The sequence below is a fragment of the Mesocricetus auratus genome, unplaced genomic scaffold (assembly GCF_017639785.1).
Source record: "Mesocricetus auratus isolate SY011 unplaced genomic scaffold, BCM_Maur_2.0 Super-Scaffold_100011, whole genome shotgun sequence".
Classification (NCBI taxonomy): Eukaryota; Metazoa; Chordata; class Mammalia; order Rodentia; family Cricetidae; genus Mesocricetus; species Mesocricetus auratus.
In genome coordinates, this window is record NW_024429195.1 from 69,013,628 (window position 1) to 69,157,806 (window position 144,179).

Genomic DNA, 144,179 nt, shown 5'->3' on the forward strand with positions numbered 1-144,179 from the left:
CCACACAGGCTAGGGTGTCTGCTTTTAATAGGAACATGTTTGAGATTTGACCCCAAAGAAAATATAAATGATTCACTTGTACAATATAAAGTCATATGCACAACACTCCCCTCCCCCTCCACCCCGGAGTTGCCCTCTGCCTCTCAGCAAGCCATTGACCTATTTTCCTAGTAAACCCCCGGCAGGCTGCAATCATTACCTGGATGAGTCATAGCTGGAGGACAACCCTGCAATCACACTATGTTTCTACAGTTCAGTGTTCACTGTTCGTTCATAAATCCTTTGGCGTGTGAAATCTAAAATCCGAGACTTGCTGACATAGGATGGATAAGGCATTTGGGGAAACAAGAATGCTACGTGCTGGTTCTGTGTTACCACTTTAAAATCTACTGCAGATTCCTCTAGTTTTTGTTTTATTATTAAATTTACTCATGGCTTAATTAGGACTGTTTGTTCAAAACCTCGAAATATTTGAGTCCCCCTTTGCTTTCGGTGGTAGTTCTAGAGACAGATAGATGGCTTATCTTCCCTTGCATGTGTGAAATTCTTCCCACCCACGGAAGAAATGTGAGGTGAGTATCTGGGCAGGCTTATCTTCACAGGAAAAGCAGTGAGCAAATACTTTTTTTTTTTCTTTCTTTTTCTTTTTTTTGCAAATAGCCAAAGGGCCTGGAAGAAGAGTTCCAGGCAAATCTTCTTACTGACACTCAATTCACATTCCAGCTCCCTCCTCTCCTTCCGGGACTGGCTAAGCCTTTAGTCAGGATGATCATGGCATTAGTATTCACCAGCTGAGTTCCTCAGGAGTCACTCAATGGCCAGCATTTGGCCAGTACTCTAAGGTTTCCTTTGTATCAAATGCTAATTTCTTTTATGCATGTATTCTTTTTGTTGAATTCTTAAAATGAGACATTAATATAATAAATATTATACTTTTATTCCCCACCTCTTTAACATTAGTCTGTGTCCCTTCCAGTGACAAAGGAAATCATTACTTGTAAATGGAGTCCAGAGACATGATGGGCAAATAGCAATAACAGCTAACAATTATTAAGCACTTTTTTTTTTTTTTTGGGTTTTTGAGATAGGGTTTCTCTGTATAGTTTTGGAGGCTGTCCTGGAACTCGTTCTGTAGACCTGGCTCACAGAGATCCTCCTGCCGTTGCCTCCCGAGTGCTGGGATTAAAGGCGTGCGCCACCACCGCCCAGCTATTAAGCACTTTCTGTGAGGCTACTTTACCTACCCCTTCTCAAACGATGCACATGATTATTTTCACCTTCCAAGGATAAAGATACTGACCCTTGTGGCTATTTCCCTACAGGCACACTGGCAGTGAATGGCCCAGGCAGCTTCAAAGACAGCAGGTGACTACTGAGATACGGAACAAACAGCAGGGCATCATAATGCCCACTCATTCTCAAATACATATACATTTAAAAAATTGTTTTCCTGTGTTTTGGTGTTTGCCTACATGAGGCTACCCTGAAACTGGAGTTACAGACAGCTGTGAGCCACCATGGAGTGCTGGGAGTTGAACCTAGGACCTCTGGAAGAACAACCAGTACTCTTAACCACTGAGCCATCTCTCTAGATCCCCACATTTAAAAAATTAACAGAGCTTGTTCCAGCTCACTCACTCTAAACTGCTTTTGACTCCAAGGGAAGACCCGAATTTTGAAAATACCCGAAATGAAAACACTCCTTTATTCAACAGCCTGTTGGACCCCAGACCCTGGGATTCCAATGTATCCAGGTGGACGCTCCACAGACTCAGACTCCAGACCAGTAGATGCAACAAGCCAAGAGGATTTTATTCTGCGTTTGCACAAAGGGGTTCCTCAGTCAGGCTAGGCAGAAGAAGCCCCGATCTGCTATAGCAAGCTCCTTTTAAAGGCAAAAACTACAAGATTATCATAAGACATGAGTCCATTTTTGATTGGACAAAGAAAAGGTCACATATGGTGCTTTTTGGGGGGGAAATTCCAGTTTGGGAGGGTTTGGGGAAGTGGGGGCCATCTGTCTTCCTAGAGTAATGGAAGGATGTCCTGCCTGGAGTTTGTTCTTATCTCAAGGAACATCTGGGTGCTTGTTGGTTTAGAAACTAAACCCTGCCTCCTCTTTCCCTTAGCTTGTTTTTGAGTGAGGGATCTTTCATTCCCTCCTTTTCGGTGGTCTTAAATGCTGGTACTGTTGGGTGAGTACCAAGGCTTGCGTGATGGACAATCTTTCACGGGTAAACGGAAGCAGCCTGTTGAGGATACAGGGACCAAAGGTCAATAGCAGCAGGAGGATGATCAGTGGTCCCAGGATCGTGGAGACAAGGGTGGTCATCCATGGGGACTTGTTAAACCATCCCTCAAGCCATCCCTGCTGGGTCTCCTTCTCCCGTTACCATAGGCTGAGCCTCTCCCTAAGCTTGGCCATGGAATTCCTAATGACCCCTGAGTGGTTGACATAAAAACAGCACTCTTCCCCCAAGGCCACACATAGTCCACCTTCTCTCAGAAAGAGGAGATTGAGCCCCCAGCGATTTTGGAGAGCTACCTCGGCCAGCGAGGCTAAAGACTCCTCCAGCCTGGTGACAGACTTTTCTAGGGCCTTTAACTCTTCAGTCATAGCTGTTCTGAGCTCTTGGTACTGTTGCGAGGGCCTTTGCATGGCTGGGCTCCGCCCTGGGAGCCCCCTGTTCTCCCAGAACTGGGTTGGGCCCTATGGCTTTGGGGTCAGGGACATCTATCTGTAGGCGTATCTTGAAGGGTAACCCCTCTGTCTTCCCATGGCATGTACCATCTCAGCCCCCAGGTTTTTCCGCTCAGCCATTGAGTGTAATCTTGCTTACCCTGGGATATGAAGGTAATTGCCAGGGGGAGACATGTGGCGGTGTTGCAAGACCAGGGGCTCCACCTGGAAGAGTGGTCACAACCGTAACGACCCAAGGGGGGGGCGGGAGTAATTACGATGCACCTCAATCAAGTCCCAGGATGAGCTGGGCTTCCAGTATGCGTCCCCCGTGGTCTCGCATCCCCATTTGGTACAGAAGTATTCCCCATAGCCTCCACATCCCGAGTCCCTAGGCTGCCCTTGTCTGGGGCAAACATAGAAGTCCATCTGTGCCAGAAGACATCTAGCCCTAGGATCTTGGCAGCCCTGCGGCCAAGTCTTCCCTATGGGTGGTAGGACGGTGTTCATTCTCTTTTGAATTTCGTGGGCCCCTATCATGGGAAGGTCCCAGGTATCCAACCCTGCGGCCAACTGACAGAAGTCTGGGGTGAGAGTAGGCCACCAGGTGCCTGGTGGCATTCTCTTAGTAATGGACCAGACTATTTCTCCCGTTTGGGAGTATATCTGCCAGGTCAACTGTTGAGGGGTGTGGGGTTGCCCTCATTTAAGGCTGCGAGGCTTAGGAGTAAGCAAAGCATCAAGCAGTTTTTGAAAGTCTTATCTTGAGTGGTTTTGAGTGCGTTGTAGCTTCCATCTGGCTGGCTTGTCTGGGGTGCTGCTGTCCTGAGGTGGTCCTCGTTTGACGTGTGAGGCGTGGATCCAGGCAGCAATCTCGTCCACCTTGAGGGTCTGGCAATAGAAACGGAGTTACTCACTACTGGCAGGTGTAATGTCCGGGCGCTGGTCAAGGGGAACTGGGTCGGCCCGCCATCTGCTCCGAGGACATTTTTGCAAGCCTCAAGGATGACACGCTGTTTTTCTTCGCTGGTGAGGAGGACCTGTAGGAGTTGCTGACAATCATCCTAGGTGGGTTGATGGGTAATTAAGATAGATTCAATTAAGCTGGTCAGGGCTTGGGGGTCCTGAGAAAAAGAGGGATTGTGAGTCTTCCAGTTATATAAGTCGGAGGCCGAGAAAGGCCAATATTGTAACTGGCCGGCTACTGATTGGAGGGGGAAAACTTTCGATGTCCATACGCCCTCTGAACCTCGGCTCTCTCCCTGCGGAGGCGCAGGCAGCTGGACGGTGGGGAAGGTGCTGAAGATGCCTCCTCATTTGTCTCAGCAGAGTCAGGAGGGGGGAGTGTAGGCTCTCTAGGGCCTCCAGTTGGCGACAGGGGTCCTGAGGGGAGGGGGGAGGAAGGAGGTTGTGGGTAAGGGGGAGGGGGATCAAGGAGTAAGAGGTCCTCCTGACTCTCCGGGAGGTCTGGTGGGGGCTTGGATTTTAGTTTCTCGAATAGAGGGTAAAGGGAAGAGTGGGGGGGGGTTCGGCGGGAGGGAAGGGGTACGAGGGGAGTGGAGGATGGCCAGGGGGCTGGCTTTGGGGTTTGTGTCCTGGGTGGGGAGAGGAAAGGCTTGACCCAGGCGGAGAGTCTGTAGCGAGGCTTTCCCAAGTGACAATGGCCATGGGGTCCGGGTTAGAGGACCCGTGCTTTAACCTGCAAGATAGCATCGAGGTTAAAAGTTCCGTCCCTTGGCCAGCCGACCTAGAAGGTGGGCTATTCCGAGGAGCAGAAAGTCTGCCATTTCTTCTTACGCACTTCTACTGACTCGTGCGCTCGGGTCCAAGACTTCTTTCCAGTGATCTAGAGTGAGACTTGAAGGGGTAGTTATTTGCTGACCCATGGGTACGGTGACTAAAATATGGACAAGACACAGAACAACTAACAGGCAGACTGACAGAACAGAAAACCCAAGCCTCGGCAACAGATCAGCAGCAAACTGAGAGGGGAGTGGCCGACCGAAGCCGGACTCCCCGGGGAGGAAAGAGACCTGGTCTCTCTCTTTTCCCCAGACTACTCTGGAGGGGGACTCCAGAGCGGGACCAGGGGTCTCAGGGCGCGTCTGCCTCCCCCACTGATCCAACAAATTTTACAAGTCCTGTACCGGTACAAATTCAGAGCCAGCCAAACAGTAAACTGTTGCACGAAAACAAGTATGGACAACAAAGGGGACAGGCTCGTTCTTACCTCCAATGGGTCCTGGAACTGAGTCTGGGGAAGCAGTCGCTAATCCTGGATGAGCCCCCATATGTTGGACCCCAGGCCCTGGGATTCCACCATATCCAGGTGGACACTCCACAGACTCAGACTCCAAACCAGTAGATGCAACAAGCCAAGAGGATTTTATTCTGCGTTTGCACAAAGGGGCTCCTCAGTCAGGCTAGGCAGAAAAAGCCCCGATCAGCTATAGCAAGCTCCTTTTAAAGGCAAAAACTACAAGATTATCATAAGACATGAGTCCATTTTTGATTGGACAAAGAAAAGGTCACATACGGTGCTTTTTGGGGGGAAATTCCATTTTGGGAGGGTTTGGGGAAGTGGGGGCCATCTGTCTTCCTAGAGTAATGGAAGGATGTCCTGCCTGGAGTTTGTTCTTATCTCAAGGAACATCTGGGTGCTTGTTGGTTTAGAAACTAAACCCTGCCTCCTCTTTCCCTTAGCTTGTTTTTGAGTGAGGGGTCTTTCAAGCCCTTGTTGAACCAAGTGACAACGTTAAAGATGAAAACGCCTGCCTTTTGAGAAAGTCAAATCGGAGTGAAGAAGGCAGAGCTGCCGCCACACTGCAGCCTATGTGTGTGTGTGGGGGGGGGGGGCAGACATGGAGAGAATGCCAAGGAAGCACAAGAGAAAAGAAATCTTGTGAAACACAAGCCATTTAAGGGTCTCTGTGGGCACACAGGTGCACAACTGAAGAACCTGTCCAGTTTTCTGGAGTAAGAATTAGAGGAGGTTGGGAGCCACATGGCATGGGTGCTGGGGACCAAACTGGGGTCCTTCGGAAGAGCAGGAAGTGCTTAACTGAAAAGCAGTCTTTTTGTTTGCTTGTTTGTTTTGTTGTTGTTGTTTTGTTTCAAGACAGGGTTTTTCTGTATTGTTTTGGAGTCTGTCCTCCAACTCGCTCTGTAGACCAGGCTGGCCTCTAACTCACAGAGATCCGCCTGCCTCTGCCTCCCGAGTGCTGGGATTAAAGGCGTGCACCACCAACACCTGTTGAAAAGCCATCTTCTAACTCCCCTGTGAGGTGTTTGTTTTGTTTTTTAAAAGGTGAGCATGGGTTTCCAGGCAAAGAAGAGTTGGGTGGGGTGACAGCAGGCTCAGCCTAGGTGGGGATGAGAGCAGATGGTGAAAAGTTAGGCCAGGCTAAGATACACAGCATGGAGCAAGAGGTAGAGGATGAGGAGAAAGAGGCCAACTGAAATTGCAGAAAGGGGAAAGGATGGGAGGATGGGTACCGATGGTGATCGCCTTGGAATACCATGCAAAAATGTGTGTGTGTGTGTGTGTGTGTGTGTGGCCATCAGGAAGTGGAGATGTCTATCCCATAAGAGGAATCTCTTCTCCCAGGATCCTGTTCCATAGATTACACCAAGTTCAGTAAGCCAACTTCTTAATCTTTTCTTGTTTTGTTCTGTGTTTTGAGATAGGGCTTCCCTATGAAGTCCAGACTGGTCTCAAACCTGCAACCTTCCTGTCTCAGCCTCCTGGGTGCTGGCATTCCTGGCACACAACATCTAAACAATTTCCTTCTGTACAGTTTGAAAAGAGAACAAAAGCTACGTTACAAATTAAAATTAGAAATCTGGGAGTGAGATGCAAAGTAATCTTTGGCATGTTGAAGTCACAAGTGAGAGGCCATTAGACTGCACTGCCTCAGCCTCCATCTAATGGCCTCAGCAAACAACTTGGCACAATCATACCCCAGAGCTTCCGCCAATCGGAAACCACCTTTATCGGCACTCTAGCCTTGCAGATGTTTTCCCTTGTGCTGCCTGGTGAAACTCAAATGTTTTATTATTTGGTGAGGCCTGATTCTTGAGTTACTGTTCACTCAAACAATTAATAGCCAGGGAAGGGAGTATGAGACTATGTGTAATATATACTGGAAAGGCAGAAGCAAGAGGATTAGGACTTCAAGGCCAGCCTGGGCTACAGGAGACCCTGTCTCAAAACAAAACCATAATTGAGACAGACATGGTCTCAATTATGGATCCCTGTCTGGCCTGGAACTTACTATGTAGACAGAGCTTGCCTCAGACTCACATATCCACCTGCCTCACAAGGGCTGAGATTAAAGGCATGCACCACAACGACCAGCAAAAAGCCTCAATAGGCATCACCAAATGTCACCCCCCCATGACCACATTCCTTCCCTAGTGGTCCCATCTCAGTAGAGTGACCACCTTTCCTTCCATGGCTTAGCTCCACACTTGCAGTCATCCTAGTTCCTTTGCCTCCCACACACCGTTCATCCCTTCAGTAAGTCTTTCTAGAGTATACAAAACACGCAGTCACTTCTCCATCTCCTGGATAATCAAGCCACTGTCATCTCTTGCCTGGGTCACTCCAGGGGACCCACCACTTGTCTCCCTCCCGTTGTCACTTCTCACCCTTGAACATCTGGCTAGAGGTGTTGTAAAGAAGCCTGGGTCAACAAAGCATGTGTCTCATCGGCATGGTGGCACAGACCTGTCACCTGAGTGTTCCCCAGGCGGAGGCAGGAGGTCAGCTGGGTTACCGAGAGAGACTGTCTAAAAAGCAGTTGCAATCGTGTGTGTGGTTCCCATCTCACAAATAGTAAAGGCTCAAATCTTAACTGCACATTTTCTGCCCAACCCCCACCCTCTGGGGTCATCTTCATTAACTCCCCTCTGGCTGAGGGCATCCCTATCTCCCTTGATTGAAATGCTTTGCCTTGAGGGAGTTCTCCCAACGTTCAACTTCTGCTCACTTGCAAACTACCTGACTGAAGCAGGAGCCCTCCCAGTACTTCCTGTCTGCAGACAGAGCTTCCTCCAGGACATTTCCTGTCATCTGACCCGCCTATCTACTGCATACCTGTCTCCCAGGCAGGGATTCTGCCAGCCATTTCCTGTTAGAACTCTGGAGCTGAGAACAATGTCCAGAGTGCAGAGGGCCTGTACATCGCAAGCATTTTGGGAATTACGAAAACAGCTACTCGGTTGCAGGTTTCTTCCTCCTCTGCGTATGCAATGGCTCCTGAGCAGCCCATTGCAAGAATCTAAATTTTAAGTGGGAGACCCCGAGTCCGGGAGACATCTGGATCAAGGAAAAACACCAAAGAAACCATCTTGTCGCATTGTTTGATGCCATTGCTTTCTCCTTAAAAAACCTCTTCAACCAAATGCTTGTTAGCACTCTAAGAGGGAAGACTCCAGCTAGCAGGGACAGCATGCTGCCGCCGAAGGCCAAGGAGATCCCTTAAGAGCTAGAGAAAAGGGTGGGGGAGTCATAAAATGACACTCTTGAAAAGGTTTCAGGGTGGTTTTGTTCTCACCATCACCTTTTATCAAATGTGTGGCCACCTCAGGTGGGCAGAAGCAGCTGAAGCTGGATAGGTGATCCCTAAATGGGGGCCTCAGGCCACCAACCCCACCTCACCTTCGCTTGTTACAGACAGGGCATAGGGCCCCTTCTGGAGCTGGTGAGTCACAAGGTCTCGAGATAAGGCGGGGGAAGCTGGGAGTCCTCCAGGAGATTGCCACGCATACTGCAGCCTAGATAAGTGCAAGGGTAGCATTTCTAGGTTTTTAAACAACTTTTTAAAAAGAAATCATTTTTTAAAGATAAGTGTCTTTATTGTTGGAAGCGTAAAAAAGAGTAAACAAAAGTTGGTATTACAGTTCATTTTTTATGTAGTCTTCTCAATGAAGGTATAAAAATACCGGGCCACTTAGTTTTGCGAGCTTATATAAAAAATGTCTAGACAATCACACAGGACAGAAAAGGCATTTATAATATGCAGTGACATAGAAGATAAAACCAGCTCCTCGGTACACAACTGGGACTACTTGGAGACAGATTTCTCAGGTCCCACACTGCTAGGACTTACTTCATTTCCTCTTCCTTTTCAGTCCACAGATAGCATTTGCCCCTGCTGTTACACAGATGTGTCTGAACTTTGTTCTCCCTGCCCAAAGCTTTGAATGTGCTTCTTTTTCTACTTTGATTTTCATTTTAAGTCAAAGACATATTCTTAATTTGCATACAAGGTCTTTTAGAACTCACTTTCATGTCAAGTCACAATTCATAAAATACAAGATGCAAATTTTTAAAATAAAAATAGGCTTATTCAGCCACCAGCACTGTCCTTAGCAATAATAGACGTGATTTATATGTATCTGCGTGAGTATCTTCTTTTCATCATTTTGGCTTTTTGGCACACTGAAATCACACAAACATAATCTCTGTGAACTTTGATCACAAAGTTCAGTATGATGTAGACCACTCAGGGTGCTCGCCTGGAACTCATGCCTCGTGCGTGCGGTTCTCACTCCCGGCCAGCAAGGAAAACTGCTACTCTGTTACGTGTGCACTGCTGCTAATTAAGCTCACGCTTGCTGTGGGGAGTCTCTGGGAGCACCTTCTCGAGGCATTACTAAGAGCAGTTTTTCTGGCCTGAAAGAAATATGAGCCAGCTCAGTAACGCATCCCCTCCACGTAAGATGCTCGCTCTGTGAAAGAAGCGAGCTCTTTCACATCAAGGGTGTGTCCACCTAAGAAATACATGAATTCTCTTCAGGAACTGCTTGGACATGGTCAATCTGAAATGATTTAACAGTGAAATCTAGGGCTCTGGCTACTCTCCTGGTGGCACTTTGCACTTTAAACAAAAACTGACATTTCAAATCAAATGGGGGAAGTGGGGGGATTTAAATGCTTATCACCTTATTACTGCAATTATTACTGGGAGGAGCTTAAAATTGATCCTTGACATTGATTTATGTGTTTAAGTTAGTTCTCAAAAATGAGTTGAACCTTGTGTTCTGTTGCTGGCTCTCTGAAGAAGCTGTGTTAATTAGTGCTTGGTCAGGGGTGGATGGCCTTTGCTACCTGCCTGAACGTGTGAAAACATCTTCATTTATTGGCCTGTGCTCACACAGTGTCTTGGTCAACTTCTCTGGATGACATTGAAAAGCTTTTGTTGATTCTCAAGGCAACCTTTCAGCTTATCTTCTGTCAAAGTCAGTCGCTGCTCCAGAATTGAAACGGTCTGGGGGAAAAGAGAAGGATGTTGGTGTCAGTGCTGGTAACCCGGAGGGATGCCTGCAGCTTCACGGAACATCTGGTTGGACCTGAATATCAACCACCGGGACCCAAATTGGGTAAAAAGAAGGGCTCCCGACTTGACTTACTATTTGAGCCAACCCACAGAGCAAAACATTAAGTACTGAAGAAGTTAACAAAACAAAACAGCTGCTGCACACGGGAGACCAGGCCTCTGAGGAATATCCTTCCATCTGAGCTCCTGTCTTCAAGGAGATCAGGAAGTCTTTAAGGTCAAGGGTGAAGTTATCCACAGCATTCTAAATACCACAGGTAAGCTACGGATTCCTGGCTCAGGTACTACTGGCATGTCACCACTGGCCATCTTGTCACAGTCCATTCTGCAGGGAACTATCCCTACAGCACTACAGACAGAAGGAAGTGAGATTACTATACAAACACCACGATGGCCAGCAGTTCCCTCATGCTGGGTAAGGAAACTGGCAGCGAGCAAATGTCTAAGTGGTGCTGCTGCTGGGCACAAAGGACTTCACAGAGCCCAGCTCTCCTAACTGCTTCAGCCTAATTGCATGCTCTCATAGGTAGATGTTAAATTTGGGGGAAAAAATTGTGAAAGTCCCGTCTCTTATAGCTTCTCTCTCTCTCTCTCTCTCTCTCTCTCTCTCTCTCTCTCTCCCTCTCTCTCCCTCTCTCCCTCTCTCCCTCTCTCCCTCTCTCCCTCTCTCTCTCCCTCCCTCCCTCCCTCCCTCCCTCCCTCCCTCCCTCCCTCCCTCCCTCTCTCTCTCTCTCTCTCTCTCTCTCTCTCTCTCTCTCTCTCTCTCTCTTGTTTTTCGAGACAGGGTTTCTCTTTGTTGTTTGGAGGCTGTCCTGGAACTTGCTCTGTAGACCAGGCTGGCCTTGAACTCATAGAGATCTGCCTGTCTCTGCCTTCCAGATTAAAGGCATGCGCCACCAATGCCTGGCTTATAGCTTCTCTTAAAAAAAAAAAAAAAAAAAAACCAAAAATACCAAAACCAACAGCTGGGTGGTGGTGGTACATGCCTTTAATCCCAGCACTTGGGAGGCAGAGGCAGGTGGATCTCTGTGAGTTGGAGGCCAGCCTGGTCTACAAAGCGAGTTCCAGGACAGCCTCTAAAGCAATACAGAGAAACCGTTCCAGGACAGCCTCCAAAGCAATACAGAGAAACCCTGTCTTGAAAAAACAAAAACAAGTGAAACCAAACAACCCAACCACCCCCTTTTTATTATAAACTAATACAGACCAGGAAGCCACACAAAAGTATGTGTTACTTAGTATTTCCCATAAGAGACGAGTCATCACAATTTCACCCTTACCTTTCTATATCAGCCTTTATTTATGCTGACCTTTATAACTTTCTTCCATGTCCTTATGGTTTTAATTTCCAAACATGGACTCCCAGGAACCACAGCTTCACATTCCCCTATTCGAGTCTTGACATGCTACTTTTAACCTGCAGCTTCACACCTTTCTTTACAGTCAACCATCAGCAGGCTCAGGCCATTTGTCCGTGAATTATAATCATCTATACTTCAGGACTACACAATTAGGATGCAGCTCGGCCTATTAGCTTCCTCTGCAGAGCCTATGCTAGCAGCAGGGTCCTAACACAGGGCCACTGGTGACTTATTTTTTCCCCCCGAAAGGGCACATTGGTAATGCTGGGTGTATCCCCTTCAGTGATGGTTCAGTGACTAGTCAATGGGGAAGTGGAAATAATTTATCATTAACATTTTTTCTTAATTGGTATCATTTGTAAATAAGAATTCCTAAAAGATTCCTAGCAGTCCAGTGGTAGATGCAGAGCCAGTGTTGAGAACTGAGGTGATTCTATACAGGAGGTATTTGAGACTGAAATATTTATCCTGGGCAAGAAACTGACGTTGCTCTTTCTCTCATACGTTTACCCCTTGCTCTGTATGACTCACGGCAATGTGTGCACTGACCAATACTGTACACAGCAAAGTGTACACAATGAGGAGGATAACAGATGTCTCCAAAGGATACCGTCGGCAGACAGGGCAGGGAAACTATGGTCATTTCCTTTTCAACACAAGACCATGAGGTCTATACCTCCTAAGAGCTGAGAGAGTTTTAGAACAATATTTAAGGTGCATCATACTTCTTGCTGTGGTAAAGGCCTTAAGACTAGCTAAGATTCTAAAATGGGCAGACAAACCGTCTCCTTGGGAAGAAACTCTGGAGAGAGACATTACACACTTGGCAAACAGGATTTTCAGTGAAAAACTATAAACGTTGGCAATATTTTGTACTACAAATGAGTGTTTGCTTACCATAAATTTTTCTTACGCTATTTGATATTTCTTAATATGCGACTAATATAAATATATTACATCACAAATTCAAAGGATAGACTATTACTTCTTAAAACCAAACCAATAACATTTATAACACAAAGCACCACTGCTATTTGCACAGATGACATAGGACACAGGATGCCAGAGAGAGTTCAGGGTGTTGTACACACACACACACACACACACACACACACACACACACACACACACACACACACACACATCACATGTGGGGGGGGCTTGCACTTCTGAGATACTTTGTATAAATTTGTTCAGAATAGCGTAGCCCTAAGTGTCTTGCTAATGACTATTTGAGTTTGCCTTGCCAGTAAGAACTGCCCCTGTTCCACTAGCCTCCCATTCTGCTATGCGCAGGCCTGCTCTCCATATCTTACCCTAAGGCAGAAGGTCAACCTACCTGTGTTAGAACGTTGAGCTGTTCCATGATATGCTCTAGGGCGTCAGTCACAGCGAGCGGTACACTTCTTTGGCTGTCAAAGGGGAGGTCACTCACATCTTCTGCTTTCTTCTTCACAGTTGTTGATGGGTAGTCAGGTATTAAGGAAGGGTTCAAGAAATACGAAGAAATGTCTTCACCCTTCTCAGGCGCAGCTTGGCCAGAGGAGTCCATCGTCTTTAAATGCCATGGAAAAGGCAGAGCAATTAGAGTTTCCAAACTTAATACACACACACACACACACACACACACACACACACACACACAATATACATCTAACAGCTCCAGATTACAATGAATCATTTATCTTCTTTACATAACTGAATACATAAATTACAGTTACAAAGGAGAAACAAATTTACAATGTTTATTCATCTTCTGTGAAACGCTTCCTATATGCCTGTCTAATCCTTTAAAAAGATTTTACCATTTAAAAAGATTGCTGAAGCCAGGTGTTGGTGGTGCACACCTCTAATCCCGGCACTAGGAAGGCAGAGGCAGGCAGATCTCTGTAAGTTCAAGGCCAGTCTGGTCTACAGGGTGAGTTTCAGGACAGCCTCCAAAGCTACAAAGAGGAACCTTGTCTTGAAAAAAACAACAAAAACCAACCAACCAAACAAACAAAACAGATTGCTGAATGAAGTTTATTTTTCAATTTAAAATAAACCTCTTCCTCTATCTAGATGACTATTAATCCCCCAAAGGAAAATAACAAGTGTTGGTGAAGATGTAGAAAATCTAAGTCATCATGCTTTGCTAGGTAAGCATGAGATGCTAAAGCCACTATGGGAGGCTTGGTAATTCCTCACAAAATTAACCATAGAATTGCCATGTGATCGAGCAACCCCACTCCAAAGTACACATCCAAAGGAACTGAGAACAGACGCACAGGAGGACTGAGCCCCAACATCCATGGTGGCCATCCTCACAATAGCTTAAAAAGAACTTGACCCATCAGCAGAAAATGTGCAGACAAAAGGTGGTACAAGCCGCTAGTGCAATTGTATTCGCTATGAAAGGAAATTCTGATAATACTACCACAGGAAAAATCTTGAAAACAGTATGCTAATGGAAGTAACTAGACAAGCAGTGACCCATGTTCACGCAGTATTTCAGAAAGAGCCAGGGATAAAGTTACTAGTGTCTGGGAGGAAGGGTAATGATAGTAATTGCTTAATGGGTAAAAAATGTTTCTATTTGGAATGCCAAAAAGTTGTGTAAATAAACAGTGATGACAGAATGTTGTGAGTTTTGTGAATAAATCTCTTGCATACTGAAAAGTGATTGAAAAGTTACTTCTTTGCTACATATCTCACTACAATAAAAATCCTCCAATAACAGCAAACCGCTAGAATATAAACTTAAGGAACTAATTCCACTTAGAATAGCATAAAAAACTAAAATATTTAGGGATAAATTTAACAAAGTATAAGCCACCACTAAATGGAATTAAAACTCCAACCAAATGGAAAGATACCTCACATCCTATGCTCATAGAACATCCTTAAGATGGCAAATGCAAGCAATCCCAGCACCTGGAAGGCTGAGGCAGGAGGATACCGAGTTCCACTACAGCCTGGGCTATCTATATATTAAGATTCTGACGTATGAGATGGCAGTTCCCCCAACACTGATGAAGCCACTTCGAGCAATCCTTACCAAACTGCCAGTCACTTTTTCTCTTTGTTTTTCCTCTATGTAACAGCCCTAGCTGTCCTGGAACTTGCTCTGTAGACCAGGCTGGCTTCGAACTCAAAGAGATCCACCTGCCTCTGCTCCTGAGTGCTGGGATAAAAGGTGTGCACCACCACCGCCTGGCTCCAGCTGCTTTCTTTTACAGAAAGTTTAAGGTGACCTTAAAATTCACACAAAAGTGCAAAGAACCCACACAGCTAAAATAACATGAGAAAAAAGCCAGACACCACACTCCAAACTGCAAAAGTTACCAGCAAATTATAGTACCTAATACAGTGTAGACCTGAGGAGGTAGCTCAAATGGTAAGGTCCGTGTCTGTTATGTGTCTGGCCCTATGTTTGATGCCTAGCACCTTCAAAAGATTTACAGATCAACAGGACAGATATGACAGGTCAAAAATAGAGCCATATATTAACATATGGTCAACTGATTTCATACAAATGCCAGGAAAATTTATTTTGGAAAATAATCTTTTAAATAAAATATGCTGGAAGATACATTTAAAAGAATAAATCTGTACCTTGACTTCATGTCATATGCAATATTAACTCAACAAAGGTCAGAAACTTAAATAGAAGGGCTAAACCTATAGAAGGAAACAGACTAAATTTTCCGGACCTTGACCAGGGATGTCCAACCTGTAGACACTGCTACATGACAACTCTATTTGGCTACATTCATGGCTATCCTGGGATGCATGTGGCCTGGATTAGATATTCCTGAACTAGACCAAATTTCCTTATGTACAATACCAAAGTCAAGATAACAAAGTAATAACTACCTTGGACTTCATCATTTGTGTGACTAAGATACCATCAAGATAGCAAAAACAAATGGAAGAAAATACCTTTGGATTAAATACTTGATAAATAACTTGTACATAGACACAAAGACTTGCAATTCAAGGCTTAAAGATATATACCCAATTAAGACTGAACAGAATATTTGAACAGACATTTATCTTGTAAAAAGCCAATAAGCTCACAAGCATATGTTGAGCTCCATCAACAATGCAAATCAAAACTACAAGGACATTTATTTCACATGCACCAAGATGGCTGAAATAAATGATGGACAATAACAAGTGTTGGGGGAAGCTCAGAACCTGGAACCTTTAGACACTGTGGATGGGACTGTAAAATGTAGGCATTGGGAAACATTAAACTGAAGCACAGAATTAGCATATTATTTAGCAATCCCATTCTTAGATACAAACCCAAGATAGTAAAACATGTCCATACAAGCTTGTATGAAAATGTTCAAGGCAGCACTGATTATAATGTTTAAGAAGTTAGGAGCAGTCCAAATGTCCAATGCTATGATAATAAACAAATACTTTATTGTGATTATTTGTTCATAAAAATAGGCTGCTGATTAATTTCATATGAACCTTTCAAGCACTGAGTTACATTAAAGAAGCTAGACACTAAAGGCTACCTATTATAATACTCCTTATATAAAAGTCAAAATGGGGCCGGGCGTTGGTGGCGCATGCCTTTAATCCCAGCACTCGGGAGGCAGAGGCAGGCGGATCTCTGTGAGTTCGAGGCCAGCCTGGTCTACAGAGCGAGTTCCAGGACAGCCTCCAAAGCCACAGAGAAACCCTGTCTCGAAAAAAAAAAAAGTCAAAATGGGGGACTGGAGAGATGGCTCAGAGGTTAAGAGCACTGACTGCTCTTCCTGGGGTCCTGAGTTCAATTCCCAGCAACCACATGGTGGCTCACAACCATCTATAATGAGATCTGGTGCCCTTTTCTGGCCTGCAGGCAGATATGCAGACAGAACATTGTATGCATAATAAATAAATAAATCTTTAAAAAAAGTCAAAATGGGAGAATATGATAATTTACTAAAATTCAGCCAGGGGCTGAATGCAAAGGAGAATAAGGAGATGATGGTTAACACACATGGTAGTGATGAAAATGTCCTTAAAGTCCCTAAGTAGAGACAAAATATTCTAAAATTAATCATAGTAGGGGCTCAAGAGATGGTCAGCAGTTAAGACCTACTTGACTGCCAGAGGACCTAGGGTTTAATTCCTAGCACTCACAAAGTGGTTCACAACTATTTGTGACTCCTGTCCCTGTGTAAACTGCATGCATGTGGTGCACATTCTTACAAAAGCCCACACAAGTCAAAATAGATAATTAAAAAATTAGTCATAGTAGCATAACTTTGTGAATTTATTAAATACCAGTGAAATGCATGTGTCAGAGAAATCAGTCTTATAGTATATACATTCCCTCATGAAATACATGCCTCAGAGTTTCTGTTTTTCCCAATCTTAAATTCCTGGTTATTTCTAGGGGCCAGGGGTTTTTGGCAGAGGTTTCTCCAGGTATTTCTGCTGACAAGGTGACACGTGGACCTTGCTGCAAGCTTTCCACACATTAGCTGGTGTCACCCTCCCAATGATCTCACAGGTGGACTCAGCTAGCTTCCATAGCCTTCTGGTGACCTAGGAAGGCTGAGTCCTTTCTGACCTCCAAAGTATACTCTCAGTTTTCAAAAGAAGGAAACAGACACTGAGCAGCGAAACAGCCTGCCCAAGGACATATGTGTTGGAAAGAACCAAGGTTACGTCTAAAAGATGCTGAACTCTCCATATGCCAAACTTTGGGACAAGGCCACTGGTTTCCATGACATTCTCTACCATTTTTTTAGGAAGGTGAAACTTTTGAGTTTCCCTCTCAAACAGATATAATCCACTGTGCAAAATAATGAAAATAAACAAAGCATTTATTATTAGCAAAGGTGAGGCCAAGAGCTCTGTGCACACTAAGGTCCTAGCTTAATTACTACAGTAGTTCAATCAGTGAACTTGGGCTATTCCATCAGGGTGGTAATTAATAGGAAAACAGTGGGGTAAATGACTTGGGAACAGAAAGTCAAAGCAATAAAGGAACTCCAGTAGAGTCATAGTAGTAATTTTCCTGTTTGGAGAAAGAAAATAAACACACCATCACCGGGTGTATGGGCATGACAAGAAAAGGAAGCATACAGACCAAAGGGGGAAAAAAAATCAATCCCCATGCCAAACATCAGTCATCTGACACCTGTTTTCCTATCAAAGGAACAGAACCTACATATTAGCTGATTCGTCCCTACTAACCAATCCTGACTTTGCTTCCTGCTTGTAGAGAAGAAAGATGAGATGTGCACATCACAAATTAAAAATAAATTATGTTACCATAAAATTGAAAAGAAGCCATATTTAAGATACTGTGCTGGCAAAATGAGTCTATGGTACCTTGTCTTCCCAAACATTCCAGGCAATGGTTGTTGTGAATACTTACAGGGCTCTACATCACACCAGACATCTGCCAGTGACAGACACGCACGCACGGCACAGGAGGCTTGCTCTCCAGGACTCTTGTGGTAGGAGAGCTACTGACTGGCTGGGGCGATGGGAGCAGAAAGCACATAGGACAGAACCTTAGGACGGAAGAGAGAACAGCAGCTATGGAAGGTTCACGTCACGCGATGTCCCCTCTACTGCTGACACGTGAACAGTGGGGACCACGATGCATTCATTGGTCCAGCAAACAAGATCTTCCTTCAGTGGGCACAGGGCTGCAGGAGGAGCATGCCACACATGGCACTTCCTTGTGGCGTCTCCAGTTCTCTAGAGAAACACCAAAGAAGACACCAGGGCAGTCTCCACCCTAAGTTCTCCGTTGGAGAAATCTACTGTAAAAACAACTGGGCAAACAATGCAACCTAGACAAGGCCAGAACAAACTGGAGGGGCTCAAAGATCCTCTCCTGTGGGTTAGAAGGTCCCATTTTCACTTAACAAAAACAGAGGAAAAGAACAAAGCTGCTTGATGCGGATGACTCTGAAAGTCACATTCTCTAGACAAGTGTCCACCGATTCTCTAAATGTCATGGTTCGCTTTTTTTTTTTTTTTTAATTTTTGAGACAGGGTTTCCCTGTGTAGCTTTGTAGACCAGGCTAGCCTCGAACTCACAGAGATCCACCTGCCTCTGCCTCCCAAGTGCTGAGATTAAAGGCATGTGCCATCACTGCCCGGTTGGTTCACTTTTCTGGATAAGGTGTTATCGTTTACATTTAGATGATACAAATTTAATAATTTTAATTTACAAACATTTTGTTTATGTGTATGTGTGTTTATTTGTGTGGATGTATGTGTACTATGTGTGCAGAAGGCTCAGAGGCCAGAAGAAGACTTCAGATCCCTCAGAACTGGAATTATAGACGGTTGTGAATCCGGGTCCTCTGCATGAGCAATAACCATTCCTAACTGTTGAGCCATCTCTCCAGACTAAAAACATACATTAATTTTAATTGTTCTGAGGTGGACATCAGAGGTCCTCTTCAATAGTCTTTACCTTCCACACTGGGGTGGGAAATCTCATGTGAACCCAGGGTTTGCTGTTACAGCAATTCTGACTAGTCAGCTTGTTCTGGGATTGATCACCTGCCTCTGTGTTCTAAGTGTTGGAATTACATAGGTGGGTCATCACACCCACCTGGCATTTATGTGGGTTCTGGGGATCCAAACTCTGGTCTCTTTGCTTACGCAGCAGCAAGCATTTTAACTCTGCAGTCATTTTCCTTGCCTTGATGGGAACTCTCAAGCATAAGGAAAGCACGGATAACACAGGCTGGTACAGGTGCACCAATTCATTAACTAGGCAAGGTGGGCATTAGCAGACTTCCCCTGGGGTTTTGAGGAAGTAATTTTAAGTGAGACCAGACAAGTCAAGCAAGCTCAGACACTTTGGTGTTGGAAGAGTAGGCAGGAAACAGTGAAACCAGCTGGAGTTTTTTGTAGGTAAGCACAACAGAGGGACAAAGGGTCAAGAGCGATGTGAAGGGACCTGACAATCTATGCTGCCCAAATAGACACACACACACAGGAGACCAGCAATAAAATAAATAAAAAAAGGCAGGAAGCCTGGTGGCTAGAGTCTCTTGGGGATGGGGCTTAGGAATCATCAACTGGGAAGAGAAGTGGTGGTCACAGCGGGAGGCACTTGGCAGAGCTCACCATCAGCACCAAGGTCTGTCACTGAGTTCCTCTGAGAACCCTAACAAAGGCAGGATGAAGATCCTTTAAAGGAGAATGACTCCTGCACTGTATTTGGCTCTTTTCCTAAGATCAAAGCCATGTTGGCAGGAAGAGAGAAAAAGAACACTAGCCTTCCCTGTTCAATCTGTCACAGGGCAACCACAGAGAATTCATATTCAATCTCTAACAGTCTCAGAACCCTAGATTGCTTACTTTGAACAAGAAATCACATGATTTATGTTTTATTATTTATACAGTGCACTGACTGCATAATCTTGTAAAGAATGACCCATCTGATCAAGTCTAATCGACTTCAGTTATTTCTAGCATAAAAATTAGAAAAGGTTATGTGAATTTTTCCCTTCCAAAACTAAGGTTTTGTTTTTCGAGACAGGGTTTCTCTGTATTGTTTTGGAGCCTGTCCTGGGACTCACTCTGTAGACCAGGCTGGTGTCAAACTCACAGAGATCCGCCTGCCTCTGCCTCCTGAGTGCTGGGATTAAAGGCGTGCGCCACCAATGCCCGGCCAAAACTAAGTTTAATAAAGTCAGAAAGTCTTATTTCTCTTTCTCCTCTCTTTCTCTCTCAAACTAATCATTTAACCAAAATTGAAAACAACCATACTCAACCATGCTGGATAATTTTGAATGTCAACTTCATAGGGTCTAGAAACACCTAGAAGATAGCCTCTGGACAAGACTGTAAGGAATTACCTAGATTAGGCCAACTGACATGAGAAGCCCCATCTGCCGTGGGTGGCAGCATTCCATGGGCTGGAGTCCTAGGCTGAATAAAAAGGAGAAAGTGAGTTGATCTCAAGTATTCAGTGCTTATAACTTGGGCGCTCTCTCTTCTTCTTCTTTTTTTAAATAATTTATTTTTATTTTATATGAATTGGTGTTTTGCCTTCTGCGTGAGGGTGTTGGATCCCCTGGAACTAGAGTCACAGACAGTTGTGAGCAGCTATATGGGTTCTGGGAATTGAACCCTGGTCTTCTGGAAGAAGAGTCAGTGCTCTTAACCTCTGAGCCTTCTCTCCAGCCCATGCTCTCTTTTCTGAATCGACCCTAAACTAGCAGGGCTGCAGACAGATGCTTTCTCAACATTCCTGTCATGTGACCAGCACTTTCACTTGCCTTCCACCAAGAACCCTACCACGATATACTTACTCTCAAACTCAAAGTCAGAATAGATTCCTCTTTCCTGAAGTTGATTTTGTTGAGACAACAAAACAAGTTAACTAATAAAATATAACGAAGACCTCCCAAAAATCAATCACCAGCCAGCCAAATAAATACTTATACAAAACCAGAAAAACACACACGCTTTGGGTATAAAGTTTTATAGAGGATTGAAAAACGCATCCCTTATGAAGTTGTCAGCTAGGATATCTGAATGAGGTTAGTCCTTTAGAAACAGCTGAGGGTACAAACCCAGTATTGCCATTGTTTCTAGTCATTATTTTCATTTCTATGGAAACTAATCTATTTCGAAGACATGAATGGTAGAATACTAGTACACATGAGATTTATATAAAAATATCCCTGTACTACACTCACACCACAAGGACATTTGCTCCAATATGTTCATAGCAGCATTATTTATACTAGCCAGAACTTGTAAACAACCTAGTTGCCCCTCAACCAAAGAATGGATAAAGGAAATGTAGTACATTTACACAGGGGAATATTACTCATCGGTAAACAAACAAACAAACAAATTAACTAACAAAAATGACATCTTGAGATTTGCAGGCAAATGGACAGAACTAGAAAAAAAAAAAACATCCTGAAGTAGGTAACCCAGACCCAGAAAGACAAATATAGTATGTACTCACTCATAAGTGGGTACCAGACATAAAGCAAAAGATACCCAACCTACAATCCACAACCCCAGAGAAGCTAGAACCCTCTTCCAGAAACAGATGGAAGCAGATGCAGAAAGCCACAACTAAGCATTGGGATAAACTCGTGGAGTACAATCGAAGTGAGGGAGGAGTGATAATATGAACAAAGGAGTCAAGAGCACAGAATCAGCTAACCTGAGCTAGCGAGAGATCACTGCGCAGGTCTGACAAATGGGGAACCTGCATAAGATCGAACTAGACTCCCTTAATATAGGTGACAATGGTGTGACTGGGACAATATATGAGGCCACTGGCAGTGGGTCCAAGATCTAACACTAATGCACAAACTGACTTAGTGGAGCACATTCACTCTATATGGAGAGATACGTTGCTCAGCCTAGACTAGGAGTGTGGGGGTAGGGAGGTGCCTTGGTCCTGCCTCAGCGAGATGATTTGGGAGAGACTTAGCAGACTTCCTAGGGGAAGCCTTACCCTCTCTGAGGAGCAAATGGAAGGTGGTGGTGGTGGGAGATGTGAGGAGTGGGAGGGGAGGAGGGGGTTCGAAAAGTAAAAACTAAATTAGTAATCAAAAAAGAAATGTGAAGTGAGTCAGCTGTAACCCTCGTAAGAAAAAAAAACCCCGTACTTTTACTTATCACTACATGATTGAGAAAACACAGACTCTATTACTAGTTCCTCAATGGAAGATCTGTCTTCTAATGCTCCACCCGGACTCGGAAACCTGTGCCGCAGCAGACAACCCTTAATTAATGACTTGAGCCCTGACTACAATATCTGGGGATTGGGAAACAGAATTAGTGTTCTCTCTTCTGAATTAACACCAGACTACAAGGGCTGCAGATGTATGTATGCTTTCTCAATATTATGGGCAAATATGTCACCAATAAAGCTTCCTGCCAATTCAACAGGGGCAGATGTATGCTTTCTCAATATTTCATGCAAATGTGTCACCAATAAAGCTTCCTTGCCAGTTCAAAGGAACAATAGATGACCATTACTTTTTGTTATTATTAAACTTCAAAGGGCACTCAGAGTAAGGAAGTCACACTTAATCTCTCTTGTACATAGAATTTCACAAGAATATGAAATATGAATTTCATATATATCATATTCATAATATATATAGCAAATGTGTAGGACAAAAGTCTATAGTTACCTTTCACTGTTTTAAAAAAGTATATGAACAGTGGTGGAGTGCTTGCTTAGAATGACTCAAGTTCTAGGTTTCATTCCTACGACTGCAAAAAAAATCAGATAAAAAGGGTGTCTGCTGTTCTTACAGAAGATCTGAGTTCAGGTCCCACCACCCAAGCCAACTAGCAGGCTCTCTGCAGAGCAGACTATGTCCTTAGTTACCTATAAGTCTTCGTCTAGGGTTGAGGTTCCATTTGCTTCCCCCATTCCATGTTAACATGTCTACTGGTGTCGGCCTTGCGCAGGTCATGCTTAGGCAGCAGTGTTGGTGAGACTTCACTGGTATAGCCTCTAGCATTTTTAGAAGGGGAAGTCTCAGCAAATTTCCTGTTCCTCTGGATCTTACAATCTTTCTGCCCCCTCTTCTGCTATGATCCCTCAGCCTTAAGGCAGAAGTTGTGCTGCAGATTTCTCAGTTAGGTCTTGGTATCATACCGCAGGTCACTTGTTCTCTGCATTTTGATTGGCTGTGGTTTTCTATAATGGTCTCTGTTGCAAAGAGACATTTCACTGCCGACGGACTTTGCCAAGTCTATCTTTTCCAATGTAGGTGTATACTCGTTCTCTGTTCTTTATGTATATGATGCCATCATTACTCTAGTTTGTTTTCATTTTTATCCTATGAGTGTTTGCTTTCGGGATGTTTATCAGTTTGTCTTTAAAGATTCTCTCCCTCCCCCCAGGAACAAACTTGTCTCAAATTTGTGATCTTCCTGCTATGATTGTTGAGTCCATGTTGTGATTCCAGGCATGGACATCATGCACCAAGTTTTTGCTTTTAATGTGACCAACTTCATCAAACATTTCCTTTGTTACCTGTCTATGCTTTTCTTTTAAAGAAATCCTTGTTGCCCAGAATGTATAAACCTATTTTTATGATTTCTTTTAGAGCTTTTAAGCCAGTATTGCGTTTCATATTCGTCTTTTTTTTTTCTGTTTCAAAAAGCTTTATTTTCACTTGGTCCAAGACCTGGGATGTGGGAACACCAGACCTTGAGCAGAGACCCACTTCCCCTTCTGCCTGGGAGTAGGCAGCTGTAAGACAATGTTTGGTAAAAACATGTTTACTAAAAACGATACAATAAGTTCCTGGCCACTTCCCCTTCTGCCTGGGAGTAGGCAGCTGTAAGACAATGTTTAGTAAAAACATGTTTACTAAAAACGATACAATAAGTTCCTGGGAAAGGCCTTCCCACGGAAACCGCCCTGACCTCGACCTTGTCCAGAGACTAACCGCACCTTCAAAAAACCCACACACATCCACCTCTGGTGTCAGAGCAGAACCAGCCAGGGGAGAGGAGAGAGCAGAGGCTTCTCTGGTGGGAGCCTTTCTTAGGAAGTTTTTCTTGAACCTTTTTGGAGCCTGTTTAAAGTTCTCTTTATATCATTGAACGAGTCTCTGTGTTATCAATACCCGACACCCTCCGCACGTTCTCGGACACAGGCCGCGCAGCAGTCGTGACAATTGGAGGTCCCACTGAGATCGTGAAAGCGAGGTAAGTGGACGGGGTTAAGAAACTATGGGGAATAGTTCCGGGAAGCTAGAATCATTGCAGTATCAACTAAAAAAGTTACTTAAAGAACATGGGACTGCAGTCAAGTCTAAAACCCTAGAAGGCTTTCTAAAATCGATCGAACGAGCCAGTCCATGGTTCATTACTGGGGGAAGCTTAAATATTCCAGATTGGGAGGAGGTTCGCCGTGATCTTCATAGACTTTTACGAAAAGAGGGATCTGAGTCCTTGCCCCCTATGACATTCTCCTTATGGAGATTAGTGAGGGGAGCACTTTTGACAGATAAGGTTCATCACCGCCAGGTAGTTCAGGACACAAAAGAGGCTTTTTTAGAGTTACAAGAGACTGAGACTCAAGCCTCCTTGAGTTCAGGGGCAGAGAGTGATGATGAAGAGACCGTGATTGAAACTAGAGGCTCCATTGTTAGTGAGGATGAGGAGGAGTCTCTTAGTAACAACAAAAAAACGGGTAGACATCTCCAGGCGCGACCCAAAAAGAAGGACTCTGGTCAGAATCGGTTATATCCTTCTCTATCAGACCTAGAAAATGGAAGTAGCTCAGACTCAGACTCGTCACAGTCTGAAAAGGAACGGTTACTTGCTGAGATCGCGGCCCTTAAAAAAGAACTAAAAAAGATTCTAATTAAGGAAAGACAGGACAGGGAGAGAAACCCTTCCCCATACTCTGAAAAAAGGGACTCCTCCTATGAGATAACCCAGTCCTTCTTGGACCTGTGGGGAAGACCCCTCCCACCTAAAACAGGGGTTCAAGGTCCCCCAAAGACGGGAAAGGGAGGGTGACCCTACTTGACCTAAGCCAGGAGTGCCTCATTTGAAAATAAAAAGGGGTGAATTGTGGGAACACCAGACCTTGAGCAGAGACCCACTTCCCCTTCTGCCTGGGAGTAGGCAGCTGTAAGACAATGTTTGGTAAAAACATGTTTACTAAAAACGATACAATAAGTTCCTGGCCACTTCCCCTTCTGCCTGGGAGTAGGCAGCTGTAAGACAATGTTTAGTAAAAACATGTTTACTAAAAACGATACAATAAGTTCCTGGGAAAGGCCTTCCCACGGAAACCGCCCTGACCTCGACCTTGTCCAGAGACTAACCGCACCTTCAAAAACCCACACACATCCACCTCTGGTGTCAGAGCAGAACCAGCCAGGGGAGAGGAGAGAGCAGAGGCTTCTCTGGTGGGAGCCTTTCTTAGGAAGTTTTTCTTGAACCTTTTTGGAGCCTGTTTAAAGTTCTCTTTATATCATTGAACGAGTCTCTGTGTTATCAATACCCGACACCCTCCGCACGTTCTCGGACACAGGCCGCGCAGCAGTCGTGACACTGGGATGGGCTCCAGGGTGGTTACAAAGCTGCCTAGAGGCTTGAGAGGTCCGGGTGAAGGTCCTGAGGCTGGCTGGTGCAGAGCAGAGGGAGCCCCTTGGAAGGCAAGGCCTCCTAATCATGCTTAAGGGTGAGGCGCTCAAAGAGATACCCGCCCAGAGCCGGCTGGGCCATACCAGTCTGCGCTGTCAAGTCTTTAACCTGTCTGGCCCTGGCATTGTTTGTGGTTACAAGGCAGGTCATATTTTCCTTTTGACTTTTCAGACTGCTCAGGGAATAGTCCGTCTTCCTAGAAGTGTGGAGTTCAGTCTGGTGGCAGCTGTCTGCACTGGATGCGCATGCCTCTGTGCTTCTACTACTACTCTTCCGCGACACTACCATACCTACAGCAACAGGCCTTTCAAATTTATTCTGGCAGTTTGGGCTCTTCATTTTGTATATACGCATTAAAATTCACTTTTGAAGTTTCTTCAAAAACATTACTGGTCTGATTATTTGGAGAGAATTGACAGTTACATGTTATCCTGACATGGTAGCTGTCATGGTATTATCTTACTGTACACTGTGAAAGTGTGTCTTTGCCAAGGTGGATTCTGATCGGTCAAATAAAAAGCGGAATGACCAATAGCTAGGCAGAACTTACTGGCAGAAAGAGAGGAAGAGGAGATGGATCTATGTGTAAAAGAGCCGACAGATGACACGGAAAGGAAACAGTAGGTGCAAGATGGAAGAGAAGTAAAAAACCACTCAGCAAAATGTAGAGTAATATAAACGGGGAAGACCCGCCTACAGGTAGTCATTCTAGTAGTGTCCGGATCATTTCAATGAGTGCTACAGAAGTGAGCACACCACTATCCATTTTGTATCCTGCTATGTATACCACAGATGGCCAGCCAAACCAATAGGTCAAAGCATGTCTTTTTTTTTTTTTTTAAAGCAGGTCTTAAAAAAAGAAAAGAATGCACCACATTTTCTCTATTTACACAATGGAATACTATTTGGCAGAAAAAAAAATGGAATCCTGAAATTTGCAGGCAAATGGATGGCACTAGAAGAAACCATCCTGAGCGAGGTAACCCAGTCACAAAAAGAGAAACATGGCATGATCTGGGGATTGCCAGCCTACAATCCCATGGCCAGAGTCTGGGAAACAGAACCTTCATCCAATGGCTGATGTAAGCAGAGGCAGACTCCCATGGCTAAACACTGAGCTGAACTCAAGAAATCCAGTGACAGAGAGGGAGGACTGATGACCAAAGGCATTAAGACTGGGCTGGTTTAGCCCCCAGAAACAGCTGACCTGACAAGGGTTAGCTCTTGAATCCCAGACTGATTGATGCATGGGAATCCAGCATGGGACTGATCAAGACCCCTTGAATGCGGGTGTCAGTGAGGAGGCCTAGGTAATCTATTGAGCCTTGGGTAGTAGATCAGTATTTATCCTGGGTATACAAATGGACTTCGGACTCCCATCCAACAATGAGAGATGCACTCTCACCCTAGACTCTTGGGGGAGGGTCTAGGCCCTGCCCTGGATGAAATGACAGACTATGGACATCCCCATGGAGGACCTCACCCTCCCTGGGGAAATGAGGGGATATTGGAGGGGTTGATGGGAGGAGGGGAGGGAAAGGGAGAGGGACCTGGGATTGACATGTGAAGCAACCTTGTTTCTAATTCAAATTTAAAAATTAAAAAAAGAAAATATAAAAAAGAAAAAATCATCTTATGAATTGTAAAGTTTACTTAAAATGCATTTTTGAAAAATTATTTTCTTGGCTTGCTTAATCGCTAAGAAAAGTAATATCACTCCTTGGTTATTCTTACAAGACACTATTTGCTGTTTCTCAAAACTTCCCATGCCAAAGTTAGCAGAAATGAGTTGTTGTATGTTAAGTCATGGGGTAATTTTTAAAAGCTACACAGAGCAATTAATGTGGCCATTCAGCCACCAGGAAGATTATTTCCCTGTTGTAAGGACAAGATGCATGTTTGGTCCCCACAGTCCTCTCCAGATGGGGTTCATAATGACACTGCAACCTGCCCAATCTCTGGGCTCCAGTTGGTTTTGGTTCTTAGGTCACACCAAGCAGGATGGTCTCTGCATGAGCTCCTGTTTCCCAACTCTCATTTCAATTCCCGTTGACGACGCTTAGGCCAGTGCGTCTCAAACTCTAATATTATGCACAAGTCTCAGGGCTCTCAGTAAAAGGTGTGAGCTGATTTGGTTAAATCTGGGGTGAGACCTGAGTCTGACTCTTTGCTAAGATACTACATGGTGCTCAGGCCAACTATTCAGTGGTCAGTGTGGAGGAACAAGGCTTTAGTTCTTAGCCACACTGCCTCTCAGGAGAACTGGTTCTGAGGTCACCTCATAAACACCAGTGGTTCAGTTGATGCTCAGTCACCTTCCTGTTGGCTCATGCCACATTCCACTGTAGCTCTCACTCACCATGTGACCCAGTCCCCAACCCCCACTGACCCAGTGTCCGCTCCTTTGTTTCTTGGGAGAGAAATGCCATCCACTGAATCAGTCCCTGACTTAGGCTGAGTCACCATCCTCCACGATGCTGACACCACAGGTTCATTGCCCTAAACTTAACCACCACAGCACTCCAGCTCATCTTTGGTTAACACTCAAGGTATTTTCTAATTATGATGATATTCACTTATTTGGAGTTTACAAAGCAATGGCCTATTCGATTTGCTATGTACTGACGTCTGATTTGCTACATACTGACTTTTCTACTCTCACAGGCTAGTCGGCAGTAGTACAGTCTGCTAGTACTCCAGCCAGGCACAGGAGAAGCAGAAAAACAAGCAAACAAAAACCAAACCAAACAACAGCAGCAAAAAGCAAATGCCAGAGCGTTGGTGGCGCACGCCTTTAATCCCAGCACTCGGGAGGCAAGGGCAGGTGGATCTCTGTGAGTTCAAGATCAGCCTGGTTTACAAAAGCTAGTTCCAGGTCAGCCTCCAACGCCATAGAGAAACTCTGTCTTGAAAAACAAAAACAAACAAACAAAAAAGCAAATGCCAGTCACTACTGTCAGATCCTAATCTATACCTTAGTGGGACGGATGGCTCAGAGGAGGGCAGAGGCAAGAGGAAGAGATACACATTGAATACATCCTTACCTTTTGTCATTAAAAAGAAAAAGATTGCTTAAGCCAGGCATGGTGGTGCATGCATTTAATCCCAGCACTTACAAGGCAGAGACAGATAGATCTCTGTGAGGTCAAGGCCAGCCTGTTTTACCATAGCAAGCTACGAAATCTACACAATGAGATTCTGCCTCAAAATAACAACAGCATACAAATAAAAAAGAACCCGATTTAAATAAAAATCATTGCTTAAATTCTTACAAAATTCCTTTTTCCTCATATTTAAAAAAGGGCCAGCTAAAATGCTGTAGGAAAATTATGTTAGTAGCTGAGTAGAAAGATGAGAGCTTCTGCATAAAATAAGTTGCAACAGGGGGATATAAAACAGGCTTCCGTGTACAAAGCACACAACAGGAAGAAGCCATAGCACTGCTGCCAAGAGAACTGCCTGCAAAGCAGTGCTAAGGCAAAAGCTAAAAATAAACAAGCTATTCGCAAGCATGTGCATGGTTTGCATGCAAAGCCCAGAACTGTCATTTCCTTTGACTAATAAAAAAGTAACGATAATTGTCACATTTAGTATCAGAAAGGAACAGCTCTTGACAATTAAATATATCATTGCATTATCTGAGAAAACAATTAATTAATTAATTATATCATTGCATTACCTGAGAAAAAACTACTGGTCTCTAAATCAGAAGTTTTAAATATATCGTCACTACAATGGGTTGTGGTTTACTTTGAAATTAATATTAAAACAACTTCACACAGCCTAACAATTTGGTAAACTGGTTGACATGGTCAATTAAAAATAAATTTGGACTGGGGTTGGAGAGACGATTCAATGGTTCAGTTCACAGCAACCACATGGTGGCTCACAACCATCTATAGTTCTGATGCCCTCTTCTGGCTGCCACAGGTACCAGGCCCAAACATACATGCAGATAAAACACTCATATGATTAAAAAAATTTTTAAGACAAAATCTTGTATGTCTGAACTCTATCTATCTATCTATCTATCTATCTATCTATCTATCTATCTATCTATCTTTTGAGACAGTGTTTCTCTGTGTAGCTCTGGCTATCTGGAGCTAGCTCTGTAGACCAGGCTGGTCCTGAACTCAGAGATTTGCCTGCCTCTGCCTCTTAAGTGCTGGGATTAAGGGCGTGTGCCACTACTGCCTGGCGAATTTAAATGTATATCAGTGAGATTCTCTCCCCCCTGGGTGGGGGTGAGGGGGAGCTCCTGAGCCATTAAGTGACCAAAGCATAAGGCGGAACACCAGATGTAAATGATTACTAGAAAAATAAAGAACAAGATAAAATTTAAAGCACTGTCAATAGGGACCAGCAAGATGGCTCAGTAAAGGCACCTGCTGCCAAGCCTGACGAGCTGACTGATTACCAGACCCATAGTGTGGAGGGCAGAACCAACAGACTCCTACAAACTGTCCTCTGGCCTTCACGCATGGGCACTATGAACTGTGTTCACTCTAACATACACATTCACACAGACTCGGGTTAGGGTTGACATAGCATGAATATCAGTACGTAATGAACTGTACAAACATACACAGTTTTTTTCTGGAAGCACAAATCCAGAAGACTATGTTTTTCAGACAAATTCTTCTTCAGTTGACATTCCAAAGCACACAACTGTCTTTGCTTTATCATAATGATGAATTCACAGTTTTGCTAAAAATAAGGAGATATTTTAATTATGTATGACCTCAAATTTTTATAAATTATTATCCCCCATGCATACTTCCAATTTTGGAGTATCATTTAGTCAACATTAGCGTTAGTCTGATGTTAGATGACATTTAGTAACCAGAATTACTAACCCAGCCGTATTCTTTACCAGACTACAGTGAAGAAACACATACACGGTTAAAGAATGAGAGGAAAGAAACTAAAACCATGATTCTTAGTGACAAGGCAGGTGGCCGAGGTCTTAACCGCTTGGGGAGTCAGGGTGAAAGTCTAGTCCAGGGTTTGCTTTTCCTCCACTTTTCCTCCACATCTCCTGGCTGTGTAACTCTGGGCAAACTGCCCGACTTCTTGATTTGTGCAGTGAGAGAATCTGTGCGGATGCTTACGTAGGGAGGTAAAATAACAGCAGCACATGAAAAATGGTGGCTAGTTTTATGGGGACCACAAGAATGTGCTGAGAACACATATGAATTTGATGCGGTAAAGCTATTAAATACTCATCTATAATACTACGTTCCTAGATGATGACACAAGCTATTGAAGTTGGCAATTATTCTCAAATTATTTTATAAGCCGAATGCTAAGCCAAGAAGTGCTCCGGTGGGGTGTTTCCTTAAGTTTATATAGGCAAAGGTTGGGAAAGGACGTTTTAGAGTTCCACCAATGAAGGCACTGGAGAAGATCAAACAGGGAAATAAGAAGGTATTAAAAAGAAAATATGTTTAGTGAATATGATTCAAATGAGCAAAGAAGAAAAAAGTGGACCGAGGACATGCTTTAAATTATCAATCTGCATCTGATAACTAAATTACTATAATTAAAATTTAAAAATTTGTTGTTAAAAATAAAACGTTAAAAATTAATAGCCAGAGAGGGATTTTGTAGAGAACTGAAACAAATCACAAAGATAAAACAATCAGTTCCCAAATGTCAATACAGTTGTCAAGAGTCAAGACAAAAATGATAAATGAGGAAAGCATGTTTGTAGCTTCCAGCAAAAGGTCAGTCTTCTGAAATAAAATGACTTAGATATCAATTTTTAAATGAACAAAGCAATAGAAAAATGAGAAGCATATACAAAAAGGCAGCCTGAGAGGCACGGATGAACAGTAAGCTACACAAATCTCTAAAAAACGAAATTAACCTGGTAATACTTCCTGTTTATCACAATAACCAGAAATAAACACATGGCTGGAAAGATGGCTGGGCAGGTAATGGCACTTGTCACCAGCCTGACAATCTGCGTGTTGTATGAGCTCCAGAAGGCACAGGGTGGAAAAAAGAACTCTCCTTCACTCTTATCCTCTGTCCCCGTGGGCTCACAAACAAGTTTTGTCCTCCCATAAACGACTTAGCTGTGAGCCTGTGTCTCCTGGGAATGCCCCAAGCTACCCCCCTCAAGTCTCACCAACATGGCTGCCCAAACGTGAGCACCATGGACCTGTCAGAGGATGGGGAGAAGGTCCCAAGGCCTCCCCCCACACAACGAACTACCGGCAACTGAGGACGGGCGAGGTGGTTTTCCCCGGGAAGAGCTCACCAGCTAGGTGTCCAGGACCAAAGGTCAGCCCTGACAACAAATGCGCAAGTAACGTTACACAGACTGAGCAGGTAGTATTTAGGAATATAAATGTATAAACTTACATGCATGTGATAACAATCTGTAAAAGAAGAGGGGTACATGGGAGGGTTTGGAGGGGGATGTGGGTACTGGGAATAAATTTTGGTTTTTTCTTAACTGCTGAACCATCTCTCCAGCCTCCAGAAAATGCTATGTATTACTACTGAGAGGAAATACTTGCATACATATTTTAGAGTGAAATTAATGTTCTGAAGCTCCTTTTGAAAGTTCCTGTCCTCTGCTCCAACAGAGCCTCATACAGTACGGAGTGTATTTCTTGGTACCACGTCCATCCTTGGAACTGTTCTGTGAGGCAGACTGGCCCCTCTGCAACTCACAGGATCCCATGACAGCCGATTCCCCTCAGGCTTTGCAAATGGAATCCAGGTCAGAGGAGTAGAGACTTGTTCTTTCTTGCCTGTACTTCCTGTCAGCCTCTTCCTAGCACTGATTCTTATTGACCCTGGGTATTTTCAGTGCCAGTTGCCAACATCACTGAAGGTGCAAGTACTTCCAGTGTCTGTCCCCTAGCTCCCGAGCCTAGAGGACAAAGCCTCTTCTTCAAGCTTTTGGATTCTAATGACCCTCTTCCTGGGTGAACAAAGTCTGCTACATCTGTCATCCTCCTGACAAGTTGGTAGCATTAGGCCCTTCCCCTGCACTATGACCATCTATGTTCTAAAGAAAAGACCTTCCCTAACATAACCATGGCACTCCCTATTACGAAAGCCAGTAAACAACACTGGTATTCTCAACTAAAATTCAGTCTACATTGAGTTTTTGTCAATTTTCACCCCTTGGTGGTGCGGTTGAACCCAGTCCTCAGGTAAAACAGGCCGTTGCCAGTCAGATGCGGACCAGTGTTCCCTAGAGATTTGTCCACCCAGCCAGGACCAAATAGAGATTCACATTAGACACAAAACTAACTGCTACACAATATTCCCTCTGCGGACAAATATCCTTTATCTAACGAGTATCTTTAAAAGGACATCTGTTTTGTGTTCTTTTCTTGCTGCTGTTGTTATAAACAGTGCTGGGGTAAGCGTTCATTTATAGCGATCATTCTTTAGGGAGATTTACTATGTATCATTCAGGGTTTAGCAGAACAGCATAAGCTCAAACAGCAAAAATTTCATACAAGGAGCTTCTTACAGAGGTCTGGAAGTTTTGTAAAGACTAGAGAGAGCTGGGAAGTAAGATGAGATAGTAAATACACTGATAATGACCATCTAAAGGTTGGGGACATAGAAAGTGACTGGATTGTCATATACTCGACACTCAGAGGGCCCTTGTGAACTAAAACACTTTGTTCCTAAGGAGGGAAGAGGAGTGTTCATAAAAAAGACATTTTGGAGAGGAAGAGGAAATGCCTGACATTCCTTCCTTTCTCTATCTCCTCTTCAACCTAAAACAAACAGTAAAGAATTTCGCCACCATAAACACAGAAACTCACCAAAAAATTGCAGTGATTTGGGAAAAAAGCTTAAAGATGCATGTAAAATCGGAATCTTATCATTATCTCAAGTGAAGAAAATAAAATACTGTAGGAAATCAAACTGCTCTGAAATCTGTTAAGTGTAAAAGTCAAATGAAGTAAGTCAGAAGCTTAAGTATTGGGACTGGCTGGTTTGTTCAGCAACATGGTTCATTATCTGTGCTTGGGGATGCATGGGTATGTTCCGGGTACGAGATCCTCTATGATGTCTGACTGTCCCAAGAGTGGAAGGGAATGACAAGAGACAATTAAGGGAGGACTGCTGCTAGTCTGAATCTCCAAGACTGTGAGGTTGTGAATAGCTCCGAAGCCCCAAGATTTCACAGCCTGTAACGTCGTAAAGAACCAAGGACTGACTGAAGAGTGTCCTTCAGCAAACTCTCTACTTGCACCATGTAACCCATTGTCAAGGAAGGATCGGGCCCAGCTCACTTCACTGAGAGCACCCTGTAACTCAGACCCTGATGGGCACGGTGCACAGGAGGGGTAAAAGTAAGGTCACTTAATGCCACAGCCCCACAGATGGCCTTGCATTCCTCTCTCTGGGTGACAGCCAGAAGAGCATTTTCAGAATGCTACCCCAAGTCGTTAATCTCCTGTGCGAAAGCTCTCTGCTGCTCCTGCATTCCTCAGGGTGCATGTCCTCTCATCTCAGAGGATGTCGTTCTTCCACAGGAAGAGGAAGGAACCAGTTGTCACTGGATGTGTGGGCTGAGAGCTGCGGGCATTTTCCGCATGCCTTCGCCTCAGCTGTGGGAACTGGGATGCAGCTTGGATTCCCAGGCAGAGGGGAGCTGGTGGTGTCACTGGGGCAGAGTCACGGCTTAGACACAGGACCGCAGGAAGTTAGAGGCAGAGCTAAGATCTGCAGCGTCAACACCTCCAGTGCCCAGAAAGTGCTAGTTTCTAAAGGGGTTTGCAACACTTCCTTAGTAGGTTAGGCAGCCAATAGCATATTATGAAGAATCCTTTTGTACAGTTTCCTGTTACAATAAGGATACATGTAACATAGAAAAAGAAACCACTGTTATCATCAGGAGTAAAGAAACAGAAAAAAAGTGCTACCTAACCAGGACAACTTATATAAATTTGATCTGTACACAATTTTTGGTAAATTCATTAAATCTTTCTCCATGACTTTGAAACATAAAGTAGTTCAAAATAGCACTTTTTTTTGGGGGGGGTAATACCTGAATACAATAACCTGGACTTACTGTCATGATTTTACTGAAGGATAGATTAATGTAAGTGGAAAAAATGATCCTGGCCTGCACCATTTCCTTCACAGAGAGATGAATTAAGACTATGACATTGAGAGCTCATAGAGAAAACAAGGCGCCATGTTCCTTTAACACACCAAACATTTCTGTTGTTGGTGCTTTAAAATCAGTACACAAGGAAAGGCCAGTTTTTTACTGAAAAAGTTAGTAGTTTCCCTAGCATGTGACTGTGGTGTGCCTTAAGAGCAGGGGTAGTTCTAATTATCTGGCAAGTTTCCCCACTTCTGACTCTTCAAAAAGATTGGATCTGAGGAACTAGAAGACAGAAAGGTTTTACTTCAGACAGGAGACCTGTGAAGATGCATTTTCCCCCTCATTTACTTTTGCATGCACTTTCTATTTCTTCAATGCCTTTGACAATTTAATTATTTCACATATTTCAATTTAATAAAGAGGACTAAAGATATTTCTTTAATCTTTTAAAAATTCCTCTTTTATTCCTACTAAGCACCCGAGAATCTAACATTCAACATCATTGTGTAACTTTAATGCATTTGCTATTGGATAAATTAAGACAAGGGGCCTTTAAAGAAAGCAAGTTGCATGGAGGGAGGCACCAGTTAAGAGTCCAGCCTGGGTCTCACAGTCACCTGCATATGTCCTTGCAAACTCTCCAGTGCAGGACAGGACAAAGACCCTGCAGGGCCACTGAGACAGTGCTGAGAACACACAGACCTGCCTGCTTTCAATAACCCACTAGGAACCTGCTTCCAGAAATCATATATGCTAAATTTACAAATCCAATGAAGCCTTATAAGCTGTTGCAAAGTTTAAAAACCTTAAGAAAGAACCTGACCTACTTCAACTTGAGGGTGCTTGTGGGTAAACCCAGGAAAGTGAGTACTGGGAGAGGAGGCAGGAGCTTAGAGCACCATGCCTTACAGGTACATTTTAAACAGATTAATTTATTTGTCTTTATCAGTATGGATATTTAGTCTGCATGTATGTCTGTAAAGTGTTGGATGCCCTGAAACTGGAGTTAAGATAGCTGTGAGCTGCCATGTGAGTGCTGGGTTAAACCTGGGTCCTCTGGAAGAGCCAGTGCTCGTAACCACTGGGCCATGTCTCCAGGCCGCACGTGCACTGTAAGCTGTCAAAGCTATACCTTCTAGTTTAGAGACATTTGAATTTGCAGACACTGTGTTCTTTCAAGTAAGTCCTTCCAAATCTTTGCTTACATAAGCAGTTAGGAACTGAAATAACTCCGAACTAGTTACACAATGTTGTCTGGTAACCAGGATGTACTGTTGCCACAACACCCATGGAGATATTCTGTGTACAAGTCTACTCTCCCTGTGTCCACATATGTGTCAATACAACACTGTTTTCTAGGTAGAATGTACCATCTGTCTCATGCAAGTGGGCAACCTTTCTCTTCCCCTGAATAGGCTGATGTAACAATCTTTGCAAAGGAGAATGTCACTCGAAAGGACATTTAGCTGTGTATTTCCCAAAGTCACAGGGACAGCAGAGAATCTCCTTTCCCTGATTCTAGAATTCAAGGCAAGAAAACCACAGCTATTTTTCTCTTCGTGGCTCTTTGTCAAAATGAGGCTATGCCCAGCTGCCCTGAGATTATTCAGGGCTACACCTTACTGTCCTCTGGGAGAGGAGATAGGGAATCCCACAGCCGACATTCAATCTGCCAGGAAATCCTCTTGGCTCAACCTTCAAAATGTCTTCAGCCCTGCCACATCCCTTGAGCCTGCCGTGTCAAGCCACCACTGCCCAAGGCGGTTTCCTTAGTTTCCTAGTTACTGTCCTTGCTCCCGTTGCCCCTGCAGTACTTCCTTCCTCAGAGGGCACCTGCCATGTGGTGGGCTTCTCTCTCTCTCATCTTTTTTTTCCCCCTTGAGACAGCGTTTCTCTGTGTAGCAACACTGCCTGTCCTGGAACTAATTTTGAACACCAGGCTGGCCTCAAACTCAAGAGCTCTGACTGCCTCTGCCTCCCAAGTGCTTGGCATTAAAGGTGTGCACCGCCACCCAGCGTGGCTGGTGTCTTGACCACACTCCTGCATTCTCTTTCTATTGCTCAAAGCCTTTGACACATTTCCTCACTTTTGTGGTTTCTGATCCACTTCCTAAAAACTGTGCATTTTTAGTCTGACTTGCTGGTTCCCTGATTAGGATGAAGGATGCAGCTTTTCTGGACAGGTTCTAATTGATTGCTTTTTTCTCATTTCTTTAAAACTGAGAATGGGGAGCAATGCAAAGTAGCTCCCTGATAAATATTTACTGAGGGACATGGATGTATATGAGTAGGCATCCTTCCAGGATTCTGTCACATCTGCCATCTGTTGGGTAAGGCAATGTAAAGGACCCAAACTAGCCAGGTGTGGAGGGAAAAGGCAGAGCTAGGTAAGATGACCACAAGTTTAAGTTCACCAAGAACTACAAAGTCACACCTCAGGAGGGGAGGAAAGAAAATAAGAGTGTGTGTGTGGAGAGGGGAGAAAGAGATATCCAGAAGTAGATTGCTATGCACTTTATTATCATGGTGTGCATATTTTCAAAAATTTTAAAGGAATATACTAAACTTTGCTTTGCTTACCTGAAATATTCCATTAAAAAAAATCCTACTCATCTTTGCTCAGGCTAAGGGCTTATTTCTCCTGGAAAAGTCCTCTATTGTTGTCTCCAGGTGACTAAGAATGTCTTCTGGAACACTGCCCTACCAACATGTCCTTGAAAAGTCCCTATACTTGACATCAAGATCCCTGAGGCTGATATTTGTTTCCTCCACTGTTAGCTTGTTTTCATCTGAGGAGGGCTGGGACTGCTGAGCTGCCTCAAGGTAACACATTGCAACGCCTGCCTTTCTAGGCGGCTTGTCTTAATTTTGGTGAACGGCTTACAACACCACAGTCTGGCTTGTTTTTTTCATCAATGTAACTTTAACTTCTCAGTTTATTATAAATAATTAATTTGACCTGAATTGCTGTCCTCAACTCTAAAGAAAGGCATACATATTACATTTACACTATGCATTGTGGCTGGGATAAAGATAAAGTCTCAGATCTTTGAGGAGGACCCAGTGTTTTGGCAAGCAGAAGAACTCTAAGAGTGCTAACCAAATTTTGTTCATCTACCTGTAGGACAAACAATAAAACTAATACACTAAAACTTAAGACTAGTCGGGCTGGACCGATAACCTCCAAAACAATACAGAGAAACCCTGTCTTGTAAAAACCAAAAAATAAAAAAACTTAAGACTAATTCATCTGAAGGTCCTCCCCCCAACCCTAGCCCCATGTGTGTGCCTGTAGGTAGAAGTATTTGGGTAAATGTGGAAACTAGAGGTCAAATTCAGATGCCATTCTCAAAAGCCATCACTATATCTTTTGAGAAGACAAACTGGCCTGGAACTTGCCAACTAGGAGAGACCATGTGGTCAGGGAGCCCTGAGGACCCACAGATTTGGCCTGTCCTCTGCCCAGGATTATTGGCTCTTACCTCCATGCCCAGCTTATACATGAATTTTGGGAATGAAACCCCTCCTGCTTACATGGCCTACACTTTACAGAAAGTGCTATCTCTTTAGTCCCAGCAAATGTCTTCAATGTTATTCCTATTTGACAAGAGTGGCAAAGGGTATCTAGGACACCCTGTGTCCCTACATCATAGATGGCAAATGCTAAATGCCTAAGTACAATCTTTATATCTATCTATCTATCTATCTATCTATCTATCTATCTATCTATCTTTTTTTTTTGGAGATAGAGCTTCTCTTCTATAATTCTGGCTGTCCTAGAGCTCACTCTGTAGACCAGGCTAGCCTCAAACTCACAGAGATCCACCTGTCTCAGCCCCTTGAGGGCTAGGACTAAAAGTGTGTGCCACCACCGCCCAGATTTTTTTCCTTAGTACAATCTTGTCTGTGTGAGGTCAGGGATTGAATCCAGGAGTTCACACATGCTAGCCAAACCTCAACGACTGAGCCATATTCTAACCATCCCTAACTCAGAGCCTGATGGCAGAACCTTGGTCTAGGTTTATGAAAATACAAGAGTCAAACCAGGATCCTAAAGAAAAGATTCTTTATATTAAGCCACTTAATATACCTGAAATAAAGATTAAGGCATTTGAGAAGATCGACATTTTAAAACCATGTCTATATTATAGCCAGTACCAACCTCTTGCTGAGAGTCTTTATTTGGGGTGGGGGATACAACCAAGCTTTAAAAATACAGATTAGTAACATCTTATCTTAACCCCCAAACATATCAAACTTTCTGCCAGGCATTAGAGAGAGAAGTGTAAACCACAAAGATACCAACCATTACACTGCATGCCTTCTCTTCAGGAGGACACTGGAGGACAGCTAAGTCTCACTTTAGTGTCTTTCATGTACAAGGCGAGTTCCTATGACACACATCCACACCCCTGCATCTTCTGGCACAGTCTTACTACATAACTCATGGTGGTCGAAGACTGAAAACCCCCCTTAGAGATGTGTGCCACAGGGCTTGGCATCACTACTTTTCAAATCAATCACCTGGAATGTTTCTTGTAAAGTGAAGTCATTGATGTTAGTCCAGCTTTGTTGCAAGAAGGCAGGTTCATATAATTCAGGCTAATGCTCCCTTCCTGTAGATAATGTAGTATTCAATCTTGTTTGTGTTTTAAAGCAACTGCCAATCTTGTCATGTTTGTTACTTAGCACTTTTTTTCAAAGTCTTACAGACACCACGTAATTAGTTGATTCTGGTGTCTCTGGGTTACTGCCAAGGGATAGACATCCTTTTGCCCTAGCTGGTAACAAGCCCATCTTTCACAGCAAACTTGAGAATGCTTAGAGTCCTCAAGCCATGAGTCTTTGCAAAGTTTAAAGGGTGCTGGCAGGGAGCCTGTGTCTCAATAAGTAGAACAAAATTTTTTAATGATCTGAAATAGTTTCTAGGACAGGAACTCTAGATTTTATTCTGTTGGATATATCACAAGGAGGGAGCCCATGCTACAACCTACCTACCTACCTACCTACCTACCTACCTACCTACCTACCTACCTACGGCAGAACACTCAACTCACTGGGCTGTATAAGGTCAATGGCACATGTTGTAACAGAATTCATTGAAGATTTACTATAGGGAAAACATAGTGGCAAGTTTTAGGCAAGATTAATTTGAAGACATTCATTCATGCAGAAATGCTGATGGGTGATATACAGGAGCACTTTAAGTGCACAGACCAGCTTTACCAGCTGAGGCCTGGCTTTCCCTCTGGTAATGAGCTGCCGGCTGCCACCATGTGGTTCTTGTTACTACAACTTCTCATGAGAAGATGTCCTCTGCTGGACATCTTCCTAAGTGGAGCGTTTCCTGGTCCAGGCGGAACTCCTCTGCAGTTGATACTACTATGGGCATCTACTCGAGTCACTGTATCGGTTGTTTCTTTAAAGTGTCACCTACGATGTGGAACTACATGGCCAGCTCAGCAAGGCTTGTGCAGTCAGCAGGGTGACCGGAGATTTGTGTAGAAGAGTGAGCAGTCTCAGAAGGTAAAAGGCTCAAGCTGATTCTAAAGCCTGCAGACACCCAGTATGTAGAATATCAGATCATTTTTATAAACAAAACTGCAAGTATTAGGGTAGGGATACTTTTCTTCTGGGTAATCCATGAAGAGACTAACAAAAACAAAGGAGAGGAACTGCTCTCCTTAGAGCTTCTAAAAGCAAATCTAGAAGGTGAGCATCTCTGGAAAACGACAGAGCAGGCAGTCTGCGCTGTGATAGCGGTGCAATACCCCGGGGGCAGGAGCCAGGAGCAGAGGAGCAGGGAGCAGGGAGGGGGAATCAGTCAGATTGAGTTTAGGTCTTCAAAGGAAAAGTTGTTCTGGAAATGGTTGCTGCTCCCCCTTGTGGCTGTCTAGAAATTATAAATGACTTGTGCAAAGCTGAAGTGTTAGGTTATCCAACCCACATTTTATCTGCTCCTCACATACTTTTTAAGGAAATAGATGGTAATAAATAATTTAACATGGCTGGAGTAAAGAAAAAGTACTTACTGTGGTAGAATCAAAAGAAAAGACATCCACAACAGGGGGAGAAGAACTCTGCAAATCCATTACCTCAAGTTTTGGATTTATCTGTGTGCACACATAAAATAAATTAATGTTTATCTTCTATCATAAAAAAACCAAATACTATTTGTAAGAAAAACAAATGGCATTCTTAGTATATTCTAGAAATGGTATATATTCGTCGACAAACACACAAATATTGCTAAAATATGAATTCACTAAACCAACTAGAGCACATGATATTGACTACGTTGAACATAAGCTATAAATAGTTATTTTCATATTATAAAAGTATTGTAATTCACCTAAAGAGGAATATTAAAGTAAAAAGACCCACCTTAAGAGATGCAGAAAAAAATCCTAGCCAGTACATTAGAAAAAGAAAAAGAAAAAAAATGTTAAGATGTAAGAAGCAGATAAAGGAACAAACTGTCATTCAAAAACAGGTGATTACCTACTGAGAAATAAACAGAATCTACTGCTGTGTCCTCAGCCCTGCTAGAAGGATCAAAGAGCACTGGAGCCCCAACCAGCACACAACCCAAACGAATTAAAATACAGACAGATCAAACGATAGCATGTGTAGTACTATAAAAATGAAGAAAATTCACCAGGAATTCAGGGGAAAGCCTAAAACTTCTGTTGATATTAAAGAAATCTCAAGCAAACAGAAAGCTGTACCACAGAGAGTTCAGAAGCAAGGTCCACTAGACGGGAAATAAATGCAGTAGGGCACTTTGGTTGCACTAGTTAACAGACAAGGATGATCAATAGTTCTAAACACTGGCTAGGTACATGATGGATCCCTGCTAGGAAGGGTAGGCAGGAAGTAAATAGAACCCAAACGTGATGATCAAACTGTAGAATGTTCTAGAATAAACAAGTAAGGTCTTTATTGTAACCAGAGGCAGAGAATGACATCTGAAGAACTGCAAAAGCAAACGACAAGACAAGGGTAGAAGCATCTGTTCACACCTGATGTGGGAGATCATGATGAACATCATAAAATTAACACCCAGAGGTGGAACAGAGGAGATATTATGATATCTAATATAAAAGGAGCAAATGTCTAAAATCTGTACAAAAAGCTTATACACAGAAATGTAGAAAACAGAAAGACCATGGAATACAATCTACAGGAGTGAACACCTAAGGGCTAATGGGTATCCAAAGAGGCTCTCAGCAGTGTTATGCATGAGAAAAGTGAAAATTCAAACACCACCACTGGAAAAACCAGAGTGCCTGATACGTTAGCAGTGACCAGCACTTTGTAACAGCGTGAGCCATGAAGCACGCTGTGGGGAATGCCTGCAATGCCACATCCCTGAAATACACACAGCAATGAAATGCAAGCAGAACACATGCAAATGTGCCAGTTCATATTAAATACACATCTCAAGGTTTCTATGTGAAATGAAAAGGCTGCTTACAGAAAAAAAAATACTCAGTACAATTCACTTTACCCAATAGTTCCTGGCCATTCAAAGCAAAACAATATTTAATTACAGATTTGGAAATATGTATGCAGTAAAATTACAGAGAAAAGGGAATGGTTTCCTGATTGATGACTACCTCTGGGGGAAGTTGCTTCTAAATTCAAAGGCCCCAAAACATCCCAAATAAAACCCAGTCACCCTCAATACCAAGAAGTGAACCAAGGACAATACGGATAGCAGAACTTTCTAGCAAACTTACTAGCACTCAGCACACTTAGGGACCAGAAGGAAACCTAGCGGATTGCTCAGTGACAGAGGACACTTATGAAAGACACTCAGTTTAGTAGAACTTCTCTACACAAAAATAAAAACAAAATGAATGTCAGAGAACAAGTAGAAGGCTGGAGAGATGGCTCAGTGGTTAAGAGCACTGGCTGATCTTCCAGAGGACCCAGGTTCAATTCCCAGTAACCACATGACAGCCCACAACTCTGTAACTCCAAGATCTGATACCCTCACACAGACATACATGCAGGGAGAACACCAATGCACATTTAAAAAAAAGTTAAGAGAGACAGAGTGAGATAAAGAGCCTCCCAGTACCATGGCAGAGCATAGGCAAGGCCCAAACGAGTAAGAAGAGCACAGGGTAGGAGAAAAGACAGAGACAGACTAAAGTTTGTCCAAGGCCAAATTAAAGAGTGAAGAAATCTGGGAAAACCATGAGGCTGGAGTCTACATGCTTTAGAGAGACCCACCTGGGAGAGACAGACACTACTCTAACTGTAGGCTGAGCCCTAGAAAGAATAGCTTGGTGATGGTGGCACACACCTTTAATCCCAGCACTTGGGATGCAGACACAGGTAGATCTCAGTGAGTTCAAGACCAGCCTGGTCTACAGAGTGAATTCCAGGACAGCTAGGACTACACACAGAAACCCTGTCTCTGAAAAACAAACAACAACAACAAAAAAAGAGCAGAACAACTTTTATTAAAGTAGGCAGGCTTGATGGGCTACATTTTATTTACAGACATGTGTATGCAGCGCATGCACACTCACACATGTGAGCGTACCGTGGTACATGTGTAAGAGGCTTAAGGACAATTTGTGAGATTTGGTTCTTTGCTTCCACCATGTGGATCCCAGTGACTGGACTCCGGATGGCAGGCGGGGCTGTAAGCCCTTTTACCCGCTGAGTCAGCTTGCTGGCCTGGTTTTGTTCTGAGGACTGATCTCACCATGGCTACGCCACCACAAAGCAGGCCTCAAACTCCTGTTTCTCCCAGGTGTTGTGATTATAGGCATGTGTGCACCGTGCTCGGTAGGGATGTTAGATGCATCTTACAATGGCCCAGCCCACTGTGGTAGTGGAGGCCCACAGCTGGGAGCCACAGTACAGCGGGGACACACTGGAGTACGGGAAAGATGGAGGAAGGCTGGGTCAGTCCACCAGCGCCTCCGCTTCCTTCCAGCTGCTCCTCAGCAGGAAACAAACTCCTTACACCTGGCTGACTTCATTCTTTTTAATCTTAGGCAAGCTAGCCAGAGCCATCTTACTCTTTTCTCTACTGCCACCTAGTGTACAGATAAAAATGGTCAACAAGTTAGTTTCCTCCTCTGCAAGAGAAAATGCCTAGAAAGCTTAAATCACAAGGAAAAGAGGAGGCACCTCCCATTTAAAAAAAAAATCTTTGACTGCCTTTAAGTTTGGAAGGTATGGAACTACTAGTATTTTACTGCATGGCAGCAAAAATTGCTGCCGCATAAAATCAAGTTGCCTTGAAGTGGGTGGGATTGAGAGACTGGCTTCTCATCAGCTGGACAGGGGAACAGCTGAGATCTATGAACGAGGAGACGGTTGTGTAGAGTCTTGAAAGTCCCTCAACACCTGCTCTGAGGGTCTACATCACCCAGGAATCCAAGACCATCAGCACCTGTGCTAACGCAGTCTGCAACGTTTCCCTAGACCACACGGTCCTGCAGGGCAAGGAACGGGCCCTAAAGCTAGGACCCCCAGCACAGAGATGTGTCAGTGCCTGCTGACAGGGCCAGATTTGAACTTCCATTACGCCGGAGCACCGTAACAGATGGGTAAAGGTGTGTAATGGGCCGCGGTGCCAGGGTTGTGACACCAGCACTGCCAGCCACTAGCTTCAACTCTGACTCTCTTCAAGTCTCATGTGGACAAAAGCGTTACAGACTTCCAGTATTTGTATTTGTAGCAAATATGAAATAATTTATGTAAAGACATATAGGTGTCAGGTATTCTTTCTCTCTCTTTTCTTTTTTTTTGGGGGGGGGTTTCGAGACAGGGTTTCTCTGTGTAGCTTTGGAGGCTGTCCTGACAATCACTCTGTAGCCCAGGCTGGCCTTGAACTCACAGAGATCCGCTTGCCTCTGCCTCCCGAGTGCCGGCATCAATGCCCGGTTTTTCTTTTTTAATTTTATGTGCATGTATATCTGGATGAGGGTGTCAGATTCCCTGGAACAGGAGTTACAGACAGTTATGAACTGTCATGTGGGTGCTGGGAATTGAACCCAGGTCCTCTGGAAGAGAGTGGACAGTGCTTTTAACCTCTGAGCTAACTCTCCAGCCTCCAGGCTTTAGGTATTCTTACTGTTATTGTTACGATTTAACCTTATTAATCAGACTAAGGTAAAAACTTGATCTCAGATTTGAAGATTGCTATTGATCACAACAGAATTTTCAACAATGGATCATGGTCAGGCTATCAAAAAGTATTTAGTTAAAGGAAATGTCCTGTCCTGCTAAGTAACATGTTGAATTTCATATGCAATTTATAGATAATGGTGATATTCAAGTGGCCATTTTGAAACTGAAAGCGATCAGGATAACTATTTGACTAGCAATTTTGACTTAAGTACTATGCCTTCTAATATTCTGCCTAGTCTAGAATAACTACCCAAACTCCTAGTTTCACGTGGATGTGTCCCTTAGAATGCTTTCTGGTTTTCCAATTAAATATGCAAAAGGGGAGAAGACTACAAAGGACAGTTATGCAAATATAACATCTGCACCACCCTTTGAGAGCAAAGTTGTTTTTGTTTTGTTTTGTTTGTTTGTTTGTTTTCTTCCTGGGGCAGTACAGTGCAGGTGTCTCTCGTGGCAGCTAACCAGGTTGCCACGAACTACTAATGTTATTGGACTAGTGAAGACCCCCAGGCCAGAGGATGGGGGCACAGGAGGGGTACCCACACAGCACAGGAGGGTGTCCACACAGCACAGGAGGGGTGTCCACACAGCAAGGCTTCTATGCTCCATGACTTCCTTCACGTGGCCTCCTCTGGTGTCTTCTCAGAGCAATTTGGCTGTCACTCCTCAGCCCATTAAGGATTAGTAGTTTACACATTGGAGACTCTGCAGGGTCCCCTACCTTCATAAAAATGGAGCCACTAAAGCTGGGACACTAGTGGGCTTTGCAAAAGCCACACAACTTCATGCAGAAGGTTAAGAAAACATATTAAAATATAAATTATAGTGGGTTGGTACTGTTCCAGACACAAAACAAAACAAACCACTCATGGCTACTGCAAGAAGAAATTACTTTAATACTTTTTGTTAAAAAAATCTTTATATTTTTTAAAGTTGTGAACACTCAGAATGTTTTCAGCTGTAAAGTATTTCTGAAGTAATGTAAGTGCACCTTCCTAAAGCTTTGAAAGAAATTTTAACTCAGAAAATTAAGTATTTTAAAACATAATTTATCATTAGTGAGCACAGCAATTCTCTCTTGATCTATGCTACACTTGTGTGAAAGTTTTAGTTTTAAATTAAACATGAATCTATATCCATTAATTTGAAGACTTTAAAAATAACTTGATAGCTAGGTGTGGTGGTGTACATCTTTAATCCCAGCACTCAGGAGGCAGAGGCAGGTGGAACTTTGTGAGTTTGAGGACAGTCTGGTCTACAGAGTGAGTTCCAGGACAGCCAGGACTGTTACACTGAGAAACCCTGTCTCAAAAAAACAAAAAACAAAACAAAAACAAAAACACACCCCTAACCTTGATACCCAGTTATTATTATAACATTAAAACTATTCTTTCTAAAAAAATTATATTTTGCCTTATTGTGAACTTATTTTTAAAACAAGATGATTGGCTGTTTACTTGCAGAATCCATTTACTTCTCTCGCATAGCATCGGAAAATGTTTTTATAAAAGTCAGTCACATAGACAGTTAACTCAAACAGCTATGACATCTCCAGGTGATTTAACCTGGGTACATGCAGTCAACTTTCTTGGGCCACATAAAATGTTGACACATTCTCCGCTAGACGCGCCGTGCAACTGGCCTCTGGTTCCATGATGAAAAGACCTTTAATAGGCATATAAGTGTGCATGTGGAAAGCCCGTCCAGTGTCTTTGCACAGTCTGGGTCATCCTGACCGAATCACACAAAGGAGTCTGGTTGGTTTCAGGGCTCTCAATTAAAGAGTCAGAATAAGCTGCTCAGTCAACCTGTTGACGTTTTAAAGTCTACCTCTCCCTCTCTCCCTCTCTCTCCCTCTCTCCCTCTCTCTCCCTCTCTCTCCCTCTCTCCCTCTCTCTCCCTCTCTCTCTCTCTCTCTCTCCTCTCTCTCTCAAATATTTATTTATTTATTACGCATACAGTGTTCTGGCATGCACACCAGAAGAGGGTATGGGATCTCATTATATAGATGGTTGTGAGCCACCATGTGGTTGCTGGGAATTGAACTCAGGACCTCTGGAAGACTAGCCAGTGCTCTTAACCTCTGAGCCATCTCTCCAGCCCAAAGTCTACCTCTCTCACATAGATCTGGGCTGAGAGCAAACCACAGAGCATGCAGCTTGCTTGTGTCTGGGTCTGGAGAGCATGATGCCAGGGAACTACCCCTCAGCTGGGAACATGTAGCTCTACCACACATCTTGCGGGTGGGTAGCACGTAAGTGGCACAGCCAAGCCATAGAAACGCTAAAATAAAGGCCATCAAGGGCCAAAAACGAGCTTTGGTAGCACAAGAAAAGGATATGCAAGGAAAATCTCCGTATTTATTTTATGTTCTATGTGATCACAGAAGATCAACCAACACACTTAACAACTGCAACAACTGAGGAAAAAGATTACATTTTTCGTCTGGAGAGATGGCTCAGTGGTTAGGAGCCCTGGCTGCTCTTCCAGAGGACCTGGGTTTGATTCCCAGCAATCACCCAGCAACTCTCAACCACCTGTAACTCCAGGTCTAGGGCATCTGACACTCCCTTCTGGCTTCTACAGGCATGTATACATATGGCACACACATACACACAGGCAAAACTCCCATACACATGAAATAAGAATAAATGATTCTTTTGAAAAATTATATTCTTTTGTTCAAAGAATGAAAGGGAAAATGAGGGCTAGGAATGTCGTTCTGTGGTGGATCACTTGTAGCATGCTAGTGGCCTTGAAGAGGATACATACACACAAGAGTGCATGCACATGTGCTCACACACGCGTGCGCATAATGATGACAAAGTAAGTATGAACATGTAATAAAGCCCTGTGAATGCCAGGCGTCAGTGGCGCACACCTTTAATCCCAGCACTCGGGAGGCAGAGGCAGGTGGATCTCTGTGAGTTCGAGGCCAGCCTGGTCTACAGAGCGAGTTCCAGGACAGCCTCCAAAGCCACAGAGAAACCCTGTCTCGGAAAAAAAAAAAAAGCCTAGTGATTAATACTCAGAATATTGTTCAAAAGGATACAAAATAAAGAAAAGAATTGAAAAATTAACACTGCTGATAAAAAATAACAGCAGAAATTCCAAATGCAGCTGGCTTAGATAAAATTTAAGATGGAGTTTCCTGGGTGTGATGGTGACCACGTGGAAGTCCCAGGAGTCCCAGGTCAGTCTGAGCCAGCATTGAGACCCCTAACAAGCAAAGAAGGAAGAACACCCAGAGTGTGGGTGCACATGCTTCAAGTGAGGGGAGCAGAAAGGCCTGAGCACCACCAAGAGTGATGAAACCAGGTTTAAAGATGTGACCGAGGTGGGGACACTGGAGGTGCCTGGGGAGTGACTTGGGCTACTGCGTCCTGCATTCAGATAAAGTCTCAGTGCTGGTGGTAGAAGCATCTGGGAAGGCACAGTGGCAGACAGATTAGGAGTGCAAAGTCATCCTCCATTACAAAGTGAGTTCAAGGCCAGTCTCATCTCAAAAGTGACACGAGACCTCATCTCAAAAGCAAGACAATAAGACAGTATAAGGAAGCAAAATAAATGCTTAAAAATCAAAGCTTTGTAATGACAAATGAGCAAACTCAAATGACCAGGGAAATGGTGATTTCTGATCTCAGCTCTTGCAACAGAAACAGACTTAAAAAGAACCGCAAAAGATCATCTAACAAGCCTAACAGGAGCTAAGGATTCAGCAAAAATGGGTTTTTCTTTGAAGGGAGTACATTGATGGGCTGAAATAGGGGAATACATCAACAAACGCCTTCCATTCAAAGAATAATCACAAAAAGACTTCAATAGTGGCTCATGCCTGTAACCCTAATACTTGGAAAATTGAGGCAGGAGGATTGTTATTGAATTCAAGGCCAGTATGGTATTTAAAGTGAGAATCCAAGAAACCACTCCTAGAAAGATAAACTATTACAAAAAATGTATTCATTTAGGAAGTGTGTTTAAGTCAGAGGACAACTTAGGGCAATCAGTTCTCTCTTTTGAACTCAGATCATGTAAGGCTTAGTGTGGCTAGTACATTTACCCATGAGATATCTTGCAGGCCTGTAAAGGTAAACATACATATATACGTGTGTGTGTGTGTGTGTGTGTGTGTGTGCGTGTGTACAAGCAAGCAGTAAAATGTTCTCAATCATTAATATGGCCTCAATTATATTAATGCTAACTATTTTCTTTAAATGTTTATAGGTGGGTTTGTTAGTTTGTTTGGCTATAAAAAGTTCCTGGAAACCTGCTTCATTAGTTGTTATAAAAACGCTTGTGGGCGATCCCAGCTAGGTGAGCTTGGGTCTCTGGGGGGACACTCCCCATCCTCCGCCCGACCCCCATCCCCTCGATAATCCGGGCTTCTCCTGGCATCCAGAAGACCCGCCCACACAGAAAAGACATCAGCTCTTCCAGGGCCCAAACTCCAACGATCCCAGTCAGCTTCAGGAAGGAAGGATACCAGTGAAGACAGAAAGACCCCACCAGCACCCACTGGAAGAAGAAATGGGAAGAAGAAAGAATAAGAGCTCACTCAGCAATCAAAAGACCAACATGACTCCACCAGAATCTAGGGAACCAATGCCAGCAAGATCTGAAAAGCACTACATAGACGAAGCAGAGGAGACCTTAAAAATCATTTTATGAAGATGATAGAGACCCTCAAAGAAGAAACAAGGAAATCTCTTAAAGAAATAGAGGAAAAAACAAACAAAAAATCCATGAAATGGGGGGGAAAATTCAAGAAATAAACAAATCTAAAGGTACCAAGAAAAAACAACCAAACAAATGAAGGAAACAACTCAATCAGTTGAAGGATTGAAAGCTGAAATAGAAACAATAAAGAAAACACAGATCGAGGGGATGCTGGAAATGGAAAAGCTGGGTAAACGATCAGGAACTACAGATGCAAGTATCACCAATAGAATACAAGAGATAGAAGAGAGAATCTCAGGTGTTGAAGACTCATTAGAGGATATACAGTTGTCAACCAAAGAAAATCTCAAAACCAATAAATCCCTAACACAAAATATTCAGGAAATATGTGACACCGTGAAGAAGCCAAACCTGAGAATAATAGGTATAGAAGAAGGCGAAGAAATACAGCTCAAAGGTACAGAAAACATATTCAACAAAATCATAGAAGAAAACTTCCCTAACCTAAAGAAGAATATGCCTATGAAAATACAAGAATCTTACAGAACACCAAATAGGCTGGACCAGAAAAAGAAGTCACCTCGCCATATAATAATCAAAACATCAAACCTACAGAATAAAGAGAAAATATTAAGAGCAGCTAAAGAAAAAGGCCAAGTAACATATAAAGGCAGACCTATCCTAATTACACCTGACTTCTCAATGGAAACGATGAAAGCCAGAAGATCCTGGACAGATGTCCTACAAATGCTAAGGGAACAAGGATGCCAGCCCAGACTGCTATATCCAGCAAAGCTTTCAATTACCATAGATGGAGAAAACAAAATATTCCATGACAAAGCCAGATTTAAATAATACGTGTCCATGAATCCAGCTCTACAGAAAGTGCTAGAAGGAAAACCTAGACCCAACAAAGATAACTACACTCACAAAGACACAGGCAATATATAATCCCACTTTACATAACACCAAAAGAAAAAGGGAGGAGAAACTACACAAAATAACTTCACTACCAATAAATCAAGCACAAACAAGAATCATCAATCAATGGTCATTGATATCCCTCAATGTCAACAGCCTCAACTTGCCTATAAAAAGACACAGACTAGCAGAATGAATACGAAGACAGAACCCATCCTTCTGCTGCATACAAGAAACACATCTCAACATCAAAGACAGACGGTATCTCAGGGTAAAGGGTTGGGAAAAGATTTTTCCAATCAAACGGACCCAAGAAACAAACGGGTGTAGCAATCCTAATATCTAACAAACTAGAATTCAAATTAAAATCAATCAAAAGAGATGAAGGACATTTCATATTAATCAAAGGAAAAGTCCATGAAGATGAAGTCTCAATTTTAAACATCTACGCCCCAAATACAAAGGCACCTACATTTGTGAAAGAAACATTACTAAAGCTCAAATTGCACATAAAATCTCACACACTAATAGTAGGAGACTTCAACACTCCGCTCTCACCGCTAGACAGGACCTCCAGACAGAAACTTAACAAAGAAACAAAGGAATTAATAGAAGTTATGACCCAACTGGGTTTAACAGACATCTATAGAACATTCCACCCAAACACAAAGGGATATACCTTCTCTTGGCACCACATGGAACCTTCTTTAAAATTGACCACATAATAGGAAACATAGCAAATCTCCACAGATACAAAAAAAACTGGAATAACCCCCTGTATCGTCTCAGACCACCATGCATTAAAATTAGAATTCAACAATAACACAAATCGCAGAAACCCTACAAACTCATGGAAATTGAACAATGCTCAATTGCACCATCCCTGGGTATAGGAAGAAATTAAAAAAGAGATTAAAAACTTCCTGGAATTCAATTAAAATGAAAACACAACATACGTAAACCTATGGGACACTTTGAAAGCAGTGCTGAGAGTAAAGTTCATAGCACTAAGTGCCCACATGAAGAAACTGGAGAACAGTCATACTAGAGAATTAACAGCACAGCTGAACGTTCTAGAACAAAAAGAAACAAGCTCACCCAGGAGGAGTAGACGCCAGGAAATAATCAAATCGAGGGCTGAAATCAATCAAGTAGAAACCAGGAGAACATTGAGAAGAATCAATGAAACAAAGAGTTGGTTCTTTGAGAAAAATCAACAAAATAGACAAACCTCTGTACAAACTAACCAAAAGACAGAGAGAGAGAGCATGTTAATTAACAAAATCAGAAATGAAAAAGGGGACATAACAATGGACTCTGAGGAAATCCAGAGAATCATCAGGGCATACTTTGAAAATCTGTACTCCACAAAATTTGAAAATTTAAAGGAAATGGACAATTTCCTGGATAGATATCACTTGCCAAAACTAAATCAAGAGCAGATAAACAATCTAAACAGACCTATAACCCTTAATGAAATAGAAGCAGTCATCAAAAGTCTCCCAAACAAAAAAAGCCCAGGCCAGGATGGCTTCAGTGCAGAATTCTACCAGAAATTCAAAGAAGAGTTAATTCCAATACTCAAAGTATTACACACAATAGAAGCAGGAGGATCACTGGCAAAATCTTTTTACGAGGCTACAATTACCTCGATACCTAAGCCACACAAAGACACAACTATAGACCAATTTCCCTCATGAACATCGATGCAAAAATACCCAATAAAATACTAGCAAACCGGATTCAAGAACACATCAGAAAAATCATCCACCATGATCAAATAGGCTTCATCCCAGGAATGCAGGGATGGTTCAACATTAGAAAATCTATCATTGCAATCTACCATATAAACAAACTGCAAAAGAAAAACCACATGATCATCTCACTAGATGCTGAAAAAGCCTTTGACAAAATCCAGCACCCCTTCATGATAAAGGTCCTAGAGAGATCAGGGATAACAGGAACATACTTGAATATAATAAAAGCAATATACAGTAAACCAACAGCTAACATCAAACTAAACGGAGAGAAACTCAAAGCAATTCCTCTAAAATCAGGAACAAAACAAGGCTATCCACTCTTTCCATATCTCTCCAATATTGTACTTGAAGTCCTAGCTACAGCAAGAAGACAACAAAAGGAGATAAAGGGGATGCAAATAGGAAAAGAAGAAGTCAAACTTTCACTATTTGCAGATGATATGACAGTTTACATAAGTGACCCGAAAAACTCCACAAGGGTACTCCTAGAGCTGATAAACACCTTCAACAAAGTGGCAGGATACAAGGTAAACTCAAAAAAATAAGTGGCCCTATTATGTACAGACGATGAAGTGACTGAGACAGAAATCAGAGAAACCTTACCCTTTACAATAGCCATAAACAGCATCAAATATCTGGGGATAATGTTAACCAAGGAAGTGAAAGACCTGTATATCAAGAACTTTGAGTCTTTAAAGAAAGAAATCAAAGAGGATACCGGAAAATGGAAAGATCTCCCATGCTCTTGGATTGGTAAGATCAACATAATAAAAATGTCAATCTTGCCAAAAGCAGTCTACAGATTCAATGCAATCCCTATCAAAATTCCATCACAATTCTTCAAGGACCTGGAAAGAACATTAATCAACTTTATATGGAAAAACAAAAGGCCCAGGATAGCCAAAACAACCCTATACATAAAGGAACTTCAGGAGGCATCACCCTACCTGACTTCAAGCTCTATTATAGAGCTATAGTCCTGAAAACAGCTTGGTATTGGCACAAAAATAGGCAGGTAGACCAATGGAACCGAATTGAAAACCCTGATTTTAACCCACACACCTATGAACACTTGATTTTTGACAAAGAAGCTAAAACTATACAATGGAAAAAAGAAAGCATCTTCAACAAATGGTGCTGGCATAACTGGGTACTGGTACGCAGATGACTGCAGATAGATCCATGTTTATCGCCTTGTACAAAACTTAAGACCAAATGGATCAAAGATCTCAACATAAATCCAGCCACACTGAAACTTTTAGAAGAGAAAGTGGGAGATACTCTTCAACAAGTTGGTACAGGAGACCACTTCCTGAACATAACTCCAGTGGCACAGGCACTAAGATCGACAATTAACAAATGGGACCTCCTGAAACTAAAAAGCTTCTGTAAGGCAAAGGACACAGTCAAAAAGACAAAAAGGCAGTCCACAGAATGGGAAAAGATATTCACTGACCCCACTTCTGACAGAGGGCTAATCTCCAAAATTTACAAAGAACTCAAGAAGCAAGTCTCCAAAACACCAAAGGATCCAATTAAAAGGTGGGGTACAGAACTAAACAGAGAATTCTCAATAGAGGAGGCTAAAATGGCCAAGAGATACTTAAGAAAGTGCTCAACATCCTTAGCCATTAGGGAAATGCAAATCAAAACAACTTTGAGATACCATCTTACTCCTGTCAGAATGGCTAAAATCAAAAACACCAAAGACAATTTATGCTGGAGAGGATGTGGAGAGAGAGGAACACTCCTCCACTGCTGGTGGGAGAGCCAACTCGTACATCCACTTTGGAAATCAGTATGGAGATTCCTCAGGAAAATGGGAATCAATATACCACAAGACCCAGCAATTCCACTCTTAGGCATATATCCAAAAGATGCCCATTCATACAATAAGGATGTCTGTTCCACTATGTTCATAGCAGCATTATTTGTAATAGCCAGAATCTGGAAGCAACCTAGATGCCCCTCAACTGAACAGTGGATAGAGAAAATGTGGTACATTTACAATGGAGTATTACTCAGCAGAAAAAAAAAAACTATGGAATCTTGAAATTCGCAGGTAAATGGATAGCACTGGAAGAAACCATCCTGAGTGAGGTAACCCAATCACAAAAAGACAAACATGGTATGTACTCACTCATATATGGATTTTAGACATGGATCAGGAGAGTGCCAGTCTGCACTTCCACTGACAGAGAGTCTGGGAAACAGGAAAGAACCTAAAAGATATGCATAGTACCCAAGAGAAGAGAAATGAGGCAAGATCCTCTGAACAGATGGGGAACACGGCGAGGGGTGGGGGGGGAGGGGGACCTGGGAAATAGAGAGAGGGAGAAGTGGAAGAGAGAGTAGGTTGTGGAGGAACAGGAAGGTTCACTGGGGGGTGTAGGATAGGGGGAAGAGGGAATCATAGGTTAGAAGACAGATCAGGCACCAGTGTGACCTCTAGTGATCTAAAGGGATAACACCAATTGGCAAGCTAAGCAATAGTGTAGAGACCACCTCGAATGACCATTCCTGATAGTGCACTTGATGTCTATAACCATCCTGGAGCCTTCATCCAGTGACTGATGGAAGCAGAGGCAAACACCCACAGTTAAATACTGAACAGAACCCAAGGAACCCAGTGACAGAAAGGAGCGATGAGCAAATTGGCAAAGAATGGGCTGGCAAAACCAGCAGAGACAGCTGATCCGAACAGGGGAGAGCTCTTGGACCGCAGACCGACAGCTGGGAGGCCAGCATGGGACCGATCCAGACCCCTGAATGTGAGAGTCAGTGAGGAGGCCTGGGCTACCAATCCTGAGCAGTGGATCAGTGTTTATCCCTCGAATACTAACAGACATTGTGTGTTCATAACACAAAGAGGGTTGCTCTCTCTGCCTGGACTCTTAGGGAAGTGCCTGGACCCTACCCTGAGTGAAATGATAGACTCTAGATATCCCCTATGCAGAAGGAATTGGCAATAGGGTGGGAGGATGGGGGGGGATGGCAGGGAGGGGGGTGCGGGAGGAGGGGAGGGAGAGGGAACTGGGATTGACATGTAAAACAAGCTATTTAAAATTAAAAAAAAAAAAAACGCTTGTATTTTAGTCCTATTCTCAGGATATTCAAACCATCTCTCCCGAAGTGACTGGCCAGGAAGCAAGTCCAGACTCTGCAGCCTTACATTTAATTTCTCGTTTCTACTACTGCCAACATAATTTTTAGCTTTATTTCTGAGCCGTCAAGAAGTGAATCCAAAAGCTATTCACATTAGTGCACACACTGTACAGCTATGATTTTATTTTTGTAGTGAAAGCAACAGACTTTTTCAAAGCTCTATTGTTTTGGGCTTTTCTATAAATCAGTACAATTATAAGCACCGGGTTCAAGTTTAATACCAGCTCTGCAATTGATAAAATGTAGGACAAATACACATAGCATACTCACTTCAATAATCTCCTTTTTCTCTTGGTGGGGATGCGGTGATCGTGGGTAGATGTCAAGAAGGTGTGGTGAGGACTCAAAATGCAATCTTTTGAGGTTTCTTTTATTAAGATCTTTACAGTGCAACTGATTAAAGTTAGTCCTCCATAACAAGACCTACAGAGAGCCAATGGTGTTGGTAGTTATTGGCCAGCATATGAAATCAAAAGGTCAAACAGCCAAAGGTGCTCCGAACAGTCAGAACAATGTCTATGTGCAGAGAGATACACATGTCTGTCACTGCTCTTCAACATTTTAGGCATGGCAAGGAGGAGATTTAGCATTCTGGATTGCCTTCATGCCCGACTTAAAACTCCTTTGAGCTGGGTGTGTGGGATATACACTTGGGGAGCAGAGGCAGGAGGATCATTGTAGGTTTGAGGCCAGCCTGGCCTTTATCATGAGTTCCAGGCCAGGCAGTGATATACAGTGAGCCCCTGTCTCAAAAATACCACCCAGACCCAAAGCTAAACTAAGCCAAACCAAACCAAATTCTTACTTAGGTAATATTTTATAAACTGAAAACATTTCTCTCTGCCTCACCAAAAGTCCCATACCACGCTTTTGTCTTCATTCATTTTGCTCAATAACTGGCTATGAATGGCTTTTGGTCATCTCATGTAAATGTAGATTTGCCTCGTCAATGATTTCAACTTATAACCCTCAGGCAGCTCAACATTTGAAGAAATAACAAGTATAGACAAAATCTTAGGCAGTAACTTGGGTAAAAGGGCACTGAAACTGGACATTCAGTGTCAAATAAGTGTATTTAAGTATAAAATATAGCAAGAGAGAATACTTGCAGAATTCTTAACTATTCAACTGGAACTATTTCAGCTATGTGACAGCAAACCCAACGCTAAGCTAACATAAAAACCCACTGGTCATCATCTCAAGATACACGGGCTAGCCAGTGATGAGTGTCCTAAAGACATCAAAGATCACTTTATGTAAGTCGGATCCTTCGATCCAAATCAATGATGTACAAACCTGGGCATCGGCACCTCCTGATGTGAATAGTTCTCCATCCTTTGAAAATGTAACAGTAAAGACAGGACCCTAAGACACAAAGGAAAATGTAACAGTAAAGACAGGATCTTAAGAGACAAAGGAAAATGTAACAGTAAAGACAGGGCCTTGCCTGGGCGTTGGTGGCGCGCGCCTTTAGTCCCAGCACTCAGGAGGCAGAGACAGGCGGATCACTGTGAGTTCGAGACGAGCCTGGTCTACCAAGTGAGTTCCAGGACAGGCTCCAAAACAATACAGAGAAACCCTGTCTCGAAAAACAAAAACAAAAAACAAACAAACAAACAAAAAAAGACAGGGCCCTAAGGGGAGGGAAAGGAAGAGGGACCTGGAATTGACATGTAAAGCAACCTTGTTTCTAATTTAAATTTAAATTTAAAAAAATAAAATATAAAAAATAAATAAAGACAGGGCCCTAAGACACAAAGGAAAATGTAACAGTAAAGACAGGACCCTAAGAGACAAAGGAAATGTAACAGTAAAGACAGGGCCCTAAGACACAAAGGAAATTGTAACAGTAAAGACAGGGCCCTAAGACACAAAGGAAAATGTAACAGAAAAGACAGGGTCCTGAGACATAAAGGAAATGTAACGGTAAAGACAGGGCCCTAAAACACAAAGGGAAGTAAAGAGATTGAGAGCTGTTTTCTCATGGCCAACAAAATTGAGTGCCACTTCTGTGCTCTAAATTGTCACACAGTGACTAGTGTCCGATGGACACGTCCAGCATGTCAGAACACAAGTAAGTGACAATAAGCAAAGGAAGGGATGGCTCTTTCTCCCTTAAAGAAAAGCTTGCACGTGCATAAACTGGTAAGAATTTCTGCTAAACTTTTTTCTGACTTTCTGGTTTGTATAAACGATTTGAAGTGGTGGCACTGAGGGTACATAAATACAGGCCATTTCTCGACCGTAACAGGCTCCACAGGGCACCCTCTTATGAAGCAGGCTACAGGGAGCCACTTCAAGTTTAAGAGCAGGACACGGAGGAGAACCACGGGTAGTAAGAGTCAGCAGTGCAGCCAGAAGGATGAGCAGCCCAGAACAGCTGGAGGCCAGTGGGGAGGTTACTGAAATTACCTACGGAGATAAGAAGCACTTAGAACTGAGCAGTTCCTGTGAAGTTGTACATGGGTCCTTTGCGTGAGGCCAGTCAATACTAACACTTATTTTTTAACATACACTTAAACTAATACGCAAAGTTTTGGAGAAAACGTTTTGCTTTATTCACATATGCCCTGAGTTATGCACTGAATGCCAAGTGCCCCCCCCCTACACCCTGTAGGTTTCTGTGCTTAAACACTTCATGGTGCTGTCTGGGGGTGTGTGTGGAGTCTTCAGGAGGCGTGCCTCGCAATTCTATTACCTGGTCCCACTTCATGCCCCCTCCCCCTCCCTCCCTTTCCTCCCCCCCCCGCTTCCAGACTAGCAATGCAATGTGACAGGCTGACCTCATGTCCCTGCTGCCAAGGTAGACTGTACCCCTTCTGGAACTGGAATGGAGCAAGCCCTCTCTCTCTGCAGCCGCTTGCCAGGGTTTCTTAGCACAGCAACAGGAAAGTAACTAGGGCACCCTAGGTTATAGCTCACAAACACCTCTACCTCTAGATGAAAATGTTATCTGTGTGCAAAGAGTGTTTCTCCTAAATGCTGTTCTATCTTTTTCCTAATTATGTAGTATTACTTAGCCATTGTTAGAGGTTGTATTTATTTTCCCTAAACGCATGTGTCTCCATGGGACTGAGCTGGTTCTGCTTTGCATTAATCTTGTTGTAGAACAAAAGAACAGAGCAGGAAGTTGTGCAGGACACATCAGACAGGAAGAAGCTTTCTCTTCTAGACCACAAAGCCCGTTCTATTTTGAGATACTGAAGAGCTGATATTTACCTAAAAGAAAATACCCGGTGCATACGGCAGAAAACAAAGAATTTGTTCTAAAAAGTTTACACCTTTGAATATTTATCCATAAGACTTACAGACTTAAAGAGTATCAATGTTTTATAAACCAACTGAGAAATAAGACAAAAGAGTAAGGACTACCAGAGCCAAAACATCAGCTTTCTCTCCAGTAAGTTTGTTAAAAGCAGACTATTGCCAAGCTGGAAGGCAAGTGAGTGTTCTAGAAACAATATTCACAATGAGCCGGGTGTGGTGGCCTAGTTACAGGCGACACTGGATGAAGACAAGTCTTTGCAGAAGAATTATCAGAGCAAAGCAGCAGGGGCTGGCTCCCAGTCAAGGGCAGGGCGCAGAAGGTGCTAGGTTCTGATAGCTGAATTTCTCCTAAACTCACCAATCAGATTAGAAAAGGAGGGTTGGAGCGCCGGGCGTTGGTGGCGCACGCCTTTAGTCCCAGCACTCGGGAGGCAGAGGCAGGCGGATCTCTGTGAGTTTGAGGCCAGCCTGGTCTACTAGCAAGTTCCAGGACAGCCTCTAAAACAATACAGAGAAACCCTGTCTCGAAAAACCAAAAAGAAAAAAAGAAAAGGAGGGTTGGGGAGAGACGAGAGAAGCTCAGTGTCAGAGCTGGTGGACTAGCATTCTCTATATAATATCCAGTGTGTGTGTGTGTGTGTGTGTGTGTGTGTGTGTGTGTGTGTGTGTATGTGTGCATGTGTGTGTTATACTCCATCTAAGCAGTACAGCCTGTGCTACACACTGACAGAGATGTAGTATTTATTAACGAATGGCTAAAGTCACTAGTTTTGAAAAGTTGCAATAAATATTATTATTTTTTGGCAGGTTTTTGAAGACAATAAATATTATTTTTAAGAGTTGCTTCTAGAGATTAAAAAGTTAGAAGTATGCTGGGCAGTGGTGGCACACACCTTTAATCCCAGCACTTGGGAGGCAGAGGCAGGTAGATCTTCGTGAGTTCAAGCCCAGTTTGGTCTATAGAACAAGTTCCAGGACAGCCAGGGCTACACAGAGAAACCCTGTCTCAAAAACAAAACAACAACAAAACGAAACTCAAAAGCAAACCAAACCAAAAACTCCTAAAACTTAAAAGTAAAAAAAAAAAAAAATCAAATTCTAGGGGTAGCAGCAAACATACATTACTAACCCCCACTCCCCCACCCCCAGAAAATAATAAATCTTAGGTGATACCGTGTGTCCTTGGAGTGTGTATATGAGTCTCCCCTCTAGGAGGTCCAGAATCTTAAGTGTTCCATCAGAAGAGGCCGTGACCAGGCTGTTACCCAAAGGATGGAATGACAGACAGTTCACACCGCAGCTGTGAACTAATTTGAAGAAAATAAACACAAAAAGTTCAGGAAACAGTGGTTTCTTTATGATGTCTTTAACATCATAACTGTAATCTGATATAATTGACTTCTTTATGATCTTGCTAATTTTTTTCAGAGAATGATTCTTAATTTCAGAGCATTTTTCTTCTGTATTAGCAGCATTACTGTGAAAACAGTCAGCCAGAGGCAGCATCTCAGTCACAGCAAAATCATAACAAGTTACGTATCCTGATATCACATGGCATGAAGCTTCCAGTTAATGAGACAGAGTCACTTCAGAAAGGAGAGTGTGTCACATGAAGAGAATCTTATTGGGCACACAGCTATAAAGTCTTTGGCTATATTACCAAAATAACTAATAGCTGACTATTGTCAGCTCATATAAGCTCTCTAATTCAGCCTCAAATTAAATGTAAAGAGCAATCAGGGGCTTGGGATTAAGGAGTGCAGAGGTGAGTGTGAGGGACAGCCCAGACTTAAGTATGAGAATTCACGGTTGGACACTGTCCTTCCACTAGGAGGCAGTATAATACGACAGTCCAAAAAGCACACTTTCTATACTCGATGTTGTCCCTCGGTTTTAAGTTTATTTCCATCAGTTTTCTTACCCTTAGAACGAAAGGAGTAATGATGCCTACTAGAAATAGTGTCAGGGTTTGCTTGTTTATCTGCTACATAGAAATCACGGAATAAATAAGTGCCAGGTATTATTTCCATGCACAACAACGATGTGGACTTAATATCTGGCTAATAGCAACCAAGACCATGCTCTCCCTTTCGCTTTAGTGCACCCACACAGAAGGAAGCTGTTTTCTCCACGTCAGTTATTCCCATTCATTCGGGATTACATCACCTACTGACTCTCACACAGTGCAGACAACCAGAGCTTGAAAGCTACCTAGTAACTTCTTTTTTTACAGTCCTGAGTCAGTTTTAAAGTCCCTTTTAAAAGATGGATGGGTCGGGAGACATGACACCAGACCCTTTATCTATTCCTCTTCCCAATGCGGCACTCTGGGCACATCTCACTCTGCTTTTCGGTATTCTTCACCTCTTTAATTGGCACACTGGGGATGTGTGGCCAAGCCGAGCTCTTAGGAGTCGCCCTGAAAGCTCTGGATACAGCTCTGTCAAGCAGAACAAAGACACCTTTTTGGCATCAGCCACTCAAGCAAGTGCAGCCTGGATGGAGAGGAGAGACTGGTGGTCCCACACAGCGGCTGGAATCACTTGCATTCCAGGAACTTTTCTTATCTCCCACTTTGGCTGTCTGCTTGGATCTGTCGAGGTGGAGAAGGGAGTGGTTGGCTTCTTCAGGCCCTGAGTGCTGACTTTAAGCTCTCCCAATCAATGCACCTTAGCGCCCACACCCCTTTCTGCTCCCTGTCAGTTTGGAGGCTCTTTTGAGCTGTCTGGGTTCCTTCTGAACTAATTTGAATCTCTGTGGTCCCTTGTCTTCTGAGCCACTATGGAGTCTTTAAACCATTTGGGGATTGTCCACTATGACAGGGATGGCTAAGTTCTATAATTCTGTGTTGGTAACTAGCAGGAAGTGTATATAAGGTATATCAAGAAATAGTGGTGTTTGGGATATCTTTTTGTAGTTTGCATAAGCATGGAATATAAAGTTTGTGCTATCCCGGAACCCTCGGGGAGCATTCTCGCGTGTTCTCTGTAGCTTTTGGTGGCTCATCTAAGATTGCACCGTGAATCATACAAATCTTTTGTGTACCATATATTTTTTACACTATTAGAGTCTATAATAATTGGCTTAATGAAAACTGGATGGCTATAGCAATCAGCCAGTTAGAAGCTGATTGAACAGAAGAGACAAATGCTCCCCGTGACCGGCTCTGGGTGACTGGCGTCTTGATGGGGTATCAGGTCATGTGCTGTCCTGAGGTCTCACAGGAAACCACAAAGCACATTCTGTGCTTGGAAGGACTCCAACAGTTCAACTAAGAGGTGCTCCTTTGAACTACTCCTTGGTGTCGGGGCTTTCTGAGACATGTCAGAGGGGCTAGCCGTCCCACTGGTGACACTCAAAGAAGGAGTCATTATTAAACGTTACACCTTACTGTCCCTAAACTCTTGCTTAGCATCTGTACTCACTTTGGCTTCCAAGATGAGCCTCTAGTCAAAGGACAAAGAAAACAGGGACAAAATAAATAAAAAAGGTCACACACCAAAACTGTCATTCTTGGCATGTCTAATGCGAATGTATAAAAGAGAACGTTTGGGGTGATTTTTAGGCTACATAAATCTATAGTAGTTGCGGCACTGTCTGTCTACCGCCTCACCCCCCCATTTCTCTACTTTGCTGCTGCTGCTACCGTTTTGTTTTGTTATTTTGAAAGGGGAAAAAAAGTAGCTTTTCAAGATCTTTTTAGCAAGACCTTTTAAGAGTTAAAAGTAGATGCTGGAAGTGAAGGAAGAGGGGGAAGGTCATTTTAAAACCAAGCCGTTGATGCCTGCTTAGGTAAGGCTTGAAGGGTGAATTCTTTTTTCTTTTTTTCTTTTTTTTTGGTTTTTTCGAGACAGGGTTTCTCTGTATTGTTTTGGAGGCTGTCCTGGAACTCACTCTGTAGACCAGGCTGGCCTCGAACTCACAGAGAGTCGCCTGCCTCTGCCTCAGCTTATTTCTTAGTATTAAAAAAACCAAAATAAACAAACAACAAAAACTACAGCTTTCATGACAAGATTCTTCTCTCTCCTCTCTTTCATTTTTGCCTTTTTATTTTAGGGGGTGGGGGATTCAAGATAGGGTTTCTCTGTGGTTTTGGAGGCTATCCTGGAACTAGCTCTTGTAGACCATGCTGGTCTCGAACTCACAGAGATCCACCTGCCTCTGCCTCCAGAGTGCTGGGATTAAAGGCGTGCACCACCAACACCCGGGACTTTGTTTTGGTTTTAGTTTATCTTTTAAATTTAGCTTTGATTTGGGGGAAGAAGTTGCAAGAGCAGAGGGTGGATGCTAGGGAGTAAAGCTAAAAAACAAGCAAACAAACAAAAAGCAAAAAGCCAATTGTCTTACTTCAAAAAGCTTTTGGAAAAGGTGTTTCAAAATATAAATTTGTCTATAGGATTTTCTAAGGTCAAAAGTTAATGCACATTGTAAGAACAGAACCTAACTCTTTATGTCTAGAATAGTAAGACTTTAGAAAACTTATTGTTCTGTTCTTAGTAAATGTACTTTAAAAAAGAGTTGGCATTAAGGACAAAGATGAATCTCTGGACACAGGAACGCTGCTTTCTGTTGATGGTAAGGACTTGGGAGACAAGGGAACAGGATGGGAAGTATGCACATGAGATAAACAAGCCTCGGGGCAGCACACAGATTAATAGAAATGGGTTAACTTAAGTTCTAAGAGCTAGCTACAAATAAGCCTGAGCTACTGGCCGAGCTCTTATTAAATAATATTAAGTCTCTTGTGGTTACTTGGGAGTCACTGCTGGGACACAGAAAAACTCCGCCTACAGGGGACATCTCCAAACAAGTCCATCTACTTTATTTAGAAAATCTTAGTTTACCCTTAGAAGACAAAATGACTTCTAGCCAGAATATTGGGGTCATCCTTGTCAGCTCATGTTTAGGCTGCCATACTGGTGTAGCTTCTGACATATTTAGGAGACACATATCACAGCAAACTTCCTGTTCCTCTGGCTCTTAGAAGAATGTTTACGCTCCCTCTTCTGCAATGACCCCTGAGCCTTAGATGGAAGAGTTGTGTTGTATACGTACAAGTAGCATGTTACAGACTGAGCAGGTTATATTTATGATTTTAGTAACACACCCACATATGGTTAACAATGATTAGAGAAAAAGAAGCAATGCTTTGGAAGAGAGCAAGAGTTGGGTGGGTGGGGTGGAGATTTTATGGGAAAATTTGGATTTGGAGGCAGGAAAGGGAAGGGGAATAATTTTATTATAATCTCAAAAAAACTTATAAAAGAAAAAATTAAACAGAACTTTTAATATATAAAGTAGCCTGTTATTGATAAGTTACACCATTCTTTCAGTGGACACAAATTGAAATGTATTACTGAGCAAAGAATTAGGACAGTTTGATGGTCATAACACTGTCAATTATAATGCTGAATGCAATGAGATTATTTGTCAATTGCTTGGTTTCCTTTTTTATAAAAAGATTTATTTTGAAATTGTATGTGGAAATGTTATGTTTGCACGTATGTAAGTGCACTGTATGTGTGCCTGGTGTCTACTGAGGCCAGAAGAGGGTACTGGATCCCATGAAACTGGAGTTTGGGGCAGCTGTGAGATGCCATGTAGGTGTTGGGAAGGGAACCCAGGTCTTTTTACAAGATCAGCAAGTGCTCTTACCCCCTGAGCCATGGCTCCAGTGTCAATTTCTCAACTTCATATGGTATTCTAAATGAGTATTTGCTCAGCTTTGATTCTTGTCCAAAGCACTTAGACCCAAACTCAGGAGGAAATGACCCTAGTGTGCACTTATTTTTGAATCCCATGTCTTTCAATATTTGCTCTTGTTGGTAGTTACTTCTGTTTTCTTTGTAAAAATTTTTTTGACCATTATCTGCTAATATTATGTATAAGAACATCTTCTAACAAAATGACCTAAGCATTATCAAGATGCCAGGGTGTCAGGGTATCACCCACAGGACAGATAGAACTAAATTAAGAATGAATTCCAGCTTAAGGGTCTCTTATGCTTCTTTTTTGTTTTTTGGTTTTTTTTTTTTTTTTTTTTTTGGTTTTTCGAGATAAGGTTTCTCTGTGGCTTTGGAGCCTGTCCTGGAACTCACTCTGTAGACCAGGCTGGCCTCCAACTTACAGAGATCCGCCTGCCTCTGCCTCCCGAGTGCTGGGACTAAAGGCGTGCGCCACCAACGCCCGGCTTCTCTTATGCTTCTTATATTTCCTTGAATTTGGCTTCAAAGGAGAAGGGTGGCATTTAGGGAGTCTTTTGACACTGGCTCCATGTCATATTTCATCTCCCCTCCCCTACCTGACACAGGATCAGATCAGATCAGTGGGGACAGCTCTTATCCAAGTGACTAGGGACAGTTAAGATGAAATCACTAGATGATTAATCAGTCATGCCTTCAGAGAAAATTGTTCCTAGATACTGGAAGATGTATTCAGAGTCAAAATAAAGTCACAATAGGCATGGTGGCACATACTTATAGTCCCAGCCCTTAGGAGGGCAAAGTAGGAGGCTCATGATTGGGGTCAGCCTAGGCTACATAGAAGACCCTCTCTTAAAGTGAACAACTAAAATTAAGTTACTTGTGGGAGTCCTTCCAAAAGCAACTAAGCCAAAGGGACATAGGGAAACAATCCTTAAGCATGGTTGCCTGACACCAACTCCCTTTCACTAGAGTCTGTTCTTAGTAGTCTATACTCAGCAATTAGCTAGGAAGATGTCTCCCTATAGATTTTATTTAGTTGGATCTATTTTGGCTTTGGATACCAGCATTCTATTTTCTATTGGGATTTCCACTTTTAGACTTAAACATCTGGCTCATTTCACATGGATGTCCAGTCATTACAGCCTGTTCTCTTCACAAGTGCTAGTTTATTACTGAGCCAAGAAAACCTACAAAGCCAGACTGGCCAGACACACTAATTCCTTCAAGATTGAGAAATACCTAAACACAAGGAAAACCTGAAATGGGAGCTTACAAGCTGCTCTTGCTAAAATGTCACCTCATTTGGGCCACAAGCAACTGAAAGCCTGGGATCTTGGCCCTCTTTTGTATCTGTCAGTCTCCTTAACTATGGCTGAAAAGACATACACAAACACATACATGTTGGGGGATATCATTTTCAGGTGTGTGACTTTTGTTTATGCTGCATTTGTTTAACTCTGTGAAGCTGTGCTACTGTGCCTGTCTAAAACACTGGATAGTCCTAATAAAGAGCTGAACGGCCAATAGGGAGGCAGGAGCAAGGACAGGTGGGTCTGACAGGAAGAGAGGAGAAATAGAAGAAACGAGGAAGAGGAGGAGCAAGAGAACAAGGGGAGGAGGATGCCAGGGGTCAGCCAGTCAGCTACCCAGCCACTCAGCCACCCAGCTACACAGCAATCCACAGAGTAAGAGTAAGACTTACAGAAGTAAGAAAACAGGAAAAGACCAGAGGCAAAAGTAGACAGGATAATTAACATTAAGAAAAGCCAGCTAGAAACGAGCCAAGCTAAGGCGGAGCATTCATAAGTAAGAACGGGCCTCCGTATGTGATTCATTTGGGAGCTGGACGGTGGGCCCCCCAAAAGAAAAAAAATCATACAACACATACATGTCCTAAACATGTAGTCAGCTTGGATCTCTGGGAAAACAAAACCTCCCAGAACAGATCCATCTCCTAGGTGAGGATAATTATCCATGAAGGCGAGCCTCACAATGGGGCAGAAAGGAAATGAATGTAGGAAGCAGATTTGTCCAGTCAGCAATGGAATGAGAAGGGCTTTCCTGCCTCCTTTATAGACTCAGACATGGACACCCTGGTCAGGACTGCTTCAATCTGCATGGATCCTTGTAACCTGCCTTACTCCATCCTCTGCCTAAGTTGGAAGCTCATATCACTACCCCAAGACAGACTTGGGGGTTGACTGGTCCTTTATCTGTTTCCCTCCCCAACATGGCCACACTGAACACATTTTCTCTCTCTGTTTTTCATTAAAACGTAAAATAAAATAAACATCGTTTGTACCTCTCTTCCTCATCTTGTTTCTTTTGTTGATGGGAATCACCTACTCTGCTCTCTAGCCAGTTCAAGTGCAGCCTCTGACCCCCATGTAGAGATCTAAAGTCAACCACAGGCCTTTCTCGCACCAGCCACTGGATAGTGAGTGAAACTCCTTTCTGGTTGGGGGAACCATTACCTTGATAGTGCTGGAGTAATTTGTTCACTCTTATATCCCAGATTTTCACAGTGTGATCAGAACCTGCTGAAGCTATGCATGTACCATTAGGGCTAAAGTCCACAAAATTTGCAAATCTAGGAAGAAAGAATAGGATGGCTTGACATTTCAAGTTCTTTCCCTTCATTTTAAAGTTTGAATTGTGTATAATACAGTTATCTCCTTGGCAAGCAGATATGTATAAATGGACAAAGAGAATGAACTTACCCTACAGAATCTGAGAAGTTATTAACACACTGCTTACTTGCAGTATCCCAAATTTTAATAGTTTTATCCTCGCTGCATGACACGATTAATCTTCCATCCGGTGAGAATCTAGAAAGAGGAAGACTTTCCATGTGAGGAATTCTGGATAATCGACATCACACATCTCCACACCACACACAAGTCAGGCTAAACAGATTAGAGGCCACTGTCACCACACTACATGGACTATACAGCAAAGTTACACTTTGCAACCAATATCTTTGCAACAACTTATTACCATGACAAACACTGGAGACCCTTGAAAGACCAAACATGTCACATAGACTAACCAAGTTCCTTTTTTGTTTGTTTATATTAAATAATTAATTCAGTTTTGTGGCTGTCCTGGAGGTTTTTGACTCAACTCTGCACTCCTTTCAAGCCAAATACCCTGCATTTTTAAAAGTACTCTATTTCTTGTTTGTTTTCAATTTTCTACTTTTTTCTACTCACTCCACCAACCTGGTAGTGAAGCTTTTGTTATAAAAAAAAAAAAAAAGGCCCAATGGTTTCCTAGACTTGGACTCAGATGTCAATTACAACAACAGCTTTGTCCCACTCTAACCACCCCAGTGTGTGTGTGTGTGTGTGTGTGAGAGAGAGAGAGAGAGAGAGAGAGAGAGACCCTGTCTACTGCTCCTACACTGTTTTCCATATTTATTCTTTATTTGTAACAATAATTGCTCTTTAAAGTCAGGAGAGCTGGAAACCAAACAGAAAATGAAGTGAAGTTTAGATAGGAAACTACAACAGCTTTCTTATTAGTGTATTTCAGCAGCAGCAAAGCTTAGAAAAGACAAAATCAGTCCACAGACCAGTGAGTGCATTTATGTGTAGTTTTACTCCAGTCCAAAGTCCAGATTTCCGTTGAATTTTTAGTTTGGGTGTGGGATATAAGTAAAGGTTTTATTTTGTTTTCTCTGCACTCCTAACTCTCTCTCTTTTACATACATAAAAATTTATATGTAATTTTTTAAAATTTAATGTTCATTGGTGTTTGCCTACACGCATGTCTGTGTGAGAATGCCGAAAGTCCTGGAACTGGAGCTACAGAGAGGTGTGAGCCTTCTTGTGGGTACTGAGAATTGAACCCAGGTCCTCTGGAAGAGAAGTCAGTGCTCTTAACTGCTGAGCCATCTCTCCAGCACCCAAACTTATTCCTAAGAAAGACCTAGAAATAATTTATGAAACTTTGAAACCTACACTTCTGAATTCACCATGTAAAAAAGAAAACATACACAAATATTGTTAAGCTCTGGGTGAAGTAATCTCTTAAAATGAATGAATATAATCCTTCAAGGAAGAAAATATTTAATTCCTAATAGTTTTCTATGATTTTAAAATGACAAGTAATATTTTACTAACTTTCCTCTAGAAAATACACAAGAAATACCCAAATATGGGGAACAGTATCACAGAAATATTTCAAATAGGAAGCCTTATCTGACATGGACTTGGAAAAAAAAACTGACTCATTTATCTTTCTGGAACTAAAATTTTCACAATAAATATAAATTAAGCAGGAATCAATTCAAATAGCCTTTTTCTCCTCCTCCTGTGAGACAAGATTTCATTATGTATCCTGGTTGCCCTGGAATTCTATGTAGACCACACTGGTCTTGAACTCACAGAGAGCCACCTGTCTCTTGTCTCCAGAATACTGCAATTAATGGTGTATGCCACCACACCCAGCTATCATATTTCCTAATAAGTCTTATTTTTGAAAACTTGCTTAATATTAAAGTCTTAAATAACAAAAGACATGAAGTTATTCCAAGCACATAGAGGAAGTAATTCTAAAACCTCTAATCAACTGGAATGATCCAATTGCAAATAATCTTATTCTTCTTATTGTTGTTGTTGTTTTAATTCTGGTGGGGGATCAAAATCTGAGCCTTGTGTATGGTAAGCAGGCACTCTTCCACTGAGCTATATTTTGATGACATTACTGATCAAATCTACCACCATTATCACCCTATCTTATCCATATTTATTGAGCCCATATCATAGAATGGTATACTCTAGTACACTTCACCTATAGAAACTAACTTAATATTTAAAACAATCATATAAAATAGGTACTATTGATTGTCTCCATACGCAGATGAGTAAACTGAGGCACATAAAGGGGTGTAATGGCTTGAATGAGAATTTTTCCTATTTCAAATTTCAAAAATCAAATACACAGCGTATTTGATCACTTGGTCCCCAGTTGGTGGTGCTGGTTCGGGACGTTTAGTAGGTGTGGTCTTATTAGAGGAAGTATACCGATAAGTAGAGGTTTTGAGACTTCGAAGACTCATGCCATTTCCCATTGTACTATTCTGGTTTGACTTGTTCAAGATGTGAGCTCTCTGCTTGCTGCTCCAGGTGCTACAACTATTGCCTACTACCATGGTCTTCCTGACATCATGCACTCTTAACACTCTGTATCTGTAAGTTCAAACAAATGCTTCTTCTTTTTGAGGGGGAGGGGATAGTTTCCTAGACAGGGTTTCTTTGTGGCTTTGAAGACTGTCCTGGAACTAGCTCTTGTAGACCAAGCTGGAACTCACAGAGATCCGCCTGCCTCTGCCTCCCAAGTGTTGGGATTAAAGGTGTGTGCCACAACTGACCAGCTTTCTTCTTTTATTTTTTAAAGATTTTATTTATTATGTATACAGTATTCTACCTGCATGTATATCTACATGCCAGAATAGGGCACTAGATCTCATTATAGATGATTGTGAGCCACCATGTGGTTGCTGGGAATTGAACTCAGGACCTCTGGAAAAGCAGTCAGCGCTTTTAACCTCTGAGCCATCTCTCCAGCCCCAAAGTGTTTCTTTTATAAGTAGCCTTGGTCACAGTGTTTTATCACAGCAACAGAAAAGTAACTAATGTAGAATGTAGTACCAGGAGTGGGGTGTCATTGTTCACAACTCAACCACGTCCTTTACTGGAAGAATATTAAAAGATTCTGGAACTTTGTGCTAGAAATGTGTTTGAATCTGTAAGCAGAGCTTAATGGGTCAACCCAGTAGGATGAGGCCAATGCAGACTGTGGGGCCCAGCTCAAGAGGTATCCAGAGGGGAACAAACAATACTAACAGTTAGCCTAGAGACTGTTTCTGTAATATTTGGTCAGAGAATGTACATTCTTTTGGCTGTTGTCCTTAGAATTCATCTGAGGCTAAAGTAAAAAGTAATGAACTACTTTATTTGGTGGAAGCAACATAATATTGATATCTGTGACATGGATATTATTACTGACTGTTATGCATGTCTATAGTGAAAAAGAGCAAGTGGGGAAGAAAGAAATACAAAATGTGCAATGTAAAGAGAAAAAGGGTACAGAAAACTAATGTTGCAGTTAAGGCTTGTTCTGAAAGCGATAAGCAGTTAAGCACCAGTTAGTAGAGGCCAGATCTGCATTGAAATAAAGGGAAGGGTGACCGCAGGGAAAGACCCCCACCCAGTATTTCCTCACTATGCCCATTTTTCCTTTTTGGAATGGCAATGTATTCTGTGCCACTACATGTTGGAAATACACAATTTGCCTTTTGATTTTACAAAAGGTTACAATCAAGAAATTGCTTTGTGGCCGGGCGGTGGTGGCGCACTCGGGAGGCAGAGACAGGAGGATCTCTGTGAGTTCGAGACCAGCCTCGTCTACAAGAGCTAGTTCCAGGACAGCCTCCAAAGCCACAGAGAAACCCTGTCTCGAAAAACCAAAAAAAAAAAAAAAAAAAAAAAAAAAAAGAAATTGCTTTGTGATATTTTGCTTTATTATATGTCCCTAAAGCTATAGGCACCAGGGAGTACAATGTGGCTGTTTGAATGTGCATTTCCCCATGGGCTCATGTATATGAATGGGTACATGTTGGAGGTTCTATTTGAAAGGGGTGGCGGTGTTTAGGAGGCGTGGCCTTGCTGGAGGCAAGCTTTGAGAGTTTAAACACTTGTGCCATTTCCAGTTGGTTCTCTCTACGTTGTGCTTATTCGAGATGTGATCTCTCCAGCTACCTTGCCGTCTCTGCTACAATGGAATCAAACGTTCTGCAGCTGTAAGCCCAAATAAACTCTCCCAAAAGTTGCCTTGGGCACAGTGTTCTATCACAGCAATAGAAAAATAATACAAGGAATAAGGAAAGGGGTCCAGATTTGAGCCACGCTGTTGTTTCCACAGTCAAAATTCTGAACCACTGTGTGCAACTCTCTGGTAAAAGGTAAATAATAAATTTCTTCTAATGGCAAGCTTGTGCAAAAGCACTGAAAGTTTTGGATAGTGCCTATGTAATCCCCATTCCATTTGTGTGTGTGTGTGTGCGCGCGCGTGAGGCTAGCCGGCTAATGAACTCCAGGGATCCCCCTGCCTCCTCCTATTCAGTGATAGGATGACAAATACACATGTAGCTTTTACAGGAGTCAAACTCGGGTCCTAACACTTGCATATCAAGCGCTTACCACACTAGTTATCTTCCTGGCCCCACCCAAACGTTAAATGGAAGGAAAGCATGGGCCGTGCTCCTGTGATGTAGATGATCCTAGGAGAAGAACTGGAAGGCAGGGGTTTGGTTTAGACTTGATCAAAAACACATTATATGCCTACAGGAAATTTCAAACAATAAAAATGAATAAAGAAAAACTACACACACTGCTACTGGTCGCTATTAGCAGTTACGTAAAACAAGCACGGTGTCTTTGTGGTGTGTCTCAAGGAGGAGAATTATTCATGGAATACAGAGCATCTGCCAGCTCCCAGCACTGGGCTGCTCTCGGCAGCAGGGATGTAGTTAGGAGTGAGGTAAGAGTTCTCTCTCGTGATATAATTATAGATATTGGTCTCAAGATTTTTTAATAAAAACAAACAAATAAACAAACAAGTCAGGCGGATCTCTGTGAGTTCGAGGCCAGCCTGGTCTACAGAGTGAGTTCCTGGACAGCCTCCAAAACAATATAGAGAAACCCTGTCTCGAAAAACCAAAAAAACAAAAAAACCCAAACAAACAACAAAATCTGTCCTCCAGAAGCTCCAGGGAAGAAACAAGGTTCAAAGAAACTTGTCAGTAAGAAAAAGCAGGTTCTCTTCAGGAGTGAAAGCCTACCCTAAGCAGGAGGCTCAGGCCTGGGAGTAACTTCTTGGTACTAAAGGTAAGAAGGGCTGTGGACCTCAGGTCAGCGGAAAGGGCAGGAGGGGGATGGGAAGCAGGTGCTGGGGGAAACAAGTGTCTAAAGCCTAGGAGGTCAGGCCTTTCCCCTCCCCTCGCTTTAATTCCTGTTTGTCCCTCTCCTTTGAGAAGTTGAAAGTGGGCATGTTGTTTTGAACCTCCTCCTCCTCTTTGATTTTTAATTACAGACATCAAAAATAAGTTAGCATCCAGAAGACAGGTTTCTATTTGTCCTGACTTTCATGAGGAAAAGTTAGACTTTTATTGTCAATGTTCAAACACCATCTAGCAGGACTGTTATTGTTTTAAATGTTAAGAGTACCTAAAGTTTATGCTGAGGGTTAAAGAATTTCATTCTCAATTCAGTTCCACCCAAGCACCTTTTAAGACTCCAGGAATTAGTCAGTGGTGACTAATAGGTTCTCTGAACAGCACTTGACAAGTCCACCCAAAATTACTGTTGAATCCCTTAATGATCACTGGCGCACACCAAGAGAATGAAGACACTTTAAAACTTTTTTTTCAAGAAAAACTTGTTTACAGGTCTTTGAGAGTGGACCAAATTAAATAGCAAAAGCTCTCTAACTATATGAAGTTGTATGTGCACATTCATACATACAGAGTTTTTCCCTCTGGATTATTTTTTCTTTCTTATTTAGGTGGGTATTGTAATTTAAAAGCTCACACGGAGGGGCTTTCTATTAGGGGAAAGGGGATGGAAAATAGGGGGAGCCCGGCCACTGGGGACTAAGAGCAGCAGAAGAGAGGCTGGGAACAGGGAGACAGTGAGACAGGCAGAGAAGCACAGAAAGAGGAAGAGGGAAGAGAGGGAGGGGGGAGGGATAGAGAAGAGAGATGAGAGAGAAGAGAGAAAGGAAGAGAAAGGGAAAGGGAGAGGGGGAGGAGAGAGGGAGAAAGAGGGGAAGAGAGAGAGACAAAGAGAGATGGAGGTGGGCAGGGCCCTTTTAAAGGGGAACACAGTGAATGTGCACAGGTGGTGTCTCAGTGGCTGCAGCTGAGGACGTATCCTGTCAGAACCCCAAGGACAGGCCAGTACAGATGCCTGAATACTAACAGTGGAGAAGGAGAATCAATGCTAGGCAAATGCTTGATCACTGAGCTACAGTCATTGCCCTCCCTTGACTGTTTCTGATTATTCAATATATTTTCTATAAAAACATAGTCTCAGCATCTAGAGCTCTAAGATCAAACAGTGTGGCTATACTCGTTCTTGTTTGGTACACAGAATGTTCTTAGCAGCAGCAGCAGGAGGAGGAAGTCACTCAAAACAATGAAATGCCCAGGACAGGCCTGGTTCCAGGGAGAATACCACTTGCACCCTCCCTCCCCCTAACCATGAACCTGTGAAATTCACTACCACGTTCGATGCAGTTTTCTCTCGGTGTAGTGGGAGTTTAGACCACAGTCAGATTTAAAACTCTCCTATATGCATCGCAAACTAGCAGTCTCTGACTTTTCTCCAATAGGGTTTCTGCTTACATTCCAAGGGTGCCGGTCAGGGCAAGGAAGAAAACATTTGTATTTCCTTAACCGGTAAGAAGAGAAGCCACGTTGACTATGTTAGTAGAATTCATTCCTGCAACGGTCGAGAAACAAAAATCCAGTGAAGACGATAAAAGGAGAGTGAATGCGTCACCAAACAGTAGCTAATTTCAAGGTTATTTACCACTTGCACACCCGATTTCTCTCCTGGGATCTGCACCTGCCGTCAGGGCATCCCCTCTAGAGCAGCCTGATGGTGCCTCCTACACCGAACTCCAGTCTCTGTGCATCATTTTCCTCCCTTAGTTATCCGCCCCCTTCTCAGGAAATCGTTTCTCAACCCAGAGGTTGCGTGCTCAAGGCTGATGGCTAGCACATGTCTTCAACTTTCCCTCCAGTGTCACAGTCTCCTCCATCAGCAACTGGTACTTTGCTCTCTCATAGTCGACAGCAACACGAGTGAACTTGAAATCTCAACTCTAGTGCTTTGTGGCTTTTTACTGGCTGAGGACACAAGTCTGGGTCCTGCCTGCTGACTGGAGGCCGTCCAGGCCGAGCCATGGCCTCATCTGCATTCCTGGGCTCCTCCTAGCACTATACCCATCTTCTCAAAGGGTCTTGCTCTTCCTCACAAGCTGCCCTGATGCCATTCCTAACTTTTTTACTTCATTTAGAACAGCAAATGCAGCCAGGGAACCAGGGAGGTGATCTTCAGACCTCCACTCCTTATCTAATGTCCCGGCTTCATCCCCAGATATGTAGCAGAACTCCTGCTGTGGCCTCCATCTCCAGCAGACCCCTCAGATCTTCTCCCACAGCCCCTCTCACCCATCCCTTTGTCTCAGCCTCTGACTTCTGCAGGCATTCCATGGGAACCCCTGGGACAGCGGGCCACCATCCCAACCAAAAAGCATATAGTCCAACCAAGGGACAGGTGAGCTTCAGATCATTACTCTTCTTCCTCTCCTCCAAACCCAATCTGCCAGTCTCATCCCCAGATTTGTAGCAGACTACTAGCTGTGGCCTCTCTTCCCTCTCCATCCCCATTGCCAGGAGACTAAGCAGATCCTGGTGGCACACCTGCTCTCCTCGCTCCAGTGGAACCCCCCAAGGCCCTCCCATCTAGCCCATCTCCATCCATAAGTATCAGTTCCCACCACCAGGAAATACATTCTACTCAGAACCACCAATGAATGACCACACCTGGCATTCCATTCTAGACAACTCACAGCCACCACACTCTCCCCTAAGAACCAGAAAGGACAACAGAAACCAAGGAACTGAACACTCACCCAATAAAGAGAAGACCAGATATCAGCACGTAGAATTACAACCATCCCAAACTCCTAGATACCAGTGTGAAAACACAATAAAAAACAGCCAGGGCCAGGCGTTGGTGGCGCACGCCTTTAGTCCCAGCACTCGGGAGGCAGAGGCACGTGGATCTCTGTGAGTTCGAGGCCAGCCTGGTCTACAGATCGAGTTCCAGGACAGCCTCCAAAACAATACAGAGAAACCCTGTCTCGAAAAACAAAACAAACAAACAAACAAACCAGCCAGGAAAATAGGTCTTCACTAAACTCCAGCAGCTCTACTACTTAAAAAAAAATGCAATATAGCTGAAGCGTAAGAAAAATACCTTAAAATAGCCTTTATGGATAAACAGGACATGAATAAATCCATTAGAGAAATCTATGAGCCTTCAAACAAAGAGTGAAATGAAGAAAACAATTCAAAACTTGCAAGTGGAAATGGAATCAATAAAACTCAAACTGAGGGAAACCTGAAAATGAAAAATTTAGAAACTTGAACAGGAGCCTCAGAGGCAAGCCTCACTAACAGAGTACAAGAAATGGAAGAAAGAATAGTAGTAGCTGAAGACAAGATAGAAGAAACAGATACCTCAGTTAATGAAGTTGTTAAATCTAAAAAAAGGGCACAAAATATCCAGGGACACCAAATCTACAAATAATAGGAACAGAGGGAGGAAAAGAAATCCAGGTCAAAGGCCCAGAAAATATTTTCAACAAAATCATAGAAGAAAATTTCCCTAACCTAAAGAAGAAGATGCCTATTAAGGTAAAAGAAGCATACAGAACACCAAGTAGGCTAGACCAGAACATGAAGTCCACTTGGCACAAAATAAACAAAATACTAAATGTATAGAAAAAAGGAAGAATATTAAAAGATGCAAGGGGAAAAGACCAAATTACGTATAAAGGCAGACCTATTACAACAATGCCTGACTTTTCAGTGGACATTCTAAAAGCCAGAAGGGCCTGGACAGATGTTCTACAAACTCTAAGAGACAACAGATGCCAGCCCAGATTACTATTACCAACAAACTTTTGATCATAATAGATGGAGAAAGACATTCCATGATAAAACCACATTTAAGTAGTATCTATCTACAAATTCAGACCTATAGAAAGTAATAGAAGAAAAGCTTCAACCTGAAGAGGCTAGCCACACCCAAGAAAACTCAAGGAATAAATAATATCAGTCCAGCAAATGACAAAAATCAGTAGCCCCACTATATACAATTCACAAACTGTCAAAGAAATCAGGGAAACAATTCCTTTCACAATAGCTTCAAATAATATAAAAAAACTGGGGATAAGTCTAACTAAGCAAGAGAAAGACATATGATAAAAACTTCAAGTCTTTGAAGAAGATATCAGAAGATGGAAAGAGATCTTATTGGTAGGATTAATATATTAAATACAGCAATCCGACTAGAAGCAATATACAGATTCAATGCAATTCCCATCAAATTTCCAACATAATTCTTCACAGAAACTGACAGGGCAATTTTCAGCTTCAAATGGAGACACACACACACACAAAAACCTCAGGATAGCTAAACACCCCTGAATGATAAAAAGAACTTTTGAAGGTATCACCACCCCAGCCTCAAATTGGACTGCAGAGCTGTAGTAATAAAAATAGCATAGTGTTAGTACAAAAACAGACACATTGATCAGTGGAATAGAACTGAAGACCCAGGAATAATCCCTGGTTTTTTATAAAGAAGCCAGAAAGATGAAGTGGAAAAAGTCAGCATCTTCAACAAATCATTAGACAGCTGCATGCAAGAGAGATACTCACTTAGCACAAAACTCCACATGGGTCAAAGACCTTAACATAAAGCCAGACACAATGAGCCTGACAGAAGAGAAAGTGGGGACAGCACTGAACTCACTGGCCCAGGAAAGGACTTTTTGAATGGAGCATCACTAGCACAGGTGCTCAATCAACAGTAAGTGGGGCTTCATGGGACTGAGAAGCTGCTGAACGGTAAAGAACACCGTCATTTGGACACAAAGGCAGCCTACAAAAAAGAGAAATCACATCAGATAAGGAGCTCTTATCCAAAATAAATAGAGAATAAAAAACCGCACAGCAAGAAAACAATCCAATTTTTAAAAAACGGGGTACAAGATCTAAACAGAAAATTCTCAATAGAGGAAACTCAAATGACTGAGAAACACTTAAATGTTCAACATCTTTAGTCAGCAGGGCAATGCAACTCAGAACTGCATTAAGAAATGAAGAAAAATTTCACCGAGATATTGTACAAATGCTGGAATTAGCAGACAAGGCCTGTAAAACAATTATTAGAAATACTATCAATTTTTGTTCAAAGTTGGGGTTTCACCTTTTCCTTTTCCCCCTTTTATTCATTCCTTTCCCATTTTCATTCAGCCCAAGGGCCTCAAACTATTAACTAATCCTCTCTGAAAAGCCTTCAGATACACACATACTCCAAGGCACAGGCCATAAATGACCTAGATATTTGTTATAAAGTTCATTCAAGCTGACAACCAAAATTAGCAGTCACCACCCACTCCCAAGAATGAGAACACACTCATTTCTTGTCTTGGACAGAAGACGTTCAGGCTCTCCAGATGTTGACTTTCAGGACCTATTCCAGAGGCCACCCCATCAGGTTTGCAAGTGTTTGGCCCAGAATGAAAGTTACATCACTGTCTTTCCTGGTTGCACTTGGACTGTGTCATGTTACCAGAGTCTCGGGGGCTTCAGCCTTCAGACTACTGGTTGTGGGATGTCTCAGCTGCTGAAATCACATAAGCCATCTTGCTAATATATTCTCCTTTCATGTATCAATACACAGATCCCATTGGTTTTGTCTATCCAGAGAACCCTAAAATAAAGACCACAGCAATTGATACTTCAAAAATTGTGATTATACACAATTATACAGATAAAACTGGCAGCTTAACAATCTGGACTTTTATCATGCGTACACATTAAAGCTGTCAAGAAGTGGGTAATGGGAATATACTTCTGTAAGTTCTGATATTTTGTCTAAAATGTTATAGATTGTGTTAAGGATGCATAATCAACTTCTAGATGTTACCAATGAGCACAAAAATAACAGACTAAGTCCAAAAACAAAAATAACAGAGTAAGCCCAAAAAGTCAGTAAAGGAGGAAAAAATGGAAACCAGTAACAACTGAAAAGGAGAACAGGAAGTAAGCGTGTGGGACAACACCACAAGGCACTGTGGGAATCACAAGATCTCCCACAGGAATTTACATGGACTGTGAACTGTGCAGCTAAAGAGTGGAGATTCGAGTAGGCCGAGGTAGGACAAGCATGAATGTAAGGCCAGCCTAGCGCTATAAGGAGAGTCTCAAAACAAACAAACAAACAAAAATAACACAAAACTGCAGGTAGGACTACTTACAAATAAAATTACCTTTAATGGTCAAATAGATAAAGTGTATGAAATAGATGATACTCACTACCTTAATAGCATTCCCCCAAATTATATGTAAACATACATAATGACTTTTGAACCTCACATAAAAGTAACCCCAGTATAGCTCCAGGAGGAAGAAATGAACACAAGAGCAATTGATGTATTGATACCCCCACTAAATGAGGAAAGTACCTCAATTGTATTGATTTTATGGGACAGTGGACTGTGGTCCAGAAAGGTTAAGTTACCCACCCAGGATCCCATGGTCACTAGTGAGCCCGTTACTGTAACTACTCTGTGTTGTCCTTCTGCTCTGACCAGCCAATAATACTGCTGCATCACTGACAACGGGATTCTACTTCAACAGACTGAAGGTGCTCAGCAACAGCAAGAGGCAAAGAGCCACAGCGGCCAGCATGTCTGCACCCTGGCTACGGGGCCACCCGAGCAGCAGAGCTGGCGGAGCTGTGCCCTTGGCAAGGATGGGTATGAGGCTCACCGTCTGAATGAAAAAGCTCCTCCTGGAGATCTTCCCAACAAACCCCTCTTGCTTTAGTCTGGGTTTTATAAGCAGCCTTCTGTATAGTATTGGGACTTTGCTGTCCCAGCTAAGCAGGCCCTCACCGAGGCACATGAGAGGTCTAGGCCCTCTGGCTGCTCACAGTGTCAGAAGTACGCACACTAGCTTCTGTCCCTGCTGAGCTCTCCCCCTTGACGGTGACTGCAGAGCGGACTTTAAACCCTACCTCTCCAGTCCTACTTTAGGATGCGCTCATCAAGAAAAAGACATACAGCCGGGCAACAAGAAGACATTCAGCCGGGCGTTGGTGGCGCATGCCTTTAATCCCAGCATTCAAGGAGGAAGAGGCAGGTGAATCTCTGTGAGTTCGAGGTCAGCCTGGTCTACAGAGCGAGTTCTGGGACAGCCTCCAAAGCTACACAGAGAAAAACAAAACAAACAAACAAAAAAAGACATACTGAGCAGTCTGACTCAGTGACCACCTACCTATTCCTCTTAACTTTTTTGTCCTGTCTAAGATGAACCGAGATTAAAATGCAGATATAAAAAGAATCTGTAAGAGTGCTGAGAGCATATACATGGAGAGCTGCCAGGAAGTGAAGCGCATTAACTTTCACCAAAGTGTTTATCAAGGAATACTCCTCAGGGTGGAGAGGTTTCCACAATTTCATGAGTCAGCTCAGCAGCACGGAAACAAGCTGTCTTTAAACAGTCACCCAGAACCGCAGGTACCAGCAGGACAAAGGTATTCCATCGGGTGTGTGAGTGAACACCCTGCCAGTGGGAACAAGACCCAACCAAAAGGGACAAGGGACAGGTGGGGCTGAATAAATACCATGGTTAGCATGCATATATAATATTCCTGAGTTTGTATGAAAGGCTCACAAAAATGAGCTAGCCCGGAAGAAAGCGTTGGACACTGCCATCAAAGTTATCTGAGAGCAGCATCTGTCTACCCTGGATTCATCCCATCTCATCTCTGGGCAGTTATCCCTAGCTCTCCTTAGCCCATAGAGACAGCGGTTCTCATACTGCGTGGGACTGTCTCAAGTGTGCACTTTCCAGGTACCCAGGTCACTAGCCCCCTCTGCTCTGCCGGCGGTCTTAGCTCCAGTCACACTAGTAGATATGACTACTCCAACCTGTGTGTATGTGTGAATGTTAATACAGTTGTTGCTTGTTTGCTTGTTTTTTGGTTTGCAAGACAGGGTTTCTCTGTATTGTCTTGGAGGCTATCCTGGAACTAGCTCTGTAGACCAGGCTGGTCTCGAACTCACAGAGATCCGCCTGCCTCTGTCTCCTGAGTGCTGGGATTAAAGGCGTGCGCCACCAACGCCCGGCTGTCTTGTCTCCCCTTGGCAGAAGGGGCTCTACCAGCACAGGAGGGAATTCCCTGTTTCTGTTTCTCTCGTGCCCACAGAATTTAGAATGGGATTGGGGAAGAGAGCACAGCATGAAGACATACTTCTAACTCAAAGTCTACCAGGGAAGGAGGCCATGTTAACAGACCTCCTAGATACTGCGACATCAATAGGCTCAGGCTGGAACAGTGAGATGCTAACAGACCTCCAAGACACTGTGACATCAGTAGGCTTGGGCTGGGACCCCCCTACTGGAGGAAGCAGAACAGTGTAGAGTGTAAGGCTGTAAGCCCTGCCTGAAAAGCAAAAGGTGCAGAAACTCATGACCCACAGCCGTGCCCCGGAGCAGCCATGCGCAGCGCTGGGAAGGCAAATGAGTGGTGAAAGGGACAAAGAGGAACAGGTTGTCACAGAGGGAAAACCACATGCGCCTCTGTAAAGAGTCACTCAGAGGTCGAGGCTGGGAAACAGCACTGTCAAATTTGCTTTTTACAGAAGCAGTGACAGGTGTAAGGGTGTGTGTGTGTGTGTGTGTGAGAGAGAGAGAGAGAGAGAGAGAGAGAGAGAGAGAGAGAGAGAGAGAGAGAGAGAGAGAGAGAGAGACAGAAGATTCTGTAACAAGGAGACCATTTAAAGATGACCTTAAAAGCCAGGTGTGGTGGCGCACGCCTCTTATCCCAGCACTCAGGAGGCAGAGTCAGGTGGATCTCTGTAGGTTTGAGACCAGTCTGCTCTATAGAATGAGTTCTAGGACAGCCTCCAAAGCCACAGAGAAACCCTGTCTCAAAAAAAATCAAAGGGGCGGGGAAGGATGATGGCCGTAAAAGCTTCCACAAGGGCCAACGATATTCAACTAAGGCGGCAGGAGTAGGTAGAGAGGCAAAACAGGTACTCTGACTAGAAACTTTCTTCAGTGTTGTCTAGAGATGCATCTCATATGCATGAGAACAAAAGCAAAGGGGACATTCCAGAGACTCTCCTCTCGCTCTTCTTCTCCTCATCCTCTCTTTCAGGGATGGTTGTATGCAGAAAGCCAAGCGTGGGGTTAGAGACCATGTTCCCTTTCTGCATCTCACAATCCTCTCTCCCTTTAATCAGCATTCATTTTAAGTCAGTTCTCTGTCCATGGTATCTCTCAGCAACTACAGGCTGCAACCTGAAAAGGAGGACAGGCATTGCGGCACAACAGGAGATGCTGTGTCCCTCCTGGCAAGGATGTCCCCATGACACACAGAGTGAGGAAGGCTCAACACGGCTACACAGGCAGCAGGAAGCTTGGCCTTCCACCATGGTCCCCTTCCTTCTGAAAATGGGAACAGCATTTTCACAGGTTTCTGCGGAGTTTTCTCATAGCTGACAGTGCCCAGCAGCAGAAGGCTGGTCCAGTGGCAGTGCTCAATCCCATACACCATGAACTTCTATTTCCCGTTCTACAACAGTCTATGAAGACATGCCATTAGTGCGTCTGAGAGCGGGGCTACAGTGTGGTACAGGTAGGCTTATCAATGTGGACCGTCTTATCCCATCACACAGTGTTCTAACCACAGCTGGTTATTATGCTCCCACAGGTACACCCGGTCCCTCGGGCCAGGCTGTCTTTCTCCTGGTGTCCTCCGCCCTCTTCCCTTTCCAGCTCTGGCCCCGGAGTGTCTCACTAGACTTTTTCTTCTCCTGACTTTTCATCACATAAATCTAGTTCAATACCTCATTCACACCTCCCTCATTCTTTCATTTATCATTTCCCTGTAAATCACCTTGTATAGTAATTTAGTTTCTTGAATTCAAAGATAATTTTGGAGATTTTTTTGGTCTCATATTGCTTTGTTTGGGCATTATTTTTTAACCTTACTGGTCTTGTGTGTGTGTATTATGGTTCTGTTTTGTGCTTTCATAGGTTCTGGGTGTGCACTTTTTCTTTGCTTTGTTTTAGTTACGTATTTATGTAGCCCTGGCTGTCCTGGAACTCTCTTTGTAGACCGTGTTGGCTTTGAACTCACAGAGATCCACTTGTTACTGCTTCCGAGTGCTGGGATTAAAGGCATGTGCCACTACACCAGGCTGGATTTGTTTTATTTTTTTATTTGTTTTAGTTTTCATTTTAATTGCCTGCTTGTTTTCTTAAGAGAGAGAAAAAAGGCATGGGCGGGGAGTTGGGGAGGATCTGGGCAGAGATGAGGGCAGGGAAACCATGATTAGAATATAGTGTATGAGCATGCACATGGCAGCTCACATAACTCCAATTCCAGGGGATCCAACACCTCTTCAGCCTCCATAGGCAATGTTATATGTGATGCGCTTATACACATGTAGACAAAACATTCATACACATAAAATAAAAAAATAACTTTAGCTGGGTAGTATACACATGTAGACAAAACATTCATACACATAAAACAAAAAAAAATAACTTTAGCTGGGCAGTGGTAGCTCAAGTCTTTAATCCCAGCACTCGGGAAGAGGAGCCAGAGGCAGGTAGGTCTCTGTGAGTTCGAGGTCAATATATATTTTCTATTTTGTTCTTTCATTAAATGCAGATTTTTAAATACAATGTAATCTGATAGTTTCCTTTCCCTCTCCTCCTTTTATTTCGTTCCCACCTCCCTTCCTCTCCAGATCCACCCATTTTTGCCTCTCACTAGAAAAGAACAGGCTTCTAAGAGAATAACAAAACAAAATACATAAAACAAAACCCATCATATCAAAGTTGGACAAGCCAACAGAAAAATAAAAGAGCCCCGAGAGAAGGCACAAGAATCAGAGAGCCACTTTTTCATGCATTAGGCCCATAAAAATACTAAAAACTATAGTATATATTCGAGGGCCTGGTGCAGCCTGCTGCCTCAGTGTCTGTGAGTTCAGATGAGCTTTGCTCGGCTGTGTTAGATGGCCTTGTTCTCCTGGAGTCTCATCCCCTCAGTCTCCCCTACTCCTTTTGCTTCCTCTATTGTGGGGTTCCCTGAGCTATGAAGGGAGGGATCTGAATGTCACACACATCAACTGACAGAGAAACTAATTAGCACCATGTTCAGTGATGGTGAGGATGAAGCCAAAAACTTAAGTACTGACTCCTGTGTAGGCAGCGCTATTCCAAATGCACCCCACATATTTACGTATTGAAATATCCTAACCCACTCTACCACCATCCCCTTACAAGTAAGAAAACGGGCAATAGGAAGTAAAGTGACTCCCCACAGACCACACAATTGAAAGATGGTAGATCTGGGGTTTCAGCCAGTGTGTGTGTGTGTGTGTGTGTGTGTGTGTGTGTGTGTGTGTGTAACTTGGGTCCAGATTGGATGTTCTTAACCACGCAGGTGTGGAGAAAGGGAAAGGGATGACAAGAGATGACTGCAGACAAAGAGTAACTGAGCTCTTTTGAACAACACGATTCAGTAAAAGGGTAACTTCCTATCTTTTTATTCCCGTTAGGCTCCTTGCCACAGATCGTAATCAGTACCTCTGGAGTAATAACATCCCAACTGTGAGGAATGTGAGCTGCTAGGTCACATAGACGACTAGACTCAACTCCCACCCCACTCTAACTGCGTGGAACCGCAAGGACCACGGTTTTCCAGTGAACATACCTGTGCCACACCATTTCTATGAGATGGCTCGTCTGTCCCCAGCCTAGAACATGGGGTATGGTGTGAGTCTACTCCTGGCCAAAGCAGCCATTTCTACCAGGTTCTTGACTTGGCCTGAGGGAACTACCATTTCTCACCACTAGGTGAGGGGATGGGCACAGGACTCTCCTTGGGTCTGAGTCACTTCCAGTCCTTTTCTAACAGAAATGGGAGGCAAGAGGCTTTTCCGGAACGCCCTCAAAGATGTGAGGATTTCAGCCTGGAGCTAGCAATAGCCTCAATACCAGTGTGTTCGAAAGAACAAAGCTAGCATACAGCCCAGAAGTAGTGACATTTTGTTTATAATCTAACAAATAAAACTTGCCTTAAGATCAGAGTGCAGAGTTAAGCCACTAGTTAGTTAGCCACACACCTAGTTATGAACTAAGTCACTAGTTAGACACACACACACACACCCCTAAGCCACTAGTTAGCCACAGAGGACAGGCAGTGGTGGCCACACCTTTAATCCCAGCATTCAGGAAGACAGAGGCAGTTGAATCTCTGTGAGTTCAAGGCCACCCTGGGCTACATGAGAGTGAATCAGTCTAAAACAGAAACAGAGCTCACACCTTTTGATCCAGCTCTTGGGATGACACACCTTTAATTGCAGCACTAGAGGAATATCAGGCAGGAGCTCAGCACAGTGTAGTCTGAGGTTCGGTGGAGAGCATTGCAGTCTGGAGACATTGTAGTCTGAGGACAGGATCACCCACTTTGGTCTGAGCCTTGGTAGAGGTAAGAACTCTCTACTAGCTGACTGCTTTACTTCTCTGATCGTCAGCTTGAATCCCAACATCTATCTCTGGGTTTTTATTATTTGTACTACATGGTTCTGTTTGTGCCTTGCTCAATGCAATATTACTAAACACACCAGACATTTAACCTCTGTAGGAGTAAGTACAGAGGGGTTTCTGAGACTTATTAAATGAGTCTTAGCTTCAACTCTTTGGAATTTACTGTCCTCATCTCCCAAATGGGAAAGCAAACCTGCCTTCCTTCCCAGGCAGCAAAACCAATCCTGCCTCATGTTGTTTGGCCCCGGAACCTCAGGAAAGCCTCCACAAACCCTTCACTCTTGCGTCTTTCATTTCTTGTATCTTTTCATTTTGGAACCACGCTGACAACACTGACAATGTGGTTGCCTGCTGGAGATGTAGTGCGTCCCTCCCCCTGCCCCGAACCAAAGCTGCAGTGGCCACTGTGTGCCTCGGTGGTTGCTTTCCAGCAGGTAACCCCTTCATCCACTTTGCTCAGCTCAGGTTCTCTACCCCGAAGAATCTTCGTTTTTACAAGCTGCAGCCTCCAATGGGTGGAGTTGTCCTCAGGACATCTTTCCTATGTTCCCTGGATAGGAGTGAGTTTCTCTTTAACAGTGCTCATCTTTCTATCAATTATAGATGCTTTGGCTATGCACTCCTCGACTGCAACTTTGAACTTCCTCACACATCTTTCCTATCTTGTGGCTCTCTTGCTGCAGATCCGAGTAGGAACAGGGAGCAGTGGCCATTACACCCTGAATGCTATACTCTCTTGACATTTCTCTCATAAACAAATTAGCCATTACTTTTGAATTCGGTTTCATTCAAGTTCTCAGGACATGGGCAGGATGCTACCAGATTTGCCATTAATACAAAGGGTCTGTAGCCCAGTCCTCAATGGAGTCCTGTTCCACTCTGAACCCCACTTACATCTTGCTCTCTCCCAACAGAAGAACCCAGTAAGATCTGCTTATCGGGCTGTTCTCATCCAAAGTCTGAAATTCTCCCATATCCTCCTCCAAATTGTTTACAAAGACTTAAGAACCACATGGTCAGAATTATTACAGCAGCCACCCACTTCTGGCCAACATTTTCTATGTTGCTTTTCCTCACTGCTTTGACAAAAGCAAGTTAGGCAAGGGAGGGTTTCCTTTGGCTCACAGAGAAGTCACGACGGCAGGAGCAGAAAACAGCTGGTCACACGGCATCCATACTTAAGAAGCTGAGAGATAGGAACGTTGTGCTCAGCTGGCATTCTCGTTTTTCAGCAGCTGCCCGTGCAATAGTCATGCTATAGTTAGGGTGGGTTTCTCAGTCCAGAAGCTCTTTTACTGCTATTCCCAGAGGTGACTCGAGACCTCTCGAGCTGATAACAGCTACCACCACGCAGCACACTGCTTACCCCATTACTAAGCTGGAGAAAGGAACATGTTCTACTGGGGCTTTCTCTCATCCAGGGCCTTGATCTCGGCCTTCTCCTACTTTCACTATCTGCTCCTTGCTTTTCTCGAACAACCACCAGGCTCTCACCCCCTTTGACAAATCTCTTTCCTCCTTTTCCTCCCTTAGGTCTCTGCATGAAGACAGACTTCTCTGTAAGTGTGTGTGTGTGTGTGTGTGTGTGTGTGTGTGTGTGTATACATACATACATACATACATATACATACATACATATATATATATATCTCATTTTTAAATTGCCTGACTCTAAGCTCCATGAAAACAAGGGATTTTGACTACTCTGATAACTGACCCCAGCACACAGCAGTCACAGAGTAAATATAGGAGCAAATGACCAAGCATGAGTGCAGTCCCTTTTCTGGGGGCTGGGGGTCAGATCCAGTCTGGAGCAGGACAGACCCTGTCTGAAGATGCACTTACTTGGCACAGCGAACCCAGTGTGTGTGTCGGTACAGGGAGTAGAGGAAGCGCTGGCGGTACATGTTCCATATTTTAATCGATTTGTCTTCAGAAGCCGTAGCCAGAAGTTGACCATCAGCTGAAAAGTCCACACTTCGAACTGGAGCTGTGTGTGCTTTAAATTCAGAGGACTTCCCTCTCCTGCAAATAAAGTTCAATAGAGATACAGTACTTAATTTAGTCACCACACTGAGTTGGAAACTTCCAAGTAGCTTAATGCTTACAAAACCTTAGAAAAGTGTGTGAAGGCCATGTGGCACTGCAGTCTCCATTAGTCCTGTCGTGCACTGGCTTGGTTCATGGAAGCCACAGCTCATACCTAACAGGAAGAAGGCTGGTCAACCGTGCCCTTGAAAATGTATTGCTGCTTCCGTCTTAGTGGGAAGCGGGGAAGCGCTGTTTGGAACCAGTCTCTCCACTGCACTTTGTGTTACTTTAGAAACAGCAGTCTGTAGTTTAAAGAAATTTCAGTCTTGAAGAGCTAAGGTTGGGTAAAGTTGGCAGTGCCAGGGCAAGGTTTTGAAACACACCACATGGAGTTCTGTGAGATAACTGTCCGGCCGGGAGAGGAAGGGATGTTCACTGCTATATGCCTTATCACAGCGTCTCTCGATCTGCCTTCCCCCTCCTCCCAAGCCTGTACCAACCAGCACCAATTACCGAGGCTCCAGTGTGGACCTCATGGCCTCAATCTTACACTCATGAACAAACAGTGCTTTGAAATCTCGCAGACATGTCTACTCTTAACTGGTGAAGGAGAAAAGATAAAGAGAAATGCAGAACACCACACGAGGCGTTGGAGGCGAGGAACAGCTTTGAAAACCAGATGAGGAACGGCAACTCTGGAGAAGCCCTCACACACGAGAGTGCGCACTCTCCTTTTCCCAAGCAGCTCTCCTATTAACACGTGCTGAGTTAAAAACTCTCTTAAAAAACAAAACAAAACAAAACAACAACAACAAAACCCTCAGCTCCTCCTCATTTAAAAGAAAAAAAATCAGCAGGCTAAGTGGTGTTGACTGCCAAGGTGAATGCTGGGAAATTCTGTGTCAGTGGTTAGCTCGCAGGGCACAGTCACTTTGCACTGTAACCAGGACTTAGTCATTTTTTGCATTTAGAAAATCATTTCCTATAGCATATGGGGAGACAGCCACAATGCTCGAAAAGGACAAGGCACCAAAATTCAGCCAGAGACATCTATCTAGATTCTCAAATCTTTGAAGCTCACATGACATATGAACACCTGTAGCTCACCCTGTATTTGCTACCTTGGGATTGGAGCAAGCGGCATGTCTCCAGAACAGAAGAGCAGTCATATGCAACTTCTCACGTACTATATCCATAAACCCCGTGATTACCACTTCCTCCATATCCTCTGAATGACCCTCTTCTTTCTACCCCAGTTCTGCTTGCCTTCAGGAACTTCTATCCTCAGTACCCTTCACCTAGATTAGTGTGGAAGCCTCTTAATCGGCCTCCCTGCTCTAATCCTGTGCCCCCACCCCACCCCCAGTCACCTACACTCTGTGCTTATCGCTTGCTGAGAAGTAATGCAAGCACACAAATCCCAGTGCAAACATGTTCCTGGCTCCCTCAACATAAAGTACAACGCCCTAAGCTCCCTGGCAGGATATCCTGCCACGGAGCTGAACTTTGTACCCACAGTGGTCAGCCAGCTTCAAACACACCTGTGCCTCTGCATTTGCTCTCCTAGGAAGACCACTGCCCATCTGTAGACCCTGACCCAACCATACTGGCCCTGATCTGCTACAAGGGCTTGAATTACTGTAGTATATCCTGACTTTAAAAATTAAATCTCTCCTACTAACCAGTTAGTAGTGTTCTGAGGTCAGGGATGACCTTATGCATCTCTGTGAGACCACCGTTTCACACATGTCAGGTACATAGAGATCACTAACTACCTACTGAGGACAGGGATGACCTTACACATCTCTGTGACACCACCATTTAACACATGTCAGGCTAAGTTCAACCTACAGAATTTCACTGGGAAGAATCAACACTTTAAAGCTTCATAGATTCAGTCTGGCTTGTCCAGCCAGAGGGCAAATGTGACTTTATCCTTAATTTCTATCACCAGGTAGAGGATAATAATAATTGATATTAACAGTGAACATCCAGGAGAGAATAATCAAGAACTACTTCAGTCAGTTTCCAAGGGGAGCTCTTGTGAAATCAGGAAACAACAAAGACGTGTCATCCAAAGTGACCAGGAAGTCACAATCAGTCAGTCAGTCAATATCATTAAACTAGTCCCTGAACTTCAGGCTACACCCTGGGGACCCAGCACTCTGTGCTACCACACAGGTATCTCTCTGGGGCCTCATCTAAGGCTGGCCTGCCCTGGGCCCGGCTGCACAGGAAACTCAGCAGACACCAAGGCAGCAGAGTGCATGCGCTGTCTTCTGGGCTGGTGCCTCCTCTTCTTTCCAATCCAGTCTGATTTTGTGACTTACTCTGTCCAGCACAAGGGACACTGTACACTTGAGGGCCTAGTCCTGAAGATGCCCAGCAGCTTTTGCTTTTACAATCCTGGAGCACACCTGTCACTCTGCAGGGAAGTCTAGGCTATTCTGCTGGATGAGAAGGCTCAAGGAAGACTAAGGCCCCAGCCTTTTGACTGAGGCACACACTTTCAGCTCAGCCACCAGCTCATGAGGCTGTGTGGCGACCTCAGTCAACACCAAACGGGGAGAAAAACATCCCAACCACCCACAACATGAAGAGAAGTAGTAGTTTTTAGATGAAGCTACTGAGGAAGGGGGATTTTAGCAGCGATGACAAACTAATCATTGATATATAAATTCCCCACTGCCATGACTCATCACTGCCCTGGCCTCACTGCGACATTATTTGGAAAGAGACACCAATGTACAGACATACAATCGCTATGTAAATATCTATACCAAGTTAATGATTCAGTGCAGTTTTAGTGCACCCACCCCTGGAACGCTTTGCTTCTCTAATCAGTAACAGAAAACAGGCTGCAACTCTTTAAACAATGAATTAGTCCTGACTTTCCACAGCGAAGGCTTTTAACATGCACACTTCCTCCTGAGCCCCAAACTCACCTTTTCCGCCTCCAAGTTTCCCCTCCAGTCCACGCACATTTTCATGTCAATCCTCTTTAAGAGTTTTTACTTTTGTCAGCATAGTATTCAGACTTTTCCGAACAGAATTTCCCTTGGGTGGTGGCAGAATAAAGTACCTAGTGGCAGGCCATCACTCACAAGCTTTCTTCCTCCCTAAGTGTCTGAACCCATTTAGTCACAGGCTGCAGATCAATCCTGCACCCCGGAGTCGAGGGAAATGCTGACGCTCCCACCCTCTGCTATAGGACAGAGGGAAATGACAGTACATACAGGAGCCACTCAGTACTCTAGAGGATGCTGGCAATGGGCGGGTATGGTGGGGAAATTGCACTATCAGTTCTTTAGGGATGTTTGTAATTTTACATCCTTAAAATTTAAATCTCAGAAAGATATCCTACTTTAAAGCTTTTTACAATAGCTGAACAGTGTCTCCCAGAAGAGGTGTTAGCAGAGAATGTGACTTCAGCAAATGCAACGATATATATATGCTTTTCAAAGCAGGGTTTCTCTGTGCATCCTTGGCTGTCCTGGTACTCTCTCTGTATGCCAGGCTGACCTCGAACTCAGAGATCTGCTTGCTCTGCCACCAAAGTGCTGGGATTAAAGGCATGTGCCGGTACTGCCAGGCAATGATTTATATTTTTGCCTAATATTTTTTAAATGAGAAAATTCTAGAGCTCCAAAATGAATGATAACAACAAGGGACAGGATAGCCTAAGCACAGGGTGCTGACAGGGTTCTAAGCACCCCTAAAAACCCATGAATGGGCACAAAGAGGCTAATAAATTAAACGTTTGATCTATGTCATTGTGTTTCTTTTGGATTTACAGAGATTGCTAGCCATCCTCCAAAGATTCAGACATACTGTACATATCTCCAGGTTAGAAATGGTTTTTCAAAAGAAGTACATAATTTGACTTGAATGACACAGTTTGAGTTTAAAACCAGGGCCCCAAATGAGTACAGGTCACTAAGGAGTTGAGGTGTCATCCCCAGGAAATGCATTAGAAGCAGCCGGCCTCAGTAGCCTCCAACAGTACCAACCCAAAGGCTGCCAAGTGTTCGCTCCTCTCACCTATCAGGAACCCAGAGCCTAACAGTTCTGTCTCGGGAAGCAGAGGCTAGCAAGTTTCCTTGTGGAGAAAACTGCACGCTGGTCACGACGTCCTTGTGGCCCACATATCTGTAAGCTCTAGTGTGTGGCTTCAAACTCCATAGCATGAGAAAGGTGTCCCAGGAAGCAGTGGCTGTCAAGAAAGAGAAGACAAGCAAACCTGGGTTAAGACAGGAACGCACACGTGCTTCAACAATAACAACCTGCAACAGAGAAGTCGGAGATTGGAGGGCTGACCAGGTAATGGCAAAAGTAGTTTATTGTTTAAAATCATGTTTATTTTAGCATCAACAGTCAACCTTAGTAGTGCTCTGTTTCCCAGCAGGGGTACCACCCCAGGATTCAAGGAGAGCGCAGGAACTACTCGCTACAAAACAGAAGCTGTAGAGGAGTACGTTAGGCTGAGTCACTCCATCTGCCCGTGTGACTGGAAGTTACTTAGCCTCAGTTTGGGGGTAATGAATCTTTTTACAGGGACAGATGAGCTACTTCAAAAAACTATGTGGAAGTGAGTTCCCCCAGAAGTCATAACAGCATAAGTAGCACGAATATACTCTTTATCTAATCTTACCTGTTGTTAGTATTTTGTCTGTATGTCCTTGGTGCTTGCCTCTCCTTGTACATGGAGACAAGATATGCAGAAACAATTTTTTTCCTGAACCATGTGAAAGCGTTGCATATAAATCATGTCATGTTCACCGCTAAATGTTTTCATGCACTTTCCCTAGGAATACCGTTATTCTCACACATACCCACAGTACAGGTAAGCTTGAGAAATTCATCACCCACCAAAGGCATTCTAATTTTGTCAACTGGTCCAGAAACGCTTTTAAAGAACGGGTGAGATAGCCTTCCAAATCTGTTGCTCGTCTGTAATTTTCTGACGTGATGATTAATAAAAAGAACTGTATGTCAGACATTAGCTTAAGAGTCTTTAAGTGAATGAAACACAAATGTGCTCAATGGTGGAAATAAATCCCCTGACAAAGAATGAACAGTAACCCTTAGCAGAGGTGGACTTAACTCATGCCTACAGAACAAGTTCTATTTTACACACATCCCAGGACAGCCCCAACAATAGGAATCGGGTCACTGGGAATCACTATGTCATACAGAACGCTTAAGGGAAAACTGCAACTCTGAATTTAAAGTACAGCAAGCATCACTGACAGGCAGAAACGGGGCCCAGCTTTACAGAATTATGGAAGTCTCCTAAGTTCTCCAGCCTGTGTACTGTCTCCACACTTACAGTCCAGTGAGTTTCCAGGCTTTAAGCCGTAATTTTTTTTAATTTTTAAAATATTTTATTTATTTATTATGTATACAATCTTCTGCATGCCAGCAGAAGGCACCAGATCTCATTCAAGGTGGTGAGCCACCATGTGGTTGCTGGGAATTGAACTCAGGACCTTTGGAAGAACAGTCAGTGCTCTTAACCACTGAGCCATCTCTCCAGCTCCTTAAGCCGTAATTTTATTCAATGTCTTTCCCTTAAAAAAGAAAAGCAGAAGGGGGAAAAGAGTGCAAAGAAGCTGATGTTCTACCATGGATCATCCAAACTCTAACAAACTCTGACAAACAGGGAAAACAATTGGTTACACATGCTCCCATACTTAGGATCCAATTTTCGTTCTGTGTATAATGCTGCAAACAGGATATGCAACGGAAAGTAAGACATAACCCGCTCCCTCTAAGATCACACAGAGAGACATCTCATAGTAAGACATAACCCGCTCCCTCTAAGATTACACAGAGAGACATCTCATAGTAAGACATAACCCGCTCCCTCTAAGATCACACAGAGAGACATCTCATAGTAAGACATAACCCGCTCCCTTTAAGAAAGATCACACAGAAAGACATCTCATAGTAAGGCATCGTTAGCCCCGTCATACATGTAGGGGGCATCTTACCATATACATATCATTCACTCATGCTAGACTCCATGATGAGAGGGTCTGTTCTGGGGAAGGAGGATGAAGTAATCTAGCTAAGATGGCAGAAAGGGCACTCCGACTAGAAGGAACCCCACTTGTCTTAGCCAAAAGGCCTAGAAGCAATTTTTGTTGTCATTTTAATTTTACTTTTAGACAGGGTTTTACTTTATAGCCCAGGCTGGCCTCAAACACGCAATCTTCCTGCCTCAAAAGAATTGGGAATCCAGGCATGCGCACTGTGCCTGGCAGAAGAAAATCCATGTGCAAAGCCAGAGACTGTGCTGGAAGACAGGGACAGACTAGACAGCAAGCTGCGACACAGGGCACAGACTTAGGTCAAGGAGGCACAGGGATCAGTACAGACACAGGGCACAGACTTAGGTCAAGGAGGCACAGGGATCAGTACAGTTTACTCCAAGTGCAGTAGGAAGCCACTGGATTTTGAAAGACGTACCCTATGCTCTGGGTGGGAACATTGTCACTGACACTGGAGAAGATGCTTTTTTTTCCAAATAAATAAATATGTATGCATTACGGGTTTAAATGTCATTAAAATGGTAAAACCATAAGCTTTTAGACAACATAGAATAGCTTTATGCCCTTGAGGTAAACCAAATTTGCTTAAACATCCATAAACCACTAATCATAAAGAAAGAGAAAGACATTTTGTGTTATAGTAAAATGAAAACATTTTCCTCCCTTGGGGGGGTGGAAATCACTGTAAGCAGGGTGTGGCAGCATATGCCTTTAATCCCAGTGCCTGGAGGAAGAACCAGGAAGGTCTCTGTGAACTCAAGGCCAGCCTGGCCTACACAGTGTCTCAGGCCAGTCAGGGCTGCACAGTAAGACCTGTGTTTCAAAAATGCAAAGAAAGAACGAAAAAGAACACACTATGCTTTGAGCACGGTGGAGCACGTCAGCAACTCCAGCACTCAGCAGGCTGAAGCAGAAAGAGCATGTATGAGTTAGCAGCCAGCTGGGCTACAGTAAATTCCGTCAGTAATTTCAGATTAGACTGAGCTACATTGGGGATATCCTATCTCAACTCTTTCTTCCTTCCCTCCCCTCCTCTCCCCTCCCCTCCCCTTCTCTTCCCTCTCTCCTCCTTCCCCCCCCTGTGTGTGTGTACTCTGTCTCTCTCTGTCTCTCTGTCTCTGTCTCTGTCTCTGTCTGTCTCTCTCTCTCACACACACACACACACACTGCTAATCAAGGGAAAAAGCAAGCTATATATTGGGAGAAGATTATGTTTGTATGTATGTATGAATGAATACCCCAATAGTTAACAAAGTGTGCTTAGAATCTACAGCTATCATGTAAATCAGTAGAAAATGCATAGGACCTAGCAAGAACAGGCAAAAGGTTACCAGATGGCTCTTTTACACACCACAAGTCAGTAAATAAGAAAAGGTGTGCAATCTGTTAGTCATCTGGAACCCAGTGTCACCACACCCTCACCCAAATGTTTACAGTGAAAGAGACACTGAATCTCTGGGGCTGTGGGCTGACCAGGGTTCTCCCATCATGCTGGCTGGTATCATCACTTTGGAAATTGTCTGAACATATCTATGTGAAGTGGAACATACACTTATCATCTGACTCAACAGCTGCACTCCAACCTACATACCAAACAGAACTCACAGAGATTTCACATAAGACATGTCAGTATTCGTAGCAGTACTGTTCAAAGTACCCCACACTAGAAACGTATTACCCATCAACATGAAGTAGATAGAGTCATGCTGTAGTCCATGCAAATTAGTTATGAACCCAGGAAAACATTACCTAGAGGACAAGGAGCTTTTAGAAGAGCACACAGCCAAGTTTGCTTAAGTAAGACATTAAAACTCCCCACCATAAAGAGAAGGTCTTGAACGACCCTATAAGGAACTTCAGGCAGGCCCACATAGTTGAGGCTTGGGCACCAGTTTGTGGTAGTATTAGGAGGTGATGGATTTTAGGAGGCGGGGCCTAGTAGGAGGGGTGAGGCTGTGGGGGAAGACACCAGAGGCCCTTTCTGTTCCCAGTCACCAAGAGGGGAGCAGCTCCCTCCACCATGTGCTCCTGCTGTGACACACTGCCTTACCATATGCCCCAAGGTGACAGAGGTAACTTGGCCACCAACTGAAACCTCCAACTAGAAGCGCATATGCTCCTTTCCTCCTTGAATTGCGACTCACTAGTACTTGTCACAGTAATTCAAAACTGACTAAGGCATTACTGGTGGCAACTTGGAGTCTTGCTCTGGGGTTGCCTTAACAAGCATATCTATCACACAGGAAACAGGGAGAGGAAGCATAAGAAAGAAGTCAACTCCAGTATTACAACAGTGCACTTTGGAGGGGATGGTTATCTTAACAGGTCTGAGGCTGTGGGAGCTGGAGGGATAGAAACTATGGGGTTTGTTCATAGATTTGATGGAGAGAAGCACAAGGATCCTAACTTCCAGGCAACCAGGAAAATCTAAAGGTCATTTAACGAGATGGGAAAGACCAGGATAGAAGGGGCTCTGGAACAGTGGTCCTCAACATTCCTGACACCGTGACCCTTTAATGCAGTTCCTCATGTTGTGGTGACCTCCAATCATAAAGTTATTTTCATTGTTTCTTCGTAACTGTAACTTTGCCCTTATAATCGTAACATAAATATTTTTGGGTCTTGACCCACAGGTTGAGAGCCACCGGTCTAGCGGCTGAATCATGTGAAAACTAAGAGTTTGCTCAGAGATGCTAATGAGGCACGAGTGTGAGCATCATGTAGGGAGTATGTACCTGCACAGAGCCCAAGAAGATGTTTAACTTCAGTGTGATGGCTAAAAGATCAAGTGTAGAATCAGAACTAAGAGAGGCCTAGCAATTATGGCACACCAGAAACAGAGATGCCCCAGTTATAGGTGGAGCTTGGTATACTTGATGTTTTCGCTTACATCTCAGAAAAACTATCAATGTATTATTTTTATTATTTTTAAATGGGGGCTGGAGAGATGGCTCAGCCATCAAGAGCACTGGCTGCTCTTTCAGAGGATCTGGGTTCAATTCCCAGCACCTACGTGGAAGCTCACAACTGTCTGTGAAGGATTTGATGCCTTCACAACGCTTACATGCAGGCAAAACACCAACGCAAATAAAATAAAAATAAATAATAAACCATTAAGAAGAGTGAGCGGCCGGCCCAGGACTGCTGTGCAGTGTGGGCCCCAATCCACCACTCTGTGGTATCCCTGCTCAGCTACACAATAACGATGAAGCAAGTTAAGCCATCCTTGGGAAAGGCAGGCAGAATTGAGAAAACCCTATTACTGGAGGTTCAGTCCATCAGAGCCTGAACTTTCCTGCTGCTACACTGTCCTGATGATTTCATCTTGGAGTGACCTTTTCCTCAACCAACTCACGGAATGCAGAACACCTGACAGCGGGGCACTGAGACAGATGGGGGTGCTCTGTGGCAGCCAGAGGGCTGTGGGAAGAAAATGTTATGAATGGATTTTAAAAGAGGTATATCACGTGCCTGGGATGTATACACTCTGTCATATTTGTTATTAAGTTGTTAATTCATATAATAGAAAAGAAATGTTTTGATAATAAAGCTAAGAATGAGGAACGTTAAAAAAAAAAAAGAAAGAAAAGTGAGCAAGCAAGCAAACAGTGCATGGTGGCGCACGCCTTTCCTCCCAGCACAAGGAAACAGTGCATGGTGGCGCACGCCTTTCCTCCCAGCACAAGGAAACAGTGCATGGTGGCGCACGCCTTTAATCCCAGCACTCGGGAGGCAGAGGCAGGCAGATCTCTGTGAGCTCAAGACCAGCCTGGGCTACATAACAAGTTCTAGGACAGCCAGGGCTGTTACACAGGAAAACCTTGTCTTGAGAAAACAAAAAACAACAAAGTAAAGATATTAATACTAATATGTAAACCAGCATTGAATCTTTTGCCTCAATTCCCCTCTTCCTTTGTTGTTTTCTCTTCTTCCTTCCTCCCTCCCTTCCTTCCTTCCATCCTCTCCCCCTTTTTTCTTTTTCTTTCTTCCTTTTGAGGCAGGGTCTCAGGTAGTGCAAACTGGACACAAACTTGTCATGAGTCAATGCTGACCTTGAATTCCACATCCTCCTCCATGCCAATTGTTCTAAAGTACTGGGATTACAGATGTGTGCAACCTCACCCAGTCCTTAATCTTTCTCAGTTAAGAACTGTTCCAGCAAACTACAGTATTATTATTAAAAAATGGTATTCGAGTATGGACATCATTGTCGGACAATGTAACCTTAGAATGTGCTTTCATACATTTCTATGGAACCACACCCTACGTAAATATTACCACATAATTTAAAATGTCACAGTTTACAGTATTCATCATTCTACTGCTCTATTTTAAGATAAAATGCCAAAGGGAGGACTTTAAGAAAAATGTCAGCTAGTAAACCTACCGATCGAAGAAAAACTTACTTAGATATATGCATGTATATTATACATAATTATGTAAAATACATTATCAAAATGGCACTCCGTTGTCAGAAGAAATCCTTGTTAGGACACAGAACAAAGTCTGTTGTCAGGCTTCTCTGTTCCTGTGATTTAAACCCTAACCAAAACCTGCTTAGAGGGGAAAAGGGTTTCTTTTCATCTTACAACTCACAGCTCACAGCCCATCGCTGAGGAAGTCAGGCTGGAGCTCAAGCAGGAACTTGGAGGCCGAAACTGAAGCAGAGGTCATGGAGGAATGCTGTTTAGTGGCCTGCTCAGCCTGATTTCTTACTGTACCCAGGACCACCTGCCCAGGAGTGGCACTGACTGCACACCCTCCCATATCAATCAACAATCAAGAAAATGTTCCTCAGAGATGCCCACGGGTCAACTTGGACAAAGGAACTGAAGTTCTCTCTTGCCAGGTGACTCTAGTTTGTGCCAAGTTAACAAAAATGAGCACACTCTGATGTCTCTAGCTCTGCCTTGACCCTAAAGGTGAGATCATAGAACATTCCATACTGACTGGAAAGTCAGACAGGATTTCTGTTGTTTGTCACTTCAAGGAACAGTGTCATTCCGTAGTCAACCTAAATTCTCTTTGTCATTGATTTAACAAAAACTTACCTGCAGCTACTTACAGGTTTATCTGTCAGGAGTACAGTTTTCTAGAGCTAGTAAGATGGCACACACGTGTAATCTTTGAATACGTGGAGCTGAGGAGGGGGGTGGGGGTGGAGTCATGAGTTCAAGACCAGCTAGAGCTACATCATGAAGTCAAAACTGAAACAAAACCAAATACTATTTTCTAAAACTAAAGGACATTTTCATCAATCTCCTGGGTTTTAAACACCATCTCGTGTGTCCCTTCAGTTGGTAAAAGCAGTGCCTGTTACAGGACTTGAATACTATGAAGGTACTTCACGAGCTTCCTTCTACTCCTTGCCCGGCACGTGACCATCGGGAATTCCACGTGCTCACAGACACGGGTGTGTTCTCTCTTGTACATTCTGTATATGCGGGACAGCTGGCACCTGCTTTTCTGTAATCTGCCTCTCCCCCTTCCCTTCCACCCAGTGCGGGCTGGAGCTGTGTCTTGGTAGTGCACAGAACTACCTTATCCTATGTTCCCTTTCCTGGTCCCGGCACATTTGAATTTTTATAATTCCAAGCCCATAGAAAAATTACAAGACGGTACAAAAGACCCCATACCTTCTTTTCCTACTGGAGGTTTTGTCATGTCTACATGTGGTCTGTTGGCACTGTCATTTTTCTCTCTATAGAAATACCTTTAAATATGTATTTTTTCTTAATCATTTGCAATGTGTAGTTGGTTGTTTTACTCTTTTGCTTGTCCACTACCCAGATCCCAGATAAATCTACATGGAGTCTTATTATTAGTTATAAATGCCAGACCTTGGCTTAGCTCGTTAATAGCCATCTTTTCTTAAATTACCTTGTCTACCTTTTGCCTCTGAGCTTTTATCTTTCTCTGTTGCTGTATACCTTTCTTTCATCCTTACTCCGTGGCTGGCTGTGTGGCTGAGTGGTGGCTCCTTGCATTCTCCTCTCCTTGTTCTTGCTCCTCTCCCCCCCCCTTTTTTCTCCTCTTTTTATTCTCTCTGTCTACCAGTCCCACCTATCCTTTCTCCTGCCTTGCTACTGGCCTTTCAATTCTTTATTAGACCAGTCGGGTATTTTAGACAGGCAAAGTAACAGAGCTTCACAGAGTTAAACAAATGCTCCACGGCATAAACGAATGTAACACAAGCTAAACTAATATTCCACAACAGCAACGAAGCTAGAACTTAAGGTCACTTACTGCCAAGTGCTTTGTCCCTGCTGAACTCATGTTGCAAGTCCGGTCCCAAGGTAACGGTGTTCATAGATGGTGGGGCTTTTAGAGGGAGTCCTATGGACCCTGCCCTCCGAATGGAGTAACCTGCTCTGTCGGTGTGTTTCTTGGCTATCAAGTAAAGCTTTAGGACAATGCCCCATAGACAGACACCCTTTTGAGGCTGTGCTCCAAAACGTCTCAGGAAGCCAGCCTGTCCAGTCCTTATCTGGAGCAGCTGGAGCAGTGGGGCATCCTGCTTCTGCTCCACTCTGCTATCCTCCAGGGAAGGCTAGGGAAGGTGTAGGACTCAGCCCGTGCGCTGCTCCTTCTACAGAGACCAGGGCTTTGCACTCCACATCTGTGCCCGGCAAAGGCGCGCTGGGTGTTGAATCTTGCTTTACAGCTATTTTCAGATCCCAACTACCGTTATAACCGGAGGGAAAAACCTACGTGCATCCTATAGTGTAGCTGTCCTTCAAATTATTTAATGAAACCACTCGGTTTAGGTTGGTTTTAATCTTGTTGCTTTTTTGTTTGATGCTGCTAGGTAAATAACATGATTCTCATATAAGCATTTCAAGTCTGTAGAACAATTACTGCTGGGTCTAAGTCAGAGGACAAACACTGCAATCTGCTAAAAAGGCTCACATGCATATTTATCCTTAAAAGTGTGTGTGTGTGTGTGTGTGTGTGTGTGAGAGAGAGAGAGAGAGAGAGAGAGAGAGAGAGAGAGAGAGAGAGAGAGAGAGAGAGAGAGAGAGAGAGAGGTCTATGTGTGGGCACACGTGTCACAGTGCACGTGTGGATGTCAGAGAACAACTCTGTGGAGTCAGTTATCATCTTCCACTTTTATGTGGGGTCATGGGAATTGAACTCAGGTTGTCAGGGTTATAGGACAAGCATCTTGCTTGCTGAGCCATCTCACTAACCCCATATCGATTTTTATCATTTGAGTTATATGTTCTCTCAGGTCTTTCCATTCTGTAGTCAAGAAGAGCCTGGTAATTCAGTCACCGGGCCGTCTGAGTCTTGACTGGTGCAGTTACTTCTATATGCTCTCCGCTTCAGTCCTTCCTGCTAAAAGTTTGCAGGGTCACACTCTGTACCTGCTCCTGCAGTTCCAGTGTCACAGTGGCCTTTGGGCCACGAAAGAAAGCAATGGACTGCCTTCCTTAGGGAAAAATAAACAAGGAAATCTAGAGAACTCAATGACAAGGCATTCTCTATCAATCATTAAATAAAAAGAGATAATCCTTAGGTATATACATTTATAAACCCAAATGGAAGAGGGTTGCACAATAAAATCACAGTATTCTAACTGCAGCCACAAAATGTAAACAACTTAATAGTCTCAGAATCTGTTTTTATTTCCAAGCACTGAACCATAGTTCAATTAAGTAATGGCCCCAATTTAAAATTTCCCTGCCCTGGATGAGAGAAAGAAAGTATCTCGAGTCTAAAGGATCTGTGGTGCTTTACAAAATGAACTCCCACTAAAGATAACCTGGAGTTGGGGACAGGCATGGGAGAAAGAAATGTATAAATATATGCAGCCCAACAAGCTCCATGCTTGCCTTCCTCCAGACATGATCAGAGTTACGCCTTAAGTCTCTGTGCTCATCAACCATAGTGTAAACTTACACTCCCATAGTGCTTTGCATATTCCCTGGTTAAAGCTTATACTGTGTTTCATGTCCTTCCCAATGTGGCCTGTGGGTTCAAGAAGCATGGATGCATGATCCCTCTTAGAGCCAGACACCTCCTCAGACGCTTCAATCTTGATCTGACTGCTTGGGGATACCAAGGCCTCTGAAATCTTTTAAAGCTACCACCCTGTTTCTTTCACAGCTCACCCTCTTCAGGTGATGGCTGACTCCTAGCATAATTAGTTTACTCAAGAGCACTGCCTCAGGCTGGTGAGCTGGCAAGGCTGGTAAAGTGTGCTTGCCTTGCAAACATGAAAGCTTAAGGTCAACCCCCAGAAGCCATATTAAAAAAAAAAATGACATTATACCTGTAATCCCTGGGCTGGTGACTTAGTCAGTTAGACAAATCAATAAGCCAGCCAGCAAATCAATGAGTGTCAAGTTGAGTGAGAGATCCTGTCTCAAACAATAAAGGTGAAAAAGACTGAGAATCAACGCCTGGCATCAACCTCTGGCCTCCCACAAGTGTGCACACACGCACCTACGCACGAGGGAACCAGTAAGTACATACACCACACACGCACAACGCACATCACAAACACAACCTAACAAAGTAGAAGCGGCACCTGGGGACGACACTTGAGGCTGTCCTCCGGCCTCCAAAAACGGGTGTGCATTTGAGTGTTCACTCCCACCAAACAGTATCTGACCTACACAACACGTGAGGTGCAGTGTGTGTGTGCACGCGTGCTCGCGCGCGTGCATGTGTGGGGTGGTCATGCTAGTGTTAAAAACGGACAGATCTGTGAGTGAGGCATCCAAGTGGAGAATGGGCAAAAAAATCCCATGCATATAGACAAAATGCATTTTTTTCATCTTTTTTTCCTTTTATTATATGAAAACAGATTCTTGGCCGGGTAACGGTGGCACACGCCTTTAGTTCCAGCACTCGGGAGGCAGAGGCAGGCAGATCTCTGTCGAGCCCAGCCTGGTCTACAGAGAAGAGTCCCAGGACTGCCAGGGCTACACAGAGAAACCTTGCCTTGAAAAACCAAAATAAATAAATAAATGAAAGAAAGTGGATTCTTTTCTCATACAATATTTCCTGATTACAGTTTCTCCTCCTGCTATTCCTTCTAGTTCCCACACACACACACCAAAAAAAAAAATCTGGCTCCATTCCCTTTAAATCTATTTTTTAAATCAATCACTTGCCCGTGTTGAGGGGGGTGGCTAACAACTGCATGCTGCTGTGCAGACATGTGTGTGAGTGTGTGACATGGGTGACTGTGGGTTTGTAGTGTGGGGCAGGCAGAGGAGAAGGGGGCGGCAGAGGAGTTCCGAGCTGAAGCTACCGAGAAAGTCACGGGACAGAAAACAATTCCTCACGCCAGGTTTAGGACATGCGATTAGGAAGCAGAGGGCCGGGGTCTGCTACTGACGAAGCCCAGTGTGTGACCACAGATGGAGCTGCTGAGAGGGGAGGGGACACAGTCTGAAGAGACAGGGGGACACAGTCTGGAGAGGCGAGGGGACACAGTCTGAGAGGCGAGGGGACACAGTCTGAAGAGACAGGGGGACACAGTCTGGAGAGGTGAGGGGACACAGTCTGGAGAGACGAGGGGACACAGTCTGAAGAGGCGAGGGGACACAGTCTGAAGAGGCGAGGGGACACAGTCTGGAGAGACAGGGGACACAGTCTGGAGAGACGAGGGGACACAGTCTGGAGAGGCGAGGGGACACAGTCTGAAGAGGCGAGGGGACATAGTCTGGAGAGACAGGGGACACAGTCTGGAGAGGTGAGGGGACACAGTCTGAAGAGACAGGGGGACACAGTCTGGAGAGGCGAGGGGACACAGTCTGAGAGGCGAGGGGACACAGTCTGAAGAGACAGGGGGACACAGTCTGGAGAGGTGAGGGGACACAGTCTGGAGAGACGAGGGGACACAGTCTGAAGAGGCGAGGGGACACAGTCTGAAGAGGCGAGGGGACACAGTCTGAAGAGGCGAGGGGACACAGTCTGGAGAGACAGGGGACACAGTCTGGAGAGACGAGGGGACACAGTCTGGAGAGGCGAGGGGACACAGTCTGAAGAGGCGAGGGGACATAGTCTGGAGAGACAGGGGACACAGTCTGGAGAGGTGAGGGGACACAGTCTGGAGAGACAGGGGACACAGTCTGGAGAGACGAGGGGACACAGTCTGAAGAGACAGGGGGACACAGTCTGAAGAGACAGGGGGACACAGTCTGAAGAGGCGAGGGGACACAGTCTAGAGAGACAGGGGACACAGTCTGGAGAGACAGGGGACACAGTCTGGAGAGGCGAGGGGACACAGTCTGGAGAGGCCAGTCTCTCACTCTATGAGTGCTCCCCACCTCACTGCTTGCCCGGCTGCCTCCTCCACCACAGACGTGGCCTTCCGTCATCCTCTACAACGCTCTCTCCCAGCCTTTCTGATGCCTTGTCTACCTCCTCTGATCTAAAGCTCACAGCTAGGAAGGACTCAGGCACAGGCCATTGCCCTCATTCTTCTGCTCCTTCCCTGTGACCAGATCCCTTCCTGTGACCTTAAATGTCCTCCATGTTCTCACACTCTCTAATGTCTCCTAGCAAACCCTCGCTCTGGCTTGAGGACACCGACCTCGCACATGCCAACGCTTTTTCAGATGGCCTTTACCTAACAGCTCTTGAGGACTTCTTTTACTATCTGTGGTTTCCACGGGGGCCATGACGATGAGTTCCAAGCATAAATCAGATCCTAAACCCATAGACTAGAACCCCAAACAGGCTTCCGTTTCCTGTGGCTGCTGTAACAAATTACCACAAACTTAAAACAGCACAGCTTATTCTTCACAGCTCTGGAGGCCAGGGGTCAGGGTGTTGACAGAAAAATCGTCCCTCCAAAGGCCCTGGAGAGTCCCACTCCCTCTCCCTCTCTGCTTCCTCGGCTGTGATTGCCTCAAAGCAGTCTGTCCCTGGCCTCTGGCTTCCTATGGCCTCCCTTATCTGTTTTTCACTTGTTTGTTTGGTTTGGGGGACTGGGTCTCTCTATGTAGCCCAAGCTAATCTAAACTCTGAATAATCCTGCCTCGGCTCACCTAATGCTAGGGATTAGAGGCGTGTGCCACCACGCCTGGCTGCCTACCCTGGGATTTTCATGTTGAGCGTGCGTTTTTGTCTGCACGCCAGGCCGGCCTCATGCTCGTAGCGGTCCTTGCCCGGCCTTGCCAGGACTTCGTGACAGGCGTGAACAACGGTGCGGTTTCCTTTCAGGGCATTTGTCACAGGACTTACCACTCACTCACATGGTCTCACCTCAAGGTCATAAATTACGACTATGAAAATCTTTTTGCCCATATAAAGAAACATCATAGGTTCCAGGGACTAAAACTGAGGCAAATCTGCCCACCAGCTACCATTTCACTGGCTCTGGCCCAAGTCCTCCCTAAACTCATCTCCCCTTCTCCCTGAGAAGCAGGCTCTTCCTTTACTGCCTTTTCTTACTTCTCTAAGACAAGGTCACCGTCACCCTTGGCCTCTTCCTGCACTGCTCCTTTTCTGCTGTCTACCTAGCTGACTCTCCGGGGCTTCAGTTTAAACCTCATTCTGCGGACAACTGTGCCTTCAGTTTAAATGTTTAAACGTCATTCTGCGGACAACTGTGCCTTTACCTTTGGCTCCGCTGCCACCCCCAGCACGCGGCTGCTCTTCCTCGGCACCGACTGTCCCTTTGTTCACCAAGGCAGGGCTAGTTCCACAGGGACTTGTGGGCTTCCCCCAGCATATCTGTCTTTCCCCCTGGGCTATCAACTCTTTATATCATGTTAGGAAACGCATCTGTTTGGTTCTCTTGTGTGTGCATATTCAGAGCACATGATAGCCTGAAAAAAGGGGTCTAAAGTCAACAGTCCCTCCCTTCCCCCCTTTGAACGGGTTAAAGAACTGCGCATAAAGGCTCAGGGTACGGTACGGAGCAGACAGCACAGAACTCCTCTTCCCTATGTAGGAGTTGCTGTGCCCCGCCTAGCCTGGGCAGGCCATATAACTGAGCAAATGGAAAAAGCATAGCCGATTACTATTAGCAGATCCTATGGATTTTCTTGGCCGTCTGTTCAGCTGGATAAGTAGAGTATTCATTCCGCATTTTGTACTATCCATCTCCTGACCAGAGGGATGGACTGTAGTTTCTCAGAATTGCTAGGAGAAACTGATAAAGAATGACTTTTAAACCTTTGACCTAATACCAAACTGGAGGATTAATATATATTACAAAAAAATTCTCTTCCTTGGGATGCCTGGAATTTCTCAGCCTCTCTTCTTCTCCACAAGCCACTTTTAAATTGAAATATGATCCGCATACCATAAACCCTACCCTGTGCTACACGATTCAGTATTTTGCACCAAGTGGAATCACCTGTTACTCGTTCCAGAAAATTCTCAACACATTACGCTTCCCTCCGACCAAGAAAAGAAAAACCCTCCCTGAGCAACCATGGTTTACCCCTCCCTCTCAAGAGCCCTGGTAACCATGGATGTACTGCATACAATTTGTCCAGTTGTCCTTTTTACATTCATGAAACTAAAACATAGAAACATGTCATGACTTACAAGGAGTTACTTAGAGAACAAGCACCTGCATTTACAGAAACGTTTTGTATGTAAAAGCAAAAAATGCTTACTGTATCTAGTACATGCCCTTAAATGTGGCCCCAAACATCTGATAAGGGCAGGGTATATAAAAACTTTCAGGACAACGCAGCTCACTGGAAAGAGGCAAAGATACGGGGATATTCGCTAGTAATCTCTCTCTCTCTCTCTCTCTCTCTCTCTCTCTCTCTCTCTCTCTCTCTCTCTCTTTTTTTTTTTTTTTTTTTTTTGGTTTTTCGAGACAGGGTTTCTCTGTGGCTTTGGAGGCTGTCCTGGAACTCACTTTGTAGACCAGGCTGGCCTCGAACTCACAGAGATCCGCCTGCCTCTGCCTCCCGAGTGCTGGGATTAAAGGCATGTGCCACCAACACCCGGCTAGTAATCTCTTTTAAGAGGCAGAGCAGGAGGACCAGTTGAGGATTCATGGGACCCTGTCTCAAAAAAAAAAAAAAATCACTCATGATACTGGCGGAAAGGAACTGCACTTATGAACAGAGAAAAGTTGAGGCAGCAGTACAGGAGACAAGTGTTTTCTTCTCAGCCCAAGATTTTGAAAGGAAGAGTGTCCATGTGTCAGGGAACCACTTAGCTACCTGTACAGAAGACAGGGCGGGTCCAGGGATACTCATCATTTGCAGCTCACTCATATGTAGCTAATGCATGATAGTGCTGACATCACTTCTGCATCCTAACTGGCTAATGGCATCTAACCCGACTTTCTGGATACCCTAGCCGAACTTTCTAGTAAGGAAAATAATCGCATGTTCAGGTAACTATCACACCATCATCATAAATGTGTACACAGGAACATTAGTTCTATAGGCTAAAATCAGCAGAATTAGTTTGCAAAAATAATTAGGCATAAGTTTTATTGCATCTTAATCAACATTACAAACACCACTAACAAAAAGACAGTGTCACTGCTCAAAATACAGAAAACTGAACCTGAGCTTTGTGCTCATTCAAAAATATTAAAATAGAGGCCGGGCGTTGGTGGCACACGCCTTTAATCCCAGCACTCGGGAGGCAGAGGCAGGTGGATCTCTGTGAGTTCGAGGCCAGCCTGGTCTACAAAGTGAGTTCCAGGACAGCCTCCAAAGCCACAGAGAAACCCTGTCTCGAAAAACCAAAAAAAAAAAAAAAAAATTAAAATAGTAATTCAGAAAGCCAAGTCAAATCTAAATTTTACTCATTAAAACCGAGACACTAAATGGCTGGACACATACAAGAGACTACTATTGGCTGAGTAAACACAATTTCCCTTACAAACAAGGTATTTAAAGTTATAGAAAGCCTGATGACTATATCATCATTTTTTAATAAAAACTACCACTAAGCTGCTTATGCAGATAATGTATTCACAGGACTGGTCAGTAAACAACAAAATGGTTGTTTACTGACCTTGCTTATCAAATACTTCCATAACTTTTAATTTAAGCATGTAAACTTGCTTGAAAGATCAGCGCCTAACTGTCTACAGCAAATAGAGAACTCAAGTAACAATAAGTTGGAAATAAGAAGTGAAAGAATATTTTGCCTATTTCATTTCGGTGTACCTTTGGAATGAAATTAGAATATACCTACATAAAAAAACACAACTCCAGTTTCCTTTGTTATGAATTATGGATATAAATAAACCATCAGCCTAAAAAGTCATAATCACCAATACAGAGAAAAAGGTAAACACAGAATTAAATAGTCTTAAAAGTCTTTTCTCTGTTTTGATAGGGACATCAAGCTACTAAATAAAAGTCATTTCAACAGTCACTTTCAGATTGCATCCATTTTCATTCTGTCACATGACAGGGGACTAACAGGAACAAAAGGCAAAAAGAAAAATTTTGAAAAATAAGTAAAAAAAATTGTTTTCAAGAGGACATGGTCAAGGCTAGAGTGCATTCAGGGGAATTTCCTTATTTTTATATATTTTCATTGAATAAAATCAGGGCTAAGCATTGACCACAGGATCTAGACAAATCTCTGATAAACTTTCAGGTTGCTGAATAACTTACAGAAAAGTGGCAACAGATTTTTATTCTAAGAGTCAATGAGAACAAAAGTCACAAGTCCATACAAACTTTAATGTTTTGAAGTGGTCACCCTAAACAATTTACTTAAATCCCCAGTTTACAAAGTTCCCTCTCTCCACGCAAGCTGTCAAGTGAACACTGAAAACAATTTCCTTTTGAATTCCTGAGGACTGGTTTCTCTATGGAACATGCGTTTTTCATACCACAGTCAAGAAGCTGTGGCTCACTCCCAAATTTAGCTTGTGATTTCTGAATAAAATGTTAGTAGGGAACCAGTAGAAATGTCTTAAGACTTATTTAGTTTTGAAATAACTTAGTTTGGAAAATATTTATATTCCTTTGAAAGCTGAAGACGTTTAACAAACACATCAGTTCAACAATCATTAAATAAAATGACTATAAAACTAACTATAATAACTCCACTGAGAAACACACCACTTCAGGTGAGTTCGGGTCATGGGAATTTAAAAGCTGTTTCTCTGTCTTCAAAACTGAACACTGCTCAGCGGTTCCGCACTACCTATGTTAAAAGTAAGGACACAAAAGTGTTCCTAAAAATCACCATGGGTGAGGAACCGGCAGAAGGATGTTATCATTGAACTTTCAGGTTGAAAGGGACCCTCAAGAGTCAATCCAGCTATTCAGATGAAGAAACTGAGGACCAAGCAAGATAAATGACTCAGCCAAGCTCATCCCGCCACCAAGCCTCTTGTTCACCCACTTTGAGAGTTGCCAGGCTGCCGGGTGTTGGCAATGAGCTTGAAGGTAGCAATCAGCAGCTACCAAGACAGCCTTTTTTCCCTTGCAACCTTAAGATAACCCTTCCAAATTTCCAGGTAAGCAAGAACTCATGGGGGAGTTGAACACTTTCTGCAGAACTGAGTTCACTTTCAGTTGCACACGCTGCAGTAAACACACTTGGGGTTAGTTTCAGAGAGGCCTCAATTGTGTTTACTTGAAGTGATTAAGCATTGACGAAGGGAGGCACAGAATTCTGAATGAGTGCCATTCTAGTACATTCGCAACGTAAGGAAGTGCGATGAGAAAATGCCCTATAATCACAAACAATTTCACAGAGTGGACAGCTTGCAGAGTGCTGTGAGGTATGGATATAGGTCAGTCAGTCCAATAGCTCCTGTTTACAAAGAACAGAATGGGAACGCCTCACCATTTCATTTTGGCGGGAGTCTAGGTTTCTGAGAAAATCTGTCCAAAAAAGACCTCCAAACTTGCACTCAGACCAATACCCTCATCCAATGAAATATATATCGACACCAGGCCTTTTTTCTCAAGGTCAAATTTCCTCAACTTCTATTTGATCATGGACAAATTAGTTTCTAAAAAACCTCAAATTTAATGGGCTGCCTAAAAAAATTTAAATCCCATCATCAAAACAGTAACAGCTCTAATTACACATCCACAAGTTTTGATAAAAAAAATAAAAGGACATGCAATGAATTTACTCATCAGCATGAATCGTATCCCATTTTGCTTGAACTTTTACACTCTTTAATACTAAGCCTTGCACTTAAGTGTGTTTTTGTGGTGCTGTGGATCGGACGGGTCTTGCCCACTCGGCTGAGCTGCACACACAGCCCACCCCCAGCCCATAGTTAAGTGCTGTGTGCGTCTCAATTCACAGCAGTTTCTTTAAAGAGAAGTCAGGGTGGCCACGCCGACAAAGCTTTTAAGTAAAGCAACCCTCGAGGAAAGAAGGGAGGCACTTTGAAATCCTGAGCGACAGTGCTCCATGCTCCCAGTCTCAGAGTGACAGCCCCAAATGAACCACGGCTCTCCAGTGGCCTCACAGCCATCCACTGGGTGACTTCTGGGAACAATACAATCATCACTGGGCACTTGGACTTTCCAGAAGGCACTGTCAGCTCCCAAAAAGAAGACGCTGTTCTGCTCATCTATTTCTCAAAACTCCAGATCTGATTTTTATCATGGGCATTACACGTTTTCATCTGTACACTGGGTCGGCCTTCAGATGTCCGGAAAGCACTAAGGCACAGTCCAGTATGAGGGTGGAAAATAGTTCCGTCTTCTTTAAACAGCCAAACGATGTTTACTGGAGCAGGGACACCATCTTTGGGACAGTTTTGCATCCCTACGTGAGTTTTTTGTTCAGGGACCTCTGCACACAATTCAGTCACAGAATTAAATCTGATTTCTTTGTTTGAAGTGTATTCAAAGAACTGATTGCCTCCTTGACCGTGACATCCAAACAAGGAAAGGTTGGCACCTGTGGGGTTGTTATCAGGGGCGTTATAGTCCAAGCACTCGGAAGAGATGCCCATGCTACGAATAGCTCCATGCCAGCCAGGTCTATCCTCAGGGACATGTAAGTTGGAAAACACGTTTTTCAAATACCAGTCGAAGCTCTTGCATTCCAGCCGTTCCCTCAGTAACTTTCTTTCAGAAATATCACCATAGGCCTCTTTGCGAGCGGGAGGGTTTCGGTTGTAGAAATGCTCTTTGTATTCATCCATCCATACTTCGGCGGCCCTGGCGGTATTCTGTAGGAAATTGGGACGCGCATACGGCGCCCTCTTGGGGAACACGTGGCCCACATGAGAACATGGGTGGATCTCCAGTTTGCCACCGCACTGCCAAACCCTGAAAGACAGCTCAAGATTTTCACCTCCCCAAACTTCCATTCCAGTGTCGTATGTCCCCAGGTACTGAAAATACTTCTTGCTGACGGCAAACAGTCCTCCTGCCATGGTGGGTGACCTGATGGGATCAATTCTTGATGTGCGCCTGTCCCTTTCATGTTTGGGGACAGAATGCCACTGGAATGTTAAACGCCAGTCAAACCCACCAATCATGGGCTCCCCAGTCTGCATGTAGAACTCAAAAGTGTTCCAATCTATAGTATCAATGACAGGGCACACAATTGCTGTTTCATCGCTACTAATCCTTTCCAAAAGTGGTTCCAACCAACCAGTGTTACACTCACAGTGGCAATCCAGGAACGTGAGGACATCCCCAGTGGCAAAAGTGGCCCCAATGAGACGGGCCCGGACCAGACCCTCTCTCTTATTGGTTCTAATCAAGCGAACTCTTTCGAGATTGCTGATGTAAGTTTCAAGTTGTGTCTTCAAATAAACTCTGTCACTCAAGTCATCGACCAAGATGATCTCCTTCAAGAGCACTGCAGGAGAAGTTTCTAAAACACTGTGAATGGTTCGAAGCAGAGTGGACCAGGCTTCGTTATAGAAGGCGATGATGACGGAGGTGGTGGGGAGCGACCTGTAGTGGAACTTCTTGGCTTTACACTCAGGCATTCTTTTATCCTCTATGTGTCGGTGCAGGGAGATCCTATCACTGACATAAATATTGATGGCATATCTCTCAATGAGTTCTTCCTGCTGCTTCAGTTCACCCTCGTTGAGCTGGAGTTTGCTCGCTCTCCCCCACTCCCCAAGAGCATGGGAATCTGCAGGGGGCTTTATATAAAGAGGCTGGGACAAATCCTCTCCCCTTGTCTCAGGGTCTGAGAGCCGTCTCGGTCCCAGCTGCCTGGCATGGCCGGCTCCCGGGGAGGCGTACAAAGTGGAGACTGAGAGCTCTACCAGGATATAAGCCAGGGTTAAAAGCGCCAGCAGCAGGCAGCTCTTGCCTGCCCAGGTCCACCTTACGGCCATCTGGATCCTCACGAGTCGTGCGTAGACGCGGCCACCCAGCCAGCACTCGGGGGAAGTGCTGCGGATCCTGCGGCTTGAGTTCCCGGCTCAGGTAGGGGCGAACTTCCAACCAGATCCTCTCATGCAGGCGCTCAGATCCTTCCCAAACACCGGGGTTTCCCGGGGGTCACTTGAGACCCCTCGCTCCTCGGCCTCCGGTGCAGCTCAACTTTTCGGCCCCCACTTCCTCCTGCTCCTCTTAGAACTTTTCACAAACTCTCCAGCCAATACTCCACCCTCCCCAGGCCGATCACAAACCCCTCCCCTGCCCACTCACTCCTCCTGGTGGTTAGTTCACGAAAGTTGTCTGTCAGGCCCAGACCGACCGAGTCGGTGCAGAGCAGAGGCCCGGGGACCTGCAGAGGCCCGGTGCGCCCCATCGCGCCTGGCTCCCTCAGACAGGGACGAAGGAGAAGGAAAGAAAGGTTTTCAGCTACGTGATCTTTGCTTACTGTCACAAAAAACAAAAACAACAAAAAAACCAACTTACCAAGTTGTTTGCAGTTGGGGTTGAAGTCCACGGAGGTGATCGCAGCTTTGTGGCCTTTAAAATAACGTTCCAGAATCGGGTCCTCCTAGGAGGGAAAGTTGTCGAGTTTGAAAGCAGGAGCGGAATTCGAACTCTCGGGACCAGAGGTCATCGTTGCCTGTCTCCCGAGATCGGAGAGGACCCCGGCTCATCGGTGGGCAGCGTGGGAGGAGGGGGCATCACCTCCGGGGTGACAGGCTCCGGGAACTGCCCCCGCCCCCGCCGGAGGAGCCCCCTCCCCCGACTCCCCAGCCCAGGCTCTGGAGAACGCAGTCCAGGGACCCGCCCCGGCTCGCCCTCCCCGAGCCGAGCCGCCGGTGCACGCCGCAGGCTCCCGCGCCCTTTAAACCTCTCAGGTGATTCTGACGCACGTGAGGCGCGGAACCGGCCGGGAAGTCGGGGGGGGGGTCCCAGCGCTCAGCGCCCCGGGAGCAGCGCTCAGCGCCCCGGGCTCCTGGGCACAGCGCTCCAGCTGCTGAGAGCGGGGCGATCGGCCGAGCTCCCAGACCCGGGCAGCTCACACCTGCTGCCTCCGTGGTCCCCCAGGCCGAGCGGGGTTCCCCCCGCGCCCCACCTGGCCTCGCCGCCATGGGGTCGGCTCGGACAGCGGCGGGGACCTTACCCGGGCGGAGGCCATGAGGGTAGCGGGCAGCTCCGGGGCCGCGGGAGCCAGGGAGGGGCGGGGACGAGGGGGGGGACCGTGCGGCGCCCGGAACCGTCAGCCCCGAGCGCGGGCGCCTCCCGGTCACTACAACAACGGCGGGCCAATCAAAGCCCGCGCCCCAGGCGTGGCCAGACGAGCCCCGAGACGCCGCCCGCGCGGCGGACGGCGGAGGGCCTGGCGGGAACGCGCCCGCACACAGCGAAGCCCGCGCGCCTCCGAGGCTGCGGACCCCCGGGTTGGTGCCGGGAAGCGGGGAGTAGCGGCCTGGGGGGAAATGCGATCCGTGCGGGGCGAGGCGGGGGCGAGCCTGTGATCGATGCCATCAGAGTTCTATTACACCTTAAAGAGACCGCGCCCAAAGCACGCGAGCGGATTCGCGACGCCGGAGCGGGAACTCTGATGTTCAGGCAAGCTGGTGGCTGGGATATCACATTCAGAGAAGCTGATTCCTCCCGGCGGAAGATGTGGGTTTGTTTTTAAAGAAGGGAAGCCGCATCTAGATAGTTCTTCAAAGCCTTTGACACCGAACAACAAACCCTGCCCCGAAGCATTTAAAGGACTCATCTGAAAATTATATATGAAACGAAAATTCTTGGCAACAAAATGTCATGATAACTGGTAAGACACATGTTCTATGTAAGTGGAAAATGTCTTAATTACAGGTTCTTTAACTGGCTGTTATGCTTGCATTTAGTCTTAACCACTATGTAGCAATTAAGTAGGTAGAGAATGACTGTAATCCGTATTAGTTTAACACACTCGGGTGGGCGGGTGCTAAATATATCTTTTGTATGCTTGACCCCCAAGGGCAACAAAAAAGAAAGGGGGAGGGACAAAAAAGGCCAAAAATATGTTTCCTGCCCTCAAGAACTTGCCATTCTCCTGCTGGACTGTAGCGTGCCTGAAGACTGCTTGCCTAGCATGAACTTGCTGGGCTGTAGCGCGCCTGAAGACTGCTTGCCTAGCATGAACTTGAGTCCATCCCCAGCTCCACACCAACCAGTCCTAGCGCTGGGGAGTTAGAGGCAGGAGTATCTGAAGTCCGAGGTCATCCTTGGCCACATTGTAAGTTGGCGCCAGCCTGAGATATGTGGACTCTGTTAGCCAATAACAAAAGCAAACAACAAGAGTCCCTCAGTAGTCTAACGTGAGGAGTCTCATATTTTAGTATATTTGATGCTGACTGGGGTTGCCAAAGATGTCACTAGTATTTATGGTACAGGACCTAGCACTGCCCATATAACAAACTCCTTGGGTGGTTGCTATGGTATATTATCCCATAGTATATGGGATAGATATCCCACAGCTACTTAGTGAGTTCCTTTTGTATCAGTCATCTATTGCTATAACAATGCTGTGTAACAAGTGTAACAGTGAGTGGCATACAAAAGTGAACTGTTACTTAGTTCGTTGGTATGCAAGACATACTTTAAATGATGAGATAGGCCCTAGGGTATACCCTGCTACTGTTACTTCACTAAATGATGATGCCGTCAATTTGCCTTTTAAGCATTTATGTGTATGCCAGTAGGCCTGGGCTACTCTCAACATTGGTTGAGAAGCTGCGTTTTGCAGTTGACAGTAGTCAATGCACAGACCCATCACTGGTCTGAGTGCTGAGAACAAGTCTGTGGGTGCTTAGTTGTAAACATAACGTCTCTATCACACCCCACTCCCACCGCACGTGTTCAGACACAGAAGAGGAGCAGAGGATAAGGATGAGGAGGGCTGTGACATGCCCTCTTCTGGCCATGACATGGCTATTGCCCATGCATAGCAGCTGTAGTTACCTGCGCAGGATCAAGCTGGCCCAAATTCTAGTGTAGATGTGGGTGGTGCTCTCCAAGTCCCGCCCCTTAGCTGAGGAGCTATAGGCAGTTGGTAGCTACTGGAAAAGGGAGGGGCGTTCTTCTTTGAGAGTATGGTCAATGGCCCCACACCCATGCACCACTGGGCAGGTGGATTATTAATGAAGATGTGGAGTTGGGAGAGGGGCCCATTGAGAGGGCTATAGGGGAAGTTGGAGGAGGGAAACAGGAGGTAGGTACGTTCCATTATATACATGCATGATTTTCTCACAGAGTAAAAATATATTATTGTGTCATCACCCAAAGTTGACCTTAAGACCTTTATCTATTCCCAGGAACAAAACAACACGTTGTCACATCCTATGATGTACAGATGCAGCTAGATGCTCTTCTAAGTAACTGCTTACATCCAGACATTTAACCATCATAATCATCTTAAAGAGGCTTATATTTCCACTTGAAATACAAAAACATTGTTTCTAGCCCAAGGCACACTGCTCAGAAAAGAGAGAGCTAAAAAATTTCAGGCATTCAGCAATCCTCTTCCAGCCGCAAAGTCCTGACATCTCTTGTATAATTGCAAGTTTTTGTTTTATTTTATTTTTTATCTTTGTTTTGAGACAGGGCCACACTGCATAGCCCTTGTTGACCTCAAACTCCAGATTCTCTAGCTTCTGTCTCCCAGGTGCTGGGATATCAGATATATGCCACCATGCTTAGACTCACGATTGTATGCATATTGTAAATATATGTGACTATGTGGCTCAGCGTGTACAGGCACTTGCTGCCGGGCTTGACAACGGGAGTGGAAGGCAAGAGCCAGGCCCCACTGGCTGCCTTCTGACCTCTATATGAGCTTTCATGACGGGTGCATCCCCTCTGCAGTAATTTTCAGGGGTTTTCTGCATAACAGCCCTGACTGTCTGGAACTCACTTTGTAGACCAGACTGGCCTTGAACTCACAGAGATCCACCTACCTCTACCTCTGGAGTGCTGGGACTAAAGGTGTTCCCCACCAGTGCCTGGCCTGATCCAGTAGCATTTTAAAAATTGTATGCTGTCCATGGTTTTAATAAGTTTGGCCAAGATAACGAAAGCAAAATCTCAGTTACGTTCAGCCCACAGCCCTCATCTATTGCTCTAAGCTCCCCTCTGTAGCCCTTCCCATGTTTGTTTTTTCTCTCCCTACCCTTTCTGCCAGCAGCAGGGACTCATAGACAGACACTGGGAAAATAGCCAAAGCTAAGGAAGTCTTCTGATCTCAAACCTGTGTGAGTTTGTGTGTAACCCGCTTCCACAGCAATCACTTTGCACTTCACAAAACGTCAAATTTAACGTTGGCATGGAAGTAGCCACAGGCAGGGTGGATCAGTATTTGTAAGCTGATTGGAGACTGTATACTAAGTAGGGCAAAACCGTCTTTAGTTGGCTCTTATTTCCCAGATCTCCCTCAGACTGGATAGTGAATGAGTCTGCTTGAGCCCTATACAGGTTTGTTTTCAGTGCGGATCGTTCCTAGGTTAGTGGTGTTCCTAGGTTAGTGTTGTTCCACTTTGGAAATTCAGGCACGTAAGTGCCACCTACTGTTCACATTACTGTATGGCACTTGCATTAAACAGTTCTTCACAGGCTGTGGTCCGACTGCCTCTTGATACAAGTGCTCCCTCCCAGAGTGTGGGAGACTCCATAGACAGGAAAAACATGAGCTGAATGGGAGTCATTAAAGCATTACACAAATTTTGGAAGACCGTGGATGATTTATTTAGGTCAACGTTCAGTCTCTAAATCTTACCGATTATATCCTCGTAAATATTCCTATCACCCTATTTTCTGTTCCTCTGCTTCCTGCCACAGAGATAGTGACGTGCTCTCAAGTTAGGTTTCCATCCTCATAGAGTATTTTCGTGACCTTGATGTGCTTTCTGACTTCAAGGCTTTCTCGTTCTGTCTACCTTGTTTATAGCAGACACACCTGTGCTGCTGGCTAAAAGTACTGATTCCTGAGCCCCGCCTCCCCATCAAGCGTTTTGAAATAGAAAGCCTGGTGTGAATCCCAGAAATTTACATGTTGTAAAACAAACTTCATGGTCAATTATAATACATTGCCATTTGGGAACCCTGTGCATACTGTGCTATGGACATGTAAAAATGCCACAAGCCAAATCCTTTCTTTCCTGCTCAATCACATGTACTCAGGGGCTAATACGTAAGCCATTGCAACCCACTATATGCACCCAGAGTCTGGAGGCTTTGTTAGGACATCCTGAAGCTGAAAATGCTGTGCCACTTTGCCAACTTGCACATGAAGGGACCCACACCAGGACCTGGAAAAACCTATGTTTATGTGAGGTGATCTTCTCCCAGCCGGATCCCCCTACAGTACGTAGCCTTCCCCTCACTTCCTTTGTGTCCCCTTCCTGTGTAATCTGTAGTTCCACTTGGCATGTTTTGTGTTGCCACATTTTATCTGCATCATGCTGTGAATCTATCAGCCGCCACTGCAGTGAAGGGCCAGGAAAGACAGCTGTGTTGCTTTCAGCATACCAGCCCTGGAAAATAGTAGAGGCCCTAGCATCATTTAAAGAAATAGGATACGTTACATGAAATGATTAATGGGATACCAGTCAGGACAAAATTAAACTATGTAAAGCTATGAACAGTCTATAGTAATCACTGGAAAGATGCAAGTGTCAAGGTAGTAACAATATTGTGGTTTTATAGCCTCAGATATACTTAAGACATTATAGCAGTCTCTGGAGATTGTCTTAGAGAAGATTTCACTGGAAAGGGGCTTTTCAATAATCATTTTAAAAGTTGTACTTGACAAGGGTTAGAGCATGGAACACTTGAGAAATGACTTCTGATGAAAAAGGAACGTCATTTAACGATTAATTAGTGACTAATGAATATGCTGAAAATATTTAGTGTGTTTTAGAACCTTCTTCCTTTTATTTATTTATTTTTAAGACAGAGGTCTATTTTTGTAGCCCTGGCTGTCCTGGAACTCATTCTGTAGATCACGCTGGCCTGGAGATCTGCCTGCCTCTGCCTCCAGAGTGATGGGATTGGAGACATGAGGCACTACGCCCAGATTAGTATCTTCTTAACAATTTGTTGCAATAGATTTTCCATGTTCTACCCAGAGTTTAAATTTCAGTAGGTCTGGAATAAGCCTACAAGTGACTCTTTCAGTGAAGACCATGGGCTAAACAGAAGTAGGGGTATGAAACAAAACAGAATAGCATGTGCCAAGACCAAGGGAAGTGGGGAGGAAGGTATTGCTTGATGGACATGGGGTTTCATTTCATGGATGTGAAACCATTCTGTAGGTGGATAGTGGGGCTTTTATGTCACTGAAATGTAACCAAATGCAAATTTGGTTAAAAGGGCTGTATGTCTTTTACTACCATAAAAAGGGAAGGGGCATGGAGAGATGGCTCAGTGTGTTTCAAAGCACTACAGAGGACCTGGCTTCAGTTCCCAGCACTCCCATAGTGGTTTACAGCCATCTGTAACTCCATTCCCAGGGGAGCCAATGCCTTCTGATCTTTGTAGGCACCAGGGATCTACATGGTACACAGAAATACATGCATACACATCCATATTAAATAAATGAACAGGGTGCTGAAAGAGCAGACATGATTAAGGTGTTGTTCATGGGATGAACTTCATGATAGTTGAGAATAGAGGAATGAGGGTTCTGCCCTGCTGGAGCAGTGGTAGGAGAAGTGTAAAGAAAGAACGGAGAGAATATAACGGACACATTTGTGCAGGTGTTAATGAATAGAAATGAAGCTAGGGAGCCGGGTGTTGGTGGCGCACGCCTTTAATCCCAGCACTCGGGAGGCAGAGGCAGGCGGATCTCTGTAAGTTCGAGACCAGCCTGGACTACCAAGCGAGTTCCTCCAAAGCCACAGAGAAACCCTGTCTCGAAAAACCCAAAAAAAAAATATATATATATATATGAAGCTAGAGGCCTAATACTTGATGTGCTGTCCTTGGTCCTGAACCAATAACACCTCTCCACAAATGGTTCTCATCTATCCTGATAAATTAGTAACTTCTCCAAAAGGCTTATCATTTAAATATTAAAGCCCATTACTAAAGACATTATAGCTCCTTAATATCTCAGAAACAATAGAGTCACATTCACTTAACCAATTATGTCTATTTTAAGTTTTACTTTTACATTTTTTTTAATTCTTGTGTGTGTGTGTGTGTGTGTGTGTGTGTGTGTGTGTGTATGGCAAAACAACTTGTGAGAGTTAGTTCTCTCCCTTGTGGATTCCAGGTATCAAACTCAGGTCACCTTTACCCTCACCCGCTGAGTCACCTTGCCAAATCCTCTTCAATTTTTCCTGTGTGTGTGTGTGTGTTTGATTTTAGCAATTTCAATCTTCTCCTTTTCCCCACTGGGAAATCATGCTTGCCTTCCCCTTCTACCTAATTAAGACGAAGCACTGGTAAGCTGTGAGTGAAGCAGTGTAGGACTTCCCAAATGTCTATGTAGAAGGCATGGAGGTGAAGATGGGATGGGGTGACTCTTCAGCAGAGACTTGAGAGTCACCCCTCAAGGAGACTTCTTTTTTAAACTTTTTACACATGTCACTCTCAGGTCCCTCTCCCTCCTCTCCTCCCCCACCCCCCCAATCCTCACCCCCTCCACTCCCCAGGGAAGGCAAGGGATTCCATGAGGGATTTTCAGAGTCTGTCACATCATCCCAGGCAGGGCCTAGGTCCTCCCCCATGTGTCCAGGCTGAGAGAGCATCCTTCCACATGGCATGGGTTCCCAGAGTCCCTCTGTATGCCGGAAATAAATACTGCACTACTCTCCAAGGTGCCACAGATTGCCAAGGCCTCCTCTCTGTCACCCAGGTTCAGTGGGAGGTGTCAGTACTATGCTGACCCCTCAGTCATCAGTCTGGGTTCCATGTGTTCCCCCTTGTTTAGGTCAGCTGCCTCTGTGGGTTTTGCCAGCCTGATCTTGATTCCTTTGGTCATCACTCCTCTTTGCAACTGGGTTCCAGGAGTTCAGTTTGGTTCCCAGCTGTGGGTGTCTGCCTCTGCCTCCATCAGCCACTGGATGAGAGTTCTAGGATGGCATATTGTAGGCTTCAACGGACGCTGTAACAATAAGCGACACACAATTACTGAAAGTAAAACTAAGTATTTATTGTAGAAATTACTCACAAGATACCAAACAAGTAACCCAGATGAGCCAAGCAGTTTTCAGCTGCCGAACCGGAAGCCGAACTCCAGGAAAAGAGAGCGAGACTTCCTGTGCGCTGTCTTTTATGCCTTCCCCCGTAACGCCCCCTAGCCATGCCCAAAAGTGGGCCTGGCTAGTGACGTAGTTCCGCCTATGTACAATATACGTCTTTACGTCCAGCCGTATACGTCTTTAGTCCTGCCTAAAGTGGGTGTGGTTAGCGGTGTGGTAAACCGCCCTTTTATTACCTCATCTGTATGCGCCTCTAGTAAGTCGCATGTTTAATGGTGGCATACAGACTTCCTCCTACAGCATATAAAGTAGTCATCATTCTCATTATCATGGGAGGGCATTTAAGGTAGGCTTAGTGCCAGTTGGTATCATTCTTGTAGATCTGTGAAGATCTCACTAGTGCCAGATCTCTCTTCCAACTCATAATGGCTCCCTCGTTGATGGTATCTCTCATCCTTCTCTCCTATATTCTTACCCTGGCTCAACCTTCGTGCTCTCCCATGTCCTCCTCTCCCCTTGTCTTTTCCCCCTCTCTCCCATCTCCTTCTGCCCTCCCCTTCCCCCCCCAATCCAATTAGGAGATCTCGTCCCGTAACCCTTCTCCAGGTTACCATGCATATCTCTCTTAGGGTCCTTCAAGTAGACTTCTTGAAACAGCCTGTTTACCTTGGCCTCGTATCCCAGGATGCTTTGGTCCTCTTGTCTCCAGAATTGTTGCCCAGCTCAGTTGCTTTCATTCTTACACCTTTTCTGAATGTAGTGCCTCCTCATTCTCTCTCACCCTACACTTCTATTTTTCTTCAAAAGCTTGTGCCTTCCAGCTTAAAAAATGGCAAATAATGGACTTTTCACCAAAGAAGGTACATAAATGACCAATAAGCACAGAGACAACTCACATCCTAGCCACTAGGGAGACGTAAATCAAAACCACAATGAGATACTGCATCACACGCACTGGGGGAGTTATGATCTCAAAGAGTTGACAAGAAGAGCTGGTGGGGAATGTAATAAGGCTGGTGAGTTCTGATAAGTTGCTCCTGTGGGTGTAAAATGGTATAGTAACCATATCTAGGAATGGAATGACTAGTCCTGTGGAAAGATGTTTAATGTTTGTGCAACAGTTACAAGTCCACTGTCTTCCTTGGTTATTAGAGTGTTCAAACATTAAAAAAAAAAACATAGCATGTAAGTAAACACTCCCACCTCCATGTTTCTGTTTGTGACAATCAGACACATACTTCCACCCGGAAACAGACACTTGTACATAGCATTAATTACAATAGCTGGAACAAGTCAAATGTCTTTGAACTGATCAGTAGTAAACACAATGAGATTTGTGCATACGGGGCCATACTATATGGCAAGAAAAAGAAATGAAGTACTGGTTAATGCTACAATGTGAGGGAAGCATAAGAACACCATGTTAAGAAACTGACAGTAATATATAATAGAGCCCGTGTCATGGTTTGAAAGAAAATGACCCCCTTAGGGCCAGAGGGAGTGGCACTATTATGAGGTATGGCCTCGCTGGAGTAGGTGTGGCTTTGTTGGAGAAAGTGTCACTGGGCATGGGCTTTGAGGTTTCAGATGTTCAAGCCATGCTAGTGGCTCACAGTCTCTTCCTATGGAAGATCTGCAGATCCAGGCATAGAACTCTCAGCTCCTTCTCCGGCACCCTGTCTACCTGCATGCCACCATGCTTCCCACCATGACGGTAAAAGACTAAACCTCTATATGCCAACCCCAGTTAAACGTTTTCCTTTATAAGAGTTCCCAAGGTCATGTTGTCTCTCCACAGCAATAAAACCCTAAGACAACCCCTATGAAATAATCAGAATAGGAAAAACGACAGACATAAAGTGGATTGGTGGTTGTCCCAGATGAGGGAAGAAAGGACTAGGGTAATACTTTGTCATGGCTAGCTATTCTTGGCTATCAACTTGACTGCATCTAGAATTAAACCCCCAAATGGAGGAAAAACACATGGGGATTTTGCTTAGTTTACAGTGGGAAGATCCATTTCTAGTGTGGGTCTCTGTGGTGGGAAGACACACCTTTAATCCAGATCATCTGAGGTGCGAAGACGCCTCTTTAACACGGGCCATGCCTTCTGCTGGAAGCCTCTATAAGGGCATGGAGAAAGTAAGCTTTTGTCTCACCAGAACATCTTCACTGGCATTAGCACCTACTTTGGGATCCTGGTGTCTACTGAAGACCAGCTGAGACATCCAGCCTCATGGACTGCACAACTGCTGGATTCTGGGACCTTCCATGCATAGACAACCATTATTGGATTAGCTGACCCACAGCCTGTAATTGTAATAAATCCTTTCTCCCTATATAGAGATATACTCTATACGTTCTGTTACTCTAGAGAACCCTAATGAATACACACTTGTAATGAGAAGGGGCCTTCTTGCTGGGATGCGGAAAATGTCCTGAAACTAATAGAGATGGTTTTGTACCTTGGTGAATGTACTAGAAACTGGGGATTCTAACACTTAAATAAAATGTGACTTTCCTCAAAATAAGCAAAAACAGTCACTTGTTTCTTACCAGGATGTATTTAAGGTTGCTGATTAGTTTGGGAACGCAGTGACTTGGTTTGCAGCTCATGGTGTGATCAGGAAGGAGTGGAACCTATAAGACAGGTATTGTCAACCTTTGGGTTGAGACCATTTGTATGGGGGAGGGCCGCTGTGTCTTAGTTAGGGTTTACTATTGCTGTAAAGAGGCACCATGACCATGGCAACTGTTATTTAATGGAAAGTTAGGGTTAGTGGCAGCTTACAGTCTCAGGGGTTCAGTCCTTTATCGTCATGAAGGGGAACATCATGTGGTGCTGGCTACATCTTGACTAGGAACATTGAGAATCACTGCTCTAAGAGATAGTATCTAGTGTTACAGTGGTACAGGATACCCTCAACTATTCAGGTGGAGCTCCGCCTCCCTCTCCCCACTCCAAACCCTGCCCAATCTCAGAAAGCCCAAGGGTATCTCCTCCCCGTGAGATGCTCAAGATTATGCCTACAGGGTATATAAACAGCCTACTAAGGAAAGATTATGTGGTTTTCCAGCTCCTCCTAGCTGTCTCCTCTCTGGGACCGGAAGACCCTTGAGAGTGTTTTACTCATTAGACCCATGCTTTTAATCCTTAATTTGGCTTGGTTTGGTTTGGTTTGCTGCATCAACGGAGAGACTCAATATCAGGGTATGGAGACCTTTCAATAACCTTGTGGGATCTTCGTCTTTTCCTTTCTCTTCATCTGTCCATAAAGTGAGCAGTTCTCTATACATGCTGCCCACCATAGTACACCGCCATGTGCCAGCCCCAAATCAACAGAGCCAATGGATCACACACCGGGGATTCCAAAACCATAAGCCAAATAAAACCCTTTTGTTTATAAGTTGATTTTCTTGTGTATTTGTTACAATAAGAAAAAAATATAAACGTACGTCCAGTGATCCTTAGGGAAAGACAGCATACCATCCAAAGAATGTGCTGGACTCACTTTTAGGGCTGTTCGTTATCTTTCTGTCATTGTGGCCACAATGCCTGACAAAAACAACCTGATGGAAGAAAGTTTCTTTAGATTCATGTTTTCAGAGCATTTCCGATTATAGCTCCTTGGGCTTACGCACTTGGGCAGGATCCTCATCACAGTCGCACAGGGCAGCTGTATCACTGTGGACCAGGAAGCAGAGTGAAGCCAGAAGTGGAGTTGGGTATAACTTATAAAAGTGCATCCCTGCTAGATGCTAACTCTTGAAGGTTTTATAGTCTTCCAGAACATTGCCACCAGCTGGGAAACACTGTTCAAAATGAACCCGTGGGGGGCATTTTAGATTCAAAATGTGGCAAGAACCATCACCAGGGTCTTACTCTGCTTTTGGGTCTTGAATCTTCTCTCCAAAATTCTCATTACAATGTGAAGTATGAAGAAGGTGGAAATTGAACCCCACTGGAAGCAGGAGTTAGCTCACCTTTCCCCTTTGGGAAACACCTGCTAGACACTGTTGCTTACTATCTCCCATTCTTGTAAATAATACACTGCTTCTATTGCACGTTGTTACAATTAGATTGTAAGTAAGGACTCTTCTAATGAGCATGCCCCCATCTCAGGTAGGAGAACTCAGACTATCTCAGTAGTTAGTGTTTAGCAGGAGTTGACTTTTTATCCTTTCATTTCTTGACTTCCTAAGTCTGGTTAAAAATTACAAAGAATCATTATTGTCTTTAATCCCAGCACTTAGGAGGCAGAGGTAGGCAGATCTCTGTGAATTCGAGACCAGCCTGGTTCCAGGACAGCCGCCAAAGCCACAGAGAAACCTTGTCTGTTTAAAAAAAAAAAAAAACTTCAGTGTGTGTGTGTGTGCACACACATGTATGGATCCCAGTGTGTGCTACTTCACATGATGTGTGGATCACAGTACAACTTATGGGAATTGATTCTTTTCTTCCACCACCCCTTTGGGTCCTGAGGATCGAACTCTGGTCATTAGGGTCAGTTCCTTGAGCTGCCATGTCATTCCTCAGCCCCCAGGGAAACATTCTTACTGGAAGAAGGAAAAGATCAGAACCACACCTTGGTTTACCAAGCCCAGTGAACACAGAGTCTTAAGAGGAGAGGGGACAGAGGACAACAGTAGAAGCTGTTTGGTGGCCAAGGCCCTGAAGGCAAGGTAGGAAGCAGAGTGAAGACAGAGGTGTCTTCCTGCCAGGTCTTTACAGCCCGTAGCATTTTGGCTCAAGACTGAAGAGAGTTGACTTGTTCAGTTGCTAGGAGTTACCCAGTTCGCTTGGATAATTTAAGTCAATGGTTCTTTTGTAATTAGTGTATTTTTTACATTCCAATCCCAGTTCCCCTCCCTCCTCTCCTCCAGCTCCTTCCACTTCCCCCATCTGCTCCTTGGGGAGGGTAAGGCCTCCCCTAGGGAGTCTCCTAAGTCTGCCCCATCATCTTGTTGAGGCAGGACTAAGGCACCTCTCCACCCCCATACCCCTGTGTCTAGGCTGAGCAAGGTATCTCTCTATATAGAATAGACTCCACTAAGTCAATTTGTGCATTAGAGTTAGATCTTATACCCACTGCCAGTGGCCTCATATATGTTCCCAACAGGAACAACAACAACAAAATATATTAGCTTTGGTGAGCAAGCATTTCAGGGATAGAAAACCAGAGGCCCAGGAAGGCTCATTGACCTACCCACCTCTATTCAGCCTGCCAGGGACAAAACAAAGCTTTCCGGCTGGGTCCTCAGTCACCAAGGTGCAATCATACCCAAGCTGAGTACAGTAAGAGGTGGTTACTGTTGGATCATCTTTTTGGATCACTGTGTTTCTTTCGGATCATAGTTTTTTGCCCTGGGCCCATGCTGGTATTCTCTTTCCACAAATGGGCCACAGAGTTACATTAGGCATTGAACATTAATAAGTGTGAATACACACAGAAAATCCATTTTGGTAGCCCATGTGAATAACAAATGAGACAGAGAGTTTCCAGAGGCAATATGGCTTCCCTAACTCAATCGCACGAATCATCCTGGATGTAGCTATGCCATTGCTACTCTGTTAATAATGGAATCACTGTGTAACAACTTCAGGTTTATTTGATATCGTTTGATATTTGCCACATCAGCAACCATGACTGGTTTGGAGCCAAGGAGAGCTGGAAGGCTTATCTGTAGGAGACAGCTTCTGTTCACCCTCAGAAATCTGAGAGAGATGCAGCCCCAATGGTAGCAAATTATTGAAATTACCATGATTAAATGACTGATAGTTTGGTGCTCTTGTGGGACTAATAGTGGGTGGAGATGTCTCTGATTTTTGCTTGTCCTTGGGACCCTTTTCTTCTTACTGGATTTTTTTACTCTGTTCTGATATGAGGGCTTGTGCCTGGTCTTAGCTGTAACTTGTTCTGCCATGTTCAGTTGATATCACTAGGAGGCCCACTATTTTCTGAAGGGAAATGGAGGAGAAATGAATCTGTGCCGTGCCCGCTGTGCAGAGCCTGTGTCCGAGAATGTGCAGAGGGTGTCGGGGATTGACAACACAGAAACCCGAAGGCTCTCTTTTATTCCCACTCTGGCTGGTTATTACATACCCTGACACCAGAGGCGGTTGAGTGGGTCAGAAGAGGCAGTTAGTCTTTGGACAAGGTCGAGGTCAGGGCGGTTCCCATGGGCCAGCCCTTTTCAGGAACTTATTGCCCCGGGCATTGTATTGTTTTCAGTAAACATGTTTTTAGTAAACATTGTCTTATAGCTGCCTACTCCCAGGCTGATGGGGAAGTGGGTCTCTGCTCAAGATCTGGTGTCCCCACACACACTAGCAGTCTTCTTAGTGACAAGATGGCTCCCAGTGACAGATGCAGCTGTATGTGCCCCCTTGTGGGGACATCTTTCTTGCACAAATAAAGCCTGTCTGGGGGTCAGAGAATGGAGCTTGCCACTAGCTAACCATAGAGGTCTGGAGGTCTGTACAGACAGGTAGGAAGTGACGTAACTGGGCAGCAAGAGGATATAGCAGGGACAAATAGGAAATCTCTGTCTTCTCTGCAGAGACACTTAGGAGGTAGGGTGTGCTGTGGCTTGTTCCTTCTCTCTGATCTCTCAGCATTTCCCTCTGTATCTGACTCTGGTCTTGTATTATCTATACCAATTAAGAACTGGATTTACCCAGGGTCAGTGAGTCTGGGAAACAGGGAGGTTCGCAAGAGATATGCATTATAGCCCAGAGAAGTGGAAAGAGGCAAGATCTCCTGAGTTGATTGGGAACATTGGGGGAGAGGGGAGGGAACCAAGGAAAAGAGAGGGGGGGTAAGAGTAGGGGAGAAGACATGGGGGAGCAGGAATGTTGAGTCGGGGTAAGAAAAGAGGAGACCAGAATGAGAGATACCATAATAGTTGGGAGTCATTATAGCTTTGAGGAGAGAGCTGACACTAGTGAGATCTCCAGAGATCTACAAAGATAACACCAACTGGAAAACTGAGTAATAGCGGAGAGACTACATTAATAACCCCTACCTTATAATAAGGTTGACGACTACCTTATATGACATCCTAGAACCTTCATCCAGTGACTGATGGAAGCAGAGACAGATACTCACAACTAAACACTAAACTGACCCCCTGGAACCCAGTGACAGAAATGGAGGAGTGATTAGCAAAGGGGTCAAGACCGTGCTGGTGAAATCCACAAAGACAGCTGACTGGACAAAGGGGAGCTCTTGAACCCCAGAATGATGGCTGAGAGGCCAACAGGGAACTGATCCAGACTCCATGAATGTAGTGTCAGTGAGAAGGCCTCAGAAATCGCTATCTGGGTGTTGGGTGGAGAGGTGCCTTGGTCCTGCCTCAATGAGATGATGGGACAGACTTAGTAGACTTCCTAGGCAAGGCCTTACCATCTCCTTGGAGCAGATGGAAGATGGGGAGCAGAGGAGGGAGGGGGAACTGGGATTGGAATGTAAAAAATAAATTAATTAAAAAAGACCTGGGAAGAAAAAAAAAAAAGAACTGGATTCACAGCCCCTCACTGTGGAGGGGCCAGCATCACTTCCCACAGCCCATATAACAAACGTGCCGGGCAGAACACCTGCGAAGAAATCCACGTGGCTAGGGAAATGTTGTGTGGGGGTTGAAGAAGGCATTATCATTAATCTAGACACAAAATGTAATTAAACTACCCAAGATCCTCATAGACACTAAAAAAAAAAAAAGATGAAACCAGCCAAATGAATGACAGCTACTTAATAGGGTAGAAACTTGTGTGGATGTCAATCACATAGAGAGAAAACGTGTGACAAAGACCAGGAAGGACTTAGGTTTTCAACCGAAGGCCTTACAGTGGGAAATGAATGGGGCTGAGTAGGGGTCAGAGAGAGAGAGAGAGCAGGCTATGTGGGAGTTGAACAAGGGACACTGAGACCTGCCTGCTGGAGGTGTTCTTGAGAGAGTCCTGTGATATAAGCAGCATGGCTACATTATAGAAACCTCAGAAACTGGTTTATTGAGTACAAGATACTGGGGAGGTCGGAGAGAGATAAGATTTAGGTCAAAGAATTCAGGTACAATATCAGTAGAACCTGGAAGGAACCAGAAAATAAAACAGGCTGGGTCAGTTAGGAGAGCTTAATTCACTGGCTATTTACAAAGAAAGGCACACTCGGGATTAAGGGCACCAAGCTGAGACAGAACTTGCCACATGGGGCTAACCCTCATCAGGAAGTAATTTCTGTGCGGTAGGTAGGTCGTGTGGCTGTGCACGAAAGACAATAGTTGTGGTGTTTGGTGGAGGAGCACTGCCTATCCTTCTCAGTTTGACTCGGAGGAGTTGGGGGAAATAATATCCCCAGAGATGTCGCTCTTGTCGCGCGCGACACAGGTGACCTGCACTGGTTAAAATCAAGCTGAGAAGTGGGGGGGGGGGGGGGAAGGAGAGTCACAAATGAAACCTTCACAGATCACCAGCCTGGAGACAAGTAGAAAGAAATAGAGCTAGATCTCGAAGGACAAACAACTCAGCACAAGAGGAGGGACAAACATTTGAAGAGACAAAACAGCAGGGCACATCTTGTTGAGTGGTGGTGGATCCGAGGTTTGGAGTCCTGCTGTCCTCTAGAGGGCGCTCCCGCACTTCACTCCATAAGGAGGTGACCTGATTGCCTTTGCCTAGGCAGAGTAGCTTGGAAGAGAAAAGGGAGTGGGTCCGGGTTGGAGACAGTCCCCCTTTGAGCTTAGATTCACCACACTGGGATTGGTGTGTAATAAACAAAGCTAGTGCTAAGTATCTTCTGTGTGCTAAGTGCTTGGTTTCCAATAAGCACAAGTCATTGAGTTAAGTACCAAAATACATGTATTATAGAAATGACGAGAGCCTGCCTTCGAACCACTCACATACAGCTGTTCCTTGTACTGTTTTGTTCCCATGCTACTGGGTTAGTCCATTGCATCAAAGATTCCCCTTTTCTTAAAGGGCCTAAAAAATTCAGGGCAGGCTCTGTAGGAAATATGTATCACCAAAAATGTACAAAGAACCCAGAACACTGCCTGGCAGATTGTTCATGTTGCAGAGGCGTATGTCACATTTCTTCTGACACACTGCCAGTCCTTGGAGCTCTTACAGGTCGTGAGACAGAGCACCCACATCAGGGCTTAGCAAAGAACAAGGGAACCCAAAAAGCTACTCACCAATATGTCAGCAAAGGCCGAGTCTGTAGGGCCAGTGAGGTTCTGGAAGCTTCACTTGGTTCAATTCAGCTTTTTAATTTGAGGTCAAATCTCTAATTCAAGAGTGACAGAGAGGGGCTGTCATCGGGTATTCTTTTTTTTTTTTTTTTTTTTTTTTTTTTTTTTTGGTTTTTACGAGACAGGGTTTCTCTGTATTGTTTCGGAGGCTATCGGTCCAGCCCGGCCTCGAACTCACAGAGATCCGCCTGCCTCTGCCTCCCGAGTGCTGGAATTAAAAGCGTGCGCCACCACCGCCCACCTGTCATCGGGTATTCTAATTGACCCATTGATAGTGGGTACCTGACCCCATATGTCAAAAGAGATTCTCAGACTGCAAGGATGGACTTAAGGAATGCCAGAAGAAACAAGGGACATCATTGGAGAAGAGAGGGACATGGCTCTAGACCAGTGTCCTCCACAGCCACAGCTCGGCAGGACTCAAAGGTCCTGATAACAGCTACAGATTAAGTTAACAATTCCAGTTTGTTCAGGTCTGTCCCAGTTTTAGCACTAAAGGAGGGTCCTGGAAAATCCCTTAACTTTGGCGCCTACAAACAAGTTCCATAAGGGTTTTGTTCTCACTGGTAATGAAAAAGAAAAAGTGAGCCCTGGCCCGTAGAGATCACTGTTTGTGTCTTAGCCGGTTTCAGCCTGTGAAATGCCTGTTGTGTTCTTCGGGGTTCCCTGTCTCACAAGAACCCACCCTACCCTTTTCTCGGCTGTTCTCCCTGCTGATCTGTTGAAGCATGGGAACGAAACAGATGGAGCCATCAAAGTGCTTAGCTGAAAAGCACTTCAGCTGGGGACAGCTTGGAGCGGTGTGGGCGTGGCGAAGAGAAGCGGCACCTGATGAGGACACGCTTGGGAAGCGGCCCTTATGATAAAGGACTGCCCGCGGGGAGGCGATGCAACTGCTGGTTTGGCAAAAGCTAGAATCAAGAGGGGTCTCCCTGGCTGGCAGCTGGGGCACTGCCCGCAGTGGCAAAAGCAGGGATGACGGAAGAGGAGGGCATCGAAATACCTGGCCTTGTTCTCCTCGGCTCTGGCCTCTTGCCAGGGTCTCCTTGCAGACAATGAGAAAACGCAAATGGGACCTAATGGAGGTCAGTGTCCAAGGCCACAGAGCTTGACAGGAAAATGCAGAGGACATGTCTAAGGATGACAACCCCAGGCCATCCCGTTGTCACGCAGCTTCCATTCTGGTCTCTCATTTAGCTCTAAAAACTCAGGTCGCAGACACGAGGCAAGCAGCTTCATAGTCTCCCTCCACTGAGTGCAGATGGAAGCCAGGCAGATTAGTGCTTGGAGCCTGAGCCGCACTTCAGTCACCAGCAGGAAGTAAGACAGTGAGGGAGGAAAAAGAAACACCTAGAATGAAATCACCCACCGCAGGCCCACATCTGGGCAGATGTCATCTGATAGCCACGGATTCTTTGTCCCCCTACTCATCCCATGATTCAGGACCCTGGGCTGCTACCTTGGCAGTGTCTCAGGGCATCTAGGTATTTCTGCTGTTGCCTGTTCACTGTGAATATTGGCATGTGGTGTGATGAGTCCAATGCATTCCAGGCATAGCACCACTCCCACTCTATAGCAAGAATTCCAATTTCTCTTGATGGTAAAAGGCAAGCGCACCGGCCTATTGTACCGTTGTTTGTGCTCAACAGCCCGAAACCTTCCTGGGGTAGTCTCACGTTTCCTGACACAGGCTCTTCGTGTGGCCCTAGGACCTCAGACACAAAAGGTGAGCATTCCAAGAAGAAAACAACATTCTTCAAGTGAGATATTAAGAGTAATGGTGAGAGAGAAACTGTTCCCGCACCCATGGCTGGGTTTCCAGAGCATATATTGGTCATTGATCTGGCCACTTCAGAGGCCAGTACCCTAACTTCACTAAGTGTCGCCTCTCAGAAGGCATCTCAGGAGAGTTCACTATGCCTTTCTGTCATCTGCTTCTACGTGACATCATAGCAATACATTTCTACGACATGAGCAGGATTCTACTCATGTTTCAATGTGACTGGGTTCCTGGACCACTAGCAATGATGCATGTGATGCCTCAGGGTGGATAAGCCAACCAGTCACGTAGATGGTGATGCTGGCAGAAATGAGGAAAAGAAAGGGAAGTTGCTCTTCAGAATGTGCATTATTCCCATGGAGACAGGTTACTGTCCTTTCTAATATAATTAGCCTGGATGACAGCTTCCCCAAGAGATATTGCCAGCTGAGGTGAGAGGAACTGTACCAAGTTTTTACCCCTACTGTCTCTATTTTGATTCCCACATCCACTTTCTTCATGGACATAAACATGGCTGGTGTCTCAGACTCTCCAGACTACAGCAACCAAAAATGCCACAAACTAGGTGGCTTATAGATACATAGATTTAATTGCCACAATTCAGGAGTACAGGAGGTTCTGAGGCCAAAATGATTCTATATTTCCTGGTCCACACATAATACCTTCTGTGTCCTGTGATGGAAGGGTCTCCTCTGTCATGCCACTAATCTTATTTGTGAGGGCAATGCCTTCATGAACTAATCATTTCCTGGGGTGGTTTGAAGAAAAATGACCCCCACAGACCCATAGGAGGTGGCACTACTTGGAGGTGTGGCCTTGTTGGAGTGGGTGGGGCCTTGCTGGAGGAAGTGTGTTACTTTCAGACCTCGGATGCCTAAGCCAGGCCCAGTGTCACTTTCTCTTCCTGCTGCTTCTCAATCTAAATGTACAACTTTCAGCTCCTTCTCCAGCATCACGCAGGCTGCATTGCTAAGCCCCATGATGATAATGGTCTAAACCTCTGAAACTAAACCAGCCCCAATGGAACCCTTTATAAGGGTTGCTGTGGTCATGATGTCTCTTCACAGCAATAGAAAGCCTTACTACAACATTTTGCAAAAGCTTCACCTTTAATGCTGTCATACTGGTGATTAAGTTTCAGCATAAGAGTCCTGAGAGGCTATAACTGTTCCGAATATAGAAGCCAGGAGAGACATTCACTGAGAGCAAGCGAGAGACTCTCATGGCTGCCTGCTTCTTTAGCCTTCAGTGTATGTGACCTCTGAGAGACCAGTGTGGGACTCAAACAGCCTCATAGAGGACCTTCAGATACTTCACTTTCAGATGATCTTGACAGCAATCTTCTAATACTTAGATAAACTGGTCAACTTATTAACCACTCTGTATAAATGTCCCTATCTCAGGAAACCACAAGTTATCTCTTACTTCATTCGACCGACCATGTGTACTTCCCCAAATGCTGTCCATGATGATATTTCCCGCTTGACATTCAGGACCAACCAAAAGAGATACCGTCTGAAATCCAACACTGTCCTCTTCTTCCTCATCAAATGATCATAGGAAATTCCCCATGACATCAGAGTCATAGTTTGAGGGAAACTCGGGAAGCAGCAAGAAGCCTGAGTCATCTGCTTATGCAGAGAAGGGCTGAAAATAGATCTGGAGAGGTGAGGGGAGGCAGAACAGCTCACCCACACATGTGCAGTTCTTTACCCTTAAGTTAGAGGGAAACAGTTCCTTAGCAAGCTCCTTTTAACAGTGAGAAAAATCCCAATAAAGGCTGAAGCCATTAGATGCCAACAAGGCAATGAGACATTAACTTATCTTGACATATTTCAGATTAATGGTGTATCTTCCAGTCTTTCTTAAATGAACCAGAGGTCAAAAAGTAGATATATCTAAAATCTGTGGTTAACTGATTATTGCTAGGAAGTGTTAAAAAATTTTTGTGTGTCTTGATGTTCATTTGGGTGTGATTATACATGCATTTTAGCAGCCATTACAGGCTAACATGTGCTTGCATGACCTTGCCGCTCCTGTCCTGGTCACTAAGGTCAGATGCCCTCATCGTGGCAAGGAACCAATAAGAAGTTAGCTGGCAGGGCTGTGTTTTACGGCTCTGGGTGAGCTTTACGGACAGTGCACAACAGTGACATGCAGAACATAGCAACCGCCCTGGGAGGGCCTATGGGCCATAACAACCAATTGACCAATCAACACAGGGCGGGTCACCCAAACTTGGAAGTGCACCAACCCTGAGACTGTTTCATACCCCTAGACACTCCCCTTACTCTGCCCTTTAAGATCCCTGCCTAGAGGTTGCTTGGGGTCTTTCTCCAGCCATTTGCCATGGTGGTGGGCCTGAGCTAATGGGGTTAGCTCATTAAACATCTACAATAAAAGACTCTTTGCTTTTGCATCGAAATGGGTCTCTTGGTGATTTTGGGGTTCAGAATTTGGACACAACACATACAAGGTCAACCTTAGATGTCATTTCACAGCAGCTAGCTGCCTTTTTATTTTGAGACAGGAACTATCACTGGCCTAGAGTCCACCCATTAGGTAGACTGGCTGTCTATCAAGAGACTCCTGTCTGTGTCTCTCCCCACCTCCATCCTCACCTCTGCATTGGGATTACAAGCACACACCAGCATGCCTGTGTTTTTATGAGTGCTTGGGCTAGAACTCAGCTCCTCATGCTTGTGTAGCAAGCAACTCACTGAGCCGTCTCCCAAGGCCCCAGGAAGCCTGCCTGTAAGTGTTAGCATTTGATAAATTCCTTTTGCTTAAAAAAAAATCCCAAGGCAGGTAGAGAGATGACTCAGTGGTAAGAACACTTTCTGCTGGTCCACAGGACTGAGTTTGATTCTCAGCACCCATACCAGGCAGCTTGAAACCACCTGTGAATCAGTTCTAGAGGAACCAACATCTTCTGACCTCATTAGACATGCACACATTTGGTACACACACTCACACGCACACATACACGCATGCATGCATGTGTGTGCGCACAAAATATTAATGAATCTTTAAAAAAAATACAATTTCCTTGGGGCGGAAGCGATCATTTTTCAGTTAAGAACATTTGCTGCTATTGCAGAGGACCTGGGTTCACTTCCAAGCACTCAAATGGTAGCTCACAATGGTCTGTAACCCTGTCAGTTTGAGGAGGTCTAACATCCTCTTCTGGCCTCTGCAGACAGTATGCATACGTGGTGCACATGTTTTAATTTTGGTAGTCTACTGCTGCCAGTCAGCAATTGCAACTCCGCAGTTATTGACCTGATTCCCTAGCAGTGGCCCGGCTGCTCTGGCTACTGTCTGATGGGAATTCCATTTCCACAGTCCCCAGCCCTGTTGCTGTTGTTGAAGGTAGCTTTAACTAAATCTCTATTATTCTGTTTATGAATGAGACTAGAGATTCAAAGACTAGGGCAAAAACCTGCTAGCTCAGAGAGGCTGAGTAGCAACTAGCTAGCCCTCTCTCCTTGATGGTGTCCGTGGAAGCCCAGTGCTTTTGCTTTGCCAAACCAGAAAAAGCTGCACCACTCCAAATCTCTCCCTGCTACTCCCTCCCTCCCTCCCTCCCTCACTGCCTCCGTCTCTCTCTCTCTCTCTCTCTCTTTCTCATGGTCTATGATTACTTTCTGTCAACTAGTTGGTAACACAGCCTCCTGACCCAAGGTTAATTTTATTTAACTAATGCAAATGCAAACTTGGGGTTCACAGTGTGATTGAATAGCCCCCAACACATACATATATGCTGGCAAAACACAAATACATAGGTAGGCTATATAATATGTCACTTACATATAGTATATATAAAAACTATAAAGATAAAAATTCCATTTTATAGTTTCTTTGTCACTGAGGTGGGAAAATTCACACTATTTTTATAAGGCTGGCTTCATGCAAGTGTTAAGGAAACCATAAGATACCTAATAGGAATAAAATAAAATGTGCCTAATTTGTGAAATTAGAAGTCAGGAAATAAAGTGAGAGGGGGCACTGAGAGTTGGCAATGTACTTTCTCCCCTCAGAAATTACAGGGGTAACTTTTGTGAAATTACAAGTTGTGCCTTTATGATACATATGCTTTTATATCCATTCATTCCCATAAGAAAAAATGAAATGTACTCTAGTGATGATGCCCTTCCTTTAAATGTTTCCATAAAATGGAAACTAGATGAGAAAATTTCATGAAATACTGCACAATGCAGTGCATTCTTCCAGCTGAATCACCAGTCTGCCAGAAATATTTATTGAATGCTTAGAGCACAAGGAATTGCTTTAAATACTGCCTAGCTATACACTGGGGAGGATGACATATAAAAACAATCAACTCATTCACAAAACAGTTATTCACCAAGCATCTACCGTGTGTCAGACAATCATCTAGACACTTGAGGTCCCATGAGTGAGCAATGCAGACAGAACTCTTCATCCTGTGGAACCTATCCCTTGTGAGAGGAGACTGTCACAATTAATGGCAATCAATGAGCAAATTACAAGGCATTACCAGAGGATAACAGCTACTCAAGAGAATAAAGCAGGTAATGGAGACACAGGGTGTTTGGGGGGAAGATTAAAGTTTTAAACAGGATGTTCAGATAGGTGTCACCTAGAAAGTGGTACTTAGGCAAAGAAGTGACGGAGAATAAATCAGCCATGTGCATAGCTAGGGAGGAACAAATGAGGACGCAGGACCAAGTTCAAGGCAAATGGGCCAGTGTGATTAGGGTAAGTCAGCAACGTGGATGGAATTGATATGAGGTCAGACACCCAGTAAAGGAGACGGTAATTGTAGACCGTTAAGATGAGCCATTGCTCCAACCCCAAGGGGGCTGTTTTCATAATCCATATGAGAAAGGTGGTGACTTAGGTCAGACTGGTGGCCTGCAATGTGCCAAACACTGTAACTGTGCAGTTTTCCTCTGCCAGCCACTTTGGTTTCTCCCCGCCAGCAGCTTGGGCTCTGCCACAGTTGCAGTCCCCAAATAACACACAGGAGGCTACATTAATTATGAAGCTGTTGGCCGTTTTCTTGTTTCTTACTGACTAACCCATAATTGTTAATCTAAGTAGTTCTCTTACTGGAGAAAAGGGTTCAGACATCTTACTTCTCTGGTGGGCTACATTGTCTCTGCCGTGTCTCTCTTTCCCAGAATCCTCCTCAACTCCTAGTCCCACCTATCTTGCTTCCCTATTGGCCAGCAGTGCTTTATTGACAGATACACAGGACTTTCCCATCAAACCATAGAGTGAGGAAATCTTTCAAGACTGAGCCAATGATACTTTTGTATATGAGATGTCTTAGTCAATGTTCTTTTGCTGTGAAGAGACACCATGGCCACACGACACTTATAAAGGAAAGCATTTAATTGGGGCTTTCTTACAGTTCAGAAGTTTGCTCCATTATTATCATGGTGGCTCGCAGATAGACTTGGTGCTGGAGAGGGAGGGAGGTGAGAGTTCCACAGCTATATCTGCAGGCAGGAATAGAAAGTGACACTGGGCCTGATCTGAGCATTTGAAACCTCAAAGCCCATCCCCAGTGACACGCCTCCAACAAGGCCACATCTACTTCAACAAGGTCACACCTCCTAATAGTACCACTTCTTAGTGAGCAAGCATTCAAATCTAAGCGCCTATGGGGGCCATTGCTGTTTAAACCATCACATGAGATTTGTAGAGAGAGTAGTAGTGCACGATTTCTAGATTTCTAATTCGTGAACAGGTGAAACTGTTGACTGAGATGAGGAAGACTAGAAACTGAGGTTTGGATACATTGGGTCTGAGATGTCTGTCTCCTTCATGGAGAGGACAAAGAGGCAGCTAAGTTGGAGTTAATGAGTCGAGAGTTCAGGATCAGTGTGGATGCAAATGTAAACTTCACATTAATAGGAGAAGAGGTTATATTTCTTTGACTTAGAAGAAGTCTGATAAGGTAGAACAAAGTGCCCTGACCAGTAGGACACAACGGGGTTCAAGCCCACGGGAACCTGGAATGGCGGAACAAGAGACAGGAGAAGGTGACAGCAAGACAGACCTTCCGAGAGAATCCTGTACAGGCTTAAATAGGTGAAATGAGGTAGGGGGATGGGGCAGAGGAATGCAGGACAGTGAGGGAGGGGTCGTTGCCTAGTAACCAGGCCACTGAAGGTAAGCAGGTAACAGGTGCTGACAAGGTTAAAGGGTCACAGAGAGAGGGGTTAAGAGATCTAATTGTGGGATGTTCCCTTCTTGCCATCAGCTATTTTCTGTGAGCCCAAGTTCTATTCATTAGGAAGCTGGGGAGGGGACGGACTATTCTTAAAAAAGACTGACAATATTTACAAGAGGTTCTAAATAACAATGATCGCTCCCAACAACAAAGAAGAGAGTCTGAAAAAGGGAAGAGAACCAAAGACCACGACTTGCAGTACTTTAAGAGGAGCACCCTGCTGGGCGGTGGTGGCACATGCCCTTATTCCCAGCACTAGAGAGGCAGAGGCAAGTGGATCTCTGAGTCTAAGGCCAGACTGGTCTACACAGTGAGTTCTAGGACAGCCAGACTACACAGAGAAACCCTGTCTTGAAAAAAAAATTAACACAATAGCACCCAATGCTCCACAAAGAAGAGGTCCACCCATTCTGTCCTAGGGTTTTCCAGGCTGGGAACACGAACAGTTGATTTAACACCACTTGCTGCTGTAATAATTTTCTCCCAGGAATGTAAGTCCAAGGACATTTTCCCAGGTTTAATGCCAGGCCACAATTATGAGTAATTGTGCATTACCTGTCCCTTCCTAATGATTGCAAATTGTTGAGTGAACTGTTGTCAAGTTTCTGGGCGCAGGTCAAATCTCTTATTATTTGAGTTCTTATTAGAGGTTCCTGCTACTTGAAATATGCTTCCCTCCTGTCCTGTTGTGCCCAAATTCTGAACCCTAAAATCACCAAGAGGCCCATTTCGATGCAAAAGCAAAGAGTCTTTTATTGTAGCTGTTAAACGAGCTAACCCTATTAGCTCAGGCTCTTCACCCCACCACCATGGCGAATGGCTGGAGAAAAGACCCCAAGCAAGCTTGAGGCAGGGATCTTAAAGGGCAGAGTAAGGGGAAAGTCTAGGGGTATGAAACAGTCTCAGGGTTGGTGCACTTCCAAGTTTGGGTGACCTGCCCTGTGTTGATTGGTCAACTGGTTGTTATGGCCCAGGGCGGTTGCTATGTTCTGCATGTCACTGTTGTGCACTGTCCGTAAAGCACACCCAGAGCCGTAAAGCACAGCTGATTGATTCCTTGCCACGATGAGGGTATCTGACCTTAGTGACCAGGGCAGGAGCGGCAAGGTCATGCAAGCACATGTTAGCCTATAATGGCTGCTAAAATGGGGGACTGGTCACTACAGTCCCTTCTGGATGCTCCAGGAATACTGGGGACCAGATGCTTCAAGGTGGCTTTTCTTTGAGTTGAAACTGGACCCCAGCAATCCACATATACTGCACATATCCCTTCTCTCTCATCAAGTCCACTCCCAACAACTCCATCTGCATCAACTCTTCAATTATTAAACATCTGTCTTTCTGCTGTCTACGATCCTTCACTGTTTCTACCTTGAAAAACCCACTGCCTCCTTTAGGTGTCATGGTGTAACCTGGGCTGGTCTCAAACTCCCCTAGTCTCACCTTCCAAAGTGCTGGAATTAAATGCATGAGCCACCCTGCCTGATGACTGCTTTTTACCTCTGCTTAAAGTCTACTGTTGCAGCCCACACCACTGCACCCTCCTCCACTTCCTATTTTCTGTATAGGTCTCACTTCTTCCTGTCATTGCCGCGTCTTCTGGCCAGTTGGTTACTTTTTGATTCCTCCACTGAAATGTAGTCTCCTTGAGACAGGGAGTTCTCTTGTTCTTCCTTTATCCCCAGCATGAAGATGGGTCCACTTCATCTTGCCTCAAGGTCAGAGAGTTCAAAACTGTCCTTAGTAAATCTAATAACCTAAAGGTCTAACGTTTGGCAACTGCAGGATGTTTCAGCCTTGGTAGCTGATGTCTTATCTAAATAACAACAGACTTGGGCTCTGACCCTGAAGGCCAGATAACAGGTATGGCTACCAAATGCCTGGAGGGTTAATTGAAGTAAGTTTATTTGCTCCTTATACATGATAATAGGAGTCTTCTGCCATGTCCCTGCTTTTTGATTGGGTACTTAAGAATGTTGAAGAATAAACTAGAGGTGTTCAGTATTCATTGGATTGCTCTCCTGACTCTTTCTCAACATCTTTACCTACCCTTTCTCAATCCACACTTCCCCTCTCAGGCACAAACCAGGCCAGTCGGCTGACTCCGACTATAGCCCCACAAAGACAGTTTCCCACAACCCCCATTACATAGATCTAGAAAAATGCCTTGACTTATACAGGCAGCTCAGTACATGCTGGTTATGAATGAATTAACTTCCTCAGGTCTGATAAAGACATCATGTAATTAAGTAATTAAAATGGACAAGGTTCGTGCTCTGAAGAAAAAAGGCGAAGGACAGATCATCTCCAGCTCACAAAACTGCATTCTGCTGGGCTGCCAGGGTAATGTAAGTTCAGTTCTCAAAGTTCAAACTCACATGTCCTGCCAGGTTGTGGAGAAGAGCGACTTCGTACCTTCATGGTAGGTGATCCCACTGTATTTTCAGGGAGAATCACCTCCGGATAAAAAAGCAACTGTAATTTCCCACATGTGATGAATATTCTATTTTGTCTTCAAAATTGTACCCAGCAATCCTTCCCTCACCACTTAGCCCTAGGGGAGTAGGGAAATTGTGTTTCTCACCTCACTAGAAATAGATCAGGCTCCTTTAAAAATACACTTAAAGGAGAAAGCAAAATTCTCCAAAGAGTCTATGTGAGGCCTTATAGTATTATTATTTTTAAATCAAACTTTGACTTTGAAAATTTCCCCAAGCACATCCCTCCTTCCCACCCTCCCCTATCCACTGCCAAATTAATAGACTCACGCTGTAACCAGCTTACACAGTAGCGCATTGTGTAGAGGTCAAGGCTCTCCTCCTTGGCTGACCAAACTGCGTGAGCACAGAAATGCAAGAACCCCAACGAGAGGCTTGTGCAGCCCAAAGTCAAGGATGTCAAGAATGCGTATGGTTGTAAACAAACAAACAAAACACCACCAAAAAAAAAAAAAAGCAAGAAGGAAAGTCTTGAGAGTGTCCTGTCTTAGTCCTCTTTAGGAGTTAAAAAGATTCTATTTCTGTCACAAGCGTAGGCTTAGGCAAACTCAAGTCTTGCTCTTTGTGGTGGGCTGTGCACGGGGTGGATGGAAAAGGGAAATTCCTTCAGCCCTGTCTTGGAGATGTAACAAGCTTTCTCAGCTAGTGAACTGTGTTTTCCCCATCCCAAGTCTGTCCTGGCTCGCCCAGTCAGACTTTCTTTAATCTTTTACTGATTCCACAACTTATTTTAATTTTTGCCTTTCATTTCTTATTTCCTTTCCCACAGATGGTACTGGGTAAACTAGATGTCTATAAAAGTGAAGCTCAAAGATTTTCTTTTCTTCTTTGGTTTTAAAATGTTTCATGTGACGACATGATAGGCCCACCTTATCCACCCACATGTGTATTTTTCCTCTTCGTAGCATTAATAAGTTTAAACTTTCATTTAGGAAGAAAATTTAGGTTAACAAACTGCATCTCTCTCTTTTTGCACTTAAAGGAATTTCTTTTTCATGACAGGGGTTCTGACTCCAGCACAGTGAATAAGCACTGAACTCCACTGTTTCTTCCATGGAACAGAGCCTAGAACTGGGCAGAAATGCGTGGGACACTTGAGTAAATAACAAGTGGGGTGTGGTGGCACATTCCTGTAACCCTGTAACTCTGGAGGCCGAGTCAGGGCCATGGCCAGTTTGAGTACATAGTGAGTTCCAGGCCAGCGTGGGATGAACATCAAGATTCTGCCTCAATTAAGAAAGATTAAAAAGAAAAAAATAAGTAAACAGCAGTAGGAAGATTGAAAAGAAAGTCAAAATGGTAAGTTCAACACCTCAGCATTTATCATTTCTTGGAATAAACTGAAGGGTGCATGGAGCCAGAAGAGGACACTGAGGCACAGGCCACGCTCTAGAGGATCTCTAGCTCTGGCCCAATGACCGGGAAAGTCAACTCCAGGTGCTCAGAGTGACTAGCAAAAACTATTACAGTTGTCTTTTCTTACCTTTAGTTTACTCTGGTTTCTCAAGATGTTCCACCACACTGGATGCTCAGGAGCCAAAGCTCTGAGAGGGGCCATCCCTGTCTGAGTTGTGACACCAACTACTCAAGAGAATCCGCAAAGCTCTGAGAGGGGCCATCCCTGTCTGAGTTGTGACACCAACTACTCAAGAGAATCCGCAAACTCCTGCCTCTTTTCTCACTTGGTGTTCCCTCACCACTTGGCATGAGATGTGGGGAGAATTGCAGGAAATGCAAAATAAGACAAATCTAGCAAACCACAGCTTCTCAACCAGAAACACAAAGAGGACTCTTGGGAAAGCAGGAGGCGCCAAACAGATGAGAGACAAGGAGCTTGGATAGCTGCTCCTGAAAACTGTTCATGAACTTCTGATCTCACCCTTAATTTGATGCTAAATCACATGGAAATTGGTTGCTGAGCATCAGGTCCATGCCCTGGATACTGGAGAGCCAAGATCATTGACTATGCATTGCCTTAAGACAGAGTAGGTTTTGAAACTTAGGTTGACATTGGAATCATAATCACAGTTGGCCAGTAGAACGTGTATATTCAACATCAATTGCCTGTTAAAAAAGGCTATCAGTATCCTTTGTAGGATTTAAATAAGACCTCCAATTCCATAACAAAAATTCGAAAAGGCCAACCAGCCTGGCAATGTGGCTCAGTAAGGAAAGATGCCTGCTGTGTGAGCCTCATCACCTGAGTTGATTTCAGGGTCCCATGGTGGAAGGACAGAAATGACTCCCGAAAGTTGTTCTGTGACCCTCACACATGCACGCCCCACACACATACCCACCCTCCCACCCCACCCCCACAAACAACAACAACAACAGCAACAACAAACTTTTTAAAAGATTAAAAATGTCCAAAATACAATCCTGAAGAACACAGTGCACAAAAACCAGCGATCATGAGTCCTTCAAGAAAACCAGCATTGGGTTACAACATACCATCATACCTGCATCCTTCATGTGGAATCGGGGAACAGACTCTGGGTCCTCATCTTTGCATATCAAGTACTTAACTGACTAATCTTTCTCCCAGTCCAACAAAAATATTTGAAACACACTAATTGAAAAAATTTAAACACTAGCTCTGTAATCAATAAAAAAATATTCTCCCGGAATTAGGAAAAATAAAAACATTTTTACACAAAGAACAAGAGAATTCACTGCCAGCGAGCCTCTCCTAGAAGAGTGGCCCAGAGGAGTCCTTGATACCTGAGTGAAATGATGGAAAGAACTTCATAAGGACGGAGAGCAGACACTGAAGCCTCTTAGAGAACCTTCTCCTGTCCATAGTCTTGGATATGCTTGATGATTGGCAGCAATAATTAAAGTTAATGGGGTTTTCAGTGCATAAATAAGAAATTACACAATGCAGGGCAGGAAAAGGAACGAGATGGTAGTGAGGTTTCTGCATTCCACTTCGACTGATGAAATATTGATTCTAAGTAAATCTGAAAAGTTAGGTATGTGTATTGAAACTCATGGGCCTCGGAGTGGTGATCAGAGGGTATTTATAGCACTAAAAATGTGTATTAGAAAAGAGTTTCATATCAGTCATCTCAGTGTCTAATTCAAGAAGCTGCAGGGAAAAGATTAAAATAGGCACAAAGCAGTTATAATGAAGAAATAAATGACAAGTATACAACTGATGAACTGTAATGGGAGGTCAATAAAACTGAGATGGTTCTTAATATATAAATGGTAGACTGTAAGCGTTTCGGAATGGGTCGGGACAGGATGGAACAGGAGTGGGTCAGGTATTCTGGCACTCGGGAGTCACAGAATACTGAGTGTTACACAGCTCAGATGGAAAGGTATCCTGGAGCTCGGGAGCCAAGGATACTGAGTGTTACACAGCTCAGGTAGAAAGGTATCCTGGAGCTTGGGAGCCAAGGACCACCACAGGTTGCAGTAAGCTTGGCAGCTTACAGCCTTGCCTCAGAGAAAGGCTTCTCCGGTCCACTCCGGCAGGACAGGGTCTTCCAGCTGGGGATGTTTGTCTAGTGTAGCAGTTTTGCTCCGCAGGAGGTTTCTCGGGGGAAGTTGCTACAGTTCAGCTCTGCTCCTGGAGAGCAGAGAGCGGAGAGCAGGGAGCTGGGAGCAGAGTGTAACAACTCCGCTCTGTCAAGGAAGGTTTCCCAGGCAAGTGTTACAGCGCTGCTCGCTCTGCTCTGCTCTGCTCTGCCCAGGGTCGCCTCTGCTTGCTCTGCTCTGCTCCGCCAGGGTGGCCTCAGCTCTGTCGCCGCAAAAGAAGATCTTCACCCAAAGCTCATCCAAAGGGGTTTATTGGAAGGCAGCTGGACCAGCTAAGCTGAACATACACAGGGTTTATATAGGGATTCTTGGGGTTGGGGAAGTTTTTCCAGAGTAGGGATTGGTCCGATTTCAGTGCTGAGCTCAGATTGGCTAGAGCTCTGCTCTGGGATTGGTTACTTTTTTTACACAGGATTAGGGTCAGATTTGGCTCTGGTTTCAGGGCCAAAGTGTGCTTCTTTCTCTGGTCCTTTTTAGCCTTTTGGCTCCAATTTTAGGGTCAGGGTACATTTCTTTGGTTGTGGTTGCAGGGCCAAAGTGTGTTTCTTTGGCTCTGCTCAGGGAGTTTCTTTGACTGGTCGCTTTTCCCTACATAGACTAAAAAAGAATGCAGCAGTTACCAATATAAGACATGGAATGAAATAATGCTATAAACTCGATAGGTACTAAATATTAAAATAGTAAGCAAATACTATGAATAACTATTTGTAGTGATAGAAGAATATATTAATACATAGAAAAACCCAAATTAGCAATATCTTCTTTTAAAAAATAATTCATTTATGTTTATTTTATATGCATTGGTTGTTGGAACCCAGTATTATGCTGACCTCACCCCCAGACAATGGGACATACATACGGTATTCAGGCAGATACTTAGGCAGCTCAAAGGGCCCTGTATTGCGTGGCCTCATCATGGCTACATCACATGTTACAGGGCTGCAGTAAGGACTTAGTACGCATGTGCAAGCTTCCCCTTTTAAGCGAGCACTTCCACATGTTCCCTCTGCTCCCAGTTGGCCAACACCCCCTACTCTTCTTCCCTTTCCTTTCAATAAACTCCCCATGGGTTTGTTGACTCATAGTTTGTGTTTCATTGCCTGTTGCTGCAGCAGAAGAACAACACTGGTGTTTTCACTTCATGTATGTCTGTGTGAGGTTTTTGGGTCCCCTAGACTGGACTTAAGACAGTTGTGAGCCACCATGTGGGTGCTGGGAATTGAACCTGGGTCATCTGGAAGAGAAGTCAGTGCTCTTAACTGCTGAGCCATCTCTATAGCCTCCAATATTCTCTTAAGATGAAACAGCCTTTAATCCCAGCACTTGGGAGGCAGAGGCAGGCGGATCTCTGTGAGTTGGAGGCCAGGCTGGACTGACAGCCTCCAAAACAATACAGAGAAACCCTGTCTCATAAAAACCAAAACCAAAAAAAAAAAAAAAAGATGAGAGATGAGATAGACAGTCTAAACAGTCCTATGACATTTCGAGAAAATTTAATTCTTAGTTAATAAACCTAGAAAAAATTCAGGAAGATTTTAGTTACAGGTAGTTTTATTGGTAAAATCTAATAGGTAACAGAAGAGAGAACCCAAATTTACAAACTCTTTTCTGGAAAA

At 44.2% G+C, this 144,179-nt stretch overlaps 2 protein-coding genes and 2 long non-coding RNA genes across 6 annotated transcripts; 1 reads left to right on the plus strand and 3 right to left on the minus strand.

Annotated features, from left to right (window-relative positions):
* Nucleotides 1-1,791: 1,791 nt before the first annotated feature.
* On the minus strand, nt 1,792-5,794 carry LOC110339970. Its single transcript, XR_002381835.2, has 2 exons — nt 4,911-5,794; nt 1,792-3,571 (listed from the first exon to the last, which is right to left on the minus strand). It is a non-coding gene; the product is annotated as an uncharacterized LOC110339970 (long non-coding RNA).
* Nucleotides 5,795-8,514: 2,720 nt separating this feature from the next.
* Nucleotides 8,515-112,336, minus strand: Poc1b (POC1 centriolar protein B). 3 transcript variants are annotated; one of them, XM_040754990.1, is made up of 12 exons: nt 112,199-112,334; nt 111,538-111,622; nt 90,762-90,933; nt 86,535-86,714; nt 66,970-67,077; nt 66,724-66,839; nt 59,718-59,851; nt 56,574-56,642; nt 55,548-55,700; nt 40,629-40,709; nt 12,724-12,939; nt 8,515-9,954 (listed from the first exon to the last, which is right to left on the minus strand). In XM_040754990.1, the coding sequence occupies exons 1-12, from the start codon at nt 112,211-112,213 to the stop codon at nt 9,853-9,855; spliced, it is 1,431 nt and encodes a 476-aa protein (XP_040610924.1). In that variant the 5' UTR covers nt 112,214-112,334; the 3' UTR covers nt 8,515-9,852. The 3 variants fall into 3 exon arrangements, 2 of the variants coding, with proteins under 2 accessions (XP_040610924.1, XP_040610925.1); XR_005880510.1 differs by lacking the exon at nt 8,515-9,954 and adding an exon at nt 17,755-17,893 and having other exon boundaries at nt 12,817-12,939; nt 112,199-112,336; XM_040754991.1 differs by lacking the exons at nt 8,515-9,954; nt 12,724-12,939 and adding an exon at nt 17,907-18,083 and having other exon boundaries at nt 112,199-112,336.
* Nucleotides 23,992-25,888, plus strand: LOC121143303. Its single transcript, XR_005880511.1, has 2 exons — nt 23,992-24,050; nt 25,674-25,888. It is a non-coding gene; the product is annotated as an uncharacterized LOC121143303 (long non-coding RNA).
* LOC101828090 (polypeptide N-acetylgalactosaminyltransferase 4) lies at nt 107,348-111,510 on the minus strand. Its single transcript, XM_013126815.3, has one exon. The coding sequence runs from the start codon at nt 111,006-111,008 to the stop codon at nt 109,272-109,274; it is 1,737 nt and encodes a 578-aa protein (XP_012982269.1). The 5' UTR covers nt 111,009-111,510; the 3' UTR covers nt 107,348-109,271.
* Nucleotides 112,337-144,179: the final 31,843 nt, after the last annotated feature.

Bases quoted from the DNA above. Each gene is read 5' to 3' on its own strand.
- LOC101828090 (XM_013126815.3), bottom strand. From the start codon at position 111,008: ATGGCCGTAAGGTGGACCTGGGCAGGCAAGAGCTGCCTGCTGCTGGCG.
- Poc1b (XM_040754990.1), bottom strand. The intron at 90,934-111,537 runs GTAAGTTGGTTT...CTTTCTTGACAG, and splicing joins CCCCAACTGCAAACAACTTG to CCACTGCTTCCTGGGACACC. The intron at 56,643-59,717 runs GTATCACCTAAG...TTTGTGTCTTAG, and splicing joins ACACACTCCAAGGACACACG to GGTCCTGTCTTTACTGTTAC.